This window comes from Dicentrarchus labrax, unplaced genomic scaffold (assembly GCF_905237075.1).
Source record: "Dicentrarchus labrax unplaced genomic scaffold, dlabrax2021, whole genome shotgun sequence".
NCBI classification, from domain to species: domain Eukaryota; kingdom Metazoa; phylum Chordata; class Actinopteri; family Moronidae; genus Dicentrarchus; species Dicentrarchus labrax.
In genome coordinates, this window is record NW_026136708.1 from 4,205,482 (window position 1) to 4,319,180 (window position 113,699).

The 113,699-nt window shown below is 41.8% G+C and overlaps 4 protein-coding genes across 5 annotated transcripts; 3 read left to right on the top strand and 1 right to left on the bottom strand.

Moving 5' to 3' along the window:
* Positions 1-7,859: 7,859 nt before the first annotated feature.
* Positions 7,860-11,330, top strand: LOC127368453 (thrombomodulin-like). The gene has a single exon (XM_051409273.1). It carries the CDS (start codon positions 8,026-8,028, stop codon positions 9,622-9,624), a length of 1,599 nt encoding a protein of 532 aa, XP_051265233.1. The 5' UTR covers positions 7,860-8,025; the 3' UTR covers positions 9,625-11,330.
* A 583-nt stretch (positions 11,331-11,913) lies between these two features.
* Positions 11,914-14,139, top strand: thbd (thrombomodulin). Its single transcript, XM_051409272.1, has one exon. The coding sequence runs from the start codon at positions 12,151-12,153 to the stop codon at positions 13,786-13,788; it is 1,638 nt and encodes a 545-aa protein (XP_051265232.1). The 5' UTR covers positions 11,914-12,150; the 3' UTR covers positions 13,789-14,139.
* Positions 14,140-14,285: 146 nt separating this feature from the next.
* On the top strand, positions 14,286-23,124 carry LOC127368106 (toll-like receptor 5). Of its 2 annotated transcripts, XM_051408573.1 has the most exons (5): positions 14,286-14,713; positions 16,779-16,838; positions 19,358-19,683; positions 20,444-20,532; positions 22,054-23,124. In XM_051408573.1, exons 1-5 carry the CDS (start codon positions 14,589-14,591, stop codon positions 22,297-22,299), a joined length of 846 nt encoding a protein of 281 aa, XP_051264533.1. In that variant the 5' UTR covers positions 14,286-14,588; the 3' UTR covers positions 22,300-23,124. The 2 variants fall into 2 exon arrangements, with proteins under 2 accessions (XP_051264533.1, XP_051264532.1); XM_051408572.1 differs by lacking the exon at positions 14,286-14,713 and having other exon boundaries at positions 16,780-16,832; positions 17,397-19,683.
* Positions 23,125-27,945: 4,821 nt separating this feature from the next.
* Positions 27,946-110,414, bottom strand: disp1 (dispatched homolog 1 (Drosophila)). The gene is given in 13 exon segments (XM_051408571.1): positions 27,946-30,369; positions 30,508-30,771; positions 30,948-32,537; positions 32,642-32,701; positions 32,703-32,740; positions 33,112-33,206; positions 34,865-34,992; positions 35,516-35,639; positions 36,429-36,458; positions 55,130-55,859; positions 88,035-88,112; positions 107,956-108,040; positions 110,245-110,414. Coding segments are annotated over 10 exon segments (4,857 nt in total). The 5' UTR covers positions 55,819-55,859; positions 88,035-88,112; positions 107,956-108,040; positions 110,245-110,414; the 3' UTR covers positions 27,946-28,530.
* Positions 110,415-113,699: the final 3,285 nt, after the last annotated feature.

Consider the following 113,699-nt stretch of genomic DNA (forward strand, 5'->3'; position numbering starts at 1 on the left):
TTTCAAAACCATGAGTAGCTGAGATAGATTGGTTTGATGAATGGCCAAGATATTTTTGACAGGATTCTGAATGTATTACTTTACCACCATGTAGCGCCGCCACATTGTGAATGTTGTTACATCAATAGAAGTGATTTCATGGCTTACTTGAAAATGTTATGAACATTTTATATATTATATAATATTTTCCAGTTTTATAGTTTAAAGGGCAGCATGACATTTCTGAAATATCAGTATTGGTTTCATTCTTTCCCCAGGGGCATATAAGAGTTGACAAAAGTCTCCTATGTCACAATGGTACCATTCATAAACCACTGATTGCGACAGCAGCAGATGGAAGAAAATTTCTTCAATTTTAATGAAATAATTTCCTCTGAGGTCACCAGTGATGTTAAAGGATATTTATAGAGCCCTCTTTGTAGTTTCGGCCATCATTCCTATTGGTAATAATATCGCTGTACACACCAAGTTCCTAGGTGAGATCTGTAGCGACATTACTGAAACAACCAGCTCTCCTAGAAATTACATTTGTATATTACTACATTGTTGTCATAATTACGTTGACAACATAAAACCTGCCTGGTTTATGTTCAGAGTTAAGTTGTCTGGCTGTAACTTTACTGTTCTGGTTCGCTCTCATAGCATCATTTTTTGGCCACAGCAGGCATCAGCTTTCAATAGAAAAAGCTCTTAAAATCCATTGTACAGTACCTGCTCGACACCAAACAGCAGACACAGGTGGACATAGTGGACTATTTGCAGCTGAAGAGCCAGAACAGAGCTAAAAGACAGCGAATACTGGACTTAACTGCTGGATGTGTAAATAAGCAAATGTTTGCTAACAAGTTCACTACATCAACTTAAAAGGTGATGATATGTCAGTGTGTGGGGCCAAAGAATCAGCTGTTACAGGTTTGATGTTCTCATAGCTATGGGCTATATTTGGCTTATCTAGCTTAACACGTTACTCTACAGTGTTAGCAAGCTCACTCTCCAGGAAAAAGCATTAGTATTATAATGGAAACTTTTCAGCTCACTGTGGATCCGGGTTCTGATGAAGATCACAATATGAAACCAGAAGAAAAGGTGGAAGTGAATGTTTTTAAAGAGAAGGATAATATTGAAAATGATCCAGACAAGAAGTAAACTAATTCCAAAGAATTATGATGAATGGGACAGAATTTGTTTCCTTTTTATTCACATGTGAAAACAAATGACAGAGCATATGTGAGTATATGTCCCATGGTGTATTTAGACATGAATCGAGCCTAAAAAGATTAAAAGCTCCACGTGTGTTTTAACTGTAATAAATGCATTGAAGATGTTTGAATAATGAACTGGCTACCAGTTGCAGTACATTCACAGTATGTTGCTGTGCCATTTTTACAGTAGATTATAGTGAAATGATAGCTGTATACCGTGATGGAGCAGTATGCTGTTGTGAACTACTGTTTAGAAGATTTAGATTAAAAGAAACAAAGTCCCCTTTCACACTTCAACAGTATAAATTGTAATTCACAGTAAATGATAAAAAATTATTGCAAAATACTATTAGTTTTGTATTTTTCACCATTTCTATCTGCTGTAACCAGATCACAGAACAAAACTCTGTCTAATAAAGAAATCTTTTTTTTTTTTTTAGATTTAACAGAAAGCTGTAACGTTTTTTAGGGAACTGATAAGTTGTACTTGTAGTTAGTCTCAAAATATCTTTTCAGTATGTGTGTGTTTACATAAAGACCCACCACTTCCTGGAAGGGATGTGTGGCATAAGAAGGGTCATCTGGATGGTCAAGTGCTCTATGGGTGCCACCCATGACATAGCAACAGAGCTTAGTCAATTCCCCTGGGTGTGGGTGGCACACAGTGAGTGATAAGTGAAAGTGTCATGCCTGCGTGCAGGCGTGTGTGTGTGTGTGTGTGTGTGTGTGTGTGTGTGTGTGTGTGTGTGTGTGTGTGTGTGAGGCCATGCGTAAATAAACCTCCACTATGTTCACTCTCCTTTCCTTATACCTCATCAAGGACATGGAAACACCTCCCTTTTCCTCATCGGCTGGTGACAGCTCTATCACACACTCTGTAGTCCTTGGCCGTACCTTAATGTTGTTGCAAACTGCCGTGTAACTGACAGTGAAACTTTAGGTTAAAGGTTAGGAAAACACTGTCCAACAAGGTCCGTGCTGTTGTTGATGTGGAAGGTCAGGTAGATCAGGTACAAAAGCAGCTCTCCAAGCAGAAACAATCTCCGTGTTTGAGTTGAATCTCAGTGAGCCAAAGAGGCAGATTGTTTCTCTTGTTAAAGTAACATTCATTTAAGCCAGATAATAGCACGCTGCTACGAGGAAAACAAACTACTTTTTAGCTTAAAGCTTTTATATAGCTGCTTACTGTGTATACTTAGTGTGGGAGTTGTGAAAGTTGGATTCAAATAAAATATATTTAAGTTCTGTGGTCTGCCCTGTAACCTGAATAGTCTAATGTGTGCCACTGAATCAACCAGAAGGCAAAGCTTAGAGATGGGGCAGAATACAAATGTTTATTTTTTTATGTTAGATAGACATTATATCAAAATGTTACAGCATTAGTAATGTGCCCGACATTGTCCCACACAAATATACTCTTTGGCCTATATTTGGTTTGTTGGGATCTAGTCAACCTCAGGATGGATAGAAAGTGTTATGGCATATTTAAAGCTACAAAAACTTAAATACTACAAGAGGTTCAACCAAGAGGGTCCCCAAAGTTTAACTCTAGCTCCCCTGGCTCTTCCTAGTGCTTCTAAGGGAATTTACAAGAATCCAGCGGCTTCAACAAAAGCTACAACCAATCAGAGCCAAGGCAGATGGTTGACTGTCTCATTCCCAGGTCGTCAAATAACAACACTTAGGGTTGGCAACATACAGTGTGCAGGCTGTGTGTTTGTGTTTGTGTGGGTCTGACTTAGGCTACCTTCATGGACACAATACAAACAAAAGACCAGTGAATTAGGGACAGCTTGTCCAACTGGGGACAAAAGCTGCATTCCCTCATTTAGAAGAAGCTGATTTTTGGGTCAGTGGTTATGTTAAGTCTCCACGAAATTAATGTAAGTCTATGTTATGTGCCCAAAAGTGAAAAGCAGGGTCCATGGGCACTGATCACAGCAAGAAAAAGTGTTGACATTTCAGGGTTAAACATTTCCGAGTTGATTTTCACTATTATATAGTGAATTTTATTTATTTATTTATTTATTTTTATTATATATTCACTAGTATAATTTTACCACTTTCTGATTTAAATGTTGTTCAGTGTTGGAGTTATTTGACAGAGTTGATAACATCAGTGTTAGCACACCCTCTCTGGTGTTAGCCCAACTTTGCATAGATGTAATTAAACTCTGCCCACAGAAGAAACATTTCACTTTGTGGGTTGGAGACAAGTTATCACCACGTCCCTCCACTCCTGCAGCTCTACATGGTGAGTGCAATTAAGTTAAACTTCCTGAAACAATGGATGCTGTGAACTGCAGTATGTACAATAAAACATCTCCAGAGAATATGTTACTTATAAAGCCTATAGTTTGTTGTCAGGACTGAACAGCATTTTTTCCAGGTGATTAGTTAACATTTAGCTAGCCGTCTGTGGCAGCTCGCTTACCATTAGTCACTAACTTAAACCATTCCAATGATTGTTTAACAGCAATTCACAAGCAAGCTCAAAGCAATGAAAAATAAAATATTAAAAGATTTTTTCTGTATACAATCTTGTTTGAGGTTAGAGCTAGTTGCTAGCCCTTTTTTTTTTGCCTTAACCACGGTTTAACATACAGTGAGGGGCCACAGGGGCCTCAGGGGCCACAGCGTGTTGTATCTGGTTGTCCGTGTGACCTGAATGTTTTATTGCTCTTTTTCCCAGATTCTGCAGAAGAGGTGAGAGACCTTTAGTAGCTTGTTAATGACCCAGGTAGAAATGTTGATATCCTCTCCACCTTCCCAAGATTCCTGGATACAAAAGGATTGGTAAGTTTGGAATGAAATGTTTAGAATTACTTGAAATTTAAAAGTATTTCTTGTAGTAGTAGTAGTTAATAATAAGTTAATACCTTCTTTCTCAAAGGTGGAAAAAGACTGTACTCTGTTTGTTCTTGAAGCAAAGGCTCTCTGATGGGGAAACAAGTGAGTTGTATTTGTTTTGCTTGTTTAAAATCATTTTCTATAACTGCAGTTACAGTTGCTTCATTCATTATTTTATGAATTCAGTTTATTCTGTATGTCTCTGTAAGTTGATCTGATTTTTGTAATGAATATGAGCAATAGGTGGACTCATAATGACTCTTTGTTCTCATTCAAATTATTATTATCAAAGTATTACATTTGAAGAGTTTTCAGTTTATTCTTTGACTCTTTGTCCTCAGCCTATAAGAAATGACCTCCCTGTTGTTGCTGATACATCTTCTTTCACCACCACCTGGGGAACCGATCTCCAAAAACTATTAACGTGATTATAATAATTTGTCACATCACTTTCTTAGCCACTTGTGTAAATTAGGATTGTTAAAGTGGACGAAATTGTCTTCATAGGCTTTCCTTTCTCACACTAGCCAGGGAGATGTTTGAGTAATCACTTCAATAATATAGTTTTCTCTCTCTGTTTTCTTATCTCAGCCTTAGTCATGCTACAGTTTGGAGGATCATCTCCACCACCAGCAGGATCAACAACCATACGTCCTCGCTTTTGGACGTTGGAAGAACTCGTTCGACAGCTTCTACATCACCATGGATAAACATCTGATTTCAGGACAGGCAAACCACTCCCTCAAGCCATTTGATGAACATTTTAAAGCACATTTTGCCCTTAATTTGTATGATTTATATGACTATGATATAGGATGATATATATTATATGATTGTACATGGTTTTACACATGAAAAGGCAAAAATAAATGTTATTTTTGAAAATTATGGAGATTATCGTAATTCATTGTTATTATTAATATTTACATTTTTTCAGTGTAATGGGAGTAAAATTAACTCTATAGTAAAAAAATGAACTCAGAGTTATGTTGTATCACTCAGTGTAATGTAACCCTCTTTTGCGAGTTACAAAGGAACTCTGGCAAAGTGTTAAATGTTTAACTAGAACTATAGAGTGTGGAACTGTATAAACCCTGAAAAAGTGTTGAAATCAACTCTGGGAGTTATTTCAACACTGTACTTTTAAATGTGAAGGTGACTGTATATTACTTACAAATACATTCTGTAGTGTTCCACTGCCGCTGGCCTGCCTTCTTGTTGCTGCACTTTAAGGATAAAGAAGTTGTCCTTAACATTTGGCCGTCAGTGTGTATATAATATATTGCAGGCAGCTGGAAACTAGCAATGCCTTCGCGGGTCAGTCAAGGCGAAGTTGCTTTAACGGAAAGTATGGAGCATTGTCACATATATCCAACTGAAGCAAAGTTGTTCTAATGAACCCTGTCAAAGTAACTACATCACATTGTTTTACTGTGTAAACACAGAAAATCTGATGACTGGAAAGAGCAAGCCTTTATTTAAGAGAAACAAAACAGTCTTCAGGCACGTCTTGACTTGAATGCTCCCCTGGGTAAAATCAGTATTAACGTTAGATATCAGAGAAAATATTTACGAAGACCGAACAGCAAGGTTTCTGTCGCCAAGCGGAATTCTCGTTAAGATTACAAAGACGTGTGTGTCACTGTATTGGATTGATTCCATGCCACCCACTGCTAGGCGTCCTGGCAAAGGCCAGAATCTTAATATTGAATGTTCACTCCTCAAATAAAAACACAGAACTGATTATTTTGTTTCTACAGCGTGAACAAAGGATTCCTTTCCCTGTACGCCTGGGTCACATCCCCTCCACCCCATTCCAACCAGCCCCACCCCTTTCATGAGGGGAAATAAGGAGGCACTGAAATAGCATGGAGCCTACCACCTCTGTGAATTGTATAGTTCTTCATTGTGTCGTAAATGTCTGCATTACACTGATATGTCAGGTTTCATGTCTCTGAATACAAATTTGGTTACAGCTGATACTCATTTACATTTCCTTACTCTTAAACACATGGTTCATTGGTCATGGTCACTTTGGGAGGGAATCGATCAGATTCGATCACATTCTTTTAGATCTACTCAACCAAAACTCCACCTGGAAACTAAGCAGCTCAAGAAATGAGAATGTAGGTTTACGTAATGTAGTTCTTGTCACGTTTTGTTTCTGGACCCGCCCTCTTGTTCATACTGTACTTCCTCTTTGAAGTCCAGTCACCTTCCCTTCCAAGGGAAGTGTAAGGCAGCTCTCTTCCTCCTCTACCAGCCTTACTAAGTTGAAAGACGATAATAGTTTAAGAATGATGATTGATTTAGATTGACCATAAGTTAGACAATTGTGTGTCTACTTCTGTAGTATTTATGGTATTCTAAGGAAGTTTGTCTGCCTTCCGAATCCATGAGTCAGTGTCTCTCCTGGAAGGAAGGCTGTTCTTCGTTAATATTTCTATTATTTAGGTCCAGGAAAAATGGAAAATGTTATTCAACAATGAATGCCATTTATTTTTTAATTTTTTACAAAAACTCAATTTCTATGTATTTTATGTCGAAATCCAGTAATTTTTTCATCCTGTGAAACAAAATGTGACACGTGCTTACATAAGCAAAAACTGACCAATTGCAACCAATTGTATCATGACATTCATCAATCAGCAGATATTCATTAGTTAGCAGGGAACAGCATGGCTAGCTACAAGCTACCAGAGTGTTTCTGATTTGGGTGAAACTGGATCGTATTTTATGAGAAAATATTGTCTGGTTTACCCTCTGATGTCCTCCAGCTGCTCTCCCTGAACTCCACTAACTCCTGTTATCATTCATCATCATCTTGTGTGCATAAACATGTGGTACACTTAAGGGTCCCGGTTTAGAGGTTGGAAAATATGGTCATGGGTGATAATTCTCTCTGGGATTTAATCACGAGTGGACTCTCACACATTACATATAGTCATTTGATCCAAAAAATAATAATTGGTTGGTGCAGTTTTAAGTTGGAATTTATTTATTTTTAATTCTTCCCTTTCAACATGTTGATTTATTGAAGAACAATATCCTTGCAGCCTTTTAATTCTTCCAAACTTCCAGAATCTCTGAATATGAAAATATTGTTTATTTCTAAAGTTTTCCTGTTGGACTCAAGATGTCTAGTGTCAAACTCATCATTAAATCATCACACTGTAGCAACAAGAAGAAGAACCACTGATTTCTGAGGGGGGAGCTTTAAGTACGGTGTTCTGTTGGTACATCTGTGTGCAAAAATGTCATTATTCATTATCTTGTCACTAAATTTCAATGAGATGTTGAATTTAATCATTTTTATTATTGGACCACTCAAAACCACCTTCCTGTTTGAATACCAACTCATTTTAATTAATTTAATTTTCTCCTTTAGCTGCCCTCAACTATGACGTCAAGATATGTAGTAATACTAAAGCTAAACTGACTCACCTCTGAGGTTTATCTAGGGCAGGGCTTGCTTAATAATTAATTTTTTTTACAATATAACTTTTTTTTTTATTTACAGATTATAATTGTATCTTAATGACATGCCACAAAACCATAGTGAATAATATGTATGTGTATCAGTTTTTTGGAGGTCTCTCTTCCCAGAGTTTAAATGGAATATAATCAATCTGAAGGGAAGAGTCACTTACAGAAGAGGATTATGGGATTTTGTTCACCCCCCTCTTATTAAAAGTTCATGTATGTGTGTGTGTGTGTGTGTGTGTGTGTGTGTGTGCGCGCGCGCGCGCGTGCGTTCTGAGTAGTTTGTGTGGGTTTTGATGGGCCAGTTTTCTTTGAGATAAGAATTTTGGCCAGCGTGGGGGTTGTGCAAGCGCTGGCCAGGACGAACTTCCTTCCTCGCCTGGTCCGAAAGAAAATATATAAATGGGGACTGTGATCAGCTTCCAGACGTATCAGCTTCAGGTCGTCGAGCGCAGAGGTTTCTATCACAAGCTTTTCTAACGTCGACATTATGATTCCTACAACAAACGCGCTGCTTATTTGTGTGCTTTTCCTCTGCGGGCTGGAGGAAACGGTCCTCTCCCAGCACGGACATTGCACCGAGAAACAATGTTTTGCGCTTTTCCTGGAGTCCAAGGACTTTCCAAGCGCACAGAAAAGATGCAAGGAGTTTGGACAGTTATTTGAGTTCAGTTTAGAACACCTAGAGAAGATATTTAAGAGTATACCCAGCGGGCTCAGCGGTAGTTACTGGCTGGATCTGCATGGCACCGGCAGCAAAACAGGTCTCCAAAAATGCTCCTCCATCTCCGTGTCGACGGAACGGAACTTCACGGTGTTGTCGGAGCCGTGCAGTGAAAACCTGAGCGGATTCCTGTGCCAGTATACACTCCAGGGGAAGACTTGCAGTGGGCTGCAGGCAGGCGGAAGCGTACAGGTGAAGTACTTCTCGCACATGAACTTCGAGGTGAAAGACTCCGAAACGTTTCCAGAAGGAACCACCGCTGTAGCGGAAAAGCCTGGCGCCAAATATCCGCACTCGAAGCATTTGTGTTTCTCGAAGCAGTGGCTGCCAGCTCCCTGGATATGTGAGGTGCTGGGGGGCGGCTGTGAGCACAACTGCAATTCCACAACGAACACCTGCCTTTGCCCCGCCGGGCAAACTCTCCGTCCCAACAAAATCAGCTGCACCGCGGATCCGTGCGCCGGGTGCGCGCAGGGGTGCCAGCAGGAGGGCGACACCCATGGGTGCAAGTGCTTGGAAGGCTACAGGCTGGCGCAGGACGGGAGTAGCTGTGTGGACGTGAATGAGTGTGATGAGGAGAACCCGTGCACAGGTGAGGGGACACAGTGTGAGAACACAAAGGGAGGGTTCGAGTGCAGGTGCAAAGAGGACTTTGTTGAAGAGGATGGAGTGTGTGTGAATGTTTCGATCTGTGCCAACTGTGAGCACATGCTGTGTGATAAAGTCAGTGGGGTGTATGGGTGTGTGTGCCGGAAGGGGTACAAGGTGTCAGCCAGAGATCCCACCAAGTGTGAGAGGAACTGCACAGAGAGAGACTGTCCGGCAAAGTGCATCCCAAACCCTGACATTGTCCAGAAGGACTTGCTTCAGTGTTTCTGCCCTGATGGGTACATTCTAGATGTGACCAACACCACCACCATTTGCACCGACATCGATGAATGTGAGACTGAGAAGCCGTGTGATCACAAGTGTGAAAATCTAAATGGTGGTTTCACATGTCTGTGCAACAAGGGGTTCAAGCTGCACAAAGGGTACAAGTGTGTGTCCATTGATGAGGAGGTGGAGGAGGAGGAGGAAGGATCAGGCTCCACTCCTCCATACCCCACGCTGGCCGGTGCTCACCCAGCCGCAGTGCCCTCTTATGTGAAGACCGGCAGCGTCCTGGGTATCACTGTGTTCCTGGTGCTGTTAATGGCCCTGCTGTTTTTCCTGGTCCATAACGCGATCAAACGTTGCGGCAAATTTCAGCTTCATTCCTTCAAACATCCAAATATCGACATTTTCTACCTGCAGCAGGTGACCACAGAGACGTATAAGAGGTTGTCCTTCGACAAGCCGTTTAAAAACGACCCGCAAATACTTTAATAGCACCTGTGAGGAAGTGTGCTGCTTTTTGGACCTTCTCCTCGTGTCACATTGCACTGGTTTTCCTCTGAGACGTCAAATGTACAATATAGAACCTTAATTGGAAACTTTGAAAGCAGCAACCAATCACATACTGTAGGGTCATAGTCCACATCACATTTGAAAACGCACATTTAATAGGGTTGCGACTGATGATTATTTCATTTTCGATTAATCTGTCGACCTTTTCCCAAAGAACCGATCACTTGTTTGGTCCATACAATGGTTAAGATGTTGATCACAGTTTCTCGAAGCCCGAGGTGATGCCCTCTTGTTTTGTCCACAACCCAAAGATATTCACTTTACTGTCACAGAGGACTCAAGAAACCAGAAAATATTCACATTTGAGACACTGAAATCAGAGAATTTATCAAAATAGTTGGCGATTAATAAAATAGTTGACAAATAATGAATTAAGTGACTAATTAATTGCAGGTCTAACACAAAATAGAGATATGGGACTTTAAAAGAAGACAGCGTAATACATTATGTGTATATGGAACTGTGCTTTATTTGCCTTATAGTTATACCCTGTAACAGAATGTTTAGTATTTTTTAATTTGGCAGATATTTGGAGTTTTATATATCATAAATAATAGTATAATGGTACTTGTGCAGTCTCAAATCCAACAAATAAACCTTTTATTTATGTAAGGATGGGATGAAAGACAAGACTCTCTCATGACAGAACCAGTTTTATGTTCGATTTCACTTTGTTGCTGTCTAATTACACTGTAATCACACCGCACTGTAATCAAGCTCTTTAATGTAAAAAAAATGTGCCTGAGCCCTTGCTCTGCGTTTTCAGTTATACTGCAAGTAATGTAACATTCCACAAATTGGTTATAGTACACACTGTATTTTTGAACTACCTACTGTAAGTTAAAACTATATGTTTTTTATCTTTTGGTAAAAGAACACTTTAAGCGTTCGTATAGATGTTGTTCTCTTTAGTCAGATGCACATTAATTATCACAGTGACTCACTGTGACTGATGGTTTTGCATTTGGGTTTATGACGTTTGAGACAGACACCGAATATGTAGTTTGGAATCAGACCACTGTTGGTTTTGGGATGTGTTAGTTGCTATGGGAACTGTTTGTGATGCATACTGACTGATGTCATAGTCAAGCTTTTACAGACCATTTACACATGCAAAGACCTGATGGTATATATTACAAACTGACAAACCCAGACTCTGTCCAATGTTTAGTTTATCTTTGGGTGCATACTTTAGGGAAATAAAGCCCACATTCTGTTCCATCTAAACAATCTTGTCACCACATGGCTTGATTTGGACACAAATCATTCTAAGACATTATACTATACTGCATATAGTGCCTAACAAAACAGGAACTGTTCAATTGGTTTAAGTGCATCCGGTCATAAAAAATGTAAGTCGCTGATAATGTCACAGTGCTGTACTGGCTGTACAGTCTGACATTTACATGAGGTTCAATGTTCTTAACTTTACTGTATAACAGGCTGCTCTTGGTGCCTCAGACAGGCTTTACTACGATCTACTAAACATGAATGTAAAACTGTGCTGCTATGGTCTCCGTATATGTAAACACATTTTCCTTCATCACTACTTGTCTGTAAAACTGATGATTTTGCGTTGGTGAATATGTCAGTATTGAGTGATAAATTAAAAAGACTAAAAGCTGGAGGCGGTGGTTGTGTTGCGTTTTCTATTTCTGGGATCTGATTGGTTGTTTTTGTTCAGGCCCGGTACATTCTTGCAACAAAATGACTTTTCTGAACACTTGCACTGGCTAATGAAGCAATAACCTTCCTTTACATTGTTCCTATTTCCTCCTTTCTCCTGCCACATACTGTACATTAGTCTCATAGAGTAGGCTGCAGTCCCTATAGGACACAGTCAGTGTGATAGGAAATATTCATCTTTACCATTAGGTACACTATATCTTATTCTTCTCAGAAAAAAAAACTTTCTGTATTTCACTGCTGACCTTCTGTCTCAAGTGAGAATCAACATATTTTAAGATTTTCATTGCCTTAACCTCTTTCTTTTTCTCTTGTTCTGAGACATAATGACGTTCATCTTCTGTCTAAAACATGCTGTCAGAATTTGAACCTGCCTTCAAGTAAAACTGGACTTAAAGTCTGACCACGAGACTAAAGGACTCACTTGGACTGGCATTCTGTGTAGAGCGTCGTTGGGAGGAGCTACTGCAAATAGGGGGCGTTGGGTAGATGCCCCCCGTGCGTGCGCGCGGCTTCGGTGCGTACGCGCGTAAAAGCTGTGCGTAAAGCCTTGTTGGGGTTGTGGTCCGCCGTGCTGAGGAGTTTGTGGAGGGACAGAGAGAGGCTCAGCGGGCTGATTACGAGCAACTTCCTTCCTGCGCCGGGGCACTAACATGGAGTTGGGGGGTTATAAATACGAGCAAAACATTTTTTCAAACAAACAAGCCTATAGACTGCTGGAGCGCGCGAGAAAATAAAGGGACACAACGAGGGTCAAACATGAAGGCTGTTACGGGACTGTTAGTCGTCTTGCTGACGTTCCTGGTTGGACGTTCCAGCGGGATACAGCCGGATAACGGTTACTGCATCGGGAACCAGTGTTTCACTGTCTTCAAATATCCCAGCGATTACAAGACCGCCAAGAGTCAATGCGAAGCTTTAGATGGCCACTTAATGACGGTGCGCTCCACTGTATCTAATAATATTCTGTTGATCTTGTTGGAGAACTTAACGAGGCGGTTCTGGATCGGTTTACATCGAACGACCGACTGTCCTGACGCCGCTGCTGGGCTGAAAGGCTTCCAGTGGGTAACCAAAGAGAACGAGACCGACTTCAACAACTGGGCTCAAACTTTTGACAGTAGCTGTTCTTCTCATCGCTGCGTTTCAGTTTCTACAGAGGAAAACTTTAAATGGATCCAGGAACCATGCGACGAAGATGCGGCCGGTTTTCTCTGTGAGCACACCTTCACTGAGCCGTGCCAAATTCTAGCGGTCGGACAGGACGACTCCGTCTACTACAGGACCCCCATGGGGTTTGAAGGCGAGGATCTGCTGTCGTTGCCCCCTGGGAGCACCGCTGTCCAGATGCCAGCTGAGACTAAATACGTCTGCTTCTCCGAAAAGTGGCATCAGGCGCCCTGGAGCTGCGAGATACACGAAGGTGGCTGTGAGTATAAATGCGCAGTAGACCCCCAGAATGTGCCCACCTGCTACTGCCCGCCGGGACAAACCGTCAGCCCCGAAAATAAAGTCACCTGCGAAGTGGACGCAGAAGACCCGTGCCTGCCGCTGCGCTGTGCGCACGCCTGCTACAAGGACGGAAACTCCTACACGTGTACGTGTGACCACGGCTTTAAGCTGGCGCAGGACGGCAGGTCGTGTGTGGACTTTAACGACTGCACGGACGAGCGGCAGTGTCCCGGGGAGAACTTCAAGTGCGTCAACACGGTCGGCGGGTTCCAGTGCGTCTGCGAGGATGGATACAGAGTGGAGGGCGGCCTGTGCGTCGACGTGGACGAGTGCGCGTCCGCTCCATGTGAGCAAATCTGCGACAACACTCCCGGCAGCTACAGGTGCTCTTGTTATGATGGATATAAAGAGGACCCAAAGTCACCGTACAAGTGTAAACTGTACTGTGGGAAGGCTGAATGCCCCCCAGAGTGCGACCCGAATGACCAGTCGCAGTGCTACTGCCCTGATGGCTATTTACTCGACATAAGGGACAACGAATCTGTTTGCATTGATTTGGACGAGTGCTTTTTCTCTTATTGTGATCAAAATTGTAAAAACACATTCGGTGGCTATGTGTGCTCGTGCAATCCAGGATACACACTAGTTGAGCAATACAAGTGCTTAAAGAACGAGGATCACACGGACGTAGATGAAGGGATGGAGGGCTCCGGGGCGGCCACGATTCCAAACATCATCACATCCACACCTGTGCCACAGCCAGACCCAGACCCAACAAGGCAGCCGTCAGGAGTGACAGTGGGGGGTCTTGTGGGGATAATAGTGTGCACTGTCTTTTTTGTCGTGTTGGTGGTTTTTCTGGCCCATCACGTCCTCACTGGCAGAGGGAAGATGGAGAGCGCCGTTACGCTCAAAGCTGCGGAGGATGAAGCGCATGGTTTATAACAAGTGACGAGTGACACTTAAAGAATACAGCCTGAGAGAGACTGCTGAAGCACGACATGTGAATGTACAGGTCAATTCTCCAAAACAGGTCTGCAGAGATATTTGGACAGGTTGTGAAGGATGTCCACTGCAAAACAATAGGGACAGGGATGTGGTCATGCCATAGGTCAAAATAAACACAACAGAAATAAATACAAATATTAAAGTTGCCTTTATGGACAGACAGTCACTTCCTTGGAAGACTGGTTTTATCTACCACTCAACTCACATACAGCATATGCAATGTAATAAAAATGACAAAGAACTTTTTTTAGTTTGTGCTTGAACATTATTAAATTATAAAAATGTGAATGAAGGATATGTCTGTTGTTTTCTTTGGATAGCTCTCTCAGCCATGTTTGCCTCAGGCACAGACTGACTGCCCCACCATGTGGAACAACAAGTGCATTACAGGTCATCCATGCAGAGACACAGCTGCCAAGCCTGCTTCACAGCTTCACATTAAGTATCAGCAGCAGTAATATTAGAAGCAGTAGTAGTGGTATCAGTAGTATCAGCAGCAGTAATATTAGAAGCAGTAGTAGTGGTATCAGTAGTAACAGCAGCAGTAATATTAGAAGCAGTGGTAACAGTACTGACAGTAAGACTCGCAGTAGTAGTAGTAGTAGCTATCAGTGGTTAAGTTAAAAGCTGGCAGATGAAGACGAAGCAGCCCATAATATTAAGATTCACTGCAACAACTGGAGCGACAGAATGAGGAAAGGTCTTTCAAACAGGATGTTATTGAGTCATTTGGTGAAATGTCGACATTCCCCTGTGTTGTCAGACGGACAGATAGGAGCAGGTCTGTATTGGCAGTAGTTGTGCGGCGGTGGTGGAGCAGCTCTGTCCTGTTTCTCCCAGTTTGGACAAGGTCTACACACAGGTAAGATTGTTTGTGGCCAGGAACATGAATGCCTGAGTCGCTTACTTTAGCTTGAAACACGTCTGTACTGTGTCCGACTTCACTCATCCGGACAAACGCTATTAAAAACAGACTGCGTTGCGCAACGAACCCTCTAAATCAGTTCAGTAAAAACTGAAGGAACTAGAGTTTAGTACAGCTCGATCATATTGCATGGTAACTGATATTGAATACGTGTAAATATCAGGGTGAACGGGTTCTATAACACTGTACACTGGTGACAGGCAGGGGAAGGCTAGTTCATGATGAATGTTAGAAACTCGGATGGTGAACACTTGTTTATTCTACCTGCTGACACACCTCAGGCACAAACGCTGTTATATGAAACATTAAAGCTGCCATATACAATGTCACAAGGAATTTGCCTAACTACTCCTAACGTGACTAACATGTCAGGTTGAGCATTTTTCTTTCTTTTTCTTTTTTTTTTTTTTACAAATCTTAAAGTACGTAGCGAATAAAAATATATATTTAATATAAAATTTAAAAAATAGTAAGGGGATAAGGAAAATTGATGCACAACTAGCAACTACTTTTTCTGTTGACATACCCCCACATTTCCCCAAGGGCCAGCAACCATTAAAAAACCACGGGCCAGTACTGATCCCGAGACCTCAGTATTTTTAGATTTAAAAAAAAAAGTCGTATAATATTTGCCTAAAAACAAACTACTTTGATACCCCCAAACCCCCCAAACCCCCCAAACCAGTTCAGTTTTTGGACCTCACTATTTCTAAAGCCCTGCGTCTCTGTGTAAACAGTTAGCTAGCTTAAAGCTAAGAATTATGATATAAGAAAAGATTAAAAAAATGACTAAAGAATTAGGGATATGGTTGTGCTGAATTCAGGCACTGGCACCTTTTTTAATCAAATTCAGGCACTGAACAAAAAAGAGCCATTTTTGGACAAAATAAAAAAGAAAACGTACTTGTCGAGATCCAGTAAGCCAACAGCGTTGGTGATGAGAGCAAACCAATCAGTCCACAGGATAATAATTTATAGTTAATAAATCATAAGTTAATAAACAGGCTCTTTTTTTCCTTTGAGACTTTTTAGGATTTGGAATCCATAGCGAGCCTAGCTATGGAGATTGAAGACTAGGTCGTAGCCATTACTATTGTGGTTGGTAAAATATAAAGGAAAAGGCACCAGGTAACGTATGACGGACATTTTATGTAACAAAATATTGAAACAAGTTTTTAATTTGTTGTGTAATGGCTATGCACTTTTAGTATTGGAGAAAGTAAGAATCACTTTAGGCCTACAGCAGTGGAAAATGACCATATTAAAACATTTATAACATTTGTTGTATTCAAAGCCACAGGGCGCCAGACGAGCAACTTCACAGCATCTATATGGGTTCATTTCCTCCAGAGACACAGCACACATTATACAAACACCTAGTGTATATCTGTACAAATATATAACTTAGTAGTGTAGGTTGAATGTGAGTGTGAAGGTGAACTGTTGGTAGACTTAGAAATCTCAAGCATCAAACATGTTCCAGGCACAACAATATAATAGTATCTAGTATGGCCGGTGCAGCAGCAGTAATAATGAATACAATATGACACATTCTCGGTGTTAGTTCATAGCAAACATGTCAACTGTTTGAATAGAGCTTTATTATCAAAGCTCATATCAGGCATGAATGGTTGCACGAGTGAACCATGAACCTGCTAAAGTAAGCAGTGTGGCACAGATTCCCCTTTTTCCTCTGTACCTTACTAAATTTATTTTTATTATTTATTTAATTTTATTTATTGCTTTTAATGTTTAGCTAAGTCTGATGTGTTTTTAATGTTTTACTATTTGATGTTGTTTGGCTGCTTTTATGTTTTTTTTTTATGTAAAGTGTCTTTGAGTATTTAGAAAAGCGCTTATAAATAAAATGTATTATTATTATTATTATTAAATGTTCACCAACCCATCTGTCCTCACTAATGTCTGCACTGCTTAGCTAATGCAACAACGCAGCATCTTTTAATTCAGCTAATTTTGACTTTCTTTTTGGTTGTGTTGTTAGGGTGAGGACAGTATGTGGACGCTGGCTCTTCAGTTGGGTTTCATTGGTTTATACCTGCAGGTATGTGAATGACATTGAGCTCGAAACTGATCAGTTGTACTTTGTTTTTCCCAAACTGAACCGTGAGTTGACAGCAACCAGGAATGAAGTTTAAAAATGTAAAGCTAATCTGAGAATCAGATTCCTCCCTGACAAGAAATCAATAGATTGTTTGATGTTTATGGGTAATGTGCTTATAGTTCTTATATCTGTATGGTAAATATGAAGCTACCACCATCAGCCAGTTAGCTTAGCTTAGCACAAAGACTGAAAACAGGAGGAAAACAGCTAGCTAGCCTGGCTGCGTCGGACAGTAACAATATCTGCCAACCAACACATCTAGTGCTCTCAAATTAGAATCTTATAACTTGTAAATTTGGTTTTTCATGCTAAGCTACGCTAACTGGCTGCTGACTCCAGCTCCGTATTTATCATACAGATGTGAGAGTATCAGTATCAATCATCTCATCTAACTTTTAGCAAGAACCTGCAAGTGTAAAATACTAAAATGTTGAACAATTCCCTTAACCGTAGAGTTATAACACTTTACGATTTACAGACATGATATAACCTTCCTACCTGCAGGTATCCACATGCTACCAATCATGCACTTTGCATGGCCTTGTAGCTGCTTGTTCCTTCCAGCACCACTACTGGGTTCCTGCTCTGCCTCTGAACATCTCCCACCTCTACCTAGACACAAACTACATCTCTGAGATCAACAGCACCTCGCTAAGAGGCTACGACCAGCTGCTAGAATTAGATCTTGGAATGCAGAATGTGCCGCTCATCATAAGGAACAATGCTTTCTTAAGGCAGAGGAAATTGACACGGCTGGTCATAGGAGCAAATAAAGGCCTTCAGCTGGAGCCAAGGGCATTTGCAGGACTGTTCAATTTAGAACAACTTTTTTTGGATAGTTGCGATTTGACAGACTCCATACTGGCAGAAAACTATCTGCAGCCACTTTTGTCCTTAGAAACCCTTGACCTCTTTGGTAACAAAATAGTGAGGCTGCGACCTGGACTGTTCTTTTCAAAACTCACAAAGTTCACACAACTAAATCTCAAATTGAATCAGATTCAAAGATTATGTGAAGGGGATCTTGCTGGCTTCCGGGGGAAACACTTCACACTCCTGAACTTGGTGTCCAATCACTTTTACAGAAGTGGAGATTTTGACTGGGGATGTGGTAACCCTTTCAGAGGGATGGCCTTTAATGTCCTTGACTTATCCAACAACGGGTTCAGTTTCAACACTTCACGTCAACTTTTCAAAGCAATAGAGGGAACTCCAATTACTCATCTGAAATTCTCTGGACACATTGGTAAAGGCTTTTCACATGACAACTTGCCTGATCCAGATGAAAGCACATTCGAAGGCCTAACCAACAGTGGAGTTAACATATTCAGTCTGTCTAATAATAGGATATTTGCTCTGCAGAGGGCAGTTTTTAGTCCTCTAAAGGATGCAATAATTATTGACATTTCCAGAAACAGAATCAATCAGATTAACAGAAATGCCTTCAATGGTCTTCAAGGACATTTACGAATGCTCAACCTGTCATTCAACTTACTAGGAGAAATATATTCTCATACATTCACCAATCTGACAGACCTTAGGGTGTTGGATTTGTCTTACAACCACATTGGTGCTTTGGGAGACAAAGCATTCAGTGATCTTCCCAAATTACGAGCATTATATCTGACAGGAAACTCATTGCGAGACCTGGGTTTTCCTGCGTTATTACCAAACTTAGAATACCTTCTTTTGGACGACAATAAGTTGAAATCAGTAAGCAGTATCATCACCTTGGGCATAAACAGCATCCATGTGAATGTTGCAGACAACAGATTAACAAACTTGGAGGACGTTTATGTCATTTTATCTTATTTCAATCATCTCAAGAATTTCTTCTATGGTGGCAATTTCATCAAGTGGTGCACACTAAATAACCAAGTATCAGTGCCTCATAATAATAGTTTGAATGCGCTGGATCTTCATGACAGTTCCCTGCAGATAATTTGGACACAGGGCAAGTGCCTCGACCTGTTTGATCATCTTGGGAATCTGCGCGGTCTAAATTTAAGCTTTAACTCACTCTCGACTCTCCCGCAAGGAATCTTCAGCGGCCTCAGCTCGATCGTAGAGATCGACCTCTCGTCTAACGCCTTAACCTATCTGCAGCCGGATGTCTTTCCGGTCAGTCTGCAAAGACTCGACCTCTCAAGCAACTTTCTAGCCTCCCCAGACCCTGTGACTTTTCAGTCTCTCAGCTTCTTCAGCCTTGCCGTAAACCGGTTCCACTGCGATTGCCATCTGGATAGCTTCCTGAAGTGGCTGAATGTGACGAATGTAACCTTCCTAAGCCCAGTTGAGGAGTACAGATGTGAGTTTCCAGCTGCTCTCCATAACCTTCCGCTGCTGGATTACTCTATGATTGTCGAACCGTGTGAGGAAGATGACGAAAAGGCCGTCCAAGATCTTAAATTTGCTCTCTTTATCTTCTCTGCTTTCCTTATCATTACGGTCATCTTCAGCGGGATTGTTTACGCCCGTCTTCGAGGGCGCATATTCATCATCTACAAAAAGATCGTCGGTAGGGTACTCCAGGGCCCAAAACCGATACCACCTTTGGACAAGGTGCAGTACGATGCCTTCCTCTGCTTTAGCGACCATGACTACAAGTGGGTGGAAGCTGCTTTGCTGAAGAAGCTGGATAACCAGTTTTCAGAAGAGAATATCTTCCACTGTTGTTTTGAGGCCAGAGACTTCTTGCCAGGGGAGGATCATCTTTCCAACATCAGAGATGCCATTTGGGGCAGCAGGAAGACTGTGTGCATCGTCTCCAAGGATTTCCTTAAAGGTATAGTTTTTCTCACTTTGATATGTGATAACAGTCGGAAGGTTAGACTATGCTTAATTTTTAAGTATTTTTACACTTCCTTTCAAGGAATAGTTCAACATTTTGATGTTTTCTGAAGTTCCCTAATTAACACTTTATGTCTCATTTGTTTGATCTAAACAAAATCTGAAGTGTAACAATGTGACATATTTCTTGACTGGGCGCAGTGACTTGTGGGTGAGGCAACCTGGAGAGACTCCAGGAAGTAACTTCACCCAGCCCAGAAATAGTCCTGCACACAACCCCCTGTAAAACCTGCTTGTTGCTGAACTTACATTATAGCTATAATGTTATTGATATGGCATGTTAAGGAAGATTTTTTTACCCCTGGACAGAGTCAGGCTAGCTGTTTCCCCCTGTTTCCCTGGTCTTTTGGGCAGTGACATGGTGGTGAAATGCAGAAGTTGTGTGCTGTTGTACTTTGGGGGTGTAGTCTTGCGTTTAGGAAACCCTGAACCACTGGCGAGACTAACCTACAGTTTGCAAACTGTAGATTCACATTTAACAAACACATATTCTCAGCAAGAAAGTGAATAAGCACATTTCCAAAAATATTGAACTATTCCTCTAAATGGTTTCTGAAAGTTAGCATGCTAGCTAGCACCTTGGCTATAGTAAGGCACTCTATTTCTCATCTTAATTTTTACCTTTTTCGGAACCACAAAATGAATTGAAAAAGTAAAGTTGTGAAAGAAATTAACTGGGTCATGCCTCTGTCTAGATGGTTGGTGCTTGGAGGCGTTCACTTTGGCCCAGGGCCGGATGCTGGAGGAGCTGACAAATGTCCTGATTATGTTGGTGGTAGGGAAGGTGTGTATAAGCCTGCTGAATTGCTTTCTATGAGTCTATAAGTCATATTTAGAAAATTTAGGATTTCTATGTGTGGGTAGATGTTTACTTAAAACCTGCGATAATCAATCTATTGGCAACTTCAGGGCAGTCGAAACTGGAAACTAAGAGTTAGTAAGCAGATACAGTGAGTGTATTTAAGTCCAATATCCACTCTCCTTTTAATTCTGGTTCTGGTCTCTACCAACTCCTGAGGGAAATATTAAGTTCTTTAGCTGCTAAATACTGCACTTGTTTTTTGGTGCTGGGCAGGTAGCGCACAGTATAGAGACTAGTACTAGAGACTTTTGGCTAAAAAGCTCTCTGCTGCCAAAAACAATACTGATGATAGCGGTGAGAGTGAAATAAAACAGCAAGGTTAGGACCTGTTAAACCGAAACAGTGAGTTGAAAGTCATGCAGGGTTCAAGTTATAATCTGGTGGTCTCAGCAGTCCACTAATTGCAACAATTGTATCAAGTAGATTTCAACAACCCAAAACTACCCCGCTATACTGCTAACAAGTTTCAATAGCCTTAAATATGCCAACTGAGACGAAGTGTGAACCTACAGTGACGTCACCCATTGGTTTGTGGAGTACCGTTTTAAAGCCTTGAATTCAGCATTTTGGCTGCCGCCATGGCAGTTAGACGGAGCCAGCGCAAGCCAGTGGACGTAACGTACTGCGAGTTGATCTGCGCTTATTGGCTGCGCAGTTTCAACTCGTCCGTAGCAGGAAACAATGGTTGCTGGCTTGGTCACACATGATCTCGTATAACAACTAAACAGTTTACTAAAATATGTTTCTGAAACGATTTTAAGTGATAAATAGGTAACACAACAACGGAATCTATTCGATCAGCACTGCTTAATTTGACAGTTTGAAGTGACCTGTCAATCATCCCCGCCCAAAAGCATATGTCTATTTTACTCTTAATTGTAGCATAATTTACTGCATGAACATCATGCTGTATGAAAGAAGACTGGAGATTGAGACCATGAACTCATTAGGAAACTGTTTACTGAGCTCATAAATGAAGTGACAAGTCAGCTCATTCTCCATTAGAGTGAATGGTATCAGTGTGTTATTGCAGCCAATGGAGCTCCCCCTGCTGGAATTTATATAGAATGCAGGTTTTAAGACACTTCTGCATTGGCTTCACTTTTCAGACCTGGAAGCTCAAAGGAAGCAGTTCTGCCCTTTATGGTATTATACAAAAGTAACTGTTATTAGCTCAGCTCCCACTGGTTCCCATATAATTTAAACCTAAAGCTCTGTAAAGTTGCAGAGTCAGGTGATAATTACCTGTGGTGCAAGGTAAGTGACTCTGTAGAGAACATGTAGCCAAAGATCAGTAGATAGGGCAATTCACTACCCACTTGTCAGCAGTAGATGTCAGGCTTCATGTAATTTTAGATTAACATTGCTCTATTTAGGGAAGAAAACTGAAAGTTCTATACCTTCACTGCTAACCTATATCTCCATAATACAATACAACTCAAGGTGGCTCACTACCAGCTGATGAAGTACAACGCAGTCAGAGCTTTCGTCCAGAGGAGAGAGTACCTGATCTGGCCAGAGGACCCTCAGGACTTGGGGTGGTTTTATGAGCGCCTTGTCGCACAGATACTCAAAGACAATAAGGTGAAAAAGTTTGCGGAGGACGAACCTGAGCCTGCACAGCCTGACGCTCCACCTCAGAATGAGGACGGTATCCAGCTTGAGAAGATCAGAGCAATTGCCATGTGATCTCTGACTGTATGTTAAAGAAAGTCTACTTTAACCAAGATAAACTGTTAATACTGACTTTCCAAAATGTCACCAGTAAGTTAGTGCTCAGGATGAGGAAGACATTTTCCCTTAAAAGTGCCTTTCTGGTTTACTTTTTCTCAAGTCAAAAAAGGAAAATAGAGGAACCTTCAGAGGAAGTAAGTATGCAAGAAATCTGCAGAATCAGAGCCTGCTGATTCTGCTCTGCTATAGACAGACTTGAACGGTTTTGTGTTTTTTAAAGTTATTTTTTGGCCTTTTCATGGCTTTATTGGACAGAGACAGCTGAAGATCGACAGGAAAGGTGGGTAGAGAGAGAGAGGATGACACGCAGCAAAGGGCAGCAGGTCGGATTCGAACCCAAAAGTGATTGGTATTATGTTATTGGAATAAATGAAATGTAATGTTTAAGGTGCAGTGTGTAACATTTAGGAGGATAAATTGTCAGAAATTGAATATAATATTCATAGGTATGTTTTTATTAGAGTATAATCACATAGATATAGGAATTGTTATGTTTTTGTTACCATAAATCCTAAACAACCAGATTTTTACTAAATCCTACACACTGATCTTTTAACTAAGTGTAATGTGTCTGATGAATCAAGTGTATTAACAGTGTTTGGTAGGCATTTGCTAGACGGCTGTTCTCACTAATATCTATTGTTGATGCAAACACAGCACTGTTCACCCTAATAGCTTACAGGATGAGGCACAGCATTGAAATTTTGATGATCAAATTGACTTTCAAAATGATCCTGTATTATATATATTATAAAATAAACTCTCACATTTCTCTGTAAAGTGTCATTATTAATCAACTGAAACCATTTAAGAGAAAATAATATATTTTTTATGGTTTTAGGAATGTAAATGATAATTATATTTGAATGGTTGAATCAGAGTCCATTCAATTGTATCGTAAACCTCAGTTTGAATGATTTTATTCTTCAGAATTGCATTTGCCTCAGATCTTTTAAAAAAGTACCGAAATGGAACCCAAAAAGGTTTTATTTGCTATCTTCACCACTAGATGGCGAGTGTTAGCTGTCTTTACTGGCTCTCATCAGTCTTGAGTGATTGGTGAAAACCAGTGCGTTAATTAGTGAGAGTGATCACCACATCAGGACTGTTTATAATTGCACTGGGTGTGTCACATTCAACAAGGATTCCTTTTAATGACACTATTGCATTATAACAGCCACTGCAAATGATACCATCTCTCTAAGGACTTGGGTTTTGTTGGACTGTAAGATGAGAGTGAATCTGAGGTCAGCCGGTTTCCTTTCATTTGAGACGTGTGTCTGAAAACAGGAAGCTACTGGGCAGAGGAAAGCTTCCGTCCTGTTGGCCCCGGCCGCCTGCATCCTCCCAGCCTTTATGAGCCAGCTGTTCTGAACATTACAGCCCGTCTGCAAGCTCCTGCTGCTTATACACTGTGGACAGTCCATTAATCTGAACACAGGGCAGCATTAACATCTGTCCGCTCTGCTTTTATTGTGCAGTTGTTTATATTTTCTGGTATTTTTACCAGTGTTGGACTTTTCTTGGTAAATGCTGTTAGTACCCCCAAAATGCGGTGGGTATTATTTGGATGTACATAGGTGTACCTGCTATGTGAAGGCCCAGGAAGCCTTTTGTGTTCTTGACTGAGCGGTAAGGTTGATATGTACGGAGTCCTAAAAGTGACAAAATGCATGAAATGACTTAAAACTGAAAACGAATGCATCAATAAATAATACTTTGGGATTAATTATTAAAATGAAAAAGTGTAAACAGTCCAATAATGATTTAAAAAAAATCTCTCACCAATCTGTCACTCTTCTTTTTATCTTTCTCTAGTTGTTATTCTTCTGGTTGTCCTATTTTTGGTCTTGGTGCACGCAGTTGTCAGTTTCCCCAAACAACATTTCCTGTTTTGCTTACCACATTTCAAATGTTGGCCATGCCTTTATGATAATGAGACAGACATAAAAGCACTGAAACATAATGGTGGGCCCAAAGCAAACGCATATAGTATTATTAAGATGCAAAATGGTGCTAGGGTTGTGGTATTAGGACGAGACGTGCAGATGTTATGAAGATAATAATATGGTGTCTGTGAACTTCTAATTAGCGTTATTGCTAGTTAGCTAGCTTTATTAGCGTTTTCGTGCTAAAATGCAATTAGCTACTGTTAAAATAGTTTTTATCGTGACAGTTTTAACATGCACGATCGTATCCTGGTTGTGAGTCTTTCTCCCCATCTCAGTCACTGCGTTCTGTACCAACAAAGAACAACAGGCCACGCTATCCCCGTTTCTTTCGGTGTACTAGCATATCGTTTCTTAAAATTGGGATAAGGCCTCGTCCAAATTACTGATATGGTGTTTTTATGGACAACAGATAAACAGAATAATGCAGAAACCTGATCATAACCAGGATACTAGTGTGTATGTGAACACACACAGTCAATAAGGCTGCTGTTGTTTTATGATAAACTGGCAGCTAGCCGAAAAGACTGTTGCTCAGTGTGTTACCAGGTACATTAGCCACACAGTCCTCTCATTTCAAGACACACACACACACACACACACACACACACACACACACACACACACACACACACACACACACACACACACACACACACGCTCACGCACACACACACGTTAACTTATTGGTAGTTAAGAAAAATAAAAACTTCTTCCCTTTTTTCATTTACATGTTTTTTCTCCACAGTTTAATTGTTTAAGTGACATTCCTATTTATTGGTTTATTTATTGATATTTTTGACGTGTTTATGTCTCATTTGGAGCTCTGGGCTCCACGGATAAAAAGATTAGTGAAAAAGAAAAACGTCTTCTTTTCCACTGATCATACGAGAAAGAAGGGAAACCTGTCTAACATCTATAAATCTGAACCAGTCCAGCGGCTCCACCAAAATCTAATTTGAAAAGTGGAAGCAAATGTTTGCCTGGTAAACAAGCTCTCCAGCTCCACGGCCTCTTCACAGTTATTTCAGGCCTGCAGAATATACTTAGAACAGACACACATGCTTCTGAGATTCTCCCTCGCAGGGAAATGTAATAAACCCTGCCCCATGGCCATAGCTAATATTTGACCTCTGTTTAAGCAAATATAATTACAGGGATGCTCATGCAAGCCTGAGGAGGGATCCTCTGAGGGAAGTGGACTCATCTTCACTGCAGTGATTGAGAGGAGGAGGAGAATAAAGGCAGCCATGGGGGATCTGAGGCTGAGGGGAACACAAACTGATCTCTGTGAGCCAAAATAAGATCTTTCCTTCAACACAGAAGCATCAAGCAAGCCCACTGTGGGTGGTTTGCTTACGTAATGTGTTTTATAGGGCTTGTTTGTTTGTGGAAGTTTGTTCTGGGGTTAAGGGGCGTGACGGGGATGAGAGGAAAGAACCAGCAAAAGCATAGTGGTACTTTTCCTCCCTTCTCTCTGGCACCATCAGCCTGCCTGGACTGAAATGTTTTCAGGCGAGAGAAGCATCATCCATCCATTTTCCAACTGCGCTTTTGAGCCAAGGCTGCGGTGGAAACCCGCATTTCATGTTGAAACTAATGCCTTGTGATGAGTTAATCATGTTTCCACAGAAACATGAAACCACATTGGGAGACGTGTTTGGGACGCAAAATAAAACACTAAATTTGAGATGTCAAAGCGGCCCTTGAAGACAGTGAGAAAAGGATTGGCTCTGAACTTCCCCATCAAAAGAAATGCAGTGAAATGTTGGATCTGTGGAGTGAGTGCTCATTGGATTCTGATCCAATGTGTGAATAAAACCATTGTGGAGCCAAAAGGAGATGAGTATCTTTAGCTTTGTGCTTCAGCATGAACTCGGCTGTCCACCCATAACAGGGCTCGAACCCACTGTGGAACTTACCGTTGACTGACAGCAGACCAGCCTCCACATTCCACACTGGAGGGAAGACAGGCAGCAGAAAGACGATCGGAGAGGATGACTGCTTCTTTTCCCAGCTGACCTCTGGGGAAACAGGTGTTTTCTGCACTTGGTTGGAATGGATTTAGTAGAGAGTGAGGTTGAAGGGGTCATAAAAAGAAAGCGGGATGAAAAAGGAGGGATATTATGTCTACATCTGTCACCTGTTTATACAGACAGCTCAACAAGTAACAGTGGAGCTTCACAATTGAGGACTGGTCATACTGGGCAACAAATGATTTTTGGCCACAGTCTGGCACACAATTATCTATTACACATCCAGCATATAGTAGCTTTCATTTGTTGTGTTTCTAGATACCGTGAAAGATGAGTAATAAGCCTATATCTCGGCATTCTGTTCTTCTCTACGAAGAAAACTAAATGAAATAGTTGTTTTAAATATTTACATTATTATTTAAGATCTGAACTTTGAAGACCTGAACTCAAGCTATATTCCCATACACAGCCTGGTCCTGCATTAGAAAAGTACGCAGTTACAACAACCAAAGAGCTAAAAGGACAATGGCCAAGTGTCCGGGAGAAGAAAACACTTAAACCTAGAAACCCATTAAAGCTGCAGTATGTAACCTTTATGAAAATAACTTTTGTCATGTTTGCTGAAATTAGCTCCTAATGGCATTTGCAAGAACCAAACAGAGCAATGAAAAAGAAAAAGACATTTTGGGTTGGCTAGGAACACCAGGAGGAGCCAGAGGAACCTGATTGTTTCACAGATAATCTGTCTCATGTTCTACTGTTAGGATATAGTGAACGTTCCAGCAAATATGACGAAGTCGTTTCTATAAAAGTTACCTACTGCAGCTTTAATGATTGTTGTATGTTGTTGTAAGCTGTATCATTCTATGATTGTTTAAAAAAGAAAAAGAAGAATTTCTATAAAACATCTTAAGGAAAAAGGCTGGAACCACTGATATAAAGCTCCGAAGAGCTGAAGGGTTATTGTAAACATATTGATTATAGCTGCTTTAACATTGTGAAAATGTCCTCCGTGCTCCTCTAATATTCCCACAGTTGGGAGTAAGCTTTCAAAGAGAAAACAGTCAGCAGCTTTTGTTCCAATGCTGCCCTGGAAAAATTACAAAAGAGTAACTCATTCAAAATATATATTTGTTAGACAAGCTAAACCACTGCTGCTGGCAGCTGGGTTGCTCGCTTTGTGCCAGAGTGTTGTCTCCCTGTAATTAACGCCGTCTGCCTCAGCAGGCAGAAAAGTTTAGAGCACTTCTTTGAGTTGATGTAAGGCTTGAAATAAGGCACACAACAAGTAACTTTTTTTTACCCAGCTATTAGGCAGCTTTCTAAAATGATTTTCTAATTAATTTTATATAGTCTTTTTATACAATTCCCAAACATTTCCTGGGTGGAACGGCTGGATTTGGACTTGTAGCTTTGAATCACAACGAGTAATAAAATCTGATTATTTTCTTGTGTAAACCAAGTGTACATGAGCATAAAGAGCAGGTAACCGGGTGAATGACCTCAGGCCAGATGTAACAGATAGCACTGAAGGCGCCAGCAGTTATGAGACAATGAAACAGGTGTACACTGATGATTAAAGATACACGCTCTTCTTTGAACTTCATCTCATTTTATGGTCCAAGTGTGCGTGAAAATATTGGAAGAGCAGACAATAGGAGACAGCGGGACAAAAGTGATAAAAAAGACATTTTAATCATACAGTACATCTGAGGCATGTGGCGACACGAGAGCACACTGAGAATTAAACACTAGCTCCCACAAATACAAAACGTGTCAGGCAACGACTTCTAATCAGCTTGTAAAACGTGGCACATATTTGTTACGGTTGATGTGATCATATCTGACAACATATATTGATAATTACACTCAATATCACAATATAGATACTGTACGATTTCATGTCGGTGCAAATGGCTGCTGTATGAATATATTTAACACTTCAGTTAGCAAAATTTCATGGAGGTGTCTATGTGAACAGACCATTCATTTCCCATAATGGTATAGCTTTAACAATAGTGCGTGTTTCACTGTAAAATCAAACACAATCTGGCACATGAAGACCTGGTGAGTACAACAAGAAACATGTAAACAGAATATGTTTAGTGGTGCTGTTTTATGAAACACATTGAGGCACTTGGTCAACAAACACATCACAAACCTTGTTTGATTGCACAGATACATTGTACGTGTCATTACTTTTTTTTTGGACATTTGCTATTTGTTCTGGATTGAGTTTTTATTAAAATATTAATTTATCATCAACATAAGCTTTCAGAAGAAGGATTAGTGTTTATTGCAATAGGAGGCACGCTGGTTTCAGTTTTTGGCACGTTAAACTCTGAAGCTGAATTGCACTTCACTTTCAACGTCCTGTTAAAACAGTAGAGTTTCTTTGGAGAGGCGGAGGATGCCCGCGCTCTTTTGGAGTTCCGCTTGCACTTTTTGACACTTTCCTCCCGTGTGACGGGAACGCTTTCGAGCTTCTCCTGGTTGCCAGGGATTTTCCAACAAGCATCCTTTTGCATTGTTGTATCTGTGGTTGTGATGGGCACATCACCACAACAATGGTCACTGTCCTTTGCTTTCTGTCTTTCATTCCTGGTTGTGTGTGGTGAGCCCGGTGAGGGGGACTGGCATCGAGTCTGAGGTTGTGATGGGGCTGGGGTGCTGATATTTTGGCTACTGTCAGGGCTTGAGGGTCTCATTTCATGTCTTTGATCGTCCTCTTCCCCCACAGGCTGTGAGCCAGTGACTGAACCCGGAGCTGGGCCTGTGTCCTGGTTCAAAGCTGTGGTAGTAGATCTCTGCTCTCTGGCTGAACCAGCCTGCAGGCTTGCAGTGTGGACACAGTACTTCCTGAGATGGCAGCTGTGGGCCGGTCCTTGCCTGGGGGCCACAACTCTTCCCTGGGAGCAGTGGTGGTAATGGGCCGGGGGGCAGTGGACATAGTGCATACGGCACTCCATGTGTGTGTAGACTGGGTCCAGGTTGGTAGGTAAAAGGGTGGCATTTTGCTTGCTCGGGGTGCTTCCTGAGAGGGGGTAGAGCTGAGGGGTCGGAGGGCAGGAAGGAGAGTCCTGGGGAGCCTGAGCGCAGGTGTGGTGGGTCCACTGCTGAGGCAGGTGAGGAGGGGAAGGGTCCCCACATGTGCAGTTGGTGTTCTGAGAGTATTGGCACCTGGATGGGGTGCTCGGTGTGGCTACAAGCCCGTTCTCAGGGCCACTTCTGCCAGTGTCACTTTTGCTCTTATAATGGATGTGTGAGTAAGGGGCGGAGTGGTGATGAGGAGGGATTCCATTATAAAGCGGAGCACACACCTCCTGCTCCTCTCTGGGTTTATCTTCAGCTTTCTGACTGGATGCCAACGGCTCTAACTCATAATGCTCCACTTCCCCACCCCCGCTGTCCAGCTGGTACTTCCCCAGGCCAGAGCCTTTCCCTTGAGTTGAGGGACTCATGGATGTGACCTCAGAGAACACCTGGCACTGCAGCTTTTTGGGCAGAGGGATCTGACCACAAGTCCCCTGGGGTCCTAGGCAGCGACACATGCACTGAAAGAAGAAGGTAGCAAAGGCCCAGCTGATGCACATGATCAGCATCATGAACGTGCCCAGCTGGGTGTATGCTAATACGGTCGAGGGCATCATCATGGCCCCCGCAACAAAGGTGGTCAGTGCCGCCATAGCGATAGCAGAGCCCATGCGGCTGAGGGAGAAAATCACCTTTCCCTCTCGGTCAGGCTCAGGGGCGAGCCGGTAGGCCACGCCGTAGTGGACGGCGAAGTCCACAGACAGCCCGACTGCAACAGAAATTGTAACTGACTCCAAAACGTTCAGCTCCCAGCCCAGAAGTACCAAGGAGCCGACTGTGACGAATATGGTCCCGGCAATCGACAGGATGGCGTACAGACTGATGATGACATTCCAGGTGGTCAGGAGCATGACACTGAAAGCCACAGCTACTGACAGTGCCATGGCAACCAGAGTGCCGTCCGACAGACTGTCCTGGAGGTCATAGAACTCCAGGTTGCTGATGAACCAGCCATGGCTAAGGCCTGCTGGAGCGTATCGCAACTCCTCCATGATCCAGGCATCCACCTACAACACAACCACAGCCATTACTGTCAGGATCAAAGCAGAAACTAAACCTACCGTCCACGTAAAGTAAGTAACTTAAAGTGACATTGTGTGCAGGTGATACTGGAACAATTGAACATGAAATGCGACAGGCCCTACCTCACGGTAGAACTGGTACATCTTCTCATAGGCCAGCGTGAAGAGGTAGGTACTCTGGAACTCTAACACTATAGCCCTGATGGTGTCATTGATGTCGAATCGAGGCCCAGGGGTTTTGCTGTCCAGATGGTAGTTAGTGCTCCGATCCAGCTCCATGATGGCTCTCTTTATGCACAACTCAAAGACTTCCTGCTTGTAGGGGAAGGTGGACTGACTGCAGCAGGGGTAGACAGAAGCCTCCTCACAGTCCTGGTTCTCCATCCACTGGTAAAATCAGGGGGCAGGTAGAAGTTGATTATATGCACTGACACTTTTTTCAAACGGTTTTCAACATCTTCAGACATTAAACTAGGGTGTAAATGCTGTATTCCCATTAGGTCACATCTTACACACTTATTACTTTAATACCTGTATATACTTTGTAGACATGCAGTACTGACCTGTTTGAATGTCTCAATGAAGCAGCTGGTAAAGTCCTGCTCCTCTGACTGAAAGACAAAGCTCTGATTTCTGAGTTTCTGGCAAAAGTTGAGGATCCACAGTTGAGACGCTGGACTGGCAATGTTAAAGCTGGTATCCAGCATCAGCTTTCCCTTGTTCTTGGGGTTCAGGGGGTCTCCGTTATCCAAAGGCGTCACACCCCAGATGATGGTGATAGGCATGTGGAGGTCCTCGCCGTGATGAACCCTCTCAAACATGAAAAGTTTCTTGTACTCTGCGTCGTAGCGCTCAAATGGGTGCGAGGACCGGAACACCTGAAACTCTGCCAGCTCCAGAGAAGGGAGCTTCATCTTTGGGTTGACACAAACGACGTAGGCCCCGCCCACCGTGATGGCGAGGAACCAGAAGAGCCAGAGGTAGCGCAGTTTGATGACGATGCAGGGCAGCACCTTCTCAAAGAAGATCCTAGACGCCTCAGAGACGGTAAACAGGCATTTGTTGGCCTTCTGACAAAGACCTGCCCAGAACATCCGGGTGCCGTAACCCCTTTCCTGGTGTGGAGGCTTGGTGCAGGGGAACACATTAGGCAGGTAGCGTTCGTGTAGCACCACCACAGCTGGAAGCCACGTCACCATGAGAATATAGTTGACCAATATGGCAGTACCCGCGTAGACACCAAAGCAGCGTATGGCGGTGATATTGCTGACGTAATTAGCATAAAAAGCTGCAGCGGTGGTGAAGCTGGTGACAAACATAGACAGGGCAGCATGTTGTAGGGTCACACCGACCGTCTCTGCTGGCTCAGCATGTGGCTTATCAACCTTGGTGTAGTTCCACACATCACAGAGCACGAAGGCGTCGTCTGCACCGATGCCTACCAGGATGATGAGGGCCGTGAGGTTCATGAAGGGGAAGAACTCAAAGTTGAAGACCATTCGGTAAAGAAAGTAAGACACAATCAGTGAGCTGATGATGGCTATTATTGTCATTAGAGTGATGAAAACTGAGCGTGTGTACACACACATGACCAGCAGGACGATCACTATGGCTATGGCGGGATACACTGTGTCCGTAAGGAGGTAGTCCTGAAAGAGGTCATGTTTGATGCCAAACTCGATCCCTGTGACTGTAGTGATGCCGTCTGAGGAGTTCCAGTTCTCAAAATTGTCTAAGTAAATGTTCATCATAGACTCTCCTTTCTCTGTGGGGGAGAAGAGCATGCTGTATTTGAGCACGGGCGGAGGATACTCCAGGCTCTTGGGACTAAGGAAGTCTTTGTCCACCAGGAAGTGAAGGATTTGGTAGACGGCGTTGTACTTGGTGCACTTCCGGGGCACGCTGGCACACTTGAGCTGGTCTTTCCGTCGCAGGGCCATGTCCCAGCAGTCGGGTCCCAGAGTGCCATTGTGGTAGTACTTGGCACATGAGCGTAGGATCTTGAGCGTGTGCGATACGTCACGCTCTGTTATCTTCTGGCAGGACGACCTGTTGGTGAGGACGGCAATGTAGTTACCAAGTGTCCAGCTGGGACAACAGGAGGCGTCATTAGTGCGCTGACACAGACTCCAGTAGTCACGATGGGAACGCACCTGGGAACAGAGACAAATAATAAGTACAGCAACCAATAATGGCAACAACTGTGTAATTATCAGTCTTGACCATGGCGGATGATTGTGCTGTCCTATACACGTACCCTTGTGTTGTCCAGATTGCACATGGATTTGATGGCCTGAATACTCCACAGGTTCTTCCCCTTCAGCTGATGTGAACACCAGTCTAGAGTAACTGTCACCTGCATAAAGAAAAGAGTTTTATTACTCAAATGGGAAAACCATCTTTCCTGAATTAATAAAAGTAAGGAAATATGAGACAAAGACCATTCTACCATATGCTTGACAAAGATTTTGTGGCTGAAAAATGCTCTCACCAGTGCTAAGCAAAAGATACCAATCTCTTTTCTAACGACTTTAGTTTTTATTACACTCAAAGGGCATCCCTACTGCAAGATTAAATACTATAACATGCATGTTTTCTCATCATACCAGGACCCTAGATTAATTAGAGACTGCCTAAGATCCTTTGGGGGTTTTGTGACTTATTTCAGAGAGCTGTGTTTGATTTGTGTAGTTTCTATATTCTTTCTTTCTGTATTAAAATTCTTACCTGGAACATCACAGAAGAACTCTTTACTGAAGTCCCACTCCGCTTGCCGTTTGTCTCTATCAAAGCGGTCTTCGGGCCACCTTGGCTCTTGGTGACTACAAAACAATAAAAGATTAGCAATGTCTACATTACATATATGTACAAGATGTTTTATTGAATCAGTCACAACAGCAACTTTAAAAAAAAAGGTGGCAATTAATTTTAACTTGCATTTTTTTGTTTTATATCAGGTTTATTTTGCTCTTTGCCTTTTACAGCACTCTATACGATCTTTTTTTAAAGTGTTGAAAATATTGTACCCCTAGAGAAGAAAACGGTACCACTGTTAATCAGTTGAATCCAAGAAGCAACAAAGCATGACAGCCAGTTTCCATTATTTTATAAATCTCCACAAGAGTGGACAGAGATGTTGCTGCGTCTGAGCCTGCAAAGTCGGCATGATTCAAAATGAAGGAAGCAGATCTGATGCTTAGTAATGAAATAAGCAGCAGTAATTGCTCTTCCCCCCAAAATCTGTTGAATGACTCAATACTGGTGTCATTATTATAATAATCCTAATAGCAGCTCTGATTAAACAGGAGGCCAGAGGGGGCGATGGCAGTTTTTGCCCTATGTGTGTGTTTATGTGCTGTTCTGAAAGAATGATGCTGCAGCAGTGTTTCCTGCGTAGTGTAGTGCTACATGCCAGGGAGCCAACGAGAATGGCCGAGTAATCAGGTGGCTGTCAGAGGGAGACGGAGGGGTTGACAGACAGAGGGGATGAGGCAGGGAAGCTTGCTGACAGCAGCAGAGGCCTCTCGGTACACCGTGCGCACGTAAGTACACAATTACATCTGCAGACAGACGCGTGGAGCGAGACAGAAAGGGAGACAAAGACAGTCACAGACACAGCAAGAGACAGGGAGGAAGAGAAGGACTGCGGCTGAAAGGATCCATTTTCTAATCAGCAGAGCGGAGCTGCAATTTTTAGAAACTCTAATCTTAACCCCATGGATACGGGATACCAAATCTGATTCAGAGTGGTGTGACCAGATTGCAATGTCAGCGTCATTCATCAGAGAATAACAGTCTGGATTTTGACGTCAGTTAGAAATGCAAACAAACAATGCAAAGCCAAATAGCTGACTTAATTGGTACTTTGAGAGGTGCCTAAATGCCGTTTAAACTAAGGCAAATATAGCCAAAATATGTTTGCATCAATACTAGCAGCACTATCAGATATGAGCAGTGATTGGAAACAGAGCCTGAAGGCCTGACGAGTGAACAGTCAAAGACAGAGACAGACAGACAGACATAAACATGCAAAGACCTGCTGCTGATTAGTGAACAGACTCCCACTGACAGAACACAGTGGATGACCTTGTGGATGGACAGATCTCTACTCGGCTCCCCTTTTCTTTCAAGAGGGGATTCAGACTTTTCAGCATGTCTCTCAGCAGTATCCCTTCAACCCCTCTGCCCCCGCCCTCCCGTTCCCTACTTCAGTCTCTTGCTCCCCCTTGACCTCCCCTATTTTAGCAGCCATATGCAACAATATTTTGCTTTGGTTTCTAGTGCTGTTGGTCTGTATCCCTGTTAATGTCAAATCAAGCATTTTGTGTGTGTGTGTGTGTGTGTGTGTGTGTGTGTGTGTGTGTGTGTGTGTGTGTATATATAGCTATAACATCATTGTTGTCAGTATTATAGGTTATTATAATTCTGGAAATGTAAGAAACTAGCATATGTGGATGGTGTAAGATGTGTGTGAAGTTACTTTTTGGCCTGCTCATCAGCATATTTGAAGGGGTAGTTAGCCAGCGTCGCTTTGTAGCCTGTGTTCTTCACCATGTTGTTCCATGTGACCAGTCGCTGGCCGATGGCAGTTCCCCGGGGCTCAAAACCCTTTTGGGAAGAAAAGAAAGCAACAATAAGCAAAACAAATTTTTATTATTTTAAATTACTATCTTCACGATGCTCATACAAAGTTACGGTGTAAATTATGCAAATGACCATTTCAGTTGTCATACATTGGCTATCTATTCAACTTGAAACAGCTTCAAGGTTCACTTCCCAACGTTACACTGTTTACAAGTTTGCTTGTTCCACCCAGTATGAGCTAATACAAGCGTACCAGGAAGGCAGTCACACATATCTGCAACTAGATCACCTTAAAAGCCAACATGACTCCTAACACATAAACAGAACCACACCTATGCAGTATTCAAGGAAAACCTAATGGAACTGATATGATGGTTAATACAGAACGCTGTGAAAGTGCTAGTACTCTTCATGTCGTCAGTGAAATATCTTGTATTTCTCTTTGAATTAGAACACTTATATTTTTAAACAGCTTCAGGGCTGAAGCCATTTTGTTCTCTTAACTTCACACATCCTCAGTATTCAGGTTTGTGGGGTGTGTACTCACCAGCAGAGGGTCAGAGAAATCAGGCAGGTCAGGCCCCAGGATGCCCACTAAGGCACACACCACAATGAGGACTGTGCACACGCCCAGCACCACCACTGGCCAATCAGCTATCAGCTCGGCATAGCTGGAAATGAGAAGGAGACTTTAAGTTAGTGATGACAAAAAAAGGATCTGTAACAACAGCTTACTCAACGTTTTTGGGTTTGGGAGGACAGTTCATTCAGTGAAAGCGTCATTCTTACTATAAGACAAAAAGTTAGGCTTGGGTTTTTCAGATTTCCTCTTACTTAGCGAGACAAATAGAGCCCATGAGAGCCTGGTGGCACATGATCACCATGGGTAATTCAAATTGGTAAAAAAAAAGATGAACTTTGAACTGATTATGATTATATTTGAATGAAAAAAGGGGACAGGAAAATGGAAAATATAATATATATATATATATATATATATATATATATATATATATATATATATATATATCTCCTTCTCAACTTTGCTTAATTCATTTGCTTGATTAGAAATAATGTTAGTTACTGTCTCGGGTCTTGCTGTTTATACCGACAGTCTCCATCCCTACGCAAAACTCATAACACTTTTTTTGCCCCTAAAAAGCCATAATCCTCTATTAAACAGTCTCCTGGATTAGGTTTGAGGCAGCAGAGTATATGAGAGTGTAATGGAGAGATGAGGAGTTCCAAGCCGCGGGTTAACAGAGGCCAGGTACAGAGAGAGAGAGACGCACAACTACCATCGATAACTCTCATGACTCACTACTGAGGAATGACGGCTCCACGGGAGCAGTGATGGATGGATGACAGCAATAAAGGGAGGGGGAGGAGGAGGAGGAGGAGGAGAGAGCTTTGCAATCCAGAGCATCAACACAGTAGAAACCATTCTTGGCAGGTCTTACCTTTTGGGGAATCGAAATGGCCTTGCAGGGCTGAAAAACAAAAAGAGGAAGATAAATCAGGTTTACATTTTGAAGTCAAAGCCAACAGCCAATCAAAAACAGATTTTCAGAGATTTTTGAGCAAGAGTGGACATCTTTTCTTCATAATCCTGTCTTTTTTCCCCCCCTGCAGCAGCGCACACCTTGGGTACTGGACCACTGCAAACATTAGAACTGACAGGGCTGTCAAAACCACTTTCCAGTTAACCTATCATAATACTCTTTGCTCCTTTTTCAAATCCCTTTCAGATGGGAGAGACAAGCGTTCAGTACTCGCGTTTCTAATATACGTGTGCCACACACAGACAACTATGGACATGTACAAGATATCAACATTTATGCTACAGATTGACACAGAAAATCCCTGCCTGATTGAACCCAAACCAAATCTGAAGCGGGTGTCAGCTTGAGCCAAAATAAAGCCCCAAGTGTTTCCAATGACTGTTTTAACAATTTTTTTTATCTGATCTGAAACCAGTAAAGCTACATGATACTACTACAATGCCTCAAAAAACAGGTTCCCTTTAGTCTGATCAATCAATAAAGAGCTCTAACACACACCAGCTATTAGTACATACACATGAAAAATGTTCTGCATCCGGTAATGTGGCCTCCTGATACTGGGACATTTGACACACACACACACACACACACACACACACACACACACACACACACACACACACACACACACACACACACACACACACACACACACACAGCACACACACACACACACACACACACACACACACACACACACACACACACACACACACACACACACACACACACAGGGTCTATCTGGACTTCTCGTCAGCTCCTCCTGGGAGCGGTGGGGAAGCGTCCGGTATGCCGGGAGCAGCAAACGCCCCGGGTGGAGGGGAAGGGGAGGGAAGAAGAGGAAGTGGGAGAATCAGATATGGCCACCTGATCACAGCAGGGCTGCGGGAGATAAATGATACTGGCTGAAGGGGTCAGGGGGGATATGACAACTAGAGTATGTGAAGAGAACACAGAGGGAGGAGAGTGACAAACTGCCAGTAGATAACACAATGTCCTCAAATCTGCAACGGTCCAAAAGATTTCAATGCCTTCCCATTTCCAGCTGGTATTAAAATGCACTCTTACTTGCTACAACCTTGGCTCAACAGTTTTGGAGGTTTTAAAGTAGAGGTCTTTAAGCTAGAGGAGAGAGCAGAGTCTTTACTTCACTGTGATGGCATTAATAAGCACCCAGGCGAAGGGCAGAGACAGCATGGGCCACTCCTTGGATTAGACATTTTCAGAGAAACTGCCAGAAAAAGATTTCTGTGGATAAATGGTCTTCTTTAATAGCCCTAACTAACAGCTAAGTACATTTCTCAGTGAATCATAGGTTGTATTCATAATCATCACTGTACAAAACGTGCAATTAAGTTACCCCCAAAATGGCACAGAGGAACAGAACACAACGTCGGTGCTGCCATTTCAGCAATCTTGCCAGAGGGGGCCAAATAGGCTGCCGTCCTAGTTTTGCCTGTTTTGCTGTCAAGGTGAAATCCGCGGAATGTTATAATTAGCGGTAATGGGAAGCACAAATGAACTAGAGCTATTGGCGAGGAATTTTACTCCACGGGGGTGGGTTGTAGGAAGGTTGTAAATCCCTTTTAAAGTTTCACTGGACACATTAATATGACAGCCAGATGTCAAGTGGCACAGTCTCCAGTATACAAACAGGGATCGTTTTTTTGAGATATATATATATGTGGTATTTATGAAAATGTTACTTGTTGGCAATGTTATAGATTATATTCTGTTTTTGCTTTTCCAGCTCTAGGAGACTCGCTGATGCTCTCAAGTACTGAATTATTCTTGATTATAATAACATTAACATTACTGACTTCTTCCGTAAGGTGGACTTTCCCTTCAACTTACAAAATGACCTTTAACCTGGTTTAAACCAACAATGCCTAATGAAAACCATATTTTCCCAGCCCTTCTTTGAACTAGTAGCCAAGGGAATTCTGTATTGCTAATGTAATTCTTTTCACTGCGCTCCGTCTCCCGGCTTTCCATGTATGGCCTTGAACTGCAGACCTCGGGACACAGATATGGCCCAAAATGGAGGAGACGAGTTATTGGAAATAGTTGGAATGGATTCATAAAAGGGCTTTCAGGCATATCTATTTGTCTACTGAAGGTCTGTTTTGAATTTTGGTCTGCAGCGCTTCAATAAAAATCCATTTCAGCCAATTGGAAAGATGCGTAGCATACCTGAGTCTGCCATTTGGCCCCAGCATTTTAAACGATAAAGATGAGATAGATCAAGAATCCATCAAGTCAAAAGGAAGAATTTATGACGTTCTCATAAAACTCAGGTGACCTTTTTCGATTTGAGGCAATGGATTCAAGATCTGGCAGGTTGAGAACAACTTTTGAGACTTTTATTTTATGCTCAATCTGTCTATAATCCATAAAATAAAAAAGAAAGCAAGGATATAACAGCGTCAGAAGTTAAACATATGAAAATAAGGGTGAAGAAAACGCCAGAAAGGGGTGGTGGGGTTGGTGGCGGTCAGCAACAGTGATCACAGGAGCTCTAAATTCAGCAGGATGACAACCCAGCGCGTCAGGTTTCCTGCCTGACTCTCTGATCACTTCTACTCATGACACCTCTAAAGCAAACTTAAAATGCAGACTCTCTCTCGCCCTCGACGTACAACTTTCTATCTACCTCACTCGCTCACTCTCTTTCCCTGGCTTCTGCCCTTTCTCTTATTTTCATTCCCTCTCCCTCGGCCCTGAGTAACCTTTCACTGTTATTCTATTTACCAGAGGGAGAGTGTTTCTGGATCACTGGGCTAATTAATAAGGTAAACACAGGCCGCCAGCCGCTCACTCAGCACTGTGCTGACAGAGGGGAGAAACAGAAGCAGTTGGGGACTGTGTGTGTGTGTGTGTGAGGGTAAGCGGTCTATATGTGTGTGTGCTTACAGGACCCACACACACACACAATATTGGGCTGTCCCAGATGAAAGCTGACAATCGCGAGAGAAATGTGGTGAAGTTTTTGAATGGTGATCCAAAATAGTGGTCCGAGATTGCACTGTGAGAGATACAGCGGTGGCTGATTTAGAGCTTTTAGGCCAGAATACGTCTGAAATGACCTCATGTGAACGAAGTGTTGTCTGACCACATCTAAAAGCAGAAGAGTTTGTAACCTCTCTGAATGGCTACAGCCTGTGGTTTTAAAGAGGGGCGAGACGTGATGAATCATAGAAATGGGAATAACGGAGGACAAAGGCATTCACATAGTGTTGCACTTATGTGTAGAGCACTTGCACAACTTCTCAGTTTAAGAGAAAGTAGTCTTGTCCCAGTGTTGGAAATGAAGCGGCAGTTTAGTTTTTCATTGTTTTAATAAGAAATGCTAAAAATAAGAACGCTTCTGCTGCCTTCATTTAACATAAAGTCACTTATTTTTATTATGCTGTTTGAAGACATTGTGTCTTATTGTAAGATTTGTTTTTGCTAATTATTCATCTTAGATTAAGGTACAAATTCTTAAATTCAGCTGAATAAAGTGATACTTATTATATTAATTAAATACTTATTTTAACAAAGTCTATCTTAAATAACTGAGTTTTCATAGCTTGTAATGACCACAAACATTTGGGGCATTATTCTAGTTTTAAGGCCCATTACAGTCTTTCAGTGGCTAGACTTTTATCCCAGTTTTAAGAATTTTAGCCAAGCAAAATTGGCTTACCCCACTGGCAGATTGTTTTGCTCAAGAAAATTCGATTATATTTCAGAATATTTGTCTGGTTTCTAGAAGGGCTGTTTTTGCAGTGTGGGCATTATTGTTGGATTTTGTGTTTCTAAAAGTTACAAATATTGTTGGAAGCAGCCCTCCAGTTCCATTGTTGGAAAGGTGAGGGTGGAGGGGCTTTCAGGCGCTGCACAACAGTCCAACAAGCACTTTATTTGAGGAATATTGCACCTTTAGCAGCAAACACTAACCCGTGTGAATATTCTGACAGTGCTAGAAACTAGCAAATTCTCTGAAAACCTTAAAAAGGGATTTACAAAATGTAAAAGTTTGTGGAGTTCTGTCAAAAAAAGCCCTCAATGTGCCAGTGCTATGACGAATACTTGATTTATTGCATTGTCAAAACAAGGGTTGCTTGGATTTCTGTTACCATTTGCATCGTAATGCCATGACTAACCAACGATTCAAGATTTTAATTAGACCCATCTTACAGTATGACATCTAATAAACCTGCAAAAAAGGCCTTAAATATCTGTGTATCAGTGAGTGTGTGTAGGGAAGAAACATGTGTATACTATTGTTTTTTGTGTTCGTGTAGTTGTTTTAGAAGATGTTTGAAATGTCTTAATCAAAACAAAAGAAGAACTTACTTTTACATGTGAAAGTATGGTGGATATTTTTGTGAAGGGAGTAAATGTGACCATGAATGTGCATGAGTGTCTGCGTGCGTGCGTGCGTGTGTGTGTGTGTGTGAGAGAGAGTGTGTGTGTATATGTGTTATTGTACAGGAGTGTGTACGTGTGCCATTGGGGGTTGAGGGTGAGGGTTCAGAGGCGGAGGGGGGGTTAACTGTCAACAGACGGGCGGGTAAATATTTCATGAACAAGGCCTTCAAGTCGGAGCAAGAGCAATTAGTGTCAACCGTCAGGCTGCTGGGCCCGCCTCGCCCTGATTAGTGCCTCGCTGGAACGCTGCACACAATTAGAGGCTCGACCTAGCCATGAAATAGGTCCGGGCGACCAGCGCTCCCATCCAAATGACATCATGAGACTAGTTAGGCCTGATAAGTAGGCCTGTGTGTGTATATTTATACAAAGACTCTTATGGCTAAAGCAGAATACTGAGAGGGATATTAACAATCCCCCAAAGTGAGCCTAAGTGTATGCTGGGATGACATTAACAAGACCGTAAATATCAAATGGGACCATAGGGGGTAGAGAATAAAACTATATCATTGTTAACAGATTGTAAAGTAGAGACAGTTCAATAAACAATTCTAATGTTTGAAAATGAACTGTTTACGTTTACCTATATTCTAAATAGGGCCTTTTAAGTAGCCTTTGACAAGTGGGTTTTGTCTAACAAAAAGTCTGAAAATGAATTAAGATTAAATTATTGGCACAGTGTTTCTCTAAACATGTACTAAAATCCAGCAGTATAAACACTTTAATATCTAACACTCAATACATAAGAAAAACCCTCAACAGGAGTGTCAGAGGAAGTGTTATAAAGTGGACACTGTGTGCGTCAATATTTTCTTCAATGCACTGTTCTAACCTCAAGACTGGGACAGACTAGAATTAACAAAATAAATCTTAAATCACAATTTTTCAGAGGAAACCATATCTAAAGGTCAATATTGGACTAAAAAAGCAGAGATAGTTAAGTTACGGCAAAGCTTTCATGGGAGCTACATTAGCTTCGATGGTAACACAGTGTGATTCACAGGGCATCGTGTTTCTAACAGGCCTCCAATAAACACTGGAACAGGCCTGTGCTGTTTAAACACAAAGTTTAAATGGAGGTCAGCCGGGGACACTCGCCTCTCATTATCACACGGGAGAAAGCATAGAGCCAGAGAGTGGGGACAGGAGTGCAGTGGAACTTCTACTGGGTCTATTCTATATCTTTGTGTACCTGCGCTTATGGCATCGTGTATGAATGTGGGTACATGTTTAAACGCCAGCCATGTCCGGATGTTACATGTTACTATGGAGACAAACCATAAGCTTATATATATATATATATATATATATATATATATAAATTAGATATGTTCTTAATAATATTATATGTTGTATGTAGATTTGGAGTTGTAACGAAAGTAATTTCCCCCTGGGATTATTAAAGTATTTCTGATTCTGACTCTTATATTAACATGCCTATAATGTGAGTTGTGTCATCTATGATAATATGCTTTGCTGTGGGAACATATATATATATACACATTTTAAAATTTATTATTATTAATATTATTATTTACTATATCATATCTATAGGGCTGAAACTAAAAATTATTTTAATCAGAAATTATTTTTGCAATTAGTTGTTTAATCAATGAATTGTCAGAAAATAAATAAATAAAATACCCATCCCAATTTACTTAAGGCCAAGGGGAAAGTCCAAAACCAAACCAGTTGTAGATTAGTTTTCTGTCCATCAGCAATTAATCAACTAATCGCCTCATATCTATTTTATATGTATTTTCTGAAGCAGTGAAAATGGAAGTCAGGGTGTTTTCATGTGTGTATATCCACTGGTGAGCATGGCCTTTTCTGGCTGCACCTGCCATTCCCCTAAATTCTTGGAGTTGAAATACGGGCGCGCACAAATTCCAGGCATACAGGCAGGATTTCAGCACTGTAGCCAATAGTTACAAGCTGTCAGTCAGCGTGACGTCTTTATTATGGCTGCTTCTCGCCTCATCTTTATGAGTTTAAGCTCACAAGCTCAGAGCCGCGCAAGGGTGCGGGGCAGCTGGTACGGACAAAAAAGGATTCTCTTGCTCTGTGAAGGTCTTTCAGGAGGTTTCAGTGAAGAATCGGAGCATAACACAGGATCCTATGTTATTGAAATTGTAGCCATTTATATGATTAGTACAACTTTCTACTACAAGGTGAAATACAGTTTGTAGCTGGTGGGGAGTGCCAGCAGGGATCTCCGTCCCACATGAATGAAAGTGCCTGGCCAGAAAATCTGAATCCAGAAATCCTTCTTAACCTGCCAACCTTACACTGCATGGTTGAGTGCAACTGTAAGCAAGCCAACTTTAAGTGGGTGTGTGTGGCCAGTGAGAACAGCAGGGTTTCCTAGAAGACCTCCAGAGGTGGAACCAATGGTTTTCACCTGCTGCCGCACCGGAGACCCTTCGACATCCTCCCACAGGCATTTGGTGATACTGCTCGTTAAAAAAGAAGCCCGACAGACACAAAGACAGTGACCGGGGACTGGGAATCAAAAACATGTGAAAGTAAACCCCAAAGAACACGGACTACACTCCGCGGAGACATCTGACTCAACCCAAAACAGAACCCCACCTCTCCAAACACAAAGCACATTTCTTTGGAGAAACAGGAGAAACTTGGAAGGGGCTTCTGCACAGTGAATTCCCCTTTTAAAGCAAACGCACCTTATTAAAACAAGATGAGTCACTTAGGCTTATTAACAAAAAGGACTGTGTAAACCGAGTGTTTTATGCATTAAAAGAGAAGGATGCATGTCTAGGCAAAGGCAGCATTTCATTGCTAGCAACTGATCATGCTGCTGGGGAAACAGTAAAAATGATTTAAAAGACACATTGTGAGGAACCACATAGATCTGTGAGCCCCTTTTACACTTTTTTTCCCCTAGGGGAAAAAAAATGGCTGCTCGTACTTTCACTGTGCAGCCAATACACACTGCCTCAAAGCACTTCAGCATCACTGTCATTCATTGTTTCCTTTGAAATCCAGTATAAATAATAATAAACATATACTTATGGACTGCTCTGCCATAAAATCCTGCCTATACCTGATTCCTCGATCCTCTGCTGACATACAATCTAGCGTTGACTCAGGCACTCAGACTGATCTCGCTTATCAGTAGAAAGGGTAGAGAAAGAAACAATGTCAAGTTTTGTAGAAGGGTCACTTTTCACTCTGCACCACTTTCCTAACACCATTATTACCTCATCGCACCACAACATCAGTCTATTTCCCTCTCTGCTTTTGTTGTCGTTGCTTTGTGTCTGACTCGGGGCCGTCTGAGGACATGAGTTCTCCGGGGTCCCGATTTGTTCTTTTTCCTTTTCTTAGGCACTCTGTCTTTCTACCTGTTTTTCCTCTCTTCATGTGCTGAACTTTATCTGGCAGATTTTTCTCCCACAGCTCTTTGGTTTTGAAGGTCATCTCAGGTTCAACAGGTGATATGAAGACACCCGGACAATAGCTCATTTATCAATTCTAATTAGAAGGAGGATCAAATGTATCTCATTAACAGGAAATGGAACGAAGATGATATTAGCTATTATTTCAACCAATGTGATTTTAGGAAACCTGGCCCCAGTTAAGGCCCTGAGGCCAGAAGCCTTAATGATGATGGCTGAGTCAAAACCTGTCCTCCCTACACCCTGAGAGAGAGACAGTGTGTGTGTATGATAGGAAGGAGTGCTGGGGGGTGGAGGGGTCTGGAAAATTCCAAGTGGAGGCTCACAAAGTGCGGGAAAGGAAATAGAAGCGCAAAAAAAGGTGGTTCATAAGAAACTTGCTGTTTATCTGAAAGGTGGGGGGGGGGTTGGCTTGTTCCATTTCATACAAACATTAATGTGAATGTGAGGGTGGAGAAGAAGAAATAAAAGCTATTATATAAATGCATTAAGAATCAATTCACTGTAAACAAAATGTGAAGGTCTATTGACAAATGTCCACTGCAGCAAATGAAGCCGTGTTGATTTAAAACAAGTCAAATAAAAATATCAACTAATATTATTTTTTTTAAATAATTTTTAAGTTTAAAACAATATTTTCTGGTTCCATCATCAACCCACCCTTTGTTTTAAAAGCTGATCCAATAACATTTTAACATGGGTACAAATACGCTTATAAAATGTGAATTTTTGTATTTTAAGATTTCTTTTGACTGAAATGTAAACTACGAAAGTGTGATGAGAATTTCATATTTTTTCTAACATTTTATGGACTAAATGATTCATCAAGAATATAATCAACAGTAATTTTAAAAAAACAACAACAACAAAAAAAACAATTGCAATTGGAATGAGAAGCAAAGAAAATCAAATCACTGCTATTTATTTTTGGGTCCAGGAAATTTGATCCAAGTGACGTTTGTTTTATGCACTCTTTTCTGTTTTTAGACATTATGTAGGAATACTATTTTGTGTATTTTCCCATAATGGAAACTGTAAAACAGCAAAACAAACAAATAAATGAACTCTTTATGAACTACCTAGTCAATAAAAAAAAAATCTGTTTTACACCCTCCAAGACACTCTTGAGAAACATCTGGGGATTCCCACACCGGCATTTAGAGAACCACTAATTCACAGACTGTATTGGTGTTGCACTCACTAACTCATTTACATGTGGTAGAGCTGGTCAGGTTATTTCAGTCTGGTGATCATGCTTTTGGTCAGTTCATTTGGAAGAAGAGTAAAGGCTTGTTTGCACCAGCCCGCTTTTTTATCTGTAAGCCCGCTGCAGCCGCAACGACAAACAGCTCCCGTTTTAGGAAAAATGTAGAGAGCCTCGCCTCTCTTAAAGACAGAGCAGACAGAGGCTCAGTGTTGCAGTGTTATATACTAAAGCTATTGTTTCAGCTATAACCAGTGTTTTATTTTACGCTTATTTTGTGCTATAAAGCAACAAATAACTGATATTGCTGATAATGTCCACTAATTACAGTACAGTACAAGCAGTCAGTAAAACATTTATTTAGCTAGTCTATAAAGTACACCCCAAATGGATCAAAGACAATAAAGGCCTACAAACCCACATACATTTTGCCACAGTCTCTGGACACATGTAGTAGTTTATCCCTTTCAAAGTGCTATGATAATCTTAACCAGCCAGCAGCAGCAAGCCATCTTTATCCAGCTGAGGCCTGGCTAGCTGCTCAGTCAGCTTATGAGAAGTTATGACAACGTCTTGCTCACACATCAGGCTTTGATCCGGCTTTATGGGACAGCACGGGCCTTTGATCTGGGTCTGCTATCTTTATGGGCCTTGCTTCATACTCGGGAACTTTTATTGTAAGACTGGGGGGAGGGGGTACAGGAGGGGTGCAGAGAGAAATGAAAATTGATACAAGAAAGAAAGCAGGGAAACGGTGAGAAGGGGGAACAGCAGGAGAATAGTTTGATAAAGAGGGACAGTCTGAAGGGACCCCGTCACTCTCCCTCTCAGTTTTTCTGCTCATCTCCCTCGACCTGCCTGACTCTCACAGCAGTTACAGCACTATTATCTGCACAAGCAGCGGGCTGCTTCACCAGACATCACATTGCACAGCCTTCCACCCACCACACAAAACCTCCCGGTTAAAAGGCGCCCTGTGGAGTTTTTGACCATTACTAGTGCTATAGATAACTACTAGTACTAGAGCAATATATTGAGGAGTTTCTCATTTACATCGCGTGCGTTTGTACGAGCACGCTTTAACGCGATACACATTCCTGATGATGGTTTCCTGCTTGTGACACATTTGTTAGAGCTCAAGGATTCACACACTGCATTTTTGTGATAAACTACTGCTGTGAATAAAACAATATTTTTTAATAAATTAGGCTAGCCAACTTTTTTTTACATTGAAAAGCATGAACTGAGAATTAAGTACACGTATTTCTGGGTAAAATACATATCAATTATTTGGATAGAAATCTGTAAAATACCCAAATGGCTTTAACCAAATGTATATTAATATGCTTATGCAACATAAAGGGCAGAGAGTGAGTAAGCTGTTGGTCTTTAATACAAGAGTACACTAAACTGTATACAAAATCACTTTACTGTTGTTATTGGCTTTTTTTGCCGTAGTACCACAGACCACAGTCTACTTACTAACACAGCCCCACAGACCTCACATTGTGAGATGATGTTACTCAATAACAGTTACTTAGATGTTACTAGATAGACTATAAAATACAAACTGTCTCTCTAGACCAGACCAGAAATGGACAGCATCAAAATCATGTTAAAACCACCCAACCTACCCCAGAAAAAAAATAATTAAAATCTCAGATGGAGTATCAATCTGCAAAAACCACATACTTCTCAAAGTTCCCTTAAACCAACACAACCAAACAAGTATTCATTAAAACAACAGTAAAGTCATTCAAGTGTGTATTGGTTTTGTATTGAAATTGTCAGCATTCATTCCATATTTATCCTCGGCTAACCTTGTAGCTCCATGTGTTCTCCTGCAGTACAGCGAGGATTAGACATGCAGGATGTTAGTAAATCACACCCCATCCATCACAGAGCCTTCACACAAGCCCCGGGAGCCCCAAAATACACACATACACATTCTCTCATTTCAGTGGAGTTTAACAATGTGTAACATGGGCTATTAATGGAATATTTTCTGTGTATAAAAATCTAGAAACAACAGAAAAAAGGAAGCGTGCAAGCTTTTAAATGGCCCAGATTGCTGGTTTCTCTGGTTGCAAATTAACTGCGAAGGTAAAAGGACCCTGAGGGTCACTTATCATCATTTTACAACCAGCAGAGGTGTCTCTGTTTGAGAAGTAACGCCCCTTCCCCTTGTCCTACAATTTAATATTTTATTTTTAATCAACAGAATAATTAAACCCTTTACACTTATCCCTTCTTCTTGCGCCTTCTTTTCTGTGATCTTTCCACAGTCAGACATATTGTAGGTTATTCTACTGGTGTACTAATAATTTGCTCTGAAGGGCTCGACTAAATGCCTACAATCTGAGTGTAAAAGTATTTTTAGGTGTCAAAGCAGGTGATGAACGGTTCCCCTCGAGGGCAGAAAATCTCTCTTTTTGACCTGCTCCTATGGTCCTATGAAGAGGTATGCATGAGGTGAAAACACTGTTCAACACGGAAGGCTTTCACTGCCTGAGGGTCTTCAAAATATATTATAATGATATAATATCATACATATGCTCACTATATCATCACAGGTGGCCTCACTGATCTTTCACACAAGATCACTGAGGTTTTTTAGAGAGTGAAGTATGTGTAGTACCATCAGGTACATTTATTCTTATTCTCTAAAAAACACTGTAATTCCTATTATTCCAAATGCAGTTCCTTTCTTCAAGTAACTATTATGTTAAAACAAGAGAAAAGGGCAGATTGCTGCACTTGAATAAAAAAAAACTGACACTTCATTCTGAAGGATTATTGTAAAATGACTTGATGGTGAGTGGGGAGAGATAAAATATGATGGGCATTTTCTCCTTGTTTTAGGAAATAAAACCTTAAAAGATCCCTTCCACTCCAAAATGTGTTTTTCTTAAAATGTCTGACCTAGACATTACTGGCTTGTATCTGTGCAAAGACTGTCACTAGAGAGGTGTTTTCACACTCTTCTGCTGAAGGGGGAAATGTGTAAGTACTGCAAGCTAGATTTGGTACGTAACAAATTCAAAAGCTAATTGCAAATGCCACCGGCAAAGAATCCTGAAACCTCCAGTGCAGCGAGCTTCTCAGTACAGATAGCAAGCGTTAGCACTAACCTAGTGAAAGATTTGACAGCAAACATGGTAGAATGTGCAGGCTTTTTTATGTAAACCAGACCCTGGGGCTTTCTCCCACTATCTACTACTAAGAACATGACAATGTGAACACACTGTAACATCGTAGCAGATATTCTGATACATCTGTTAGTCACCGATTTTGGTGCACAACAGACTCTTCTTTTTTGTGGGAAAACCATGTTAAACAAAATATAACTCATAGCAGTCTTTTTTAATATACTTTAAAATGTACCTTGAGTGGACTAATGGACTAACTGGGATATATATTATGGCTGACCCACAGCATTTACAGTAGGTATCCATTCAGGTCTACAGTGGAAATGTTGTTCTGAAGAGAAGAAACCTAAATCATAGAAAAGAACCAGCAGGCCTTATTTGGTCCTTGCATACAGTTGTTATTCTTGATAATGCGCAAAGCCTTGTCAAGCTGACACCCTGAAGTACAGAGCACACAGATCACTTTCAGACAAACCCTTGCTGGTTGAGGCTTGCAGCTGTCTGACAGAGGGCAGAGATGGATGGAGACTAAAAGAAAGAATAAAAGATGAAGAAAAATCTGGGATTTTATATTTTGGCAGCAAAAGAAGCAAAAAAAAAAAATCAGCAAAGCACTGCTCGTGAAGCTCATAACTGTGCAGACATTTACGGTCCACCAAAAATGTTAGACCCATCCAACTGATAAAAAGTTGCTAAATAACATGTGATGAAGTGCTCTGCACTTTGGACTTGTCATGTTTTCATACAGTTTTTCCCCCAAGTGTCATAGCAACCAAACCACCTGGCGCCTACAAATACTACAAAATTCAAACTTGCTCAAGATAATAAAAGCTGACCTTTGCTGAGAAAGTCAGAGGGAGTGAGAGACAGGAATTCTTGCTATCTGACAAGGCATGAATCTAAACCAAACTTGTGGTTGCCATAAACAACAAGAGCTGTTGCGAGAGGCATCTGTGAAGAGGGCAGAAACATTTAGCTCCAGGAGAGCAGAGTGTGAGCCGGTGGGGGGGGGGGGTTAAATACGCGATGTGACCCCGGATGGTTGAGTGTCAGTGAGCTGTTTGGTGGCTGCTGCAGGGTCATCTGTGTAGGTAGAAGCAGGTTATCTGAACCTCAGGTGCCCTGAAGCTACACATATTCTGTGTTATGCTTATTCTCTCCTGACACAGTTCTCTTCTGGACTGCACCTCCCATAAGTGTGCACTTAAAGCCTGAGTAAAGCATGAAAACTGTAACTATGGTTTAAGTGTGCACACTTAACTCCAGATTAACACTTTTGGACTGCATGCTCGGGGCTTTGCTCAACAGCAGGCTAGTTGTCTTCCAAAAAGAGACTGAAAACTAACATTTTTGTTCATTTGTAGATAGGAAAGTTTAATAAGTACTTTTGTTATTTTACCACCCTGCCTTTAACACACATACTCAATTTTAAAAGGTAAAAAATATACAAGCTATAATCCAATCTGACACGTATTCATTGGTACAACTTCTCAAAGAAGCAGCCATAGCACTGGGGAAATGGGCTTCAGCATTTCCCCAGTGCTGTGGCTTAAAGGCTTTCACCTGAAGCCTTTAAACCTGCTGGCACACACTGAGCTGACCCGGGCCAAACAGCTGACATCCCAAGGACACACTGTTTCCGTCCGATCTTAAATAATACACATAAAATGGCTGTGAGAGATAATCTTACAGCGGAGACACAGACATGGTCTTAATACTTTTAACAGACCCAGCGAGGGAAAAAAAAAAGGGACAGATAAACGACGGATGGCTGAATCTTTTTTTTTAGCCACTCTGCAGGAACTGCTGAGTTGTACCTCACCTTTTCCAAAGACTTGGTTTCCTTCAGACATGGATAAAAACCCGAGGGCTTTTGATCGTTCTCGAAATAGAAACATTAGGAAACAAAGTACAGGCTAATCTTGGTAAATGGATTAATGTTTTGTGAAGCCGAGAACAGGGGCATAAAAATCTCCTGTTGTGAAACGCACATAAAAAAGTTCTCCCTAAAGAGCTAATGTTACAATTTATCAGTGTGTATGAGTGTGCGTGTGTGTGTGTGTGTGTGTGTGTGTGTGTGTGTGTGTGTGTGTGTGGAGAGAGAGAGGCCTAAGTGTGCTGTGATCACAGATGTAATCCCTCGGCTAATCTGGCAGATCACAGCCCAGAGGCAGATCAAACTGATATCCGACACCATCTCGTCTGCCTCCACACCCTCAAATTATCGGGGTATTAGGAACATATAGTATCCTGGTTTATGTCCAGTGTGCGAGTGTGTGTGTGTGTGTGTGTGTGTGTGTGTGTGTGAGTTATATTTAACTACCACCAAACTGCAGAAACCCTCAGTAATAGAGGACTGGAGGAAAAGGAAGACTAGGTCTAAGGGTTTTTGTTAACGTCGGGGTTCAGGGCAAAACTATACAACCGAGACAGGTATATCGTTTCCTACGTCTAATCTCACCATCTCACACACACACACACGCACACACACACACACACACACACACACACACACACACACACACACACAACAGACAGACACAGACACAGACACAGACACAGACACAGACACACACACAGACACACACACAGACACACACACACACACACACACACACACACACACACACACACACACACACACACCCACTGTACAGGAAAGGGGGGAGTTGGGGGGAGCAAACCCCGGCCCTGTAATTCAAACCTGTCATCGCTGAACAAGAGGGACCTGTTTGGTAAATAAGAGAGTGGTTCAACATTAGAGACGCATACGTCCCATGCCACATCTGCTCTCCATTCTGATGTGGAACAAGAGACGGAGGAGGGAGGGACACAGGGGGAGAGAGAGAGAGAGAGAGTGTTAATAGAGTGAGAGAAAAACTGAGAAAGAAAAAAAAATAAAGTAGCAGAGAGCTGGGAGAAGGGGAAAAAAACCCTCAAAATGCATCTAAATGCCTGCAACACAATCCTGTTTTGGCTCTCTCTGCCCACCCACGGTTTAGTTTGTGCACACCAGGTTTGGGAACCGCTGTGGCAACACAAACCTCATCATTCAACGCCACCCACAACGTCCCTCTTTCTAATGAACATTATGAGGGGGATCCAGCTTCCATTTGGGTGAGGAAAATTCCATGTTGAGGAGTACGAAGAAATAAAGATTCAGATCCCCCCGCAACGAGCTGCTGGCGTAAAAAGGAGCTGACATGAGTAAATAATTACTCCTGCAAAGTTTTCACCTCCTGCCTACCCTTCTCTGTGGGGATGGTAAATATAGGATTATGCAAATGATCATGCAAGGCATTAAATGGTTCCAGTTTCAAATGCGGTGGAAGGCCTGTGGTTTCGGAGTGAAAGGAAAAGAACCAACTCACTATATATGGATCACTGGAGGAAAGAAAAGGGAGTTTGCCAACAAATGAGTTCAATGCTAACATTCTGCTGCCACAGAACAAGGCATGGTTGCCAAGTGAGTGTGTGTGTGTCTGTGTGTGTGTGTGTGTGTGTGTGTGTGTGTGTGTGTATGTATGTATATATATGTGTGTGTGTGCTTGCATGCAGGTTTCATTTAATTTTAAGAAAACTTTGGCTGTTTGCATCCCAACAGCCAGGAGGGTCTAGCAAACACGAGCCATATAAAATTGTAAAAATTACTACAGAAGGCAGTACACAAATAAGGACCAATATTACCATGAACCAACTTTTTAAACACCAGCATCCTTTGCCAAAGGATTATAGGGCAAAGCCTCTCCAGATACAGGAGCTTCACCCGTGTTCACAGTGAGAGATGCAACTTCATCTGAACAGCAGTTTTTAAGGGTTAACCATTATCCCTCGCAGTTTACAGACACCACACATGCGACAATGCACCAAAAATTTTATTGGGCTTACGGGGACATTTCAGGCCTGTGACAAAGTGTTGGTTTCCCAGCTGTTGTAAGGAATACTCCAACATTTTTATAGATGTGAATAAAAACAAAGTTTGTAGCATTACCATGAGTCTGACTGACTTCATATTAAACTGTTGCTTTTTCAATACAGACTGAAATGTGCAGGTAGAACAATTTGGTATGAAACGTAGCAACAGCTGGGATACACTCTTGGTCAGATTCTTAGTTTACTTTTTCTTTAATTAGCTGGTTTCTGACTTATATAATAATATATAATAGTGCTGTCAGTTAAACGCGTTATTAACGGTGTTAACACAAACCCATTTTAACAGCGTCAATTTTTTTTATCGCGAGATTAACGTTTGTTTAACTTTGTAGTTTTTTTCACATGCTGTTGCAACAACTAGTAACGTTAGAAAAACTACAACACCACACTGGATCTAGCTAGACCAGAAACAAAACAACAGGCACGCCGCACACACTTGTTTAAGAGTAGTAGACGTTACGTTTTGAGTGGATGGCGAGCGCGAGACGCCGAAGTGGATGCCAATAATATTCTGAAAGTTTACTTTTAAAAAGTTGCCAAATGGTTCCATTGACAAGACCAAAGTGATCTGTGTGTTTTGTCGCTGTGAGCTGAGCTATCATTGCAGCACGTCCAGTCTGAAATACCACTTGATGGCCAAGCACACAGCTGATGCGAATTCTCCGCCCCCTCGTCAAAGCCAGGCGACATTGGATGATTTTTCAATAAAAACAACAGTTGCACAAAGCAAGCCGATCCACTTTTCCATGTTGATAAGAGCATTCAAAAAAACTAATCAAGAAATCAAGGGACATTTAGAATAGATAAAAATGTTAATTGCGAGTTACCTATGACATTAATGCGATTAATCACGATTAAATATTTTAATCGTTTGACAGCACTAATATATAACAATAATTTGACTGTATTTTAAGTTGTTCAAGTACGTGTTTTTTATGGCTACTTTGTGTTATTTGAGAGGTTTCACTGATGTTACTCATTTTATTTTGTAAAAGGCTTTTGTAGAATACTGTAATAGTATCCAAACAGAAACTCAGGCATCGCATTGGGACCATTAAGAAAAAATCTTAGACACTACCAAGCCCTAGTGTGTGTGGTAGTAGGTTTGTTGGTGGATTTTTTGCCTTTTCAGATCACTGCCCGCAGTTTATACAATTCTATTACAAAACAAACTAAACTGTTGTTTAACCATAAATCCTATGTTTCTTGTTGTATTTTTTTAGGGATAACCTACTTGACATGAGGTGTTAGGAGCTGCGGAGACAAAAGCTCACCTGAAAGGCTATAACTTAGTTTTGAAGGCAGTGTTGTGTAACCTATGTACCAGCTGGACTTGCTGGATCATGCAAGAATCCATCTTGCCAGGCTTTAATCTATGCTACTGTGTCTGAGCCAGAGTGGTTTTGACCAGGCAGCGTACTATGAGGAACTACTGGCAGTTTTAGCATGAGCTACAGGCACGGTTTAACACAAAAAATAATTCAAAAATAACAATGTTATTCTGTTAAATGGTTTAACGTAGATGCTGCTAGTGTAGTATTTATTCATTGACAGTAGAACAAAGAATGGCAATGAAAGCTTTTTTCAATGGAAAAGATGTTTTCGCTCCTCTCCTGACTGGCTTCAGTCAGAGTGTGACTACGTTATATGTTTTGTTGATCTGATTGGTTGAAGTTCACCTGTATTAGATGGTGACAGACAGGTGGTTTATCCAATCACCTGCCGATAGTCCCTGTTCTTCTTCAAACGGCTTCCAATGACAACTTCTGGGTAACAAACCATCTGGCACAATTTTGCCTCAAAGGGCTCCTTATTGAGTTACATCAGTCAGCGACAGTGGCAAACTATCATTTGTTATCATTTGTTGTTGTCATTCTTCCAACATGGTGGTGTAACCCCAGTAACCATTTATTGGCGATGTACCATGACAGGCCTCTATTTAGAGATAACTGTTAGTAAAACCTTCCTGCATTGCTCCAAACGTTTGCCCATATACTGTATAGCATGGTTCTTAACAGCCTTAACCACCTCCTGCTGCATTCCAGGCCTAACGTGATCCCTAAACATGGATGTGACATGGTATAAGCATGGGGGCACAGGGAGGGGGGGGGTTTATGGGGGCCTGGAGGGCTATGAGAGACCCTCTGTTGCCCTAACTGGGGATATGTTTTGGGTCAGTAAATACACAATCATCCACACACGTGCAAGTCAAGCAACAGATTTGTACGCTTGGTGCAGACAAATATACACTTTGTGGAACAAATTATGTAAGAACTTAAATACTTGCAAAGAAACAAAAAACCTACTTAGCACTAACCACTAAGAGATAAATGGTGTCTCAGACTATTACGCAGTCAAATTAGCATTTCAGATCAGGGAAGTACCAGAATGCTTTGCCAGAATACACTACTGTCAGATATAGCTTTGGAATAAACTGAGATGTGTGAGAACATTACAAAGCCCGCCCCTCCCTCGTACCTGATTCCAGGCGTCTGGTTCTGGAGGTGCTCCTGCCAGCGCTGGTGATGATGGTGTTGGAGACAGAGAGGGGAGGATGGGTGAGGGGGATGGGTATGGGGGTGAGAGTATGTGCAGGCAGAGAGGCAGCACGGGCAGGATGAAGTGTTCCCAGGGTGGGGCACCGGGCCGGGTGCTGGGCCTGTGCCTGGATTCTGGAAGAGCGGGCACTCCTGTTGTCCACAGGGGCAGCACAGGGTGGAGTGGAAGTGACAGTGCTGGCAGCAGAGTGGCGGGGGCTGGAGAGGAAGGGAGGAAGAAGATGGGGAGAGAGTGGAGGGAAGGTGGCGTTTGGCCAGCCTCTGGGAGTCCGTGATGGCGAGGGAGGAAGAGGCGGCGGAGGATGCGGGAAGGTTCCTCAGGGAGCCGTTCTGCTTGACCACGCCGCCATTTTGGCTAGGCCTGTTTGCTCTCTGGACAACATGCGACCTCTGCTGCTTCTGCTGAACTTTAGATGGCGCATCCTTCACTGTGAGATCTTCGTCTCCATTTGCTGTGAGGCATTCACCGCTGGAGGCAGCCGTGAGAGGGTCCTGGCTGTCGCTGACTGGTGTGCTGGCGTTTGAGGGGGCATTTCCGTTGGCACTGAGAGGAAGGTGCCCTCCGTTGCTGAGGGGCAGAGGGTCGCCGCTGGCATCGCTCAGGGCCATGGTCCTCTCCCAGTGGGCCTGGCAAGGACACTGTCACTCCTCTGAGGGACAAAAAAAAACAGACAGAAAGAGAAAGAAGGCTCCGTTTAAGTAGACAAAATAGAAGGTTTAATGCTACAGGATGAAAATCAATATGAGCTACTTGCCAAAAACAGAAAAAAAACTTTTTTTCAGCAATGATTCTGATATATCTTTTTTTTTGACAACAATTCATAATTAGATTTATTAGAATTAGTAATGGTCATTTTTATTTGTTGCTCACTTTTTGATTTATGAAGGCCAAACCCATGCACTGTGTAAGCAGTGCCCTGTGTTCAGAGGTAAGTTATATATTTAGTATGTTGGTCATTAATATAAATTTCCTGCCGTTCATATTGAAAGGAATAGTCGACCATTTTGGATAATAGACTTATTTGTTTGTCCTGTCTGTGAATAAGAAGCTACAGAAGACAATCTTAGAGACTGGATGGGCAACAACTAGCCTGCCTCTGGCTGAGGGTGAAAAAAATCCACACAAAACCAAATTGTAAAAACGACAAGTTGTGGTTTATAGGTGGAGTTATGAGCCGGATTATTTCCTAGTGGCGAGTAAGTGACTTTCTGGAGTCTTGTCGTTACTGTGAGGTTACCAGGCAACCAAGCCGAGACTCCACGAAATCACATCTCCTGGGAAAGAAGTGGTTCACAAATAGTTTGGGGGGTTTAACCTTTTTGTACAGATTAAGCATTCATTTTGAGATTAGGCTCCTCCATATTGACAACTGACACACAAAAATCTTGTGAGGATCCAAATGGATCTCCCTAGAAATGCTAAAGACAAAAAGAAAATGACGGAGAGCAATGAAAGCAAACAGAGAAAAAAAACGAGACAAAGAAAGAAAGTATTATGAATGTTCTCAGCTGACCACTGATCCCATTCCCACAGAGAGCTCAGTGTGACGGGGCAGGTAAAATGTTGGTAAGATGCTGTGCGCATGTGTGATCGGTTCATCTGGTATCTAAGTAAAATAAACAACTGAGATTCAATCTAATACAACAGGGATCTCAGGTTGTTTTAGTGTCGACAGTCTCATAAAAACCCAAAACAACAAGTCTTCAGAAACTGAGCGGGAGAGCAGTTTCCATTCAGAATGAGTGGCGGAGTGAGAAAGTTTTCAGTTTCCAGTATAAGCCTACACTACTAAAAAAAAAATTAAGATGTTTTGCAAACTGAGGAAACACACTAATGACATTATAAATGCCAAGACATTTACAAAAAGTAGCTTTCTCAAAAGTAGCATTTTCAACTACGATCACCCGAAACATAAATTAGAGTTTAATATTTGACGCAGTGTCCACTTTGGCACTGCATTAAAACACAGGTAATGAAAAGCCTGTTAGAGTCCAAACTATGCAGTTTGCCAACCACTGTGTCCAATGTGAAGAACAGAGTAACTCTTATTTTAGTGCAGATGAAACCTCTCATCAGCTCTTAATCCTCCTGAATTTTTAAGCTGTACTGTGATTTTAAACGCTTTACAACTAAGAGGTCAGGTAAATGATTAAAGTGTAAATGAGAAGCAACGCTGACACTGCAGAAAAAAGGCCAGGCTTGTCTTGCAAAACAAAGAATAACTAAACAGACGCCTGCCCAGTAAAGTCAGATAGGGAGAATTTTTTATTTATTTTTGGATGATGAACTGAATCACCACTGAAATATTTGGCAAACTGAACCAATTTTCTTGTCTTCTCATTGGAGTCAGAACAGTCACATCAAATAGGGGCCGTTTCAGATCAATATGATTTACGGAGCATGAATAAGACCCGGCATAAATCTTCAGTAGTGTTTGTATAGATTACAAAGCATGAGACACTCCTGCATTAGGAGGCTAAAAAAATGGTTCCAACAGAGTGAGAAAAAACAGAAGGTTCACGTTATGCTACAGTTTCAGCCCCTATACACGCTTCGGCTTAAATTACAAAACACTCACAGGAGACCGCGATGTGAAAATGTGATTCTGTGGGATATTTTAGCAAAGCGAGGTGGGGGGGAGGAGGAGAAGAAAAAAAGTGTGTCTGCAGCTTTGTGCCATGATATGCTTGACACACTTCAAAAGCGGCTGAGTTGTGTTTCACAGGTAGTGCAGGGTTTGGGGCGGGCCGTTCTGTTGGAATAGAGCCCAATACAGCCCCACGCTGGAGAGAAACCTGACATGAGCCAGGATGAAATAATTGTACTATAAGGCTTTAATGTGTGTGTGTGAGAGAGAGAGAGAGAGAGGGAGAGGGAGAGAGAGACAATGCTGGAACAAGGGTGTTTCTTCAAGATAATCGGCTGAAGTGTTGTAGGGAGACTTGCTGTCAAATTTACCTTGTTACAGAATATAAAACATTAGATCTGAAGCGATTAGTTGATTAATTAGTACAAAATTTTTAGGACTTTTAAAAAGGCAAAATGGCAGAAAATCTGGCTTCAGCTGCACAATTGTGAATATTTTCTGGTTTGATTCCTTTTCTTTCTCCCCTTGTTTCAAGTCCCTACTGTCACTATCTATAAAGGCTAAACATGAACCCAGAAAAAATTATTTTAAAGCTGCACTAGGGAATTTTTATAAAAGGAACTTTTTGTCACATTTCCTTAAACGTTCACTATATCCTGACAGCAGTACATGAAACAAACAACCTGTGAAACAAATAAGGTTCCTCTGGCCACCGGGCAACCAATCAGAGCCAAGAAAGATAGTTGATCGTTGAGTCTCATTCCCAGGTCATCAAATATCTACGCTGGGAACAAGATTCAACAAATAACTGTCTTGAAGCCACCAACCCAAAGCGTCTTTCTATCTATCTTGGCTCTGTTTGGTTGTATTCGTGCAGGCCCGGTGAATTCTTGAAAATGCCATTATGAGCACTAGGAGGAGCCAGAGGATTTTTTTTTTTTTTTTTTTTTTTACAGATTATCTGTCTCATGTACTACTGTCAGGATATAGTCAACGAAAATAGGCAAAACGTTATTTTAATAAAAGTTACCTACCACAGCTTTAATGAAAAAAAGCATGGCAGCTACAATTTTGGAGAAGTGGTCAAGTTGCCTGAATAATTCATGCGACAAAATTTTTCAGCCAGTTTCTGCCTTGTAAAAAATTCCACAGAATCAGGGAAAGAGTTGAGTGATGAAAGAATAGCAAAAAGTGTTGTTTGTCTTAAATAACAGATCACCATCTTTACCCTGGGCAGAACAATGAAGTACTGAGTAAGAATTTTAAATCTGCCAAAGGCCAAATACCTGCCTGCCTTGACATCACTGTCATGTGACCAGAAGTGCAACATGCCTCAGAGAGCAGAGCAGAGCAGCAACAGGAACAATGACTGCAGCACATTGTGTTGGTTCACAGTTTTGATAATGATTACAATGTCACAGTCTAAATTTCAAGTAACTTAACATGACTGGGAGACACTTTTTCTTTCAGCCTATGAAAACGGATTAAAAATGCCCATTGCAATTTATGAGAGACCAAGGTGTCACATGCAAAAGATCAAATCCTCATATCTGAAGCTGGAACATACAAATATTTGTCATTTTTGGTTGATTTAATTGTTTTAATTTTTTTCGATCCACTTCTTGATTATATGATACATTGTATGAACTCTCACACGATGAAGAAATATCCAAAACAAATGTACAGTTTGGAACAAATGTGCAAAACAACGCTGTTTAAGGAGAGAGGCTGGTGTCTGACATTCTAAAATATGCAATGAAACTTTTTCTATTCCTACTTCTATTGTGTACAACCTAAATATCACATCTTTTGAATTTGCATCAGCGCATATTGTGAAGAAAAAGCTCTTGATGCATGAAGACAGCCAAAAGCCCACTATCTGTGATCCCATCAAGAGATAAACCCTAAACTGGAGGCTGATGACGTGGAACATGATTCAGATGCTGCAGACCTCAACTGATTACTGTAGTGCTTTAATAATGCACCCACATCCCGTGAAATATGATCCCATTGTACTGTCACAATGCCCACTCAATGTCATTGTGACTGAAGCCACTTCAGAATGACTTTGATGTCATGTCTCTGATTTATAAAAACAGCAGGAAAATAAAGTATTAACTATATTTTTAAAGAACTTCAATCTTTTTCTTAAGTCTATTTGCTTTCCCCTTCGAAGAAACCTACGCACACACGCAGGTTTTCATCTCACCCCAACCATAACCCCAGAAAAATATTTTGCCGCAAAATGGATGTGCTTGCATTCGAGCGCCAAGCGATACATCACACTATCCCCGTTTTTTCCCATCCGACACTGAGCAAAAGACACGCGGCGTATGTGACCAATGTGCTCTGTGACAGCTCAACATGAGTGAGTGGTGCAACATGAGTGCGACAGCCCCATTGGGTCAGGGGTGGCAGGGAGGACGGGGCTGAGGAAAGGGAGTTGGGGGGGGAATAACTCCGGGGGCTTGAAGAGCTCAGAATAGCAGAGTACCGAGGGAAACCCAGATGAAGTCATTAGTCTGGCTCCCACAGCTGTCAAGAGCCTGTAATGACTTCAAGAGCCAAGATGGAAACAAGAAAGTTTAACGGAGATAAAGTATGAAAGGAAATGTGTAGAGGATATAGGGTAATGTCCAACCATGTGTGCTTTCTGCTGTTTGTGTCTAAAGGAATTTAGCCTCAGCTGTGTGTGTGTATGTGTGTGTGTATGTGTATGTGTATGTGTATGTGTGTGTGTGTGTACCAGGGCATTGACAGGCAGGTGAGACATCTAGGGCAGACTGTGTGGACACAAGCAGGGTCTTGTGTATCTCTTCAAAATAAAAGCTGACAGCTGGACCAAGCTGCCCCGCCAACCACTGGAAATAGGGCTCAAATAATACTTCCGCGGTTCCTTCCATTTATGAAGGAAATGTAGCCGGTGCTCTCAATCAAAGAGACGCCACGATAACTGAATTAAAGTACGTTAGCACTGTAGCAAGTATAGCCTGGTAGTAATTTAGTGTGAGAGAAAAGAAGAAGGTAATGCTAGCAACAAAGTAAGGGATAAAGGTGTATTAAGTAGTGGATTTAGGATTTCCTCTTGCTTTCTTTACCTCATCCTCTGATTTTGGATCTAGCGTTACATCTGGATTGCTGTACTTTAATTACGCAGAAATTAACTTTCAGAAAAACTTCGGAAGTTGAGGATATCTTTCACCAGCATTTTAAATCTACTACAGCAAGAAGGAATGATGTTGAAATTCAACCTCACATTAGATATGATACATATCAGGGCCGATAAACTATCGGTCGATAATGGGAAATGTATATTATGTGTTATTCAGATAATAAAATTATAGCTGATAAATTCATATATATATTTTTATATAATTTTGCAAAGTGCTTGATAGCTGTACGTTATAAATGACAACATTTGAAAACTCAGAACTGTTTCTGTTGTGTTAATAATAGTGATGTCAGTTCGATTTGATTAGGTCAGGTAATTAACTTCTTTTTAAATACAAAAATGTGAAATTATTGGTTACCTTATCGGTATTGGCCATGAGAAGCAGGTAATTATCTGTTATTGTATCAGCTGAAAAAAAATCCATATTGTGCATCCCTAGTTCTAATAGGAGCAAACTGAGTCTTTAGTTAAGTGAAAGTACAGTTGTTCTGATTGGTTTTGACTTTTACTAAAAACACTGAATCCTAAACAGAATCGTTTCCTCCTCATTTTCTCAATAAAACCAGCGGCTCTAAGGGACTGCTTGTGCCAGTACGCACAGCAACACTCAAATCCCACAAGTCGCTGGTAAGAAGAATTATTTAGTGCATGTAACCTTCAAATGACCAAGAGAGTCAACCAAACCAAAAACCAACATATGTAATGATTCCCAGGGCGAGCGGCTTGGAATAACGCAGGTGATGACGAAGCGCTTCTTCTTCTGCTGTCTTTCATGTGAAGTTTGTGATTATGGGGTGTGAGAGAGATGGAGAGACCTTGGGCGACAGACAGCCATATGCAACACAAGGCATCCCTTTAATTAAAACTAATAGGCAGTAATTACCAGGAATCAGTCAAGAGACGGTTAATAACCACATTGCTTCTAATAATAACAACAGCAACAACAACAGGCAGAGCTGTCCCTGCCGGCTACTCCCGTGTTAGACATGGCTTTAGGACACATACTCTGACATGTTTCTGGTTGTCAGGAGAGATTTTGGACATATTTGACCCCCTCGGGGTCTTCTTTCACAGCTGGCCTGTTGAACATACCAACCTGACGGTGCAGGCTCAAGGCTACAGCGCTGAGGCTCAAGGTAAATTAGGTGAACGCAGTGAATCAACCTGCCGTTTTCATCAGTCCATCAGCCCAGCTGTCCAACACAATCATTAGGACGGCAACTAATAAAGCATGGAAATTAATTTATTCTATTTAACAATGTTAGAAAAGCATGCATGTATGAGAGGCTGCATTTACTTACACATTAAAAAGGTTTATGATTGACAAAAAGACAAGAAAGAAACTCTTCTGATCAAATACTAGTGTCATCCAGGCTGTAGTCAGAGGACAACAGTTCATTGTTTCCAGAATTTAGTTTGGCTGCTTTTTAATCGCTACATTATCTTAATGATGTTAACTGAGGTAGGTTATACTAGGGCTGTGTGACTGTAACAGACAGGAGTGGCATGGTAAGATATGCAGAGACAAGCTTATGACAGTTAGGTTTACACAATTAAAAAAAAATAATAATAATAATAATGATGTAATATTCTTCTTTCTGTCTTTGAGTCTACGGGTTTGCCTGTATGATACAACCCCGTCTGTTTGTTCATCTCCTGATCCCTCACTGACATTTGAAACAATAGCCTCCTCTCAGCGTGGTAACGTCGGCTCTATCCACAAAACGGTGAAGGGAGAAATGAGTTAGGAGATTAAGACATGTTGACATCCGTCTACTACACACTGACGCTCAACGACGGAGACGCATGGACCCAAACTGCACACAACTCCCTAATCTGGCTTTTCTCTCCAACTTCTGCACGCACGCTGACTTTCCTCTCGTCTAACGAGCTCACCGAAGCCCGGAGAATATGTACGGCGGCAGACAAACACAGTGCGAGGAGCTGCGAGGGTTCATAGTCTCCTACCGTGTTTTGTGTCTCCCGGTGCTTTGCGCTCGTTATCGCCGGTGCGATCTGCAGCACGCGGCGCCTCGTAACCACCAAGCAAAAGAAAAAGAAAAAGAAAAAGACTCCTCCGGTTTGAGTTCAGATATCCGCAGGGCAGGCGCTGTTAAACAAACTACACAGCCCGAAAAGGCAACAACAAGTCTTGGGGAGAGCGGGCTGTTTCTCATGGGAGTGTGTCCTGCCAGAATGACAAACAGCCACACACACACAAGCCCCGGCTCCCTGCTCTCTCCGGGGGGACGGAGCGGAGGCAGGAGGCGGTGGGCGGGAGGCGGGAGGCGGTGGGCTGGGACTGCGCCGTAGAGCACCGATAGGACGGTCACACTGTCTGCTTTAACCCGCTCGCTGCCGGACACACCGGTGCCACGCGCCAAGGTACCCACTCAGGCGCGTTACAACAACATTTAAAAAACGTTTAAAAATAAAAGGAAGAGAAAGGGTACCCGAAGGCGCGGGAAAATACCTAGACGAAATAGCATTAAAGGAAAACACTGGCAGGACAGAACAATGCGTTCACTATACACATAGGAAGATGTGTCAATGCATATTCACTGCCAAAAATGATTCACATTTCCAAATATATTGAGAGAGACAGACTTTTATTACACTCCAAATGTCACGTTTTAATTCATCTAAATAATCCCTCCTGCACTGTGGCTAACATCACCTTCAGAAAAACAGGCTAGGTTACGGATATGCTAATAGCTTAGCTTACAGCTTAGCTTGGACAGGGTCATTTAAAAAGGAAGGAGAATACAGCGACTTTAAATGTTTATTTTTTGTATTCATTTAGGGTCTTTCTACCTCTAATAAAAGCTTTCTCTGTTCAGCATCTTCAACAACTCTGTTTCAGATAGGCTACCCTATAAGTTAGCTACATTCAAGATAAGATTTTAAGGCAATTATCACACACTGAAATATAGAGATTAAACTCTATTTAATAGAGTTTAGGTACAACATTAATTCTAGTTTCTAGTGTTTCAACAACCCTGCTTCCAGAGATAGTGAGCAGTCTTTCATTATCTGAAAGTCTAACCACATAATTCCTTAATAAGGCCGCGCCCGTTCTTAACTCATCAGTTTATTTAAATTATAGATTACTGTTCAGATGTGTTGGCTGCTCTTCTATGTTTAGTTTAATAACTACTTTACAATCTCTTTCCTCTCTACTGTACCTCCCCACCCAAGGCAACAAAAGCCCTGGGTAACTGTGGTTTCATTTAAAAACCTCAGAGGGGGTGGAACTGTCCGACTCATTACATCCTCAACTTAGTATTTTCATTTAAGAATATGCAGCTACCGAACTCATCCAGGTTGAGCACACAGCCCATGTCACAGTTGTGACATTTCATGAACAATTATGCAGTTTTTAAAAAAAGCATTAGTTCAACCTGTTGACTAAACACAAATATTTATTGACTAACAAATTTGTCACATACAAATTGTAGGCTCGTGCAATGCATGATGCAGAAATCACATTGAAATTGATCATCTTAATTTTTTTAATTTCACCATTGTTCCCTGGTTGGCTAAGAGAAATCTTTACAGTGTGGAGACTCTTCTGGAAATGCATTTCCTCACAAACAACTGATTCTTCTCAGCAGGGGAGGAGGTTTATCACAGGGAATGCTGGGAAGGCAGAGGGCCGTACCTGGCTTTAATTTCAGCTGTCCACCAGGATTAGGACACAGTTCATATAGCAAGCCGTAATCATCTGCAGTAGTGAGGCACTCTTTCACAGCTGGCCCCGAGGCCAGCCAAAGCCTAAGCCATTTAGTGCTTTGTAGTTGTCTCTAATAATAATAACAACCTGGTACTAATAAGTTGCGTATAGTTCTTTGTATTGTGCTTCTCTTTTGTCTGAGGAATTACATTTAGTTCTCATTTCACAATACTGCATTGCACTTTGTGATGTGTTTCCACATTAATCTGTTTGGCATTTATTGCAGTTGGTGTTTGGACAACGTCTTCTGATACTACTACAGCTACCATTAAGAATCAACAACACAACCAAAGTAGCCTCGTCTTCAGGACCCACACATACTTCAGAACACACTGCTGAGGCTCAGGGCCCAGCTCCCTGTGGGTGCAGCAGCGAGGGAGCCATCCACCAGCCCGCTGACGGTGGTCATGCGGCCGGTCAGCTCAGGACAATGATGCCTTCCTCTGATATAACAACACAAAGGCCTTTCAGCACCAACACCACTGTCCAGCTTCTTAACCTCCACCAAGGTCAACATTAAGTTGATATATGGAGTTAAACTGCATAAGAGAAGCGGAGTTTGGGTTAAGCAAACCAGAGCCAAGGCCTGCCCGCATGGAGCTAAAGAAGGAATCACATCAAAGGCTGCACTGTACCAGGAAGGACGGAGGCCCTGGTGAAAGCCCAACGGCCCCTGGGATGATTGCACACAACTCATCAAAGTGACAGGTTTAGCGGACAACAAAAAAAAAAGGGAGGGGAGGACAGTTAAAGAAGGAGGGAGAGGAGGATAGAGGAGGACAAGATGTTTCAAAGCCATTTAAGGCTTTTTGCATGGCATGTCGATATAATGTTTTAATGCATCTTCAAACTTGCTTTTAAAATCACTTTTCCAAGGCTAATTCCAAATGTCGGGGTTAGAATAACTATCATTCCCTTTCATTGTGGATTTGTTAACTGGAGAAAATGTGGCACACAGAGCAGACATGCAACCCAAACAGCAACTTTGTTTTCTCTCTACGTCCAACATAGAGAGAAGGGCATAAAACCTCAAACAGCTGCAAAAAAAAGGAGAAAACAAGGAAGGGGGGGGGAAAAAACCCTCTCCACAAAAGGCTGCGTCCTGTAAGTTTTAACATGATCCAACTCGTTGTGTGATTTGAAAGCACATTAACAGTGATCTAACAGCAGAGCGTTCAGATGCTGGATCGTAATGTGCTTCGACATAAATGCAGGAAGGCAGCAGGTAATCCTAGAAGCCCTCAGAGCGTTGCAGCTACCCCTGCATGTGGTCTGGCTAACGAGAAAGAGAGGGAAAGTGGGAGACGATGAAAGGAAAAGTGAGAACTGAAAGAGTGTAATCAAGAGTGCTTGAGTATATGTGAATAATTGCATGAACAAAGAGGACAACGAGAAAGGTGCGACTGTAATGGACTGAATGAACAGGAGACCGAGGGGGGTGAAAAAGCAGACAGGCGCTGTCAGGCAGCACTGCTCACATTGCTCCCTGGCTTCTGTAGGTCTGAGATGCGGAAACCAGGGAAACACTATCCATTCGACACCTTGGCGGTGAGGACGGACATCTCCCACCCGATTAGCACAGAGCCCCCTGACGTCTGCCCTGAAGGACCGAAGGGGACTAAGGAATGGCTGAAACCCAAATGAGTGCAAATGTCTGTGAGTCAGCCCACATTCAAATTTAGGAACGGGAGGCCTTATATATGGTTCGATTTAATTTTCTGCTTCTTGAAAAAACTATTTATTATTACACATTAAATGCACAAGGAAAGCTTGGGTTAGCTCCCATGAGGAACCATGTGTCTCACACATGTGCACATGTTTTAGTTTGTTGTAAGGAAATGGTGTAATCCATTGACTTTTCTACTGTACATTTTCTTTGTAATGTTTCCAAGTAAAGCAGCCTCTGTGGGCTGTAGCTTGCGTGTATGTGTATACACTGTATGATGTATTGTGCTTAGGATAAAGATGTACTGTGGAGCTGCGGAGTCAGCTGTCTGTAACTGTCTTTAAGTTTGTAACACAACATTATGAAGACCTGTGGTTGGTGGGTTTGGGGTCTCTTTTCACTATAGTTGAGTTTCTGCAAACATCAAAATCACTTTGTCCTTGGGCAAACAAGGATTCAAAAGCACCACCGAACAATGAAGACTCCAAGGACTGTGAAGACATCAGCTTTTAAAAAGGGCAATATTTAGCAGCAAAAGACAATTCATTTCAATGGTATTCATTTCAGTCACTGTGGTGAAATAAATCTGCACGATTTTATTTGTGACATGCAAATTTGTATTGTTGACCAATTCTGTTGGCGCTCCGTATGAGGGGAGTGATTTTTAGTATGTTAGGTAAGCTATTCTATGTTTCTGACCTGTTACAGACTGTGCTAACAAGTAACTCTTTATTGAACCCAATGACGTACAATTCTGAAAACAACCTCCAGGGGAGGAGTCAAAATAGAAAGAAAGTCGAGGAGCTATGTTAGCTTCTTAGCGGTTAGCTCAACAGCTATACTAGTTTGCCAACAAGCCCTACTAGTGGTCACTATGTCACAAAGCATCAAAAGAACCACATATTCCACAAAGATGAGTGGATGAATTTGGCTGTGCCACTTTATGGGCGGTCTAGGTGTGAATGAAAAGGTTTTACGTTCTTTTACCCATGATTTTGATAGTTTACTGTCACACCAAAGACACACAGCCAAATTCATTCGTGCATCCACGTGAAATAGGCGATGTTGGAAGCATGGTGACGTAGTGACTCCCAATCTGTCACTAACCAGAAAAGAAGTTAACAGATCGTTCAAGGTCATGTTTTTCATCTTCCCGTTTTTACTCTGTGGATGGGATTATTGGATTGGATGGTGTGACAGCTGATATAATAGCACCCAGCATTTTGGACTCTGAGGTTCTGTGTTCCCTCAAGGGTCAGCACTGTCAAGATGGTTTGCAATCAGTCAACATGTGAAAGCTTTTTTTATGTGAAAGCTCTGGCACGATTTAGCCTCCACAAGCAAATTCAGTGACTGCAGGAACTCAGCTTAAATGAACTGATTTTTTTTGCTGGTGATCGGATTTATAACACAGCTGTCATTACAGTAAAGGTTTACATTTGACCTGTGGCAAACAATGTACGTACTGAATGATGCCAGATATTATGCTCTGCACATTTGGATGACGGGAGCAGTGAGTGGAGCAGCCATGTTGCTGTGGTTGTGCAGAGACATGCTGTATCCAGATGACCTATCGGTCTGTTTCTTATCATTTCCTTTCATACACAACACAGAGATAAAAGAAAATGACAGACACAAGAGTGAGGGAAGAAAAATTAAAAAGTGAAAGCGCTTGGCTACAACTATAAGAGATTGGCGGAGCGGGTTAGCTGCACTTCTAGTCAACATTCTTCTCCGAGGTGTTGACTGGCGGCTCAAAGGTGTGAATGACATCACATGCACATGTTTGACTCACAATGGTTGGCAGGTGCAAAATCCAAAGGCGAGGATACTTGTTGATTTGTGGCTGACAAAATTATTTTAATGCTCTATGATTACGAAACAATTTGAGAGAACCAAAGCAGAGCATGTCCCTCACATCACTTAGCCTGTTTACAGACAGCCCAGAACTGACTGAGCTGCACTTTTAAACATGCATTACATGTTTTGTTTCTTTGAATACATTTTCTCTTCTGCCATGGCTGTCGAGCCACTGACAAAAAAATTCCTTTTGTCTAGTAGAGCCACAAAAACCTAATTGTGATCACAGCTTGCTAACCGAATTGCTAAGGACACCGAGAATTTATCCAGCCGTGCATAATCAATGGAGGACATTCACATACCCAGTTCATGTTTCCACAGGAAATAATTGTGTAACTCAGTACTTCAGTGTTTTTATTTTCAATTACCCTAGCGGAGTAGGTCCAAACATGGGGGTCAGAACCTCTCCAAGGGGTCGCAAGATCAATCTGGGGGATCATGAGACAATTAAGAGGATAGATGTTAGAGAGCTAGCAGGCTGTACTTTGAGCTGCATGCTAACATCTGCATGCTAACATGCTCACAATGACAACACCAACATGCTGATGTTTAGGTAGGTAAAATCTTCACCATCCGAGCGTGTTAGCATCTGCTAATAGTACAAAACACAAACTGTAGCTGAGGCTGATGGGAATGTCATTAGTTTCAAGTTTTTAATCCAAAACCAAAGTTGAACAAACGGTTAATGGATCACCTAAATTACACCGATTCATTCAACTAAAACATGAACGTTTGTACCAAATCTCACAGCAATCCATCCTGTAGTTCAGACCTTATTCTGAACATTTCACCCACAACCACAAAAGAGAACGTCACCATGGTGGTGCTAGAGAAAAAGGACCAGATCTGAGGGCACTGGCGTCTCTAGAGCCATGATACCAGTAGGCCTATTGAGCAAGGAGCACTGTACATACACTGTTTCGGGGAAAGTCTCGCCTTTGGCTGAGGAGGAAAGAGGATCTCCACCTCTCATATAGTAGTACTTTTTAAGACAGATGAAAACTGATTTTGTGTAAAGTTTCCCTTTGGGATCAGTATTATTATTTTTTTGCCTCGAGCCAAAGACCAAATCGTACCATCAGGTTTTCAAATTGCATGCAGAATCGATGCTGGCCAGCTGCAATTATTTGGCGGGGGAACAAGACGATGTCTAAAAATCAGAAACAGAGGCCCGTTGTTTCACTGCTGTTGCTTTGTCACATTCAAATATGCACATTTTTGGCACAAAACTAGTCTCGGCCTTTTAATTAGGGCTGTTTTTCCTGAGGATTTCACATGGTGTCAGGGGCTTTGGAGCAGCCTTTGTCGTTCTTTGACACAGATCACCCCGGTCTTTCTTGCCCTTCCACTCCACCTCTCCCTCTCCCTCTCCCTCTCCCCTTCTCTCAAGTGCCCAAGCAACTTCCTAGTCTGGGAAAAGACAGTTCAATCAAAAACTCTTCTTTCTCTTGTCTTTCAGAGGGAGAGCGGTGGGGAGGGATTGGGAGGGGACGGGCCGACAGAGGAGAAAGTAAAGAAGGGTGGTATGCAAACGCAGGGTTCTTATCAAGCAGAAGACAGGGAGCAGCAGCAGCAGAAGAGCGTCTGCAAACCACACAGCAGAGAGGGAGAAAAGAGATCTTAATTTGTTTGAACAGAGTCCTGGTTTGATCTCGGACACAAACAGGGAAACAGGGAAGTTATGCAGAACGGAAAGAGGGAAAGTCAGAAGGAGGGAAGGATAAGAGGCAGATGGACAGACATGAAAAGAAGAGGGGGACAGACAATTCACACAATGGGCTGTTTAGGAGGAATTTGGTGGACAGATGTTTGTGTGTGTGAATTAATGGAAGAGAGTTCCTCTTTGAGGGGACCAAAGTTAGCGTTTGCTCATAAGGAGAACAGCCTTTGAGGAACTGCCCAAACATACACAGAGCCTTTAAAAACCCCCAGCCCCTACTCAACAAACACTTTCTGTGTGTGTGTGTGTGTGTGTGTGTGTGTGTGTGTGTGTGTGTGTGTGTGTGTGTGTGTCTCTGTCTCCTGACCTCTGGGAAGGGAGCAGGAGTCCAGTCAAGTTAGTTTTATTAATATAGCCCAATATCACAGGTTTGTCTTAAGGGGTTTCACAAACTGAAGAGCAAGCAGCACCTTTATCCTTAGACCAACATGCAGTGCAATTACAGTATGGATAATCAGGATGACAAAGGTGACGAGAGTATTTTTGAGCAATTGTGTCTTGTCTTGTGTTTGTTTATGCCAACACAATGAATATTCCCTGTCCAAAAAAGCTTTGCGTGCTATATGTGTTCACATTGAAAGTATGCCGAATTAGCTATTAGCGGCTTACGTACCAATGAATGTACAACTATCATCCAGTTCTTCAGGATTTAATGGCATCTAGCGGTGTAGTTGCAGATTGCGTTGCTTCACCCTCCCCGTCCAAGCACGAAGGAGGAACTATTGTAGCAGTAAAAGGCCCTCTCTAGAGCCAGCGTTTGCTTTGTACTTTGTTACTGTAGAAACATGGCCATTAAACATGGCAGCTTTCTGCCAATAGATCCTCCTAAATGTTACTGGACCTTTAAATGGATGGCATGATGATCAATTTAATTCTAATAATGGCTTCAACTAACCATAATTTTCATTACTGATTAATCTGTTTGTTATGTCTGTCCAATGTCTCAAACCCAAATATATACCTGAAAATGTTGCCAATGCTATTTCTGCTTGATAAATGCCTTACATGATTGATCAAGTACGAAATGGGTTGACTCGTCAATTAATAAACTAAATGTTCAGTGTTATTTGCTAGGTCAATATAAATGTGAATTCATAGCATATATATTGTCTGCTTGAAGAGCCCTTGACTTCTTTTTGTCTCCCACACCTCTGACACCAAACCAACATCCTCACACAGGTAGAAAGAAATATTAGAATATTTTCAAAATGAGTGTACATTTAAGGCAGACTACTGGAGCCCCTAATGTCTGACAGTAAGAGACTAGAGCAGAAATGGGTCTGGAGAAAAACTGTGATAAAATTTGAAAGATCGCATCTGTGTGTCAAATGTCTCCAGGGGCCTCTGAGGGGCTCTGTGGGTGGAGGAGGGGGGGGCTAGATAGCCTCTGGGAGGAAAAAGGCACAAAAAGAAGATCATGAGATTTTTTTTTTGTGTGGTTGAAAATGTTGGAGGAGGTGTGAGATCACATCCTGCTGTCATAAACCTTCTGGCAGTCAGAAATACTGATGCAGAGGTGGAGATGTGGGGAAGGACAAAATGAAGGGGAGTTTAAGGGAACAAGCTGTGAGAAAGAAGGACAGAAAGGGCGTTAGGGTGAGAGGGACAGATGAGGGAGGGGAGTGGCGGAGAGGGAGATAGGGGGAAGAAGAAATAAAACACTCTCCCTTTCTTTCTCCAGATACAAACTCCACACATACGACATATTGGAGCCGGAGTGTTGCTGAAGTGTCACCGCAGTCGGCAGCTGGAATGCAGACAAGGCCAGCGTACAGATTCTCCGTGACTTCCAGGCCACTTCAAAGCCCTTTCTCCATCTCTATCGTCATCTGCTCTATGAGGATCTCCATGTTGCCGACCTTATCTTGGGACAGATGAACTTAATATACTAGCTGAGCTGAGCATCACAGGACGGTCATCACACGCTCTTTTCCGCTGTTTTGTGTGGGACTGTTTTCCATCAAGTGTTCAGATCTTATCCGTTGCAGTGTTTTTCAAACAGTACATAGTGTTATTTGTGTCTGACCACAAGAATATCAGACAGGGTCGCCACAAAACACATTTATAATAATGACTGTCTGTTTTGTTGCTCGTGGGATCTTATTCACCCCAGCTGCAACTACCACAAGTGACTGAAAGACCTGTGGGATACAGTTGAGAGTTATTACTACACTTCTGAACAGAGTCACTGCAAGAGCTCATAGTATTATAATAGTCTGTCAAAATGTCAATTCCCAAACAGCACTGGGAAATCGGTTTTTGTTTGCTCTATACTTTCTACTGGATAAAGAATTTCTCTAACAATGTCAGGGCCACTTTCAGCTTCAGGGCCCATTTCCAGCTTCAATTAAAATACACATTACAACATCTATTCTAAATCTATATACCATGCAATTATACATATATATCCTGTCTTATTACACGAGACCTGTACCTATAGCCTAGATTACACAACTGTATATATTTTTTGTCCTGTGCAATTATATTCATTTCCACATTGTGCCACTACCTCCTGCTGCAACCTGTGCAATGTTCCATATCAATCATGTCTGCATTTAGAAAGCTGTATATAGTGTACATATACAAACTCTCAATATGTGTCTTTTCTAATCTGTTGTGTTGTATCTGGAGCTGCTGTAGCAGGTACATTTTCCCAGTGTGTGATGAATAAAGTCTATCTTATCTTAAAATGTTTTCACTGTAAACTGGTCAGTGGGGTGGTAAATGGCGTTTTTTTCCCCCGCCCCCATCAGTGGTGCTTTGATTAATTACTGCTATGCGATGTGCGATGTGATCAATCAATCACCTGCTGGGGAGTATCAGACAGATCCTGACGTCTGTCAGTCGCCTCACTCATTAAATATGTGGCCTTTGCTGTGTAATGTAGTAAAACTGCTTGTTTTCCCAAAAGCTTATTAATAAGCCTAATAATTTATTTTATAAAACCTTTCATGAAAAATGTAGTCGCTTTCATTTCAGACAAGGTGGGGCCTCTCCAATGTCAAACACTACGTAATTCCGATAAAGTCAAATGGAATGTTCTGTACAAAAGAGGGAGACACTTGGTAAAATAGTAATAAAGTTAGTCCCCTATGGAGAACAGACAAAGAAAATGTTTTGTGCCCCGCTTGTGTTTGGCACACTCTGTCTGCTGAAATTTGTTGTGCTACACAGAGGATACTTTAGTTTTTATGTCCATGTCCCTCTCATAGAGGACTGGGCAGAAAGCTCTGCTGTGAGAACATAGCCCTTGGCACGTCACCACGGTGCCTGAAACAAAGATGCTGGTGCCAAAGCAAATGGAGTGACTTCATCCTGTGTCATCTCACTGAAGGACAAGTGGGCTCTTGGAGGGCCCTCTGAGGGTTGGGGGGTACAGCGCTGGGTAGGAAGAGGCTCGATTAGATTCACTAAAAAGGCTTTCTGGCTCTGGATAGCTGGTCTACTTAATGTTAGAATTATAATTTATATAGCATCTATTCTATTGTTATGCTAACTTGCACCCCTTCAGCATATTCCGCCCTGGATGCTGTTGTGACACTGTTCCAGCAATGGGCCAAAAATACTGAAGTAGATAGAATGCAAGGCAGAAAACAAGCAAGTGACAGGGCCCTGGAGTGCATGAGGCATGTATGCATGTAATGTAGGGTATGTATACGTGTGTGTTTGTGTGATGTCTCTGGTTCTGGGAGAGGTTAGACCCGAGCTCAGGGCGCTTGGAGCCCTTCCCGCTCCCTGCGGAGAGGTGTGCGCCAGCAAGACGGGAACCAGGGCCTCTGCAGCTGCTAAACAAAAAAAAAAAAACACACCCCCCCCCCCCCCCCCCCCCCCCCCCCCCCCCCCCCCCCCCCCCCCCCCCCCCCCCCCCCCCCCCCCCCCCCCCCCCCCCCCCCCCCCCCCCCCCCCCCCCCCCCCCCCCCCCCCCCCAAAAAAAATAAAAATTTATTTTATTTTAAATTTTAAATTTATTTTTTTTTTTTTTTTTTTTTTTTTTTTTTTTTTTTTTTATTTTTTTTTTTTTTTTTTTTTTTTTAAAAAAAAAAAAAAAAAAAAAAAATTACTTTTTTTTTTTTTTTTTTTTTTTTTTTTTTTTTATTAAAAAATTTTTTTTTTTTTTTAAAAATAATTTTTTTTTTTTTTTTTTTTTTTTTTTTTTTCCCCCCCCCCCCTTAATTTTTTTTTTTTTATTGTAATTTTTTTTTTTTTATAAAAAATTTTTTTTTTTTATATTTTTTTTTTTTTTTTTTTTTAGAGCCTTTTTTTTTTTTTTTTTTAAAATTTTTTTAGGCTATTTGACAAACTGTCGAGAATAAAGGCAAAAATATAATTATAAGAAAGATTTTTCAATGAAAGTCGTTTAGTAATGTCCATAAAACTGAAAAGACAGACAAACTCAAGAGGATAATAAGTTACAGAGGACAGAAAGACAGCAGAATATTTACACAGGTAGGTGAGACGCAGGATCTCTTTTACAGTCCTGCAGGGACAACATGTTGCTCAAGGACACTTTAGCAGAGCGGATGCTTGCTGTCAAGACGGCTTGAGCACAGCCCATCCGGTTGAGCACAGCCCATCCGGTTGAGCAGCAGCTGAAGGATGCTGAGGAGTTCCTGGTTCTGGTTCATGATCATTTAAGCACAATGTGAAGTGAATAAGAATGGTGGAATCTGGTCTCATACACTGCAGGGACTGAATACAAACAAGTCTGCAATGCATTTAGGGTAAAGAGGCAGTTCGCTGAAGTAGCTCAGAAGTAACGCATGGCAAATAAGAAAGGTGGAAAATGAGAAAAGAATGCAGAAAATGTATCTCAACTTTCAGGGTAGGGACTGAACTGTCTCTCACTCGGGGTCATTTATCTGAATTCATTTATCTTTTGCGTCTGGGTCTCACAGAGAGCTAGTTATTATGTGCAAATGTGTGTGTGCGTGCTTTTTCTGTGCAAAAAGTGTGTATGACTGCCTGTGTGTGTCGGGTCAGGTGTTGAGTGTCAAAGTGAGTACCAGCACAGCGTAATAGAGACGTGGTGGGAAAGCAGCAGGTCTGACACCAGTGGGCTCTGTGATAAATGTGCGCTTTGACAAATGGACCCTAGAAATAATCCCATATAAGTACTCCTGTCTCTCTCGTCCACACACACACACACACACACACACACACACACACACACACACACACACACACACACACACACACACACACACACACACACACACACACACACACACACACACACACACACACACACACACACACACACACACACACACGGCTCTAATAGTGTGGATGGAGCGTAATGTATGAAAGAAAGAAAAAAGAAGAGTGAGAGAAAATGAGAGTGGTGGTCTTATTCCTAAACCTTACTGTAGGAAATATTTCTGATGATCAAAGAAGCCATTTAAAAACAAACTGTACTCAAACAATAACGGTGCCCCCTTTCTCCCCCTGACAGCTCGTCCACACAACATCCGACTCCTCCGCGCCCACTGAGCCTCGAAAACCAAAAACAAACTCCTCATCAAACGGAAAACTGATACAGTACCGCGAGGGAAGAAAAGGGCCTACAGGTGTCTGTGTGTGTACAGGTGTGTGTGTGTGTGTATGTGTGAGCCACAGTGTACAGGGGTGAGGCTGTGTGAAAACGTGCGGGCATGAGTGTATCTGTCTGCGCGACATCCCTCAGCCCAGTCGGCCCATGCCAGCACTTGCACAGCAGACATTAACTGTGGACACATGAGGGTATGTTTGTCTCCGCCGGGCATGCACATGCATACTTATTGGACCAAGGGTCTGTTTGCAATTTTTTCTTTTCTTTCTTATGTGAGAAAACAAGTTGTTATTATTATGAGTCAAGTGGCGGGTACAGCTTTTTGGCAGCGGGAAACGGGGCAGCAGAAAGGAACAGTAATGCCCAAAAAATGAAAATAAGTGGAAAGTTGTCCAGTTTCCTTTCGCCAATGCTGACTTTATTAGCTGTCTGTATATGTCCATAAATATTTATAAACAGTGTAAAATTGCTATAAAAGCAAGACGAGGGAGGAAAAAAAAACTCCACACCCTGAAAATGACGGGGCCTAGTATTGGTCTGGCATTAATCAGACGGTCATTAAAAATGAGGGGGAAATTATTAGTGACAGGCTTATGGAATTACATCATGCTACGGGTCAATGGGCCTCCCCCAAAAAGGAATAATAATGGGAGGGCCAGAGGTACCCCAGTGGTATCTGTAGCTTTGGAATTGGTGCGGATCAAACCCTATAAAGTCTTAAGTTGGCTGTATAGTGCAACTGAAATTGAAATTAGTGTCAATAGAGTGCTGCAGGAATGAGTGCTAGAACCCAGAAATGAGTTAGCATTTGTGCACTTGCGGTTCCCTCGTCTCGCAGTCACTGGGATTTTGGTTTGATGGCTGAAATAGGGTCTGTGGTTAACACAAGCTTAAAAGATTTTGTTGTACGACATAAAATACTTATAAATAATAATAAATACTCCATTCATACATTTGAAGCTTTTCCGTGTCCTAAAAGGTCCAGTGTGTAACATTTAGGGAGACGTATTGTCAGAAATGGAATATAATATAATATTCACTGCTATGTTTTCATTAGTGTACAATCACCTGAATGTAGGAATCGTTGTGTTTTCTAAAAATTAACCATTTTTATCTACAAATGCTGCGGGTGGCCTTCCATGGAGTCATGTTAAACCACCATGTTTCTACAGTAGCTCAGAACGGCGAACCAAACACTGGCTGTAGATATTGCATTTTTCGTTTTTTGCGGCCACAGTAGTTTCTCCTTCACATTTCAAAACCCGTTTTCATTCCCAGGTCATCAAATACAGACGCAAGCAGTGTTCAGGTAGTTGCAGTCTGCAATTTACGCTAACGACGTCACATGACTATATATCTTCTTTTTTTAACATCAGGGCTTTGGGATATTATTTCTGGTTTACCTGTTCTATGAATTATTTCCACATTAGGTAGACAGTCCAACTGTAACAACAAGAGATGAATCAATTCCAGAAACCTTGGAAAGCAATACATCCTCTGAATGTGATCTCTGAATGCTCAACCACCTGCCAAGACTGTTGTTGATGTTTTCCACATTGTACAACTTGAATTTCATTCACAATGTGCCAAGGACATTTCACTAATGCATATGATAATTGCAGTTTTCCGTTCACGCTAAATTGCAGCTAATATAGATAATCTTCCAAATAGTTACCTGTAACTTTTTCAAGCCAATGGGGAAGAATGAGTCTCATATGTTTTGGCCCGGTTTATCATGTTGACTCATCCGTCCATCTTTTAATTTAGGGCACATCCTCCATTGTCTATGTTATTTCTGACGTCATCTCTTCAAGGACAACTTGCAAACGTCCTGTTCATCAATTACATGTGCTATATTAACTTTTCACGTGAAATTAAATCTCTTATGAGCCCAGCCTCAGCTTCGCAGAATAAATGTTAAGTGCACTTACCATGGTGTTCTTTAAAACTTAGGTTATTATCTTGAAATTCCATCAATAAGCTGGTTGATATGAGAGTCTTGCAAAACAGAATGAGAAATGTATGCTCTGCCATAAGCAGCCAGTTTTCTGTTGAATTATCATCCCTTGTCAGAGTTTCTGCCAAGACTAGACTACCACTGGAGTAGACTAGAGTTTCCATAAATGTATAACTTTGCATGTACCGGAATAATTCCACCTATGCCTGAAATGTGCACACACATCGCGTTTCCAGCATAGAGAGTCTTAAAACCACAGAGTGTAAGTCAAGTGTCTCATAAACATGCAGTTTTCTGGCAGGCCCCAGCCTTATCCCCGCCAACCCTTCGCCCCCTGCCATTTCACACCATATCTGACATATTAGTGTCTCGTTATGGATCTCCGCCAAAACCAATCTTATTGGGCCAATTAGCGGGCCATGGAGAGGCAGAGCATGCCAGCGAGCTTGCTGCCTTTGTGAGAACTTATTTTTTCCACAGCCTGTGTATTCTCATAGGGGTGGAAAATAGTAATATGCCTCTGTGAAATTGGAGCATCACAGATGGGGGTTAACAGATAGTAGAGGTATAAGAAAATATTGCAATTGACTTTGTAGCCTAGATGTTAAATTATTTAACATGTTGAAGAATATTTAACTTAAATATTTGTTTAAGAAAGCAGCCTTCCTTTGCATAGTCCTATCGGTGTGTTCTGTACGAAGTAAATTTTCATGATAATCGTAATAATATCGTGTATTGCAATTATTTTGGCCAAGATAATCATGACATTTTCATGGCGTCCAATACCTTATCGGTATCTGCCTCAAAAATCCTGTATCGGCCGGGCTCTACAATATATTGCACTGAATCGCAACCCCTGTTTTGTGGTACATATCGTATCGCCAGATTATCACCAATACACAGGCCTAATAGATGGCAGCCAAAAGAAAGGTAATCTGTCCGTATATCATGCAGACTTACATCAGCTTGTGATCTAAGTGTCACTTCACAAACATAAATTAGATTTTGCCTCCCACACTCAAATGGCGAGATGACCTTTGCAACTGTTCCTACTGCCACATCAGATGGTTAGGCAAAGTCCTCCAAAATATGTAGCGACTACATCAGCGCCTATCTTATGTATGTATGTATGTATGTATGTATATTCTATACATGACCATAAGGAATGTTTAACTGCCTAATTATCCCTCGAACTGAAGTGTGTGTGGAAGGCAGCACCTGCTTGTAATATACTCTGTGTTAGTCATTTGAGCAGGTGTTTCCTTGATCGTATATTACATGACATTATGTGCTAAATATATTTCAGGTATTTCTGCTTCATCTCTCTAAAGCTACAATAATACTTCTTGAATATCGCTGCCTGAAGATGTGTATTGACGCGTCAACGTCATCGACGTCAAATTTTTGCGTCGACGCTTCACCACAGCTCGACACACATACATGGGAGACCAAAACATTGCAGAATGAAGGACGAAACAGCAACCTCCTCACACAATTCTCAATAAAAACCCCAATAAAAGAAAAAGTCCCAAAAAAAACAGCTCGCCCTAAATCATCGAAGGTATTGGAATACTTCAAATTTAGTCCCAAACGTAAAGGTCGTTATTTGCGCTCTGTGCTGTTGTGCTGTACAACAATGTAAGGTCCGTTTAACTGCCAGCCACCGCACTAGTCGCCAGGCCATTCATTTAACTCAGAGAGTGGTGGCATGTGACGCAAGGAATAATGACCCACTTCAGCACCGTCTTGTTTCCGTACAGCTACAGCAAGGCCCTCTCTTCAACACGTGGTTAATAATTGTGGTGTACTGTGGTGGGGTTTAATAGAGACTGATCCTTCTCCGCAGGGGAGAGGAGGGGACAGATTGTGTCCATAATCTTTCCAACAGTTGCACACCTCACTTGTAAACGATCATTGATAAAAATGACTTTTTGTCTTTTTTAAATAAGGGTATCACACTATATGTTTTTATTTATATTATTGTTTGTGCCGTAGCTATTGTAACTCAGCTAAGAGTTTGCCTGTTCTCCTTTTGTCCCTGCACAGTCCACAAACAGGAATGATCTCCTTTGTTGTGGTTGCTCATGTGCAGAATGGTAAAACATGATTCATGTCTAAACTGAATAACAGTACATTTAATGATAAGGCATTCAACCCAAAAAGTAAATAATACCAGAGTCAACAACAATGCTAGCATTTCTGTGAGGCTGTACTTAAACACAGTGGTGCTTTGAGCTAAATGCTAACAGCTTGCTCTCAATGACAGCACTAACATGCTAATGTTTAACAGGCCGTGTTCATCATCTTAGTGTAGCATGCTAGCACGCTTTGTGATATTGTATCGATTCTAACAAACACCACACAGGGCGCTGGCCTGACCATTGGTTCAGTATCTTGCCTGAGGACACGGGGACGGGAGGAGGTGGGGAGTGAACCGCCAACCTTGTGATCAGTAGATGACCCGACCTGTGGCACTAAAGGAAAAGGCTCAGCAAACACTACATGATCTGGTCACTATTAATGTCTATACAGAATTTTAAATGGCAATACATGTGACGATATTTCAGTGTGGACAAAGTGGCGGACTGACTGAGCAACCATCACTGTCTCTCTAGAGCCAGCCCAGTTGTGTGGCTGAAATGATAATGAGGTCAAACACTATATATATTTTGAGGTAATTAAAATCATAATCTAATTCTGAGTCCCAACAAACTTTACTTAACCCTTTTTTAAGATTCAGGTTTGCATTGACCTTCAATCAAAAACTACATTTCTCCACAATATTCAGAGGCTCCATCTTAATCTCCCTGCAACCCATCTTTAGGCCCCGATTGACACCAGCCTTGCCTACAGGCCTCGCATGAGCTCTGGTCAAAGTCTCTTTCTCCTCTGAGCTGGCCATTGTTGCGGGGGCTGATAAATATTTACTCTTCCCAGCTTGGCAGGGAAATGAGTGGGAGGGGAGAGGGACCCATTGTGACAGAGGGGTCAGAGACACTGACAAGCCAGCAGGGTCCTTCCTTCCCCACTGGCACCTAAAGCCCCAATACACTATTGGCTCTGCACCGGGACAGATCCACTGCCAGTAATGGTTGGAGCTGGGACGTTTGTGTGCGTATGTGGGTGTGTGATGGAGGTGGAGAAAGAGAAAGAGAAGGGATGGGGGGGGGGGACAGAGAGACAGGCAGACAGTCAAGAAGAAGACCACAGAAAGAGACACAGGCCCAGGGGAGAAAAAAGAGAGGGCTTTTGAAAAGGAGAGTGGAGAAGGTTCCCCTTTGAGAGCTGTTTACATGACAGACCACCAGCGGAACTCAGAAGACAATAGAGCAAAGAGGGTCCACAACACCAGACAATGCAGACTAACAGAAAAGAGGCACTGGTGTTATGAATACACATGTCCCTCCAGGCTTCATCTCCCTACTTACCCAGTTGTCCACAAAAGAAACCCAACAGTCATTTTTCCGAGGCAGAACAAAACAGGGCTTCCCAGGGGCAGCGAAATTCAGTTTGCCAAGCAACAATATTTGTTTAGTTACAATTCTTTATGAAATTTAATTCTGTGGGAAATGCAGTGAGAAAGAACATGAGTAAGTCCTCACTAGCTTGAGCTTCAGTTGGACATCCAGACCCCCCCCACCAAGCGTCCTCACTGTCACCAACAGGACACCATTAAGGTTGCGTATTAAAAGTCAGTGAGGAGGAAAAGGAAATTTCAATCACAGGGGGAACATTTTTTTTATAATCTATGTGTTTGGATATCTGTTACAGAAAAATAATCTTTCACGTGTACACTCACACATACATGTAGAGCGTGTCAGCCGGGTGTCAAACACAGATGTACAGGTCTGGCTTCCTACTACTGTGATCAAGGCCAGTCTTTTTTCGACAAAACCTCAGCACCTACAACAATAAGCAGAGCTCAGATTTGCATTGATCTAAAGCTCTGTGTCCGTGCCTTTCCTTCATTCATCATTTCCTCCCCAGTTCCCTGGTTATAAGATCTGTTTCCCGTCTGGGAAAATGAACAGAGAGTGGGTGAATTCAAAGCAAACGTTTCTCAGACTCTGGGCTGAATTATACATGAGACTGGTAAAATGACATACAGTGAATCTGTGAGACATATTACACCACATACAGATACAATTAGGGTTTTAGACTTTGGGTGAGCTCAGGTAGAGGAGTGTGTTTGTGGGCTACTCTATCAAAAGGTAGTAACATAACATCGGAGTTAATGTGCTCCAAACAGAAGCTTAAGCTCCCATTTAGAAAAAAAACAACAACATTATAATTACAATAATTATCTGTCCAACTTAATATACTGTCATTCAATGCCTGTGCACTGTCAGATATTGTAAAACAGGAAGCAGAAATTGCTATCAAATAACATAACTGATAAACTACAGATACATTTTTATATTCAACTGTTAGAAGAGGGGGTGAATGTCCCATGCTCTGGTCCTTATGGCTTCAATGGCAAAACCCATCAGTATTGCAGCCTGAGAGACAACAGAAGACACTCTTCTTCCTCCCCATCAGAACTGTTTGAACTCACTGCTCCTGTCATGTCTGAATGAAGTTATGAGGAACATTAATGTAAAAGTCACCTGTGTCTGAATAACAAAATGCCTTCACTTTAGCAGACAGATGAAGCCAGCAATGTTATAGATTGCATTACTGAAAAGGGCTTAACTAGACCAGAAGAGTATGTTCATACTGCAAGTGAATGTGGACCAAAGTGGTGGACCAACCAAACAACCAACCAAAGGACAGAGAATGCCATCCCTAGAGCCACACTTATTCCATCCAAAAATATTAAATCAATATGGATAAACATGTATAGCACAGTGGCAATGTGCCCTCTAAAGAGACACACTGGAGTCCATGTTTAGATCACTCCTAATGCATCATTTGTCACAACTCAACACTGGCAGTAAAGGAATGAGGGAGGACAGCTGAAGTGGAGGTTTTAAGTTGAACGACAGTGACTTTGGAGAGGTTGTCTAACCCGCCTCTATCTGCCCTTGCTCCCTGAGCACTGGTATCATGCCTCAGAGGGACAAGCAAAAAAGGACAGTCTGCATTAATGTGTATTATATAACCATTACTGTGCATAATAACTTCTCTACAACAACTTGGCTGGATACAGCATCTGGTACGAGCCAAATATCCAATAATAGAGTATGTGAGCATCTGTAGTGGAGAGACTCAGATTCCTTCTGCTTCATTTAACTTCCATTAAATGAGCATACTGTATATTTTCCCTCTAATAACCATTTTAACATCAAACCAGCTGGATTATGTCTCACATGTTTTATTTTATTATACAATATACAGGAAATGCTCCCATATGCATGTAATATTGTAACAGTAGTTAGGGTTTGGCGTTACGGAAAAAAATAGCCATAGTGAGCCCTCCAATGCAAAGGTTCCATATATGATGCCTTAAACACTGATACGGCAGAATTATTTTGGGGATTTACACCAGCTAAATGAAGCTTTTGGCCATAGAATAGGTTGGCTAATACTAACAATGCCCTTTTCCAAGTTCAAAATATTTGGAAAACCAAGATTTTTAAAAGCATCTGTTATTGATCACTTACCTAACTAAGACTCTATTCAAATAGTCCAAACTGTTCCAACATTAGCAGTTTTTCATCACATTTATTGTCCCTTGATATTAATATGTGGATTCATTATACCAAGCAAGGTTAATCATAAATCAAACTGTGGATGTATATCAACTTAAATCATATTTTGGCTGCAGAGCCGCCTCCAACTGAGCTTAGGCACTGATGTCATTTCACCACACCTGTGTCTTGTTATATCGAGGAGTGGTGTTTTCCTAACGCCTCCCTATCACATCAAGAAACACAACAGATTATTAAAATCAACAAATCATAAACTTTAATGAAGACATCATCTCGAGCCATCGCAGCTGAAGCTTTTAATGAAGCAAAAAAAATAACTTGCGATTGACTGCCAACATGAGGTTATTGGACATGAAACGGCTGCCAGAGGCGTCTTCAGACAGACGTACTGTAGTATTAGATAAACATCCCCGAACCATTCATTAGGCTAATAAAGCCTGCTGGATAACCTGAGGCCTTGGATGATGGAGCAGAAGTCATTTACAACTCTCCACGATCAAAGTTAGGCAGGCTGTGTGTTGTGTGTTGTGTGTTGTGTGCTGTGTGTTGGGGGGCACAATGAGCTGGCTGCCAGGCTCAGCCCAAATGTACAGTCAGCCTACTAATCAAGGGTTCCCATGCACGAGACAGTCAACACAGCTGCTAGCGGGGCGCGGGGAGGGAGGATCAACGGCTGGTTACTGGCCGACTAGTTTGAGAAGAAACATTAAGATAAATCATAAAATCCTAGATGCTTTTTATTTTCCCTCTAGCCACCTTCCTGTGGTCGTCACTTGCTGTGCTGCATTTGCTCGGCCCATTGTTTAGCAACTGAATGAATCCATCTGAGAATGGTTTGTCTTTGTGGTAATTCAAGTCACTGTGATATTTGAACACTGCATATACCCTACAAAAGGATTGTAATATAACATTAACCATCAACAGAAAAGAGCACAGGTGCTACATCAGCATGTGCGACATGTGAGTGAGACAAATCTCAAGACTGTCATCTCGTAACTGAACTGATCACAAAACAAGACGTGTCAGGCTGAGCTCAGAAGGCTACAGTGATACAAATGTTAAAGCACACTGTAGGTTTGCTTTGTGGCAATTAATCAGAGCAGCACATTGCAATGTCACAATCAGGAAAAACTCACGGAGGAGTACAAGTAACACTGTTGATCAAACACCGGGCACAAGTTATAGTAAGCTGATGTTTGATAATGAGCAGGAGGGCACATTTACAGTGTGTAAAGCACTGAGCTGAGGTTATAGCCCGGCAAATCATCAATCAGTGAGTTTTTTTCCCCTCATATAACAATATACTGGCTTTTTTGATAAGGATCCCTTACATTTGGTTATCAAAGTATTATGACTATGATATGTATTGAGTACGAGAATGTATTGTTGAAAAAACAACTTGTCATTGTTTCAAAAGAACTACAAACATATCTTTACATTTATATGTGTTGCAATGCATTATTTTATTTCTTTCCCCAATAAAGAAACATTGGCCTATATATTAGCCCAGTGAATCAGTCAGGCCCTAGAAAACAGTTGGGGCTGCACTGGTAAAGGGTGATTGAGATTTTGCATGTCAGCTGCTTCACAAGGTTAACACTTGCGAGGTAAAAAGCTGAAATCCAGCATTTATGTTACAGAGTAATCCACCAGGAATGCAGGCCTTTACCTATTTGATTGCCCGCCGCAGCACTTTACCATTGTACTGCACCACATTCGCTAGGTTCAACTGCTTTTACCCTGCGGCCCTAGCACAAACAGGAAGCACTGCATTGTGGCGTGAAGTGACCCGGAGCTGTGCGTCTACTTGTTGGTGGTGTGGGGGCTATAAATAGAAAATAACATGTGTCCTTCCGTGCCGGTGTGTTTTAACCTTCTGCGCTGGTACCCCAGTCGTATCTTACTGTAATACGTTGTAGCAAACACCCAGCATGGAAGCACTGATGTAGAGTCCAACCAGTCCAACCAGCTCACTGAATGATGCATGGTGAATAATTTAGTGAGCATTTTCCATGACATTGAGAAAAGTTATAATTCTATTAAAAATCAATATAATTTCTTGATCACATCATCTTTAGCTCTTTTACTAACTACCTCAAATTACTTCCCTCATGCAACAGCCACAATGTTAATCACTGCAATTTTGGTCTACTTGATTCTGACCACAGTTTCCTGTAGGAAATGATGACACTCGAAAGGGAGAACACATGCAGAGGAAAATGATTCAAGTTGATTTAAAATGCACTGAGAGTCTAAACAGCCAAAAACTTCTGAACACCACATCACCATAACAATTAATAATTAACTATTATTATTTGCAGATTTCCACTTTCTGACCTGGCTTCAGCAGAGTTAGCCCTGGACTAAGGTCAATGTTTACTTCCTTTAGGGCTCTAGAAAGCTTTTCAAAGGCTGTGAAGTCTATTAGAGGCAGAGTCCAAGCAGCTGCAGGCAGGAGAAGCTGGGCTGGGCAGCGCTGAAGCCTCCAGTCCAGCAGAATCAACAACAGACGCTGTCCATGTTACAAAGCAGCCACAGCTGCTCCTTTCTAGCTGCTCTCCAAATTCACCCATGATTATACACACACTCACACAGACACACATACAATGATCACACACAATAATAAATGAATCCAGGCACGCACCTATTACGCAGTCAAACCCTCACACATGTGCACGAAACCATGAAAGGTGCGCAAACAGGAACGAAACCACAAACATGTTCACATACACTGAATACATATTTTACGCATAGTTGCACACACACTGGTGAGTGTTCTCTACATCTAAACTTGACAGGGCAGCGAATGTGAAGGAATGAGCAGGGGGGACAGACTGGCGTCCAACTTGAACCTGCTGAACAGAGAGAGTTGTTGGCTGACTGACATGGCCCTGAAAGCCTTTCAGCAGGTCAGGGCAGAGCGAACCAGAAAGACAGATTGAGTGAGTGTGAGAGAAAAATGTGTCTGTGTGTGTTTGTGTGTGTTTGTGTGTCTGAGAAACCAAGTCAAGAGTGATTGAGTTAGTGAGAGAAATGCGTGCGTGTGTGTGTGTGTGTGTGTGTGTGTGCACTGGTGATTACCTGAGCATTTGGATTTATACTTTAACATGAAGTCATGTGTTGGAAGAGGTAAAAAGGGACACAGTTCACCCTGAACTGTTGATACTATTTTTCTTGGTGGGGATAATCTGTGAATATTCGTACACCATCACACACTGCTATGACCACAAATCATCCAACAGGCATGTTTTGAGAGTAAAATACACTCGATTCACACATCCCAAATCCCATCAAAATATCCAAAACAATTCTCATTAAACAGTGGTTGAGTGATGCATGTTTTCCTGGTATGAGCCATTTCTTTTTAGAGTATGAATCCATCTTAAAGGTCTGCGAGGGCACTGTGAGCTGTGAGCCGTAGGTAAACACGTTTACCTTGCTCACTGACCCAGTTGTAGCGAGGTGAAGAACAAACATCCTCACCTATTACTGGAGGCTTGTCTGGACTCGCCAGACAGAGGCACGGGGGAAAGGAAGAGGACCAGGAACGGCTGCTTAACTGCTCGGTTCCTAACTCTCTCATGTTGTCTTTATTAGGCTGCTTGTGATCAAGGGACACCGATTAAGGATTACTGACTTCCCTCTGTTAAATTAGTCTGTACAGTACTGAGCCAAGAGGAGGGATGATTTTATGTTGGCTTTGTGATAAATTCTTTCTTCAATGGCTTTCTGACGTGATGACATAAAACAGCAACATCAAAATCAGGATATAATGAGTTTGCTGTCTTGGGATGAAAAATATCGTAGTAAATTAAAGCTGCAAGCAGCAACGTATGGGCCCCTGCACCCTGTGTGCACCGTGGCGTCGTTGCTCGATGTCAGTGAAGAGACGGCTCTGAATGTTCATGTATCTTGGATGCCGTTAAATGTCACTTCCTGTGTCCACTGTGTGGCGCTAGAGAACACTCAGTAATTATATGTTATGTTCCAGTACAAAAAGTGTAGACCACTCCATTCAAAATTTGATGTAAATGAAATTATGACTCTCACACAAAGATTACATCCTGTTTCCGGTAGGTGGCGCTATGACTATAACTGAATATTGGCACGCAGATGTGTTCAGGCTGGGACCCATCAAACCTGTTAAATTTGGAGCCGATTGGACAATGTCCACTAAAGATACCAACAACTTCCTTGGACAATGTCCACTAAAGATACCAACAACTTCCTCTTTCATGGCGCAACATCAAAATTTGACACCACGCCCCGAAAACTCAACGTGGAACAATAATAATGCTAGCAGATTTAACTCCCCCGTTCAATGCCCCAACCATAATTAAACATTTAACAAATTAGAAGCCCTGTTTTAGCCTTAGGTTACACCTTTTTTGTGGACAATGTTATCTTATGCTAAGTTCCAAGAATGGGTCACAAAAAGCAACAATGCCTTCGAGTGGTGAGTCACACACTGTTCCTACATGATCCATAATCCGTCAACTCAAGGAATCAAACCCTACAGCCATCAAAATAACAAAAGTACTTGTGCACTATGTGTGAATAATTAACTAGCAACTTCATTCCAATATTTGTAGAGGGAGACATGTACAATTCCCATAACGCCCACCATTCAACAAATAGCAGCATTCTTCTCCTCTATTCCTCCTTCAAACCCTCTTTAAAAGGAGCATCAGGAACCGTTCTACAGGGATGGTTCTCTACATGATTGCTATCTTCATCCATGTTCTTATAGTCGTGCACAACTTTTTAACGTCAGCTAAAAATGTTAGAACATAATAGTCTTTCAATGCTCATTCAAAGCAAGTGCTGTGACTATTTGCACGATATATATGTCAACAAAAGTACTTTTTAAAGAGGAAAAGGTACAGTATCATGTTTTGCTTTGCTAAGAGACTCTGAACAAATGTCTTACCTGTAGGATGACAATGGACCATGCTCTGCATCTATTCATGCGTTCAGACTCTGCAACGCCTCACAGAAACAGGTAAATCTGTAAAGAGATACGAAGAGAATATGCAGTATAATATCGGTATTTTTTTCAAGATACATTGGAATCAAGATTAGGATCAAGACTGGGGCCTTGAACTACTTAAAAAAAAAAAAAAAAGATTCCACTGGAGAAAAAGATCAGCAGGACTGTAGCAGGAATGTAGAAAGCGAGGCTTCTACAATGGGTGCATCTGTGTCTTCAATAGGAAAAAAAAAATAACTTAATGCTAATTTTCCATGAAAATCCTCTGGAAACAAGCAATTCCAAACTTTCCAGCTACAGAGACTAGCCCACGAAACAAGTGATGGAAGAGAAATTGTTTTAATTGGCAGAGAAGAGGAGGAGAAAGACTGAGAATGTGTTCATTAAGTGCTCCAGAGACCTCAGAGCCGAGTGGCTGCAGTGCACACATAGAAAACAACAGCAGCAAAACCCAGACACAAACACGCACATACGTACTAAAGCTTGCAAGTCCTTTCCCTCTACCCTTCGGCTTAAACACACTGACCCTGCTAGCTGAGAGGTCACACCACTGCCGGGTCCCCTCAGTCCATTAATAAGGTCCGAGGAGGTCACTTAATGGTGAAGATTACACACACTGACAGAAGAACACTCACATAGTATAGTGAGGGGTATTTTGCACTTGCAGGAGAGGCTATAGGCGATGATTTGACGGGCTAGGAGAAGAAGAGATGAGAAGGTTTGATAAGAGGGGGAAAGAATTGGGAGACTATATCCCCCTCCCTGTGACGCCAGTCCAGAAGGATACAGGTAGCCTAATAACAAGGTTATGATATGTCCTTGAGTATGTCTAACGGCTCTACAGAACAGAAGGCCATTCAAACCCAACATATGGTCCACATCACCAATTACCAAGGTGTGCGTCGATAGGGACAAGATGAAGAGAGTGGTAGCCACAGAGGGAGCTGAAATATACATGACAGATGAGGAGGGGAGGGAGCCAATTTAGAGTAACAACCTCAGGTCAGAGGGGCCTATTTCACCCAACATAATGGCTCAAAGTTCCTCCCCAGTCTCCTTGTCTGAAACAGTGGAAGTGTGGATAACTAAATTATTCAAAACTACAAAAATAAAGTCATTTACACATAGACAACATGCTACTGAGAGCTGCTTTGGGAGAAACAACTCCTCAAATCCTCAAACCGTTTGCCTCTTGGCATAAAAAAGGAATGTAATGCAAGATTGTACTAAAATGGCTTTTTAATCAAGAACATGTTCCCTGTTTTTTTTCCCTCCTTCAGATATGACTTTATGTTCCATGAATATCAAGCATTTACTATGTGTCCCATGTGGGCTGTGTTACAAGGAAATAAATCTGGTTTTACGTCACTGACACATTATTGTAAAAGAAAACAATATATTCAAGAGCAAACATTGCATTAAAATGTTTCTTTCTGACTATTCAAATTTACTTTCTACTCAGTAGCTAGGCTAACATCCTAGTCTCCCAGATACAGCTGTTGTGAGGGTTTTATTTTGAAAGAATTGAATGGCTTCTTAAAGGAAAAAAACAATAGTCTGTGGGGTAGAGTACATGTGAGAAAGTGCTGCCTGTAGTAAAGGACAGTAAAGGGACCGTTGAAGTTTGAAGGCGAAGAGGCGGCAATAAGTTCTTCTTCTTCAGTGTGGTTTACGACATGTGCTGGTACTGTGTTGCAGTGTAAAGGCCCAGGACTCCATGCTGATTCAGTCCCAGGAAGACCCAGATTGACCCTGATTAATTTGCACACAACCATCTCTCAGACAATTCCCATCTACCCCAGGTCACTGGTAGGCCCAGGTCAAGCATGCGTGCACCAATTAATCCAATGGCTCGAGTCACAGTCTGCTCTCATTTCCAAAAGAGTCACTCAAATTCTGGGGATCTGAAACCAGAATTCCCCTCCAAAATACAGAACCCCCTTCAAAAAGGATGAGGCACTAAGCATCAAAAATAGCACTTTTCCATGGAAGGAGCTGATCAAAAACTGCTTTCAAAAGTCACTGGTTTCACAATAACAGGCTTATGCTAAAAGGAACTACTCCCCGAATTCCTACCTTTCCACAATTCTGAAAATGTTCCCTTTGAGCCTGTGAAGACACAAACAATCTGTTGATTCAGTGGCAGAATCCTTTCCCCTAAGCCGCTATTTGCTTTAGCGGCGATGACACAAGGGGAGGAATTTGAGCAATGCCTGTGTATCGCAGACTCATTTCCTCCGAGCGAGAGCCATCTCCAGACAGACAAGACAGCACTGAAGTCTGGTTTATTCCTGCGCCGCTGGCTCCAGGTCAGCCAGTGTCCTGCAGACATGTTAAACACTGGTGATTCTGATGTCGAGGGGCTCACCGTCATACAAAGACATGCACTCACATAAGTCTGTGTATGTGAGTGCATGTCTATTTCCTAACCATTTATTCATAACAAGTAGCAAACATGTAATGGCATGAAGCATTCGTACATGGAAACACTTTCTGTCACAAAACTGTATTTTCCAATGAGCTCATCAGACGTGGTTGAAAGCCCATCACTCATCACTTGTTTGTTTTGTCTGAATAATGAGCGGCACCCAATCATTGGCTATCAAGACGATAAATTCATCTGAAGACATCATTCTCTGAGCACGCCCTAATCCCTGCCCTTTTATCATTTTCAAAGATTATTTTGTGCCTATAGGATTCCAAAGGGCTTACTGTCTCATTCTGCACAAATGGAAGTCTCTCCCAATTGTAAGGGATCAAAGTAGCCTCATAACTGCGCCGCTTTCAAGTAGAAAATGAAAAGCGTGAAAAGCCAGAGCACGCTCTCTCTGCGATGGGATCAACTCAAACTCAAGCAGCCTTGAGAAAACTTTGCTTGTTCAATAGGGGATCAATGCCAGCAATTATTGTGGCGTTTTGCCATTTGCGCTCATTCTCCCTTTCTCTGGCCCTCCCTGATACTTTCCAATGGCAGGTCAATTACATGTCATGAATTTACATGCTAGTAAAATGCTATGCGTAGTTTAAAGAGCACTGAAGGATGACCTTTTTCTCAAGTACTCCAAAGTCACTGAAAAAAGAAATGGAATGAACTGTGCAAGCAGATTAGCCATCTTTGCACTTCATGGATGCCAGCCAGGAAGCATCTACCTACTCCTCGCTCTCTTTTTTCAGCTGTTCGATTTAATGCCAGATATGTAAATTGCCTCTGAAAGTCGCACAGGAGCTCATACAGGACCAGTCGGATACTAAAAGGCAACAAAAAAAAGGAAGCCTGTATCAGATGACATAGGGATATCGACATGGGAGATCTGCAGTGATGAAAGCACTGGAGTATGGAGAGAGAGAGAGAGTCGCAAAAGGCAACAGTGAGACCAAAACAGGCCATGGTAATGTGGACTTAACAAATTAAATGACCACAGGGTGAGGTAGTTGGGGTTAAAAGGGATGAATGAACTTTAGAATAAAGTCAGCCCTCAGTTTTAATCCCGTTACTAACAAGAGTCGCCTGAGTGAACCTACCTGTACAGACTTTTGGAATACCTTGCCCCAAGTAAAAAAAAACAGAGATGAATACCCACAAGCGCAGGCAAGTGCACATCCACCCACATACACACCTGTCACCTCATTCTTCTGTGGGTGGATCACTCACTCCAATCCTACTAAAACATCTTATCCAGATAAAGAGAGGGGAAAGTAGGTAGACGCAGCGTTTCAGAGATCAAAAGAGCTGGTTCTTTGAGAACTGGGCAGTGGGTCGGCCTCAAAGGGAGGACAACAAGGACGTTGGCTTGAAGCCTTAGCCACAAGGAAATGTGTCACCTGATATCATCAATAAATGAATTATTAACATGAAAACTATTTGAAAAGTTAACTCTAAATCTCTTCAGCAAAAATTACAGCAATTTCTCAAAAGTCACGTGGAATCTGTAATGTTGGGAAGGTGATGGCCTGACGCCTGAGGAGAATCAGTCAAGGAGGTTTGTCTTTTGTTTACATTTCTGTTTTTCCAGTGAAATGACAAATGGGCGTCAGAGCAGGCAGGAGCACACAAGACGGCAGCCTTGCAGCTGTTCCTGTGTGCCTTAGCACCGTCACTGTTTGTGTTCCCAGGAGAGGCGGACAAAGCGCTTCCAGGTCGCCCACTAACCTGCCTTCTCATTACCAAAGGTCATCCTGCTGGAACACAAGGGTGACCTCTCATGCCAAAGGTCACTTAGAGAAGAGGAGGATGGGGAAGAGGAGGGGAGGATTAGGAAGAAAAAGAGGAGTGGGGAAGGTGAGCGAGAGTTACGACTAAGAACCCCTCACTTTCATTTAACCTCACCATCCATCTTGGGACTACTTCTTCCTGTACTGGCACTATTGTGTTGCAAATCATCTTGACCTCCTGTAGGCACTTCTTGACGCCAAAATCAGCAAAAAGTGAGATTTAAATTCACCAAATAAGGCCCCTTTCAAGGCTCCAACGTGAAGGTTTTGTTCTATTGCTCCCTCCTATTTCCAGGTTAAGTGTTTGGCATTTGGCACAGGCCAGGGTGAATGCCTATAGATGGCATTGCTCTTAGATCACAGCCAGCTCATTAGCTCTGGCCCGCTGTTGCCTTCACTCAAACCAGACCAAAGACGTGATCGGGTGGAAATTCAAAGAGGGTTGGAGGAGGGAGGGGTGCATGGGGAACAGATATGTTTCCTTGGATAAGGCAGAGCCTAATAATGACTTCCTGTATTTAGCCTGGAAAACAAAACAGAGAGGCACCGCGAACAAGAGTGTCCATGGTGCTGTCCAAGAGTGCTGTAATGCTTTTGATGTAATATCTCTAAAGGTTATGTACAGTGGACATGACTATGATGGGGCTGGGTGGATGATGGAGAGCTACAACATCTGGATCTTGTAGTACATGTCTCTTGAGTTTCTGATAGTATATCTCTTTCAATAGAGCAACAACACCCTCTTAGTCCATCTACGCTGCTCCCTCCGCCTCTTGTTTGCTTCTTCCTCCTTCTCTTCCCCACATCCTCCATCCTTTACCCCTCTCCTTCAGGGCCATGTGAAAACCCCCAATTACTAGAAACACGAGAAGTGCTAACTGTTGGACATGAACTTGGAATATGCAAAACACAGGAGCCCTTAACAAGGACCATGCTGAAATGTGATTGAATGCGTCAGCAGGTCGTAAAAGGCCCCCTCAAGATCAATGTAATTATGAAAGCTTTACGTGGAGGACTTTCCGGACTGGGGAGTGACCAGCGACAGGAGGAGGAGGGTGCTGCCAGCATTATGTTCCACCAACAGAACCCCTTTTAACCCAACAAGTGGAGAACAAGCGAGGTCTTCCAGCTGCCTTCCATCAGCAGCTATAATAGACGAAGGGAAAGAAAGACGGGACGAAAGAAAAGAGGTTTGTAACACCTGCAGCAGGGTGCCAGCAAACATTCCTTGGTCCTCGGGCCCCTTGGTGATGCACTCTATAAATCCTTGTGATTAGCTACAGTAGCGGGCCTAAGTGCCACTTAAATCAAACCCCAAAGGGGAAGTTGTTGTGACCTCCAAACTTTGGAAATGTGATTTAGGCCCAAGTGATTATTACAAAAACAAAGCTAGTTCTGTTTCTCTAATAAGAGAGGATGGAAGGAGGAAGGGTGTGATGGAAATGTTTGAGAAGAAGTGAGTGCAATGGGAAGTTTGCAAGAATAAGCCATTATTTGAAGACTTCATGACAATCAGGACAAATAACTCCATGTTATTAAGCTATTAAGTAAACTTCAACTAATAATAAGTCCATTATGCTTTAGTATTCTGGGAAGACTACACACCCAAACAAGACACAGATGTGCATATAGGACCTAAGCCAGTGTTTTCATATAGTGATTGTGAAAACTGTAGTTTGTGGTGTCTGCTTTTGCTCCAAAGTCTGAATCAGCACCTACCCATTTATCATGTTTTTCAAAGCTTCTCCCACTGGACAGCATCTCCAAAAAGTAACAGCAAAGATGAGAGGAGGGGTGTGAGTTGTAAATCAGACTAAAAGCCGCCAATGCATGACATGCCTGGGTAATCACAACATTAACCTGAGCCACAGCTATTCAATAAATGAGAATGGGACTGACCCCCGAGACAAAAACTCCACAAATCACAATTAAGTCCACCGAATAAAGCAGCAGGCCCGACTGTAGCACAGAGTCTCCGGAGGTCTATAAACCTGTTGTGCTTACGGTAACAGAAGGGATGGCACAGCTCAGGTCCGACCTGCCAGACTATTGTTGACAGCTGACATAGACCAGACCCAACGGCACTCTTTGACTCTTTCTACATACAATCTATCAGCAACATAATACTACTACTTATACTGTAGACTATTGTAAAGAATCATTTGCAAATTATTCACATAACATTTCATTGCATTCAGCACCTCAATCCACAAACATGTTCTGATTATGAGAATGCACACCTTTTCTTCTGAGCATATGTCCACAACCACAGGTCACAGCCTGGCTATCAAAAGGGGCTGTTAATGGCAAAGCTAATTAGAAAGACCATTTTGGGACAGTTGGACTACAGCTGTTATTAGGGCCTCTAGACTCTTACACTGTGTTCCAGTTATTATTATTTTATGGCTAGAATGATGTATATTTTTATGTAGTATGGTACATTCTCACTGAGACATCACACAATAGAAATAAAAAAGCTACTCATAGCAGGAAAAAACACACTGTGTGCCAGAAAAACAGCAGGTGTAAGCAGATGTTTAAGTGTAAATGTGGACTCATCAGAAAGAACAAAAAAAAGGGAACAGTCTGACATCAAACCTCGACCCTTAATCTTAAAACACACAAATACACAACTGAAAGAACAAAAAAAAAAGGTAAGAAAACAAAGAAAGTGTTCACATGCAAAAATTTCAAGGAGGGGAACACAAGGATAGCTACATACACACACAGACACACAAACTAGCCAAACAGTACGCAGTGAAATGCTCTCGAGCTGGCCTTGACAGCTGAGGACATCCTGTGAGAGGGCTCATGTCTGCGCTGGCAGCCAGGGACGATCAAGAGTAGAGTCCTACAGGGTGACGTAAGACTTGCACAAGAGGTGTGCGCATTCATCTGTACATGTATGGGCTCTCACGCTTTCAGAGAGGGAGCTGTCTGGCTTAAAGCCACGAGTCCTAATAGGCATTGGTTTCTTAAGACAACAGGGGACAGCTAACTGGTCAGATAAGAAAAAGGCCTTTTTATATGTAGAAAGATTTGTGTGATTACCTTCAAACTGACAGTGTGCTACTGCTACAAACTCGTAATACAGGTGGACATTTATAAGCTCACAGGATGACTTCAAAACATATTTTGCCATGAGAAACACTTATTGTACATTCCATACTGATGAAGTACACAAGCATATTATAAGTTATGTTTAAATATGCAAATGAGGCATTATCTAATGCTAACTTTTGGTGAATTCAGGAGAAATCTACAGACGCACATAGACAAAGCAGAGTAAAATAAACACCTACATGTGTATTTGCTGCATTTTCTTTCCACTAGTCTCAAAGAAGACATGTTATGGAGACAAAGTTGTCTCAAAAATGTTTTTGCCTGTAGTGTCTCACCTTGATGGTCCAGTGTGTGTAACATTTAGGAGGATCTATTGGCAGAAATGGTATGTTTCCATTAGTGTATAATCACCTGAAATTAAGAATTGTTACGTTTGCGTTACCTTGGAATGAGCTGTTTTTATCAACAGTAAGTACAGGAAGGGGAGGGTTAAGCTAGGGAGCTGCAATCTGCAATTACACCGCTAGATACCACTAAATCCTACACACTGGTCCTTTGAGCCAAAACACCAAAAATTCACTGGTTTTGTAATTGCAATTGTGTAATTCATTCATTCATTATTAATATTTGTTTTTGTCTTCTACAAATACAATCTTTCGCTTTTGGATTAATAGTCATTCAAAATAAGTTAATCAATTAATTGAGACAATAATTGGTAGATTAATCAATTATGAAAATAAGTGTTAATTATGTTTCTAGTTTCAAATGAGGGATGGGAAGAATGTAGAGAAGTGGAAACTGCAATAAAAGAAAGAAATGGAGGGCCTGAATTCTGAGACAAAAGCTGCTCAGTTGTGCCTGGAGTTCAGGCCTGTGTTAAAAGCAGCTCTGTACATCCTGCCTATAACCCAACACAATCATCCAGAGCGGACCACAGAGACCATATAGTGGGGATTGAGGAGTTGCCAACACCCCAGCGAGTGCCATTAGTAAATATACCCGAACGCAGAAGCCAGGCAGACAGCTCTGCCAGAACCCTCAGCCCGCAGCCTGAGACTGGCCAGGGTCACAGTCAGCCACTCAGAGCTCCGTTCACAGAGCTGCTGCGTCCACCAGGATTCCAAAACAAAATTAGTGAAACACTGTACTAAAAACAGCTTTGAAGTGCTCCTATTCAATCTAGTCCATCCCCCACTCCAAAAGAGGCTGCCAAGGAAATGCAAGCCAAATGTTGCTGTAGTTCAGTAATGTTGACATGTACGGTATGCATATATGTGCCATATGTGATTGTTTGCATGCAGGTGTGTCCGTATAGCTTTATCAAAATGGCACGCAGTGTAGTTAACATGGTTTTTGTCCATTTTAATCCACATGGAAGACGGCAAGCTCGCTGGCTGAGAAAGAAAAATACCCGGTTCGTCACTAGTAGGCTAAAAAAGCAAAGCATAAAACAAAAACAGACACGAAACTCAGTTACCAAAATTAGACACAGTTTAATCACTAAACGACCACTGAAACCCGCTGCAGACCCCTTCTCTGAGGAAAGGAAGAAGGACGATGCAAGAAAAGACCAAAATGAGAAGGCAGGAACGATACAGAGGATGCAGAGGAGGGAAAAGAAAGAAGGAGACAGAGAGGGATGAAGAGACAAAGAGAGGGAGGGAGGCATGTTAAATCGCTCTGCTTGGCAGCAGCTCTACAGTCGGCCTTTTAGTCCAATTTATGGATGGGCTCAAGCCACACAAAGGTCTTCGTCGAGTGAAACAAAAGAAATTGATTATGCTGACCCTCCTCCATCTATCATTCCAAGTGTCCCTATCCATCCACCTCTGTATTGTGACCCAAACAACAGGCTCTCCGGGGTCAGTGGTTTGGGTCCCGGCCAAGATTGCTCTCTTTCTTTCTCCCTCCCTTTCCTCGGCCGTCCCTGGGAGCACCTTACAAACCCTCTCTGGTTTGTGTCAGCCTAATGAACAGTCTCTTAACTGTTCTACGGTAAGAAAGCAGATGGAACCCTGGGACGATTTACAGTGCACAGAGAGAGAGAAAATGAAGGCGGGAAGAGGGCAGTTAAGTTGAAAAGGGGAGTACGAAATGCACTCTCGAAATGTTCCTCTGGCCGGCGAGCCCAAAATATGCCTTACATTTGCACATTTTTCCAATTTATCTCTTATTGAATTAAGGTTTCAGACTCCTGGACGCCTTTCAGGGGAATACAGCAGAGGAAGAAGAGAAAGACGGAGTGAGAGAGATACATGGACTAAATCTGTGCAATTTATTTTAAAACTGTCATATAATGATGATGATGGTGTTGGGAGCACAGCCGACTCCAAAGATGCAATCGCACTTAGACCCCACTTATTCTCCATGCTTCATTATACAGTGAGCACCCATCAAAGCTCCACCCAATAGGATTCTTTTACTCATATTGTATAGCAGCTACATTTTCTTTTATTTTCACGCATGGTATAAACAGGAGAATAATTGGAACTCTACTTGAACACCTTCATTATATGCTTCTTTACTCCACTTCATTTGAAGATTGATGAAGATTTGCGATAAAACAATGATATGCACTGATAAAATATAACGCAGCATTATAGATTAATTTACTTGCAGTGCATACAGTAGTTAATATAAGGTGGCATCTACATTAAAATGAACATTGAAGGGGCACCCTGATAGCTCATCCTGTAGAGCTGTTACCCCATGTACAAAGACTGGGTCCTTGCTTCAGCGGCCATGGGTCGCTATAGCTGTTAATGGCCCCTTTTAACCAGGGACCCAAGGCAGTTGCCAAGGCAGTTACCTTGCCTAATGGTCCTCCCCAGAAAATCATTGTTCCTGGAGAAGCAGCTGCACAGGAAGCATGAGGTAAAGCAAAATCTCATGGCAAACCGCTTGTCGAATGTGCCAATGTCCTGGCAGTGATGAAAGAAGCCAGAAGAGGAAAAGGTTTTGCTCTGTAGGGGTTTGGATAAGCCAGGTCTCCATCTGTGATTATTAAGGTCCAGTTTTCCATCCAGGCTGCCTCTCAGCTCTGTCGTGGGGCACATTCTCAGGTATTAAGGGTCTCTACAGTGTCAGAAAATTGAACTAAAGGGACTGGGAGCAAAGAGTTCAGTCACATAATGCAGTCACATAAAGCAGACTGTGTGAGTTTCATGGTGAAGGTCAGCCAGGAAGTGACATTTTCAGAACAGAAAGACTTTCAGAAGAGTAAATGTCAAAATATAATCTCTGCTGTTCTCCAAAACACTACGTCACAGTGCCTGCAGGCCCAATATGTTGAAAGGGCACAGGGGACTGTCTGATCTTCTAATTCTGATTTTCAAGCATTTCTTTCCTTCACTATTTGCCAATATGGGTGGTAACACAAGATGATATACAGATTAGTCACACACACTTTATTTTTCCTTCACCTGCACTGCTTTTATATCTTGGTGACTTGCCACGAATGGAACTGCATCTACTAAGTGGGTGGACAGGCACAGTCGGGGGCTTGTCGTGAATGATTAAGCTGCATGCTGCAATTTGGTGTAACGTATTAGGGGGAATTTAGACTTGTCCTGTCCATCAGCTTCCCCTCCTTTACGGGATGATGTAGTGACTAATTACCCCAGTACAAGAGCAAAACATTACAGAAATATGTTGTTTTATCTTAGTCTTAGTGCCAAAAGATTTTTTTTTTGTCCACAAGCTATAATGACAAAAAAAGCCAGTTTGGTTCCTTGACCAACAGTTGAGCACACAGGATGGTCAATCTCCTCCAAACCTCCAAGCCACAGTCAAGACTGACCAGAACTTAGTTGTACCCGGCACCTATTGTTCGGCCAGCTGGTAGGATCGATTTCTGTCCATCAATATAATCACAGTCTGACTGACAGGATATAAATGCAACTTTTTATGCCAGTGTCAGAGTTACGGTTATTCAGTCCCTCTAGAAAAACGCAAATATGTGATCGCATAATTCAATGCACGATCAGCCAAAGCCTGCATATTTATGCGGAGGCCGCATTTTTTCCAAATACACCGCACTTTCACCGCATAAATTGCCAATTTCCGCGCAAAATATGCGGGGCGTGTATGATTTCATAATCCCCGCATTTCCTGTGCAAAAAAGTCACATATATCTTGTCATATCATGTTGCGTTTACTTCACACAAGAGCAGCCATTTTCCCCTGTTGCCATGGTAACGTTATGAAGTGACGTTATGAAGTGACGTTATGAAGTGACGTAATTACGCGACGTGAACGTCATCGAAAAGCTGCAACCCCCGCGATGAAGCCATGATGAAGCCCGCAAATCAGTCTGTTTTGTATAGCTACCTCTGTAAAACAGGAAGCACACATTTTATTTTTTTATATTTTATTTATTCATTTTTACAGAAGTTGTAGCACATTCCTTTTGTAAAGCTACAGAACTTGTTTGACTCATCAATGTTTTGTAAGTTTGAGCCATGTGTTTATTAAGGTCTGAAATAAAACAAGATGAGAACTTAAATATTCCCAGCACTATTCTGTGATGTAGTATGCTTGCTTATCATAGGAAGTAATAAGAAATGACTCTTTACATTAAGGTAGTAGCCTAGTGAGAACAGTGGATTGGGGGAATTATTTTTTTCTCTTTTTCATTAAATCGCAGTTTTTGGAAGTTCCCGCAATTTCATTGCATAAAATTGCATAAATATCCCGCATATTCCATCGCATTTTTTAAGAAAACGTGCCGCATAATCAAGGATTTTGCCCGCAACAATCACAAAAAAACTCCGCATTTTTCTGGAAGGACTGATTATTGATGAGTTTGTTGTCTCAACTTTATCCAAAGTTTTTCTATGTGATGTAAAACTCATCAGCAAATGACTTCCTTCATCAATAAAACCAAAGGAGACAGCAGAACAGGATCTGTTAAAAATCTAGATAAACGTTTTTAGCTTGATCATTTCTTGAGGAAAAGGGATCAACAACGTTAAGTGACTGAGACAAAGTCTGTTGGAAATCAGCGGCTAGGTGCTGAGTTACAAATTCCATATGTCCAGCATTACTCAACATTGGCTCACACTGGTTCCTATGGGGGCGAGCCCTTTCAACCATTCAGCATTAATGGTCTGACAGAGAGCAAGACTTTACTATATCCTCTCTGCATTGTGAGAACAGGAAGGTGGTGGGAGTGAGAGACAGACATGGAAAAGGGCAAGAGACAGATAAACAGAGCTGGCAGTGATGGGAATGACTTAACAGTGCTGAAGCAGACAATCAAGAGCTCTGTTCCTCTGTTCATTATGCATGACACGCTCATATCTAACACACGCTCCATAATATTACTGTTTATGGCAACCCTCTGAAAGATCTTTTGTTTTTGCCCATTTTCTGATCCAAGGTGAAGGTGACATTGTCCATCTACATTACAGTCTGCCAGTTCATTAACTATCCACCCCTTTTAATCAGATACCTCACTGTCAATGCCAAACACGAATGACAATGATATTACACCAAGCTGAGATGGTTGAGAGAGGATAAACAGAACGCGCCCTATAAAGCAGATTGGGTGGCTTGTTTGAGTAATTGAATAGCTTTACCTCTGTCTTACAATGACACATCATGACGTGATTTACACGTTTGCAATCTACACTTAAAACGTAGCTTAGAACAGTCTTACCTAATCCTTTGTACATTTCCTGTAAGCTAATAAAACAATTATATGTGCACAACACAGTTGAATGGGACTGTTAACAGACCTTGTTCCATTCCTTGTTTGGCAAATCTTGATGTTAACTTGATGTTGCGATTGTACGGATCATTGTGATTCTTAAAGTGATCATGACCAACAGAAAACGCAGTCACCACAGTGGTGTAAGTAAGGTACAATGGACCCCAGAGCAAGCTATTGGGAGGGACCTTAGCTACTGTATATCAGACCATATCATTGCATGATCAAATAGAGACTTGACATCAACAAGCATATTACCCAGTAATCATCACTATATATCTATGACAAAATTACCAAAGAAAATGAGAAATGATTAATTTAATTGAATAGCTTTTATAGTTTGTTTATATTTGTATACTTTTTGTAGAATGTAAAATTGTAATGCGAGTTCTTTGAGCACAGGTCTATTTGCGAGGTCCCAATCTAAATCAACACATTGCTGAAGGGCCCCGGCTCACTCTACGGGACCCAGTGCAACCAAACTGCCTGCACGGTCTATGCTCCTTTGTTACCGTCAAGCTTACACTATATCAAATGTGATTGGCCATGATTACCTTCTCCTCCTTGCATTCCTACTGATAATGTATGATAAAAGGTTCTTCCTAATCCCTCCCTGTTTCAGTGTATATTCCCAGGTGCACTGTGCGTTTACAGCCCAATAAATACCCAGTGTTTGCCACTTGACTCTCTGCACACTGTGCATAGCGCACTTGAGCGCAGTCTCTCTGAGCCTTGAGTCACTGAATTAGCACCCTAAAAAACAGTACAAGGTGCGATATTCATAACTCCATACCTTGTGATGGTAACATCAGCCCTCTATGTTGGCTCAACAAGCTTGCATACAGGCCTCTGTGAGGAAGAATAAGGTTGGTCCAGGGGTAACCGAGCCCCTGACTGGGAGGCATATGAGCCAAATATGATTCGACAAGGCCCAGAGCTCCAGGGTCAGGCCTCAGCAAGGAACATGTGTCCCTAGGAGGGAAGGCCTTGTTGCTCCCTCAGCCAGTCAACATTCTCCAGTTTGCGCAACAAATCCTAATGAGGCTGTTCTCTGTGGGGGGAACCAGGGCCCTGTCCGTGGGGATTTGTCTCAAGAGCTAAACAACCAAGCAAAGATGCGGTGAAGCAACCCACTCGCTTACACTCTCCGTCTCACACACACACACACACACAAACCAAGACGGATGAGGTGAGGGAAGCCAAAATGTGTTCTGCAGGCTGAGGCATGGCAAGGGATTAAAATGTGTCCACCCAGAAAATCAAGGCATAAAATATTAAGCTCAAAATACAGACTGATATGTGAGTGATGGCCTGTGACAAAATATCTATTTGGTTAAGCTACTGGCAGTAGGTTAGGAAAGCACAAGTAGACCCAAAATCCTTAAGTTAGGTAGTCTGCAATGTAAACCTGCGGTTTGGGCAGTTGAGATTTATGGGTGGGTCAAATAACTATTGAATTTAACTGCTGTGCAATGCAGAAAAAAGAAATCAGTCCAGGGTTTGTTAAAAAAATTATCAGATAGGGTTGTGGAATAAGTGCCATTTCTGATCAAATATGGGACATAAATGTCAAAACTATATGGAAAAATAAATAAAATATGGAAACGTTTCCATCTGTGGTTGATATTCCTACAAACTCAATACAGGCCAACAAAACTTACTGCGAAGAGACAGCGGGACGGAAAAGGTCGACGTTCAAAGACATTCCCATGTTCCTGATCTGTCGTTGGGGTCAGCCCACCTGAACCACATTAATTCATTTTCCCCTTTCTGTGCCTCTTCCTTTTCCTCAGGAAAACTGTGAAGGTAATGCTTTGTAGCGGAGCTCCATTTAAAAGTCAGATTGCTATATATTACAATGATACACTCTGACATCTCTGTTGACCACGGTGCATTTTTTTTCCAGAGGAGGAGTAGAATAAAATAGTGGCACTAATACGCAACACCTGTTCCTTTTGGGCATCCGTCAGTATATCAAATATACAAACAGTGGCAGCTGTGGTGCAGGCAGTGATATGACAAGGCTCCAGGCCTGTGTGATGCAAAAGACAGAAACATGGGTTGTTTCTCTGAGCGCTTCTTCCCACCCAGGGCCCTCTCCAGGTCAAATAGCTAAAAGCAGAGTGTAGTGGCCAGAGCTTATAATATTTCACATATGCTTTTCAAAAAACACCAGGCGATATTGATTTCTTTAATCTGAAGCCCAGGAACCAAAAGGGAAAGGTCCTATCAGCCAGCCTGCTTTCAATTACGAGGCCCATAAAGACACTGAGATAGGAGCTGATGTGATGGATGGGCTGCGAGACGCCATGATAGGATCCATGCCTCTGTCTGCTGAGGCTCAAGTTGGCCTGTTGGGATCATCCACATGCCAGAGACACACCCAAGACTTAAGTCCAGTGACAATCAAAGGGGGGTGTAATCAGGAAGTTATTAGAAGGATCTGGCTTGAGCATGAAGCATTTGCCAGTATACCTCTTCATACCTGGTTGGCTTTTAAAGGATCACTATGTAGGATTTAGTGGCATCTAACAATGTAGTTGCAGATTACAACCCCCTTGATTCAGCCTCCCATTCCAAGTGTGTAGGAAAAACTACGATGGCCGCAAAACACGTGAGAAATGCTAAAAGGCCCTATCTTTTGGCAATCAGTGTTTGGTTTGAAACTGTAGGAATGTGGCGGTTTAACATGGCGGCCTCTTTAGAAGAGGTAAAGTCAAGAATTACCAAAGTCAGTGGGATTCTTTGGGGACCAGGAATATCTGTACAATATTTCATGGCAATTCTTCCAATAGTTGTTCAGATATTTCAGTCTAAACCAAAGTGGCAGACCAACTAACTGTCAGACAGACAGACCAACAGATTGACATTGCCATAGAGCCATGAAAGTAGCATGGCTAAAAAGGTACCTGACATGGACAAATGAGGATCGGAAAAGACAAAAAGGTCTAGAGAACCGGTGGCTCCTCATCTGATCGGAGTCTTACAGGAGGAGATATAAAATGGATGGTATAGCAGCTGGAGCCTGCATGCTCAATTTCCTGTAAGCGGTGTGTGAGTATGTGTGTAATGGAGGATGGTGGTAAGTAAATCTAGTAACGGCAGTCAAAACTATTTTAGAAAGTCATCCGGTGATTCAGCTTAGAAAAAAAAAACATCCATTTATAGTTCAAAGACAATGTGAAACTCCCTTCTACAACATATTTTTTTCTCTTAGTCATTCCTTTATTTGTCCTCTTCACATCCTGTGTTTTAAGAAATGTGCGATATGCAACGGCACACAAAGTGCAGCTATTTATAACATGTTTATGATTCATTTAATAGCGGAAGATTTCATTCAGGAATGAGCTGCATTGAATTTGAATTTCAATGAATACAACTTTGAGTTATGATATCTTATTTCTCATTAAATTACATTCAGTTTACGGCAAGCTGGTGACCATAGTGGAACATTTAGCAGCTAAAGAGGCATTATTTCCAGACAGAGCTAAAAGAGAGTGAATATTGGACTTTCATCTGCCAGCTAGCCAGAAAAAACTAATTTAAATAAGCAACTGTGTGCTAACAAGCTCGCAATATCAATTAAAAGATCAATGTTGTGTTCACAACTTGTTTCCGTTGCCCCAAAGTGGCCAAGAAATCAGTTATTGCAGGTTTAAAATATGGACACGAACACTAAACAGGTTGACAGCCTATTTCCAAAGGATCTTCTCACGACCAGATAGACTGTTCTCCCATGGAAAGACTTTGAAATTTGAGTCCCAGGTTGAATTTCATCCCCACTGAAAGCAAAATATTTATCCCAGACTAATCTAAATCCATGTCCCTGACAGGCCTGATAGTGAAAGGCTTTGCCTCCTCAGAGCTGGGGGAACATCTCTCTCTCTCAGAAACCTGCAGTGGATCCGGCCAGCCGGCCTGTCAGCACCAAAAGACACAAATCCATACTGTGTAGCAGTTTGAAGTCTCTACAGAGACAGACAGAGATTAGGCATGCTGTTGCCACGAGGGTCCACAAGATCCACCAGTGTCTCCATCCTTCAGCTCAACATCAAAGAACGCCGTGCAACAGTTTGAATTATAGCCAGCAAGTGTGCCTCCTGTGGCAACCAACTCCCGGCCCGATTACCCCCTGTGCCACCCCGAGGAGAAAAAGCACAGGATACAGCTCATAGCGAGGCTAGATAAATTACAATACCAACAACTGCACATTAGCAACAGGACAAAGGGTCACTCGGGTCGTATGATGGCTCAATCCCTCACCTACAACGCCAGTTTGAGGAAATGTATGGTTAAAGTTACAGTAGGTTTATCCTCTGCCAATCATCTGTATTACTGCTCAGGCTTCAACGTTAATGTTGCTCGATTGGAAAAGTGGGTCTGAAATCTACTTGCACAAAGTCAATTTTTACTTGCCCCAATACAAACAGTTTTATTTATTAGCAGTTATAAATATAACACAAAGATCCTCTGAGCTGCCATGAAAGCGAGGTGCTGTCGGCTCTTGCTATGGCACTGCAGTGACATTTTTCGGAAACTTGACGTGCCTTTGCAATAACAACCCTGTTTGATCCCCCTTCCTCTCAAACTTTCAGAGAACTGCAATACTTCTCCTACATCCTCTAAAGCCACGCAATTTAACTTTCCAGAATAATTTCAATGCTTGCTTGCACTTCAGCTCATGAACTTAATGCCATTTTCTGACGAGTGCTACTTTCATCATCGCCCCTGGAAAAATATGTGTTTAATTCCTCTTTACCACTGGCCCAATATGGCATTTTACTTGCCCCAGGCAAAAAGTAGAATCCTGTTGTTGAGCCCTGCCATTGTTTTAGATTGAAATGGAACAAAATGTGTCTTACAGTATTGTTCCTCCTGTCTCACCATCTTTAGATTGGCAGTGCTTCTTAAAAAAGATAGTTACATGACTTATTGCTGTAGGGTTATACCTTTTTCATATTCATCCATGAGGCCGATGATAGTAGTATCTGATGTCCTGAGAGTACAAATGCAGGTGCAGACAGGTTGAGCTCTTCACAAAAGGTCTTCCATTTATTGCCTCTTTTTCCAACTCTAGCAAAAAAAAAAAAACTTTTCAGCCTGTTTGTGCATTACCGCACTTTCCTTTACTGCCATGGCTCAGGGGAATATTCCCCTCAACTAAATGCCAACGGTTACAATCGGGGAAGATTACAGCATATTATCAGCAGATGGACATAAGACGATTCAGAGCAGGCTTTTAAGAGCGCAGATGACACATGGGATTCATTCTGAGGCGATGGAGATGAATACTGGCATTGTCAGCAGAAGGTAATGGTTGTACATAGAGCAAAAGAAAACAAAGAAACACTGATAGCACAACAGATGCTGATGAGGAAAATAGCCATTTTCTTAACTGTTACTGACAACATCCAAAGATACAAAGGACAGATTTTTCCAAAGAGGACACTGCAAGAGCAAAAGGAGGCATCATAAAGGCTTCGTGGATTTTGGTTCCAGCATATTTTTTGCTGAATGGTGACACAAAGATAGCATAAAGACTGATTTAGAAACAGAAAGGCTGCCTTGCAAAAAGACAACGTTATGGAAAACCTTGCCCAGATGGAGATAGAGCCAAAAATGAGATGGCAAGCAGCTGTTATAGCCAGCTGTCCAGGCCAGTTGTTCGTAAGGGGTTGGGAGGCCAGGATGGAGGGATTCAGAGACATCTAGAAAAGGGGGGACAGTGGGGGTACAGATATAACAAGCTGACAGGAGACGGCGAGGGTTGATGGGGAGGGAGGAAAGTAAAAAGAGCTGAGAGGATTGAGTTAAAAGAAAATGAATGTGTTCACTGTGGCACACTCAAGAGAAGCTGATTTTGGAGTGGGACACATTTATCTGTATGAATCAGTAGGCCAGACTTGGCTCTGTTCTTGATTGCTGTTTCTCTTTAAATTGCAAAACTTGAACAGATAACTGCTCTGAGAACAGGCTCCACTTCCTTATATGGTATTTTAAAAGCAGCAAATCACAATGGATCCATATTACACAGAAAACTGACTCGAGCAGCAGAGTTAAACAAGCCATTGATATATATGTAATACCACTCCCATGATGGATAAAGGACTGAACAAAGCTCATTCAGTGGGAGGGTTCAGCCTCGTCAATGTCATCTGTTTGTACTAAATTCATTTGGAGTAATGAATGGAAATGGAAGAGGAGTCGTTCTCTCTGTAGATAAAAACGATTCTTATATTCAGGTGATTATACACTAATGAAAACATACCTGTGAATATCATATTCCATTTCTGCCAATAGATCCTCCTGAATGTTACACACTGGACCTTTAAATGTAACATTACAATTGCATCGAGATTGCTTATATGATCATTGCAGATATAATTTCAAAATGAAAGTAATGCATAAAAAGGCATTCACATTCATATTAGTCTCTAGTCACTCTACTTGTGTCGAGGAAGGCAATTATAAGTCCACTTTTTCTTTACATCAAACATGAAACACTCAACAGTACAGTAGGACTACTGGGCTGATGTTGGGGAATAGCAAGCATAGGACTGCCTCCTAGTGGCCTTTTCTAAATTATGCATGCATCTACAAGAGGATCACAAAGAGAGAGAGAAAGCTCAGATTCAGGGATAACAGTACAAATACATGGGATAATGAAGAAAACTATCTGTGACTAATATAATTCAATTTAAAGTATATTGAAATTAACTTAACTAAACGCACACAGTACTTGGCTCAAGTATGCTATTCTGATGCTCTCACTCATTTTGGAAAAACACAAATGAAGCATCATCGGTGGTTATGGGTAATTGTGTGTGTACTGCATTTCTGATTAGGGTATGGGTTTGCAGGATGTTTAACACTTACTGTATGTAATTCTTCAGAAGAGTGTTTGTGTCTCCTTGTTGCTGACAGCAGTGCGCTGATCTCACCTGGCAGCCTCCAGGAAACTCTGATAAGAGAAAAGCATTAACAAATCACTGAAAAACATTGAGCAACATTTCCCAGCATATGAAATCATTCTCCCACATCTGTAGATCAACAGAAACTGCCATTTATCACATTTGTTTTTATCTGGAGGCCCGTACTGGAAACAAGGCAGCAACACCTGGCCTGACAAAACATTTCAGAATGAAATATTTTGGATAATCCTGTATAAAACTCTCCACTTCAAGGAAACTAACAAGCACATCCGGTCACTTGCAGTAATGGAAGGAGTCTGAACGTGTGCTGGATGTCACATAACAGCATCTTTATCAAGGAAGCTGGGGGGAGACACAGGAGCAGACATTACCCGTTGCATGACGACATTTCTCTTTACTTTCATACTGATCTAACTGTCCCTTCCACTTGTGTATCTAAACAGTTATTTGGCTCGAGAGCTGCCGGTCACGTTCATATGATGTTGAGAAGCTATAAGAAGAGGATTAGTTTGCTAATGCTTGAGAGAGAAACACTTTCACAACAAACTACTGACACAGAGATTAGTAACCAGCCCATGTGCACACTGTTAGTACTGAAGGTATTTTCCCATGAATAAGTCATTCTTGCTATTTTAAACTAAAAGCTGAAGCTAACTTGAGTGTTTACTACCATGGAGCCTGGGTGGGATAGGATTATTTTTTAATGGTGCTGTGTGTTATGTATTAAAAAGGGAAAGTAAAAGGTTAGTTATGGAACTTTCATGTCCTATTCAAAGGGGTCACTGTTTAGATCACAAACCCTTCCTGCTGACTTGAATGCAATGTAACCTCTCTAGCAGCGTGGGAATATATAAATGCTATATACTGTCTACTGGAAATCAAATTCCATGATACAGATTCGGGAGTGTTTGGGGGTAAAGCTGCAATGATTAGTCAATTAGCTGTCAACTATCAAATTAAATCAGCAAGTATTTTGATAATTAGTTAGTTAAAATAAACTCAAAATTCTTCGATTTCAGCTTCTCAAATATTTCTTCTCTCATTTTCTCACGTGTTTTCTGGTTTCTTTAGTAATCTATGGCAGTAAACTGAACATATTTGGGTTGTGGATAAAACAAGACATTTGAGGACATCACCTTAGGCTTTGGGAAACAGTGATCTACATTTTTCATAAAAACAACTAATCCACTAATGGATAAAATGATCAACAGATTAATCTGTGATGATAATGACTCAGACAAAAGAGACAAATAATGAAATGGGAACCAAAAAAGTTGACTTAGTGTAAGAGGAGCAGAACAAGGTGTCAAAATAGCTATTTTCAATTCTTTTTTAAAAAGAAAGAAAAAAGAAAGCAGAATTAAATAGCATGTGTTTAATTAGACTGCTATAGATTGAGAAGCCAAGTGTTAAAGCATCTGAGCTGGACCTATAATTGCAGAAGTCAGAGCTGACTGAAAGTGAAAGTGGACTTCCCTGCAAACACAGCTCCTGCTCCCACAGGCAGGTGTTCAAACAAATGAGTTAAGAGCAACTTCTCCTCCTTACAGCAAGCAGGACCAGCCGCTGTTCCCAGTCAGCTAACAGTGAGGGGAACAATGCAGCCAAACGCAGCAGGAGAGCGGAGCACAGGAATGTTTTACACAATGGCACTTTCGACATTTGCGACTGGAAAGTAGAATACAACTGGTGTGGGCTTACTGTGAGATACTGTTTCAGGCGCGTTTTAGCAAACTAATAATAATAATAATAATAATAATAATACACACATTTAAATGGTGTACTTTTTATTCGCGCTAGTTAACGTAGCAGCAGCTAAAACTAGCCACACGCTCGCCTTTGTATCCAGTTCAAAGTGCTGATGTTGACTTTTTAATGTTAGGCTGGATGACGTTCTTGTGTCAGTTAAGATGACGTTATCATTAAAGCTTCGGCCTTAACGTTGTGTCAAATCACAGCAGACCCTCTGAGCCGAGCTAGCGTTAACCTTTAATACCACAGCTTCACTGCGCGAACCTGAAGCCCGTCCGAGCACCACCGGGTGGTATCCAAACTCTGGGTATTTAGCCTCATTTTAGCACCAAAACAACCTATGTTTGCTCTCACCACGCTAGCTTAAGTTCATGCTAGCTGACCGACGCTGCTAGCCGCTGCCAGCTAACCTCGCTGACCAAAACAGCTGGCTAAACAACAGCGGTTTCTCCGCGGTTTCTTTTACAAGCTGCATACTCACATGGGCACCCACCTCCGGGTAGGACAGCTAGACACACGCAGGGAACTAATGGGCGAGAAGAAAAGTATTCCTGGTCCTCTGCTTGAAGTTTTTTGCCGGATGCTGGTGTATCCACTATGCGAGCATCAAACCATGTTGAGTGGGCAGCTGCGCACTGAGTTCTTGTTTGCACTCGAAAGCCATTAGGAGGTTTCTGGAAAAATGTAGGGAACCTCGAAGGGAACCTCGAAGGGAACTAGGAGGAAAGTGCCCTAGCCTCTTATCTTCTATCTTAGTGGCAGGGTATTTTTCGATTATTCTGGTAGTTTTTCTCCTAATTGTATAAGCAGACTATCCTGTAGTCTTCTATAAAAGGGTCTGAGTAAATTAGCAAAAGTAAGGACAAAAGGGACACAACAAATTCATGAAAAAGAAAAAAAAACCTGAATAAATATTCAATTTTGACAGTTATAATAGACGTTTTTCACAGCAGCCATTTTGACATGAAATAGTAGGGCAAACACAGGTGTAAGGAACTATACTAATTAAAGCTCTGTTCCATGTAGTGCAGTAGAGCCTCTCCGGTGAGACAACATGCACAATGGCAGCACCCTGACTCTGTTTGACCTGAATGGAATAAAACCTTGATTAGTGTGATTAGTAAGACCTGTGCTTAAAGCTGCTGTGAAAAAGGTTTATTGTGAATGAAAAACACTCTTAAAGCTGCAGTAACTTTTATATAATTGTTTTTTCATATTTTCTGAAACTTTCACTATATCCTGACAGTAGCACATGAGACAGAATCTGTGACACTCTGGTGCTTTTGATGGATTTTTTCAAGAATCCACCCTGCCTAAACAAAAACACCAAAGCAGAGCCAGAGATGATTGTTTGATGATTGAGTCTCATTCCAAGATCATCAAATACCAATACCAATGCTGGGAATGAGACTCAACAATCAATCGTCCTTAAGCCACTAACCCAAAGCGTCTTTCTGTCTTTCTTGGCTCTGATTGGTTGTTTTCATTCAGGCCCGGTGGATTCTTGCAAATACCATTAGGAGCACTAGGAGGAGCCAGAGGATCCGGATGATCTGTCTCATGTTCTACTGTCAGAACACAGCAAAAATTTCAGCAATAATGACAAAAGGTTATTTTTATAAAAGTTATCTGCTTCAGCTTTAATGTCACATTTCTTCTGCATATGTTGGCGGATATTAGCCAAAAGACAGCTATTACTGATGCAACATTATACTAAAAGGGCCGAATGCTGAATGGTAATCTAGCCTGCTCAAATGTGTACGAAAGGCTCAATGGCAGAAGATAAAACCAAATTTTAATCACAAATGATGTTACAGTTTGTCATTCCAGTCTTGCATAGCCACAGTAATGGCAGTAATGCACTTGACAAGATTTTTCTCCGGCCACAGCAAATGAGCAGGAGATACATGGAAGCCAAGGAGAGCAGCTAAAAGGGGAGGAAACTGGCAAAAACCAAAGTACTCTCAGAAATTACAAGCCATTATAAAATGGTTGCAGTCTCCCTCTGCTGTTCAAAAGTGCATTAAACGACAGGACAACAGGGTCAACTCATAAATACCTTTCACTCTCAGTGCCTGCAGTGTACACAAGCACATATAACAGCTGCTACAGATGCACACTTCCAGGACTAGTGAGGTAAAAGATCGACTTTTATCATTGCAGTAGTTTTGTGTGTGCCAGCATGCGTAATACCAAGGTCCTGAAACTGGCACACTGAACTGAATGTAATATAATGATCTATTTTATTACAGTGCACCTGTGTTTGAAAAGACAAAAATTGTACATGGAATTACCATTATGAAAACATGTTGTATAAGTTTTATGTCTCTTTAACATTGACAGGTGTACAAAAGTAACAAGGCATTATACAACCAACAAAAATGGTGCAAACAGAACCTCATTAAAGCTCACAATTCAACACAATTCTGCTCCTCATTGTAGCCTTTAGTTTTCATAGAAATCCAACTCTTGGTGGTTCAAGTGGATTAGTTATGAGGCCATGAATTCATTTATGAAATTTATTTTCACACTAACTAGTATTAACCCAACACACAGGGGAAGATGACACAGGAGAACTGACATTTGTGATGACCTACTCTTGCTTTCTCAAACTGGACAAACTGTACACTGAAGTTTTTAAATAAAAAAAATATTTTCTAGTGTCAGCGGTAGGAGCAAAACCTTTACGTTTATAAATGTGTTCTTTTTTTCTTCAGACCAAAAAAAATTACTGTATTTTCTCACTAAGCCTGAGGCACCTGGAAATCACAGAAACTGGTGGAGAAATTAGGAATTTTTGATCATTTGGAAGAAACTGGGAAAAAAGGGTAATTATTAATTATCTGGAGTTTGAGGACAAAATTCTGTTTATTTCAAGAGTTCCACAACTCTGATTGCTGTGAAGAAACCAATTTACAACAATATGTAAAGAACATGAAACATCCACAAACAAATCCTCTTAGAATTATGTTTGGTTTCTGCAGTTGTCACATGGGGGCAGTATGACTACCAGACTGTAAAATTCACAGATTCTGCATAGCAGCATTCACACCTCATTTACAAAATCTGTTGTGCTCTATCCTAAGTGAAAGCTATAATGTATCTCATATAGCAAACAGTAAAATGGCATCATAAGCACCTTAAACGAGCACTATGAGTCCATTATGCATTATTCATGACAGTTGGGTCATAGACAACTGCTTTAACAGCATTAATATTCATCATATTCTATTTTGCAATACAAACGTTTCAAAGAGCTTCTGACTACTTAACACCTCCACTGTGGCAGATTAGGTCTGACTGCCTTCTTCAAAAGCACTTTGACTGTTATTAAAGGGGAGCAGAGCACTTGGCATTCACTTTGCCCTGCTTTGACCTTCCCAGCATGACCTCTGGGTCAAACATTGCAATAGATGATTACCATCCGTAGGATTTTACCTGACACTAAACTTGTTTTCCCCAGTAGCCCTGGCCATTACTTTAGAGCTGTTTCTTTGAATTAAACCCATAACAGTGAGGTAAATTAATAAAACACTACAGCTTAAAAACAAAATCAGCAACATAGTGTCACCAAATGTGCTTGTCTGGAGTGCACAGACTGATATTATATCAGATAGGAGGAGTACAATCGCAACAACTCTGCAGAGGCAAAGCAGGTGCAGGCTGAAACGAAGCAGAAACAGCACAGCAAAAAATATTAATGGTTGACTTAAATGGGCTGTGTTTTTCAGTCGAAATGTCTAATTGATGCGCATGCTAAGTTAGCCACCTGGATCCATTTCCCCTCCAGAATTAAGCCTCTTTTAATTTCTCCTTATTGCTGACCCTCTTCCTCCTAAACCAGCTGAGTAAACATCTCCCCCTGCACATCTGAAACATTAAGCACTAAAAATATGTAAATAGGTCTATATGTTTGCAAGGAATGGAACTTGCCTT

Coding starts and splice junctions, on each gene's coding strand:
- LOC127368453 (XM_051409273.1), top strand. CDS start 8,026: ATGATTCCTACAACAAACGCGCTGCTTATTTGTGTGCTTTTCCTCTGC.
- thbd (XM_051409272.1), top strand. CDS start 12,151: ATGAAGGCTGTTACGGGACTGTTAGTCGTCTTGCTGACGTTCCTGGTT.
- LOC127368106 (XM_051408572.1), top strand. CDS start 16,791: ATGTGGACGCTGGCTCTTCAGTTGGGTTTCATTGGTTTATAC. Junction 19,684..20,443: donor CTCCAAGGATTTCCTTAAAG/GTATAGTTTTTC, acceptor GCCTCTGTCTAG/ATGGTTGGTGCTTGGAGGCG. Junction 20,533..22,053: donor TTATGTTGGTGGTAGGGAAG/GTGTGTATAAGC, acceptor ATACAACTCAAG/GTGGCTCACTACCAGCTGAT.